The 137,551-nt window shown below is 49.2% G+C and overlaps 13 protein-coding genes across 13 annotated transcripts; 10 read left to right on the top strand and 3 right to left on the bottom strand.

Annotated features, from left to right (window-relative positions):
• Positions 1-24,196: 24,196 nt before the first annotated feature.
• EI90DRAFT_3019746 (uncharacterized protein) lies at positions 24,197-24,871 on the top strand (the record flags this gene model as incomplete). The annotated part of the gene is made up of 1 exon (XM_039057403.1): positions 24,197-24,871. The coding sequence occupies one exon, from the start codon at positions 24,197-24,199 to the stop codon at positions 24,869-24,871; it is 675 nt and encodes a 224-aa protein (XP_038911355.1).
• Positions 24,872-67,419: 42,548 nt separating this feature from the next.
• Positions 67,420-70,029, bottom strand: EI90DRAFT_3076222 (uncharacterized protein). Its single transcript, XM_039061634.1, is given in 7 exon segments — positions 67,420-67,436; positions 67,449-68,187; positions 68,240-68,854; positions 68,907-69,042; positions 69,113-69,476; positions 69,525-69,860; positions 69,910-70,029. The coding sequence occupies 6 exon segments, from the start codon at positions 69,919-69,921 to the stop codon at positions 67,473-67,475; spliced, it is 2,178 nt and encodes a 725-aa protein (XP_038911354.1). The 5' UTR covers positions 69,922-70,029; the 3' UTR covers positions 67,420-67,436; positions 67,449-67,472.
• Positions 70,030-70,896: 867 nt separating this feature from the next.
• On the top strand, positions 70,897-79,453 carry EI90DRAFT_3130135 (peptidase family C50-domain-containing protein; the record flags this gene model as incomplete). Its single annotated transcript, XM_039064278.1, has 25 exons — positions 70,897-70,958; positions 71,011-71,096; positions 71,150-71,165; positions 71,234-71,462; positions 71,513-71,551; positions 71,612-71,905; positions 71,966-72,146; positions 72,199-72,938; positions 72,989-73,380; positions 73,431-73,585; positions 73,645-73,854; positions 73,903-74,007; positions 74,055-74,159; positions 74,207-74,550; positions 74,597-74,812; positions 74,866-75,090; positions 75,139-75,373; positions 75,426-75,508; positions 75,574-75,600; positions 75,663-75,681; positions 75,734-75,955; positions 76,027-76,976; positions 77,035-77,740; positions 77,951-78,018; positions 78,077-79,453. The coding sequence occupies 25 exons, from the start codon at positions 70,897-70,899 to the stop codon at positions 79,451-79,453; spliced, it is 7,086 nt and encodes a 2,361-aa protein (XP_038911353.1).
• A 1,468-nt stretch (positions 79,454-80,921) lies between these two features.
• EI90DRAFT_2365430 (uncharacterized protein) lies at positions 80,922-82,775 on the top strand. The gene is made up of 5 exons (XM_039052932.1): positions 80,922-81,057; positions 81,121-82,062; positions 82,137-82,276; positions 82,330-82,580; positions 82,632-82,775. Exons 2-4 carry the CDS (start codon positions 81,385-81,387, stop codon positions 82,487-82,489), a joined length of 978 nt encoding a protein of 325 aa, XP_038911352.1. The 5' UTR covers positions 80,922-81,057; positions 81,121-81,384; the 3' UTR covers positions 82,490-82,580; positions 82,632-82,775.
• Positions 82,776-83,183: 408 nt separating this feature from the next.
• EI90DRAFT_2365268 (uncharacterized protein) lies at positions 83,184-84,412 on the top strand. The gene is made up of 4 exons (XM_039052931.1): positions 83,184-83,338; positions 83,424-83,884; positions 83,939-84,011; positions 84,148-84,412. The coding sequence occupies exons 2-4, from the start codon at positions 83,541-83,543 to the stop codon at positions 84,211-84,213; spliced, it is 483 nt and encodes a 160-aa protein (XP_038911351.1). The 5' UTR covers positions 83,184-83,338; positions 83,424-83,540; the 3' UTR covers positions 84,214-84,412.
• An 839-nt stretch (positions 84,413-85,251) lies between these two features.
• EI90DRAFT_3076176 (uncharacterized protein) lies at positions 85,252-86,689 on the bottom strand (the record flags this gene model as incomplete). The annotated part of the gene is made up of 5 exons (XM_039061633.1): positions 85,252-85,613; positions 85,635-86,298; positions 86,328-86,387; positions 86,464-86,565; positions 86,636-86,689. Coding segments are annotated over 5 exons (1,098 nt in total), but the record flags the coding sequence as incomplete, so codon positions are not given.
• Positions 86,690-87,906: 1,217 nt separating this feature from the next.
• EI90DRAFT_3076173 (uncharacterized protein) lies at positions 87,907-88,651 on the top strand (the record flags this gene model as incomplete). The annotated part of the gene is made up of 1 exon (XM_039061632.1): positions 87,907-88,651. Exon 1 carries the CDS (start codon positions 87,954-87,956, stop codon positions 88,647-88,649), a length of 696 nt encoding a protein of 231 aa, XP_038911349.1. The 5' UTR covers positions 87,907-87,953.
• Positions 88,652-89,333: 682 nt separating this feature from the next.
• EI90DRAFT_2865178 (uncharacterized protein) lies at positions 89,334-89,711 on the top strand (the record flags this gene model as incomplete). The annotated part of the gene is made up of 1 exon (XM_039053826.1): positions 89,334-89,711. A coding segment is annotated over one exon (378 nt), but the record flags the coding sequence as incomplete, so codon positions are not given.
• Positions 89,712-100,332: 10,621 nt separating this feature from the next.
• Positions 100,333-102,213, bottom strand: EI90DRAFT_3130131 (uncharacterized protein; the record flags this gene model as incomplete). The annotated part of the gene is made up of 7 exons (XM_039064277.1): positions 100,333-100,390; positions 100,451-100,632; positions 100,692-100,723; positions 101,058-101,214; positions 101,270-101,446; positions 101,498-101,974; positions 102,025-102,213. 7 exons carry the CDS (start codon positions 102,211-102,213, stop codon positions 100,333-100,335), a joined length of 1,272 nt encoding a protein of 423 aa, XP_038911347.1.
• A 15,612-nt stretch (positions 102,214-117,825) lies between these two features.
• Positions 117,826-118,065, top strand: EI90DRAFT_2864300 (uncharacterized protein; the record flags this gene model as incomplete). Its single annotated transcript, XM_039053823.1, has 1 exon — positions 117,826-118,065. A coding segment is annotated over one exon (240 nt), but the record flags the coding sequence as incomplete, so codon positions are not given.
• A 96-nt stretch (positions 118,066-118,161) lies between these two features.
• Positions 118,162-118,464, top strand: EI90DRAFT_2935211 (uncharacterized protein; the record flags this gene model as incomplete). Its single annotated transcript, XM_039055133.1, has 1 exon — positions 118,162-118,464. A coding segment is annotated over one exon (303 nt), but the record flags the coding sequence as incomplete, so codon positions are not given.
• A 15-nt stretch (positions 118,465-118,479) lies between these two features.
• EI90DRAFT_3130127 (uncharacterized protein) lies at positions 118,480-118,902 on the top strand (the record flags this gene model as incomplete). The annotated part of the gene is made up of 2 exons (XM_039064276.1): positions 118,480-118,582; positions 118,649-118,902. The coding sequence occupies 2 exons, from the start codon at positions 118,480-118,482 to the stop codon at positions 118,900-118,902; spliced, it is 357 nt and encodes a 118-aa protein (XP_038911344.1).
• A 670-nt stretch (positions 118,903-119,572) lies between these two features.
• On the top strand, positions 119,573-119,926 carry EI90DRAFT_2935235 (uncharacterized protein; the record flags this gene model as incomplete). Its single annotated transcript, XM_039055134.1, has 1 exon — positions 119,573-119,926. A coding segment is annotated over one exon (354 nt), but the record flags the coding sequence as incomplete, so codon positions are not given.
• Positions 119,927-137,551: the final 17,625 nt, after the last annotated feature.

Here is a 137,551-nt window from a genome sequence, read left to right as displayed (position 1 = left end):
ATCCAGGAAGTGAGTTCGACGAGCCAACTCTCGAATTTTTCGAGATTGTTCTCCCCAGACCATTGGGTTGTGGGGAATGGAACAGAGTTTTTCTTTAATAACTCTGTTTTTACATCAGTGGGAAGAGGGGTCAGGATCCTTATCCTGATCAGGTTCGTGATATGATGAACCAGCTCCTCCATGAATCCCTCGGGGTTGCCAGGGGACAAACTACTTGGGTCCCTGGAATAAGACCTGAGAGTGGATTCAACGAATCTGTTGCAGGGGATAGTCGAGCTCACCACCTGAGGGTGGACAGAGCTCGCAACATGTGGAACTTGGGAGCTAGGCTCCCTTTCCCTCTTTACTGGGGAAACCACGATGGGATGTGAAGCCCCTCCAAGAGGATCTTGGAGGGTACAGATGGTTGGTGGTGGGGTCGAGACTTCCTGTCTCGATGCCCTGAGAGGAATTTGTTGGGCATCTGCCTGACTGGGCCAATCTTGGCCTAATCTTCCAAAGGCCCCACTTTGTGGGTCCTGTGTGGTAAATCGACTGTAGGAACCTAGCCTACATCTGATCTCCTGGGCATGTTCGTCCAGACCTTCAGGTCTGTGCATGTAGATGGCATCGCCATCCATCCATGTCCCATACTCCACAGATGTCTCACTAAGTGCACAGGGAGCAAAGATAGTTCTTTGCTTTTTCTTTATTTCGCCCCATGCATCCATGATGAGGGCAGGCCCGGAACCGTGATGTAGGTTCTGGGTCAATTGCAGATCGCGATCAGTCTCCCCTTCATCCATCGAGTTTTCCAAAACGATGGGCACTTCAGGTGCAGGAAGCGACTGAGGAAGTGGCTGTGTCCTCCTGAGGACAACAGGTGGGCCCTGAGGGCCCCAATCGACACTCTTTCCCTTCAGATAAGAAGGGATTCTCTTTGGTGATGGGGTTGAAGGACTCCCAGGCATGGGTTCATCAGTGTGGGGGACGTATGTCATCGTCCTCACACTGGGATGCCCAGGCACAGGGAGGTAGGTGGTTGTCCTGATGTAGTCTTCATCAGCAGATACTTCGTCCACCAGCAAGTCTCATCGCTGGATGGGTTCTCTGTCCCATCCCCTGACTGGTACAGGTGGAGGCACACTTGTCGCCTCAAACTGGGGTGAGTTTAGAGGAATTTGGCTTCCAGCCAATCCAGGGCTAGGGCAATAAATCCAAGCCCATAAGTCTATAGCCTTGTCGTGGTGAGTCAGCCATTGATCGATGCTTCTTAGCATCATCATCAATTCATCATGCTGATCGTTCGATGATCCAGGAGTTTCCGCTTGTGGTTTGGTACCACCCATGTTGATGACCTCAGCTGGGTTGTCAGGGCCATCACCAAGCCCTAGCGCTTCACCCGATCTGAGAGGATCGGGGGAACCAGATGCATCAATGAATGGATCAGGTCCAACTGGCACATCGGGTGGGTCTTCCTCAGGGGGAGGAGGTATGACCACAGCAGGTACAGCTGTGGTCATGGATTGGGAAGGGCCCGGCACATCCAGGTCTCCTGGTGGACCTGGAGATGTGTTGGGGTCGTCTGTATCTCCTGGGTCAGGAGGGATATCAGGCGTATTAATGCTGGGAACCCCAGCACTATCTGAAGTCTGCGCTTGTGAGGTCTTTGGGTAGCTCAGCACACAAGGCCGTAAGTGATACAAGTATGTGTATTTTACGGTGGTGTGTAAGCAGTTACCCGGAGGTTCCCGCTTACCCACGTGACTATATGTATCTAATTTACATGTGGCTTGGGGTTTGGGGCTATTGCCCTGACATTCTCCCCCTGTCAGGGCCCGGCCTCGGACTCGGAGGCTCCCTGACCTCAACCCCCATCTGGCCTGTCCTCACACTATGCGGGGCATGAGATGTATAGTAAAAGGAAAGAGAATATATACACTTGCCTATGCGGGGCATGAGATGAGAAGAAGGGTAAAGGTCTCATCTCCCCGCATGGTTGCTATATAAAGGAATGGGTCACATGCCCACAACTATACAGCTCTTAGAGTTGTGTAGTGTGACCCGGAGGGAACATCCAGGTGGCAGTGCCAAGCATGGGAACGTTCTGGGCAAGTTGCTCGCCCAGAACTGTGGCTGTGACCCGTGGGAACATTCTGGGCGAGCTGCTCGCTCAGAAAGTTCCCATGCTATCCCGTGCGTGCGGATACACAACACAGAAAGGCAACAACAAGGCAACAATGAAGGAATGGAAGGAAGGGAATGGTTTGGGAGTCTGGGGCACCCTAGGGCAGGGTGCTGAACCCTGACACCCCCCTTGCATTGCATTTGCGATGCATACAAGGTTGATAGTGAATAAAACAAAGTTTTAATAATTGATTTACATTGAGTTTGGAATTATCAATGAGTGTTTTGTTGTCACCACTTTAAAGTGGGCGATTTTGTACATGTCGGTGAAGGAGAGAGAGAGGGTTTAAGGAATAAATGAGTGTGGGCCATTACTTTGAAGTGAACGGCGATACATTGGTATTGCAGGGAGGAAAATAGTGGAGTTTACACATGAGTGGTGGTGGATGTGGGTCTTTTGATGGAGTGGATATTTCCGCAATTGTTACTTGCGGTTCCTTGCATACAGTATTGTGTGCAGGGCCTCGAGTTGGGGGAAAGTGTTTTCACGGGCGCCTCGATGGCGTATTACCATGTCACTTTCCCTTTTCTCAAGGGTGGAGTCATTGCCCCGGTGTAGGAGAAATAACGGCCACACTATGGAAACCCATTATGGAAATATGCCAGATAAATCACAAAACCTCATACGACAAGTAGATATGAGAACATAGAAGGACCTGAATTTTAACGAATTTTACGAATTTTTACGAATTATTATGACTATACACGATAAATCGAAAGAAAGAAAAATAACAAAAATACTTCAAGCTTACCATCAACGAGACGGAATTCTCGGGGGAATTTATAGCAAATATTAAACCAAGAATTAGGACAATCGACCAAGATTTGACTATAAAGATAATCAGAGAACCTCCACGGAAACTACTTTCCCACGTCCGCACACGTAGCAAGGATGGAAGTACCACGGAACAAAGATTCCTCAGGAACTAATGCAAAAGTCAAAGTCGTGTTTATAATAGGAAATGTAGATGTCACCCAAACGGAACCAATGAGAGTAATTACAGGGGAAACTACCCATAAACGACGGAGATATGACTAAAACTCCTGCAAAACGAGGACAATGTCTAAAAAGCAAGCGCGAAGATTAACTAGTAACGACCGAGACAAGCTTGATAGCCCATTAGAAAGGAAGGGATCTACTCTTAATCCTCCCAAATTTTCATAATAAAAGGATCATGCGTTAATGAGAAATCCAATAACGGGAATAGCGACATCAAAAGTCCGAGCTCAGGGACAAGACGATGATTGCGTAGGATCCATAATTAAAACATACAACGAAATTTACACGGAAATTATGAAAAATAGGAAACTATAGTTATGCAAATTCTCAGCCCAAACGGTCCAGCCGTTGTGAAGTTATACCCATGACGGGAATATAGGAATCCGCATCATGTGTAATGACATGTGAGGGTGGCGATGCGCAGGGAACCGGCCGTCGGAACCGAGATCCGCACTTCGGCAGATCGCGAAGACCAATTTCCGTCCAAATAAGGAAGAGCCCGGTCAAAACAAAGCACGAAAAGTGCAAAACAACCTTAGATCATGAGGGAAAAATCTGAAATAAATCACAGAAGCCCATATGAAAGAAATAAACACCCGCGCATATCATAAATCCCGAACAACTAAACGAAAACGGCTCCCGCATACGAACAACTATGGGAACGACGCACGTGATTACCGAATGTGCGCGCGAATCTTTGCTAACTCAACGAATACAGGGAAATAGGACACAACCTTAGTACCATTGGAAAGGTGGGAATAAATGAAAATTTATGATACCAAGAACGTGAGAAAACATCCAGAAATGAATGAGATACAAGGACATGAAGTTAGAAACCTGAAAACACGCGGGAAGACAGCTTCAAGAGGTCTAGAGCCCTAAATAAAATACATAAAAATATGATATCTTCGAGGACGACCTACTATAACAACGAACAATACATATGGAGGATTAGGATGTGATAATACAAAGGGGAATCAGGGAATATGAACGAAATTCACGAAAACTACTAAACTACGACGGACCATGGCGGGAATTTTAGGGAATGATGTTCTAATGAAGTAGAGAGCTATAACACATTCGTTTGAGTAATTCTTGATTACTAGCAACTTTTTCTTTCAGTTTTAAACCTGAATAATTCACTCATTTATCATTTCAGTCTCATTTTAACTAAATGTCACTAAATAAAATTGGAATAAATCAGCTGAAGGTCTCAGCACAGTCGCACGCATAGTAATGCGAGGTTTGAATTCAGTATGACCGAGTCATAGCGAACTTAATGGGAAATATGGGGAATTTGAAATAGGGAACTGCGGCAAATGCGGCGCAGACAAATTCTAATTAACCATTAAAATAGCTTAGGCGAGGAAGGACAATAAGGATTCCAGGCGCAGTCTGACCGCAGTAGAGCCGCAGTTCAGCGCAGCAAAGTGCAGTGGAACTATAGCGTGAAAATTTCACTTTTTATTCAGTTTGAGAAAAATACACTGTAAATAAATCCTGTAAATAGAAGGTAGAGCGTGAAAAAGGAAGGCGACCCAAGGAGTATAAAAGGGAGACCCTTTCTGCGACTTTTTGCCCCCCTTAGAGAAGTAAGAAAATAGAGTATTATTTTTCTCAAGCATTTCTGGTTGTCACTCCAGTGCGAAAAAGTGATATACAGTTAAGATTGCCACTGTAGTAAAAGGCAGCAATTAAGGAGAGAAATATTAAGTAGATATTTCAACAGGAGAGCTGGTTAACACTCGAGATTTCAAAGTGTAAACACAAACAGTTATTTTGCTACTGTTAAAACAAGCGATAAAATAAAGACAAAAATAAAACGAACTCAAGGGACACTCCAGACACCATCCAAATTCATTAACTGAATAGAATCTTTGAAACTTCACCAAGTAGAAGATTAAATTCAAGTTTAAATCCAAATTAAACAACGCTACACAGAATTACACCTAGACAAATTAATAAATTTCAATAAAGAAACAGCTCTGCAGGGCTCGGTTTATCTGTAAGTCAATTCCCAGGAACTTTAAAACTAACCCATAAAAATAGAATTAGCCAAAACACTCGGATTGGTACTTTATTTACAATAAATAACACTAGTACACTTCCCCATCCTAACTAAAGAACCAGGGAACAGCTTGGTGGTGGTCTCGTTTGAACCTCCCAACTGACCTTCCTTCGTTCTCTCCTTCACCGGAGGAGGGTTTTCCTCCGGGTTGTTCATCTGGACATCCGATTGCTGCGTCAGATGCGATGACGTAGCCTGGGCTACATTGTCAGGCTGTGGGCTCGATGAAGTGGGCGCTCCCTGGGTGGGAGCGGGTTGTTGTGTTCCTGAGCTACTTGGCTCAGGTGTAGAGTACGGTAGGTCTACTGTTCTTCCCATGGGGAAGGGTGGTCGTTGGGCTGGTTGTCCAATGCAGAGACTTGCGTCTCTTTCCCGGTATTTGGAAGCTTTCGCTTCCCGTTCCGCAGTTCTTGCAGCACATTCCTCAGGAGTCCTGAGTGGTTTGAACTGGGACTTTAGATAGGCGGCTTTGCCTAGACTTTCCCAGGAGATTTTTCCCTTATTCTCTGGGGAATTATACTCCTCCATGAGTCTTGCAATACTCAGGAGTCCCAAGAAGTATTTCTCGGTTTCCTTTGCTTTTTTGTGAAGGGTTCTGTGTACCTTGCCGCTTTTGAAGGCAGCTTCGGCCTGTTCATACCAGTGTATGAATTCTTTCCCACTCATGCTTGTCCACCAAGCGTATGCGGCGTCGTGCGCCACTTCTGACCCCGCTATTCTCCTCATGGGGAAGTTGGGGTTGATTGTTACATCCACTGGAGCTTCGACTTTGCCGAACTCATTGAGTTCGGCGGTCTCGTATAGCATGTGGACACTTCCCTGCAGGGTAGCTTGCCCATAGGGTGCTGAGGTACTCAGTGGCCCACCGCCTCTGGCAGTGGTCCCCGTTTTAGGGTCTGCCGTCGGTTGCCTACCGCTCTCCCTCTTCCCCTCGACATGGGTTTGCCCTTCTGAGGGCGGGCCCTTATGCAACCCGGACAGGGTCACCTGCCCATGGGGTGGCGGGATAGTTGGTGCCCCACCCCTTGATGCACTAGTCCCCATGTGGGGTCGCGCCTCATGAGGCCCGGAACTGTATCCCCTCCCCCTGACCTAAGAGGCCCCCATCATGATGGGTTTGGCAGCGAGGTCTGCCAGTGCGCATGCCTCTCTGAGCTCGCATTTCAGTAATTTGATCTCCCTTTTTTGGAGATCGACTTCTCTCTCTGTGTCTTTCAGAGAGTCGAAGATGCCCTCAGCATCTCTTCGTGCTCTGTTGTATTCGTGCCTCCAGTGGGCGCAATGGTCGCAGGCGTCTTCTGACGCCCTTGAGTTATCAGACCATGCCTGTTTGGACGGTCTGGACGAGGAGCCGCTGTCGCTCCCTTGTCTCCCTCCTTCATCTCTTTCAGCTCCTCACGGAGCTGACCTGTCTGAGCAGCTACCGCTGACCCAATGGCTGATTCCCAGCCTGCATTTGGCTGGGGTGTTGTTGGACCTGGGCCGAATTGGCCAATCCAGGGGTTGATCTGGCCAGGGAAGTTCCCTGGGGAGTATGCCTGGGGCTGCAGCAGCAAGTGCTGCCCCTGGAATGGCGTCCGTTTCGGCTCCACTATTGAATAGCGCATAGGCTTTTATGCCTGCTATTTTTATGTGAGCCGTCAGCGTTCTCTTTGTTGAGAGTGGTCTGTTTGTGGGGTATTTCCCACATCTTTTGAGATGCGGAATTTCGCATCAAACAAGGGGGACTGGGTTTCGATGGACTTTTGGTCCTTTTTCCCTTTGTCCTTGTTTTCCTTGGGTACTTTGGTGTATTTCCCCAAGGCATCTTTTCTTGGTGCTTCTACCAAGGCTTCGGCGACTTTTTCGTCTGCCGTGTTTTCTAGCTGGCATGCTACAGCCAGTTTGATTTTGTAATTTATGTCGTCATGATTGACAACTGACATTGGGCCCATCCTTATGGTCCCGATGTTGACTTCCTCACCCTCTGAGTCGGGTGAGTATTGAGGTCCTTCGTATGGGTCCTCTACTTCGAAGCTTGATGCTTCGGAGTTACCAGAGTTGTTCTCTGGTTTCTCATCTGATGAGTCTTTCGACTCTTCTTCCATTGAGGTCACGATCTCCATGGCAGCTATGTGCCTTGGTTTTTCATCGCTCGTTACATTGTGTCTTGGGCAATCTTTCGTTTGCCCTATTTTGCCGCATTTGCCGCAAATTGGAACTGACTTTTGGTCAGTTTTCCTCGAGTTTTTCGAGGATGTATCCTCTTTCCATCTGGGTTTCAGCTCTTCAGCCTTCTTTCCTGATGGGAGGGCTCTACCGTGGCTCGTGGTTGCCATGGTAGTTGTTCGGGTATAGTAACCTGATTTGTAGGCTGAAGACATCTTCAGCCCATCGATTATCTCGTCTACACAAGATATTGCTTTTAACATCTCCTCGTTCGAGGAGAAGTCTGCTCTGATTCTATCATGAGCAATCATTTCCCTCTTCCATTCGAGGGGAATGTAGTTTAGGAACCTGGCATTGAAGGACGCCTGGTCTGGCAGCATAACCATCTGGGACGCTGCTTTGGACAGTTCTAGGTAGAACTGTTTTAGGCCTTTTTCCGCTTCATATTTCACATTGCGGTACTTCTTTGTCACGTTCAACGTGGCAGAGGCTTTAATGAAAGTTCTCATCAATATGTTGAGAACTTTGAGGAACATGCCCTCGTCTCCTCTGAGGAGAGTTTCGTCTTGGAGTCTTATTCCAAGGTTGAACGCGGGCCCCCCTAATCCACGAATCAAGCAGTCCAGGTGGACTTCATCAAATTGGGGACCTTTGCATCCTCACGAGGCAAGGAATCCCAGTAGTTCTGTGAACCACTGCCAGAACGATTCCATGTCGTTCTCCCCTGACCATTTCTTGTCAGGGAATGCTGGCCCATTCTTTAGGGCTTCAGGCTTCACTCCTTCTGGGTAGGGAGTGAGTATTCTCACTTCAGCCATTCTTATGGCCTTTTCGTACCATTTCTCCAGGTACTCTTCTTGCTCCCCTGCCTTTGCGGGGTCGCTATCCAATGGAGATCTCTCCTTTGGGGGGGTTTTTGCTGGGGGAAATCTTCCTCGCAGTGTTTCTTTGGTTTCAGGCGAATTTGCCTGAAGTTGTATTTGGATTCTCTCATTGTTTTGAGAGGGTGTGTTTGAGTTACCTCTCTGTTCGAGAGGTCCGTCATAAGTGGATGTTTGGCCAAACCTTTGGTATGTGCCAATTCTCCTCCTAATCTCTGAACGATGCCTTCTTTCGGCATCGTCTTCTCCTATCCTTGGGAGAAGGATCTCCTTAGCGTCTCTGTCAAGTCGCTGATGATATTCCAGTGTGCTTTCACTGGTGGTTCTTTTCGTGAATTTTTCACGAGTTCTATTTATGTCCTGGATTGTGGTCCAGGGGTGTTTATTTGTTTCCTCACTTTTTTGTGAGAAATTTATTTCCTTCAGCAAGTCTGTTTGTTTGCTGATTTTTTCAGTCAACGCATCGATTGCGTTGGCCATTCTTTCTAGAGTTATCTCTAGATGAGCCGTACTATTGTGGTTCGTTTCCTCAATCTTTTTTTGGATCAAGTTTATCGCGTTTATTATGCACGATTCCTGGTTTTCCAGGAGGAAGTTTGGTTGGGCGAGCAGTGACTCTCCCCAGTTGACATTACCACTTCTGGGGGTTCCAGAATGGGTTCTTGGAGTGAATACTCCATGCTCGCTTTGTTTAGGCGAGGCCATTGCGGAGGGTGCTTCCCTTTCATAGAGGGGTCTGTTCGCTAGTTTTTCCTTACTTTTCCGTAAGGCTTCCTCAGCAAACTCCCTCATTTCAGTTCGCCTCCTCTTCATTATCTCGGAGACCTCCTCCGAGGTTGGCGACCTTGCCTTGTCTGGCATGGCGTGTGGGAGTGTAAACAGCAGAAGTTCTTTTGGAGCTTCCGCACTCTGGGAGATCCTGCTCTCAGGGTGTATCTTCGCGCCTTCTTGGGCTTTCAGCCTGAGAAGAAGTTGGTCTTCGCTTTCCATCCTCCATTCGGATGGAACCTGGAACAAGTCCAGTAGTTTTTCGGATAGCCGATGCGGGGGCTCTTCCCTTTGTTTCCCTTTGTCTGCCTTTGGGGCTTGACTTGGGGACGTGAGGGGGGACTCCAGGGGATAGTTGGGCCCTGGAGTTTCCTGCGACTCTATCCGGTCAGCTTTTTGGGCTGATTGTTCAGTGCTTACGTGTTTATCGCACAAGTCGATCACCTTGTGAGGAGGTGAGGGATCTTCCCCAGCTTGGGTTAGATCGGTATGTCGTGGAGTTCTGGGGGTATTAGGCCCCGCACTTACTCCACATAAGTTTCTAAAACCTTCAGGGGCCAGCCCTGAGGTGGTTGCTAATGCCAGATCGTGTTGATCCTCATCATCGTCTGACATCGGCTTTTGGTTTGAATCTCCCATGATGGGAGATTGCGGTTTTTTAATGAACTGCTCATTTCTTTTTAGTGTCGCTGCAGATGCAACTTTGCCCTTGCGGGCATGTTTAGGCGCCATAAGCGCTACCGAGTCAGATGCTAAGAGTAGATAGTTGTTGTGGGTTGTGTTGTAAAACACACCTCATACACTTAAAAAAAGTGTGAGGTCTTTGGGTAGCTCAGCACACAAGGCCGTAAGTGATACAAGTATGTGTATTTTATGGTGGTGTGTAAGCAGTTACCTGGAGGTTCCCGCTTACCCATGTGATTATATGTATCTAATTTACATGTGGCTCGGGGTTTGGGGCTATTGCCCTGACAGCGCTGTAGGAGAAATAATGGCCACACTATGGAAACCCATTATGGAAATATGCTAGATAAATTACAAAACCCCATACGACAAGTAGATATGAGAAAATAGAAGAACCTGAATTTTAATGAATTTTTACGAAATATTACAACTACATACGATAAATTGGAAGAAAGAAAATTAGCAAAAATACTTCAAGCTTAGCATCAACAAGACGGACCATATTTAAAACACACAACAAAATTTACACGGAAATTATGATAAATAGGAAACTATAGTTATGCAAATTTTCAGCCCAAACGGTCCAGCCATTGTGAAGTTATACCAACAACGGGAATATAGAAATCCACATCATGTTTAAAGACATGTGAGGGTGGCGATGCAAAGGGGACTGGCCATCGGAACCAAGATATGCACTTCGGCAGATTGCGAAGACCAATTTCCATCCAAATAAGGAAGACCCCGGTCAAAACAAAGCACCGAAAGTACAAAACAACCTTAGATCATGAGGGAAAAATCTCAAATAAATCATGGAAGCCCATATAAAGGATACAAACACCTGTGCATACCATAAATCCCGAACAATTAAACAGAAACGGCACCTGCATACAAACAACTATGGGAATGATGCACATGATTACTGAATGTGCATGCGAACTTTTGCTAACTCAACGAATACCAAGAAATAGAATACAACTTTAGTACTATTGGAAAGGTGGGAATAAATAAAAATTTATGATACTGAGAACCATTCAGAAATGAATGAGATACAAGGACATGAAGTTAGAAACCTGAAAATGCATGGGAAGACAGCTTCTAGAGGTCCAGAGCCCCAAATAAAATACATAAAAATATGATATCTTCGAGGACGACCTACTATAACAACAAACAATACATATGAAGGACTAGGATGCAATAATACAAGGGGAATCAGAGAATATGAACGAAATTCACGAAAACCACTAAACTACAACAGACCATGGCAGGAATTTTAGGGAACGATATTCTAATGAAGTGGAGAGCTATAACACATTCGTTTGAGTAATTCTTGACTACTAGCAACTTTTTCTTTCGGTTTTAAACCTGAATAATTCACTCATTTACCATTTCAGTCTCATTTTAACTCAATGTCACTAAATAAAAATGGAATAAATCAGCTGAAGGTCTCAGCACAGCCGTACGCATAGTAATGCGAAGTTTGAATTCAGAATCACCGAGTCATAGCACTTTTAATGGTATATATATAGAATTTGAAATAGGTAACTGCGACAAATGCAGTGCAGCCAAGTTCTAATTAACCATTAAAATAGCTTAGGCGAGGGAGGACAATAAGGATTCTAGGTGCAGTCTGACTGCAGTAGAACTGCAGTTCAGTGCAGCAAAAGCGCAGTAGAACTATAGCGTGAAAATTTCATTTTTTATTCAGTTTGAGAAAAATACATTGTAAATAAATCCTGTAAATAGAAGGTAGAGCGTGAAAAAGGAAGGCGACCCAAGGAGTATAAAAGGGAGACCCTTTCTGCGACTTTTCGCCCCCCCCCCCTAGAGAAGTAAGAAAATTGAGTATTATTTTTCTCAAGCATTTCTGGTTATCACTCCAGTGCGAAAAAGTGATATACAGTTAAGATTGCCACTGTAGTAAAAGGCAGCAATTAAGGAGAGAAATATTAAGTAGATATTTCAACAGGAGAGCTGGTTAACACTCCAGATTTCAAAGTGTAAACACAAAACAGTTATTTTGCTACGGTTAAAACAAGCAATAAAATAAGACAAAAATAAAACAAACTCAAGGGACACTCCAGACACAATCCAAATCCATTAACTGAATAGAATCTTTGAAACTTCACCAAGTAGAAGATTTAATTCAAGTTAAATTTCAAATTAAACAATGCTACACAGAATTACACCTAGACAAATTAAGAAATTTCAATAAAGAAACAGCTCTGCAGGGCTCGGTTTATCTGTAAGTCAATTCCCAGGAACTTTAAAACTAACCCATAAAAATAGAATTAGCCAAAACACTCGGATTGGTACTATATTTACAATAAATACTACTAGTACACTTCCCCATCCTAACTAAAGAACCAGGGAACAGCTTGGTGGTGGTCTCGTTTGAACCTCCCAACTGACCTTCCTTCATTCTCTCCTTCACCGCTCCGGAATCCCGTTTCGCATCTCTGTCTCCGGAACCTCCGGTCTTAGCTCCGACCTCAGACTTTGACCCCACCTCCGCTTATACCCATTGTATTGGTTAGCTCATTCCATTTAATTATGTTTGCCAATATTCTGGAGTTTAACTTCCGAGTTCGGACTTTCCGGACTTACCTCGGACCTTGCAACTATTGCATTGTCCTATTCAATTCCGCTATACTCCCCCTATTTGGGCTGCTGCTTCCTTTCTATTCAGTCAGCTGGCCATTCCCCACTCCCATCCTCCCTCCTTCCTCCCTGGGCCTTGGCCCTTCATTCCTCCTTTGAGAAACACCATTGAGTCAAACCCTTGACCCTCGGTGTTGTTCCTCTTTCCAGCTCCCTTTGTCTCCATTCGGAGTACCCTCACTCCTTTTGATTCCAGACCCCTCCCTATATACAATGTACATAGTAACTTGTAACCTCAGTCCGAAATCGACCTGAATTCCCCCTAAGAGACTTTCCCTCTGCTAGATCCGAAATTAGGGACCCCCAGGACAACCAGCAATGGCACAGTGCTCCGCCTGAGTCGCTGAGGCTGAGGTCCTTCCACGCTAAGTCTCCAATTCCACTCTGGAGTCGTCCGAATCTGCCCGGTTCTAACAGTGGTGCTGATAACTCTCCAGCTACTGTACAGCGGGTCACAGAAGAGTCCGATAGATAAATAAGGAAAGAGTATCACATGACAATAAGAAAACAGAAACATTGGGCTCTGGACACTGGAAATGAAATCAGAAAAATTAGGAAAAATAGGAAATATGTGTAAGGAGTGTGAGTGGATATGGGCTACATGTGATGGATGTGAGGTGCTTGCTGAGGGTAGTAGAATTGTGGGATTTGGCTCCTTTAGGGTGCACCAGCAAATCCCTGGGACAATGGACGATGGATTTAAGGCCCTCTGTTAGAACTGGGTGAGGGTGGACGATTCCAGAAGGGAACCGGAGACTTAGCAAAGAGGGACCTTGGCCTCAGCGACTCAAGCGGAGCGCTGTGCCATTGCTGTTTGTCCATTTGGTCCTCAATTTCATAGGAGGTGAGCAGGAAGTCTCTAGGGGGCATTTCAGGTCGATTTTAGACTAAGGACTAAAATGAGTATGTACAAGCACCGATATATATAATGGAGAGGGCAAAAGCACAAGGAAACAAAGGGGATCTGAATCAGAATGAAGGTGTCTGAACGGGAACAAAGGGATGACAGAAGCGGAGTGGTACCGAAGGTCATAAGGCAGAACCTGTGTGTTAGAATGGGTGGATTCAGACAACTCCAGAGTGGAATCAGAGACTTAGCGTGGAAGGACCTCGGCCTCAGCGACTCAAGCGGAGCGCTGTGCCATTGCTGTTTGTCCATTTGGTCCTTAATTTCACAGTAGGTGAGCAGGAAGTCTCTAGGGGGCATTTCAGGTTGATTTCGGACTGAGGTTACAAGTTACTATGTACATTGTATATAAGGAGGGGTCCGGAATCAAAAGGAGCGAGGGTACTCCGAAAGGAGACAAAGGGAGCTGAAAGGAGAGACAACACCGAGGGTCGGGGGTTTGACTCAATTCCCAAAGGAGGAATGAAGGGCCAAGGCCCAAGGAGGAAGGAAGGAGGATGGGAGTGGGGAATGGCCAGCTGACTGAATAGAAAGGAAGCAGCAGCCCAAATAGGAATGAGGGAGTATAGCGGAATTGAATGGAGCAATGCAATAGTTGCAAGGTCCGACATAAGTCCGGAAAGTCCAAACTCGGAAGTTAAACTCCAGAATATTGGCAAACATAATTAAATGGAATGAGCTAACCAATACAATGGGTATAAGCGGAGGTGGGGTCAAAGTCTGAGGTCGGAGCTAACACCGGAGGTTCCGGAGACAGAGACGCGAACGGGATTCCGGAGCGGAGGTCCGGAGTCGGGAGCATAGGTTTTGCGTACTTGTCTGGAAGGTGTCGAGGTTGGGGTCGGACCTGGAATGTTCCGGAGTCGGACTGAAGGTGGTGTCTGAGCCAGAGGTGGGATAACCTCTTGGGAGTCAGCAAGGAGAAGGTGATGGAAGGGAAGTAGGGCTCCGGAAGTCGGAGTTCGGAGTTCCGGGAGCCCGGAGCAGAGGTCGGGATTGTATGGATATGACACTGTGGTATGTCCGAAAGGAGGTAAGGAGGGCGAAGCCCAGAGGGGCAGGAGGACGAGAGGAAGTGGGGATGATGACTAACTGGCTAGAATGGGAAGAAGCAGCAGTCCAAATAGGGATGAGGGGAAAACGTGAGAGATACATTACAAGCAGTGAAAGTGCTGAAGATAATCCGTGGAGCTTGGAGGTTGCAGAGCTTATGGAGGTTACGGAGGCAGGGTTGAAAGTCCGAGGAATATTGGCAATGGTGTTTATGTAGTATGAGGTCACCAATGCAATGGACTAAGGCTGAGGTGGAGTCAAAGTCTGAGGTAGGAGCTATGATGGAGGCTCGGAGCAAAGGTACGAGCGGTGTCCAAGTACGAGGTACGGGACAGCAGTGGAAGGTCGTAACTTGGCAGGAGGTCGGCAGAAGAGGGCCAGAGGGAAGAGAGAGGAAAGAGGAAGGAGGAAAGGTGTGGAGGAGAGGAAAGGTGTCAGGTCCGAAGGTGAGTATCGGAGTGGATGGGAGAAGAGTAGGAGGATGATGGAAGGTTGGAGGTGTTGTGAGGAGGAAGCAGAGGAGTGGGAGGAGTAGGAGGAGGGTGGCGAGAGGGGTGGTGTTCAGTCCGAGGTGAGTTTTGGAGTGGACAGAGATAGGACAGGAGAGGGATGGAGGAGTGGAGGTGGAATGGGAGGTGAGAGGAGGTGTGGTGCCAGGACCGAAGGTGAACATCGGAATGGACAGTGGTAGGGTAGGACTCTGGAGGCGGTGAAGAAGGAGGTCCAGGAGTCGGGTCAGGATCGGGTATGCATGGATATGACACCCTCCATGAATGGTGGAGGATTCGATTTAATGACATCATGGTGCCAGCACCCAAAGTCTTACCCCCTTTTAGGGAGGTAAATCATAGGATTGATCTTATTGATCTGAATAAAAGATATCATGAATGGTGTGCTATGTGCCCACAATCTCTTGAAAGGCAACTTCGAGAAAAAGCTGAGTACTATGAATGTGCTGGTTGGTGGGTTAGACGCCCCACTGTGATGGCATGCCCTTTGGCAAAGAAAGACGGTTCTTTGAGAACCATCATTAATGCGAGGAATTGTAATGCTAACACAATCCTCGATGTAACTCCCATGCCCGATATGAGGTCTATCATGGATAGCCTAGCTAGAAACGTATATCAATCAAAGATCAACATGACTGATGCTTATGAGCAAATTCAGGTGGAACTTGACTGTGTTCCATGAGCTGCCTTTGCAACTCCATGGGGGACGTATGTGTCAAATGTACTTCAACAAGGGGACTGTAATGGCCCCTCAACGTTCCAGTGAACCATGTCATGGGTCCTCTGAAATTGCATCAGTTGGTCCGTTCACACCTGGTTCGATGATATATTCACAGGAACTGATTCAGTTGCTGAGCATAACGAAAAACTGCTCTGGGTCTATACCTGATTAAAGGAGGAACCACTGTTTATTAGTCATAAAAAATTCGAACTGTTTGCACCGGTTCTGGACATTTTAGGGTGTAAGGTCGATGGCCATGGTGTCATATCCATCTCTGGCCATCGACTTCCAATCCCTCTGGTCTACCTCCGCTCCTTCTTCACTAACCTCGGAGCTCCCATATTCCGCAATCCCCTCGGTACCCCTCTATGGTCACCACCCCCTCCTTTCAATTTATTACCTATGCCTCCCTAAGTATGGAGCCCCGAAGACTTCCGGACAGCTCCGACGTCTGCTAGCGCACTCCCGCCTCCGCTGGGCAATACACTCACCTGCCCTGCAGAGCCCACCTTCGGGCCTATCCCTCCTTTCCATTTCTGGGTTATTGCCTGCCTTTCTGTTAACCCCGTAACCCGACTCGTCGGTAACATTCAGTCGGCTAACGTTTAACCCTGTTAGCTCCGCTCTGCTCGGCTCCACCATTTGCGGACCTGTCTTCGCTGTAACTATATACCCAACTTGTACATAGGTTACACTTCAGTAATAAAATCGACTAGAGTTTACCCCCTTCAGTTCTGGTTGCCAGTTAGTAAGTTAGGGCACGGACGTGTTACTTACAGCGCTCCTGGCATAAGTCGCTGAGGCCGAAGCCCTCCGCCACGGAGACTTTCCTTTGTCTCAACTGTCATATCCATACAATCCCGACCTCCGCTCCAGGCTCCCGGAACTCCGAACCTGACTTCCGGTGAAGGAGTGGAGCTGGATCACCTTATGTAACCAGTTTCCTACGTCCAATAACGATATTAGAGTTTGTGCTGATTTGCGTACTGACTGTGTTTTGGTTGCCAAATATATGATTGTTCACTGTCTAAACAACAATAAACACCCCCCAACGATCTCACCTGACGTATAGATCGTCTATGGATAAAATTCTATATTGACTTTACTATGATTTCTAGTCAATATTACACCTATATTTACCACTTTTCAGTAGGACGTGATTTTCCTGATAATTTACTGAAGGAAAACTGCTAATAAAATTCCGCAATAAATGTTACTCAATACAGGAGTGACCAAACTGCTCTTTCTATCGCTTAGAGTGCATGCTAGTTATCTAGCAGGTTCAGGATCGCTCACTTTTCTCCTGTGGTGTGATAACCAAAAATTGCTGAGAGATTATTCAATTAAGAAGTCCCTCCACCAAATTCTCACTAATTCTCACTATGACACTTTTGTTCAGCTGTGTCTAACTGACCCTAACTCACGCTTAGAGTGACGTGTTAGTTTTATATTAGCTAACAACTAATATTTGCTTTTATCTTTTGGAGCAAACGAACCAACCACTGGTGAGGAGAATTAAACTTTTATTTCTACCTGAGGTTTGAGAGGGGGCAGAAGCGGTGGCCTTTTATGCTTTTCAGAGGCCTCTCTACTCCCACGCCTCGCACTAGTTACATGTGCTACATTTGTATTATAGATAGTTCTAGAATGATATAGGGGGTTGGGCTGTGTAAGCTTAATAATGGACTTAGGACATGACTCAGCAATAAGTAATTCATTTCTTTGTCTTTTGGGCCGATCTCAGCGGGATCTTGTAGCGCTGAAGCTATGCTCTACACCGCCTTAATTACGAACGGTTATCTTTAGAAATGACTCGGCTATAAAGGAACTTTCTAGACTGTTCTCTAATTGACCCCTTTTTGTGAAGCCGCATCATTACTAATGTTCTAGAGCCTTCCCAATTAATTAACCGATCCGCGGACTTCTGAATCACTTTATGCTTATGATCCGAGATCCAGATCATCAATCATTCCTTTGTTCCGATTTATTTGAGCTTAAAATCAAAAAGTTTTGATGAATCATGGGAAAATATACAAGATCCGGTTTTTTAGCATTTTCTCCTCTTCTGATGCGATCAAAAACTGTCCGCCTGCGCCGGGGAATACTCTATCATATGGTATTCGGTCCGCCAGACTTCCGGGCGCCAATATATTTCCCTTGAGTCACATTACTTTTTGTAAGAATTAGCAAATAAATATATATGAATTATAAGGTGTTTCGCCGTTTGAGCGATATCTCCGTCAGTTTTGAAGCTTTTAGAATGAAACAAAACCGTGAATAAAGTTAAGAAACAGTCCTTTCAGATGGTAAAAAGATTACAGTCAAAGGTTTACTGGTTCTCGAGATATTCACATTTCTTTCCCAATGTTCCTTCTTATTCTGCCGTCTATGTGCTATTTTCTTGTTGTAGGGTTATATTCTTTGAATATTACACCTATGCCAAGTTCTAGGCATGATTGTAGTAGATTAAATCTCATACTACATGGGTGTAGATAATTTATAATGATCTAATGTCTGTCCAGTCTCATAAAGATCATGAGATCTGTTAAACATCTGAACTTGTCACCTGTTCGTTGACTATTCTGATAGATCATTGTTTTATTCTTTGAATATTATTTCTCCTACACCGGAGTCTTACTTCCCTTCCATCACCTCCTCCTTGCTGACTCCCAAGAGGTTATCCCACCTCCGGCTCTGACACCACCTTCGGTCCGACTCTGGGACATTCCGGGTCCGACCCCAACCTTGACACCTTCCAGACGAGTATGCAAAACCTATGCTCCCGACTCCGGACCTCCGCTCCGGAATCCCGTTCGCGTCTCTGTCTCCGGAACCTCCGGTCTTAGCTCCAACCTCGGACTTTGACCCCACCTCCGCTTATACCCATTGTATTGGTTAGCTCATTCCATTTAATTACGTTTGCCAATATTCCGGAGTTTAACTTCCGAGTTCGGACTTTCTGGACTTACCTCGGACCTTGCAACTATTGCATTGTCCTATTCAACTCCGCTATTCTCCCTCATTCCTATTTGGGCTGCTGCTTCCTTCCTATTCAGTCAGCTAGCCATTCCCCACTCCCAACCTCCTTCCTTCCTCCTTGGGCCTTGGCCCTTCATTCCTCCTTTGAGAAACACCATTGAGTCAAACCCTTGACCCTCGGTGTTGTTCCTCTTTCCATCTCCCTTTGTCTCCTTTCGTCCTACCCTCGCTCCTTTTGATTCCAGACCCCTCCTTATATACAATGTACATAGTAACTTGTAACCTCAGTCCGAAATCGACATGAATTCCCCCAAGAGACTTTCCCTCTGCTAGATCCGAAATTAGGGACCCCTAGGACAACCAGCAATGGCACAGTGCTCCACCTGAGTCGCTGAGGCCGAGGTCCTTCCATGATAAGTCTCCGATTCCACTCCGGAGTTGTCTGAATCCACATGTTCTAACATCAACCTGGTCTCTGACACATGGAGTCCACGTGGACTCTGACAAGATGGCGAAGCTGTGCCTTTGGCACAAGCCTCAAGACCATAGGGAAGTTTTGTGCTTCCTAGGTCTCATTGAATACCTTGCCCATTTCATGCCTAATGTCAGTGCATATACTGGTCCTTTGCAGACCATATGCACCAACTACCTTCCTTTCTTCTGGATGCCACTGCACCAGAAGTGTTTCGACGAGATTAAAAATCTCACGTGTAAGATGCCAATTCTCAAGCCCATTATATGGGATGTCCCTGATAGCCTCTCTGAGGAAGAGAGGGGAGAGTTCCGAGTCTGGGTCATTACAGACACCTGCCCAGCAGGCGTTGGTGCAATCTTAGCCCAAGGCATGAACTGAGAATCCTCGCACCCAGCTGCATTTATGTCAAAGAAGTTTACTTCGACTCAGCGTTCGTACTTTGCGTACAAACTTGAAGCTTTGGGAGTACTGGAAGCTCTATCCAAGTGGATGGATGAGCTTACAGGTGGGTGGAAATTTACAGTTGTTACAGACCATAAAGCGCTCATGTACTTCAAAGAAAAACAACACATGTCTGGTGTCAGAGACCAGATTCGAGACGAAGGAATGTCTCCGTAGCGGAGGGCTTCGGCCTCAGCGACTTCTGCCAAGAGCGCTGTGCCTAGTGACACGTCCATGCCCTAACTTACTGACTGGCAATTAGAACCTAGGGGGTAACTCTAGTTGATTTTATTACTGGGGTGTAACCTATGTACAAGCGGGGTATATATATGGTTACAGCGAAGACAACAGGTCCGCAATTAGCGGAGCCGGACGGAGCGGAGCTAACGGGGTTAATCATTAGCCGACTGAATATTACTGACGAGTTGGGTCGCGGGGTTAGCGGAAAGGCAGGCGATAACCCAGATATGGAAAGGAGGGATAAGCCCGAAGGTAGGCTCTGCAGGGCAGGTGATTGTATTGCCCAGTGGAGGCGGGGGTGCACTAGCGGATGTCGGAGCTGTCCGGAAGTCTTCGGGGCTCCGTACTTAGGGAGGCATAGGTAATAAGTTGAAATGAGGGGGTGGTGACCATCGAGGGGTACCGAGAGGGTTGCGGAATATGGGGGCTCCGAGGTTAGTGAAGGAGGAGCGGGGTTAGACCAGAGGGAATGGAGGGACCGGAAGTCGATGGCCAGGAATGGATATGACATCTGGCCACCATATAAGATGGCAAAACTTCTTCTATGGGTTTAAATGCGACATAGTTTATGTCGAAGGTCACAAGAATAAAGTGGCTGCCCTTAGCAGATACTATGAGTCTTTGTCAGATGAAGACTTACACTACGATGATTTTGTCTCAGCGGACATCCACATAGATAAGCTGGGGGAGGATCTCCCTCTAAGCCATGTGGAGGAAGCTGAGGAAATGTTGTATCTTCACTGCCTGAGAGCTGGAAGCGTCCACCTCGTGGCCACAAGATTGGTTGCTGAACATGAAACCAGCGAAGTTTGTGAGCTTGAAGCCATGATCTTGGACCCCCTGAGAACAATTCAGGGAGGAGCGAGCTTGACGCTGTAGGAGGGCACAGCAAGTACCACACAAACAAGGCCAGAACCACGTTTTTCGAGGCTCCAACGAGCACCCTCAAGCCTCCGACACATTCACAATGCCCACGGAACATTTCCACATTTTTTCCAATTTTTTTCATGCTTTTTTTCTCAAGACTCATATTGCCACTTCCCCAAAATTCACGGATATCCACCATTTCCCCCATATCTCCACCAATTTTCCACCAATTCACACGATTTTGAGCTTGAAGGACAGCGACGGATCAGGAGAAGAGGATGGAAGGACGGGACGGGAGTTATAATGACGGATATGCGGTGGAGAAGCGAGATTGATGGCTGATATTGGCCTTATGGGCCTCAATTATTGATTTTATTGTTACCTTGTGGACATTTTTTTGCCTTATTGTTTCTTAGCCGAACTCTCAACATTCTTCCTGTTTCCATCGCCACCATCCATCGGCTATTTTACTTGTTTTTTGTTCTGATTTCTCTTTTTTTTCTAAATATACACCCAGTTTGCATTGTACTTACAGTTGTTGGACCCCTCATCTGTGCTACAAAGACTGTGGTGTTGAGCGACCCTTCCACACGTTTAAAGAGCTTAGTCTGACTCCCTGACGACTGTCCAAGAAGGACCAGGGTGAGTTCTGAGTTTTAAAAGAGTTTATTAGTATTGTGCACTTGCACTGGGACCGTGTGTGGCCTTACCGGTAGTAAGATTTTCTTTGCCCCCTTTTTCTTTTCTTGTTTGCTGCTGGGTTACATCCCTAGCACGCTTACAACGCTCACAGACATAGTAACTGATGAGGGAGACCTCAGATCAGTCATTGAGGAAGAGAGCTTCCTTGTCGCTGTAAGGAGCGGATATACCAGGCAGAATGCATGGCAAGGAATCCTGGAGAACCCCTCCCAATTTCCTAAATTTAAGGTCTCAGACGGCCTTATTTCCAGAGTGAATGACTTAGGGGAACCGCAACTGGTTCTCCCGGACATCATTCATAAAGAGGAGAGGGTGACTGGGATCGCCATTCAGAATGCACATGAAATCCTGGGCCATCTAGGATTACAGAAGACACTAGGATATCTTTGCAGATATTACTGGTGGTTGTCAGGGACAGCTCCGAAAGCGGTGAGGTCCCTGCACGCGGGACTCGGTGGGACGAGTAGCGGCTGTGCGTAGCGGCGATCCCGTCGTGGGGTGAGCATCCCTGACCACTTAGTCTGAAGTGGGAATATGAGAAGAAGGCTACTTCTTCGGTTCCCACCCCAGCCGTTATTATATACATGCGGGATCGGTCACGTGGGGGGTGCCACGTCACCCCTGCACACAGCCACGGCTCTCCAGGTGTCTCCACGGGAGATCCCGAGAGGGCTTGCTGTGGGTGTGGGGCGAGTGCGGCGGCAGTGGCAGCGATGTAGGGATGGTAAGATACAGGAGGGGAAATAGGCGTGCACGCCGGTGATACATTGAGCAGCGGGAAAGTGGTCCATGTGAGAGAGAGAGAAAGAAAGAAGGGAAGAAAGGAGGAAAGGAGGAAGGAAGAGGGAGAAGCGGTGCAGAGCAGGGGAGCGGAGCGGGGGTTGGGCGGGGCGTGCCCTGACAGTGGTCTACTATGGTATGCAACATGGAGAAATATATCTCCTCGTGCAAAAAGTGTCAGACCACTAAGAGGACCACACAGCGTAAGCCTGGGCTGTTGCACCAGCTGCCGATTCCAGAGACCCTGTGGTCCTCGATCGCAATGGACTTTGTAGCCATTTCCTAAAAGCCTGGAATATAACTACCTATGGGTGGTTATCTGTCGTCTCACTTCACAGGTACACTTGATACCTGTCAAGACGACCATAAATGCATTGGAACTCGCATATGAATTTCTTAAAGGTGTGGTACGCCTCCACGGACTCCCCAAGTCAATAGTGTCAGATCACGACACTAAATTCACATCTAAATTTTGGATGGAACTACATAGGCTACTGGGGGTCTGTCTGAAACTAACAACCGCTTTCCATCCAGAGGGCAATGGACAAGCTGAGCGGATGGTACAGAATGTCATCCAAGTCATTTGTGCAGCTGTTTGTCCTGACCAGCGTGACTTGGTACTTAAAGTACCCCTTACCGAGTTTGCAATAAACTCAAGCGTCAATAAATCCCCTTCGAGTTGATATATGGGACTATGCCCCATATGGTCATGGAGGTTCCACCCACAGACCTCCCTGGGGTAGGCACCTTCATGCAACAGGCATTGGATAACCTCCAAGGTGCTCATGATGCGATCATAAAAAGCTGCGTTGAACAACTGGTCCAGGCCAATTGGCATAGGCGACCTGATCTGCCTAGACTGAGAATCGGTGACCTCACCTATTCATCGACCAAGGACCTCAACCTACCCAAGGGACGAGCCAAGAAACTCCTCCCTAATTATGTCAGGCCATATGAGATCCTCGAAGCTTTCAAGGAATCTTCTAATTACACCTTAAAACTCCCAAATGAGTTAATTAGCCAGGAAATCCACCCCAAGTTTCATGTCTCTCGACTGGCTCCCCATGAGCCAAATGACTCCTTGCTATTCCTGGGACGTGCGGCCCAAGTCTTCTATGACTTTGGCAAGGATCCAGAGTGGGAATATTTGGTCCAAGAAATATTGGACCATGCATGGGACACAGACGGTGGTCTGTGGTTCCACATCAAGTGGGGTCTTGGAGATCTTACTTGGGAACCCTTATCCAATTGTGACAAATTAGTTGCATTGGATAACTACCTAATAATACATGGAGTAGAAGCGGTCGAAAGCTTGAGTAAGGAAAGCCGATTTCCTACTCCCATTACATGAGGGACCCTTAAAACTCCCCATTCCAAGCATCCTAAACGAGCCACCCATATAAGACTGGTCCTGTGACCTTACAAAGGCCACCTTTGGCACTAACTGCCAAATTGGGACATTGCCTCTGCAGAGGCAGGGTTGTTCCCATGGTGAAAATTTTCGCCTCCTTCTTCTGTATATATTGCTGAGGGGTGGAAGAAACTGCTTCCCCCGTTTCACTTCGTTCTCCCACTCATCTATGTCTGAATCAATGGATGGCGTCTTTGACAAAGATAAGGATGACTCAAATAACCGTGGCAAAAGCCCCTCGGTTACTAGTGGTGCAATGGACACCGACCTACCTGAATTGAACACGGTCCCCAGGCAACAGCCATCAATATCTGGCAATCACCCATCAGACCCTAATGGCGCTCCTGACACTCAGACTACAAAGCAACAGCTGATACCATCAGTACTGTCCTATAACAACCATAAGTTCGTCGCATGTCGCATGAAGATTTTGGATTGAATTGAAAATGAACATGATTGAATTGATTCGACGCCACCGGCAACTCCCGGAGGCCGTGGGAATGAACTAATGGTCGTTATACCACAGTATTGGGCCACCCCTCACCTATCCATGGTGAGTACATTCCACCTCAAACCCAAGTGGCTTGCCCACCATTAGACACCCAAATGATGGGTCAAGTGGGGCAAAACTATGTCCTGGATATGACAATGGCCGCAATGGGCCTGTCTTTTCCTAATTTCAGGCAGAATATGTGGGTTTATAACCCCAATGCACCCTGAGGCCAATTGCCTCCAGAAATGATGCAAGCTTCGGCTGCATATTCGACCGATGGAATACTTGGTCAGCTCCTTAAGGAAGCTAACAAACACATTCACCTGATCGATGGTGAGCTATCCCGGGAAGCGACCCATCGACTACACAAAGAAAACACCTCGCTTCATGAGGAACTTTTTAATGTAAAGATCGAGGTGGTGAAACTCGATCATGCATTGAACGATGTCTCTCATCATAGAGACTACCTTCACCACAAAAGTGATGACCTCTCTGCAGAAGTAAAGTCTTTCAAGGATGCCTGGCCTCGAAAAGTCCCCTTTAAGGGACCCCCAAAGAGGGCCCAAGGAGCCCCTCTGACATCGTCTAATGTATCGGTACACAACCATGCGTCTCAACTGGCGCCCCCTAAGGGGATGCAGGTGCCCTTTTCGAAACTAATAGATGGCCATTATGGCCCTCTCGCTGCTCCTATTCCCCCAGGACCTCAAGGGCCCACCCAACATGATGATAATCGTGACCTTATCCCCTCGGAGTACTCATGGTTCCAATTGCTGGACCAGAGTTGCCAGCCTTCCACTGGGATGTGGCGAAACGTCCCTATTCCAGGGTCGTTCTCCATTAACAATTTCCAGGACAGAGTCGTTATCTGTGGTCAACTATGGGTTATGCAGGGCCAAAATGATATTTGCCAATGGTGATGGACCCATTTTGTGTTCCCATTCCTGAACACCCCTGATGGGTTCAAATTTCTTATCGACCTTAACTGGATCGACAAACATGCTGTGAATGGCATTGATAATGCCCCACCAGAAGTGCGTGCTCAACATGCTCAATTCTATGAGATGAAGTTTGTTCCCGGACATAAACCGTCCGTATCTGAACTGGATGAACGGTTCAAACGCTTGGCATCATCAAAGAGGCAGGAATGAAATACATCCTGACCTTGTTTTGGAAACACCACCCATCTGAAGAGGCTAAGGTGAGAAAAGCGGTGAATATGACTGCTTATGGCTTATCCAGGCTACAAGTGGGCAAATTTGCACCGCTGCTGCCTACATCCTGCCCCGTCCAGGGGTTTCCGCCACCTCCTCCGGAGGTGAGCACTGTTCCTCCTCTCGACTCCGAGGATACATCAATGAGTGGAGAGTCAAGTTTCGTGGAACAGACTGAAGCCATTCCACCTGCAACCTTGACAACAAGGCGCTTCCCTGCAGCTCAGCGCCAGCATATGGCAGCAGCTGAGGATGATGGAGCCGGGCCTTTGACAAATCTGCAGGCCAATATGCCCGGACCTAGCAGCATGGTCCGAAAGGGAAAACAAAAAAAGGCCTAACCGCCTTTGTCTTATAACATGTCAGGGGACGACTCCCAGGTCCCCATGACCCACCCCTATGGTCCACAGCCCTATGGTGTAACCAGCCCTATCCAGGGGACAACCTACTGTGGGTAAGAAGATGAGAAGGAAGCTAACTTCTCATCTTCTGTCATATCCATCCCCGGCCATCGACTTCCACTCCCTCCGATCCCTCTGGTCTACCTCTGCTCCTTCTTCACTAACCTCGGAGCTCCCGTATTCCGCAATCACCTCGGTACCCCTCGATGGTCACCACCCCCTCTTTTCAATTTATTACCTATGCCTCCCTAAGTACGGAGCCCCGAAGGCCTCCAGACAGCTCCGACGTCCACTAGTGCACTCCCGCCTCCGCTGGGCAATACACTTGCTTGCCCTGCAAGCCCACCTTCGGGCCTATCCCTCCTTTCCGTTTCTGGGTTATCGCCTACCATTCCGTTAACCCCATAACCCGACTTGTTGGTAATATTCAATCGGCTAATGTCTAACCCCATTAGCTCCACTCCGCTCGGCTCTGCCATTTGCGGGCCTGCCCTCATTGTAACTATATATATACTCAACTTGTACATAGGTTACACCTTAGTGTCAGGGACGCGTCCGGGGTCGAGAGGGCCCGGGGGTAATGCCCGGCACTGAGGTCGTCGCGGGGTGTGGAGCGGGCGTGCGTACTGGCGGGCCCGATCCGGGACAGTGGTCCCTGGCCACTCAGACTGAAGTGGAGAATGTGTTATTATTATTAAAGAGGAAAACTATACTACTTACCTGAAGTGGAGAATGTGAGAAGAAGGTTACTTCTTCGGTTCCCACTTCAGGTACATTTATGTACATGCGGCTTGAGTCACATGACAGGTGCCACGTCATCCTCGGAGGCAGCCGCAGGCATCCGGGTGTCCCCGTGGGGGATCCCGAGAGCGTCCGCTACATGCGCGCGTGCTGGGCACAGCGGGAGGCCGTCCGGGGTGTGTGGGCCGGACGGGTCAATAGTACATCGATACAAGGGAAGGTGGTCCGTGTAGATAGAAAGAAATAAACAGGAAGAGGAACATGAGAAGAATGAAATAAAGAAAGGGGAAAGAAAAGGGAAAAGAGGGGGAGGAGAGGGAGGAAGGAGGGGGAGGGGGATAGACAGCGGGGAGCGGGTGTGGTGTGGCCGGGTGGGCCCGGGTGGGCCTGGGTCAGGCGGGTGTGCCCTGACACTTAGTAATAAAATTGACTAGAGTTTACCCCCTTCAGTTCTGGTTGCCAGTTTAGTAAGTTAGGGCACAGATGTGTTACTTGGCACTGCGCTCCTGGCATAATGTCAGGGACAGCTCCGGAGGCGGTGAGGTCCCAGCGCAAGGGACTCGATGGGACAGACGTCGGCTATGTGTAGCGGTGGTCCCGTTGCGGGGTGAGCATCCCCGACCACTTAGTCTGAAGTGGGAAGTTGAGGAGAAGGCTGCTTCTTCTGTTCCCACCCCAGGCGCTATAATATACATGCGGTTGGGGTCACGTGGGAGGAGCCACATCATCTCTGCACACAGCCACACTCCCCTGGGTATCTCTGCGGGAGATCCCGGAGGTGTGCCGCTCTGTGAGCGGGAATGCGCGCAGCAGGCACGGCGATTGGGGGAGCAGGGTTAGGTGTGTAGTAATACATAAAGAAAGGGAAGTCAACCATGGAACGGAAATAGAAAGAAAGAAGGAAAGGGGAAAGAAGAAACAGGGAGTGATAGCGGGGGAGCGGAGTAGGGCAGCACGGCGTGGGGTCAGGTGGGGTGTGCCCTGACACTCTCTCCCTTGGTGTTAGAACGTGCGGATTCGGACGACTCCGGAATGGAATCGGAGACTTATCATGGAAGGACCTTGGCCTCAGCGACTCATGTGGAGCGCTGTGCCATTGCTGGTTGTCCTAGGGGTCCCTAATTTCGGATCTAGCAGAGGGAAAGTCTCTTGGGGGAATTCAAGTTGATTTCGGACTGAGGTTACAAGTTACTAGGTACATTGTATATAAGGAGGGGTCCGGAATCAAAAGGAACAAGGGTAGGACAAAAGGAGACAAAGGGAGATGGAAAGAGGAACAACACCGAGGGTCAAGTGTTTGACTCAATGGTGTTTCCCAAAGGAGGAATGAAGGGCCAAGGCCCAAGAAGGAAGGAAGGAGGATGGGAGTCGGGAATGGCTAGCTGACTGAATAGAAGGAAGCAGCAGCCCAAATAGGAATGAGGGAGAATAGCGGAATTGAAATGGACAATGCAATAGTTGCAAGGTCCGGAGTAAGTCCGGAAAGTCCGAACTCGGAGGTTAAACTCCGGAATATTGGCAAAGGTAATTAAATGGAATGAGCTAACCAATACAATGGGTATAAGCGGAGGTGGGGTCAAAGTCCGAGGTCGGAGCTAAGACCGGAGGTTCCAGAGACGAGACGTGAACGGGATACCGGAGCGGAGGTCCGGAGTCGGGAGCATAGGGTTTGCGTACTCGTCTGGAAGGTGTCGAGGTTGGGGTCGGACCCGGAATGTTCCGGAGTTGGACCGAAGGTGGTGTTGGAGCCGGAGGTGGGATAACCTCTTGGGAGTCGGCAAGGAGAAAGTGACGGAAGGGAAGTAGGGCTCCGGAAGTCGGAGTTCGGAGTTCCAGGAGCCCGGAGCGGAGGTCGGGATTGTATGGATATGACACTTGGAACTTGAAGCTCTCCATGTGTTCTTGGAGGAACACTTGGCTTCTGGTTTTATCCACCCCACTACATCCTCCCATGCAGCACCAGTTCTCTTTGTCCACAAGAAGGATGGTTCACTCTGCCTTTGCATCAACTTCCAAGGACTGAACAAGATCACGAAGAAGGATCGTTATCCACTCCCCTGCACATCAGACCTCCTTGATGCTCCTAGCCATGCCAAAGTCTACACTAAGCTCGACCTCCACCATGCATACCACTTGGTCCATATTGCTGTGGGCGACAAGTGGAAGACTTCTTTTCGCACCTGCTATGGATCCTACAAATGGCTAGTCATGCCATTTGGTCTGACTAATGCCCCTGCGGCTTTCCAACGATTCGTCAACATGATCTTCACTGACCTCTTGGACGTTTCCGTGGTTGTGTATCTGGATGATATCCTCACTTACTCCGAGGACGATGCTTCTCACCAGGGGCATGTCCGTGAGGTTCTCTGGAGACTCTACGCTAATGGCCTTTATGCCAATCCGAAGAAATGCGAATTACACACTGATACTACAGAGTATCTCGGCTACTGCTTATCTCCAGCTGGACTCACCATGTCTGCAGAGAAGGTTAAGGCTGTTCAGGACTGGCCTGAGCCCCATAAGGTTAAGGATGTCCAGTCCTTCCTCGGCTTCGCAAACTTCTATTGGCATTTCATCCACAAGTATTCTGACATTGTAGTACCCTTGACATGGCTCATGCATAAGGATACTCCATGGCTCTTCTCTGATGAATGTCGCTCCACTTTCCATCTTCTTAAAGATGCCTTTACCTCCGCCCCCATCCTTACTCATTGGATGCCTGACACTCTGCTCATTGTGGAGACAGACGCTTCTGACTATGCAGTATCAGGGATCCTCTCCATCCATTGTTCTGACGGTGAGATATGCCCTGTCACTTTTCGCTCACATACATTGTCCCCACCGGAGTTGAATTATGACACCCACGATAAGGAGCTCCTTGCTATACATGAGGCATTTAAGGGCTGGCATCATTATTTAGAAAGATCTGGAGATCCAATTGATGTTGTCACTGATCACAAGAACCTCAAATACTTCTCCACTACAAAGCTCCTGATGCTGCTTCTGCCCTGGAAAACTCAGTGCCAAACCTGATGCATTGACTAGACATTGGGACATCTATCCCAAAGAAGGGGATATGGACTATGCTCATGTCAATCCACAGAACTTCAGGCCCATCTTTTCATCAGAATTTCTCACATCATCCCTACAAGCTACCTATCTGGCTGCTTCCATTATTGAAGCTAGTTCCATGGTCGATACAGAGACACTGCACATGTACATCATCTCCACACTTCCCTCAGATACTTTTGTATCTTCACATCTCTCCTCTCCCATACCTCCTGACTCTCGTTGGTCACTAGATGCTGAAGCCCTGTTGAGGCTGGATCACCGCATCTATGTTCCTGACCTGAATGATCTCCGACTTTGGATCTTGTGTAACAAACACAATCATCCGCTTTCAGGCCACTTTGGCCAGAATCGGATGCTAGATCTGATTCATTGAGATTACACCTGACCCAGAATCCGCACCTTCGTCAAGAACTATGTCTCCTCTTGTACATTGTGTGCCTGCACCAAGGTCCCTCACCACAAGCCTTTTGGCTTGTTGAAACAACTCCCCATCCCTGAACGTCCTTAGAACTCCATATCCATGGATTTCATAGAACAACTCCCCTCCTCCTCCGGTTTCACTTCCGTGCTGGTCATTGTGGATCGTTTATCAAAGCAATGCATCTTTGTTGTTGGAAACGGGTGGATTCGGACAACTCCGGAGTGGAATCAGAGACTTAGCGTGGAAGGACCTCAGCCTCAGCGATTCAGGCGGAGCGCTGTGCCATTGCTGGTTGTCCTGGGGGTCCCTAATTTCGGATCTAGCAGAGGGAAAGTCTCTTGGGGGGAATTCAGGTCGATTTTGGACTGAGGTTACAAGTTACTATGTACATTGCATATAAGGAGGGGTCCGGAATCAAAAGGAACAAGGGTAGGACAAAAAGAGACAAAGGGAGATGGAAAGAGGAACAACACCGAGGGTCAAGGGTTTGACTCAATGGTGTTTCTCAAAGGAGGAATGAAGGGCCAAGACCCAAGGAGGAAGGAAGGAGGATGGGAGTGGGGAATGGCCAGCTGACTGAATAGAAAGGAAGCAGCAGCCCAAATAGGAATGAGGGAGTATAGAATGGAGCAATGCAATAGTTGCAAGGTCTGACATAAGTCCGGAAAGTCCAAACTCGGAAGTTAAACTCCAGAATATTGGCAAACATATGTAATTAAATGGAATGAGCTAACCATACAATGGGTATAAGCGGAGGTGGGGTCAAAGTCCGAGGTCGGAGCTAAGACCGGAGGTTCCGGAGACAGAGATGCGAATGGGATTCCGGAGTGGAGGTCCGGAGTCAGGAGCATAGGTTTTGCATACTCGTCTGGAAGGTGTCGAGGTTGGGGTCGGACCCGGAATGTTCCGGAGTCGGACCGAAGGTGGTGTCCGAGCCGGAGGTGGGATAACCTCTTGGGAGTCGGCAAGGAGAAGGTGATGGAAGGGAAGTAGGGCTCTGGAAGTCGGAGTTCCAAGTTCCGGGAGCCCGGAGTGGAGGTCGGGATTGTATGGATATGACATTTGTCCCCACTTACAATACCATCACCTTGCTGGAGCTGGCAAAGTTGTTCCTTCTCCACTTGTTTTTCAAACATGGAGTTCCTTCCCATATCACCTCCAATAGGGGTCCAGAGTTTGTTTCACACTTCTTCCGTTTGCTTGGTAAAGCCCTCAACATCTGCCTCCACTTCACCTCCAGTTATCACCTGGAAGGAGATGGGACAAACAGAGCATATGAACCAGACACTAGAACAGTACTTGCGTATTTATTGCAATTATCAGCAGGATACTTGGGCTGAACTCTTGCCCCTTGCAGAGTTCACCTACAATAATGCTGTTAGAGATGGGCGAAAACGGACGACTCCGGAGTGGAATCGGAGACTTAGCGTGGAGGGACCTTGGCCTCAGCGACTCAAGCGGAGCGCTGTGCCATTGCTGTTTGTCCATTTGGTCCTTAATTTCACAGTAGGTGAGCAGGAAGTCTCTTGGGGGCATTTCAGGTCGATTTCGGACTGAAAACAGACGAGTATGTACAAGCGCCGATATATAAGGAAGGGGCAAAAGCACAAGGAGAAACAAAGGGTGACCGAATCGGAACGAAGACGTCCGAACGGGAACAAAGGGTTAGAGGGAGCGGAGCGGTACCGAAGGTCATAGGGCAAACCTGTGATACATCCAAAAGGAGGTAGAGTGGGCGAGGCCCAGAGGGGCAGGAGGATGAGGGGAAGTGGGGGTGATGACTAACTGGCTAGAATAGAAAGAAGCAGTAGTCCAAATAGGGATGAGGGGGAATTGCGAGAAATACATTACAAACGGCGAGAGTGCCGGAGGCGGTCCGCGAAGCTCGGGGGTTGCGGAGCTTATGGAGGTTACGGAGGCGGGGTTGGAAGTCCGAGGAATATTGGCAATGGTGTTCACGTAGTATGAGGTCACCAATGCAATGGACTAAGACCGAGGTGGAGTCAAAGTCCGAGGTATGGACTATGACGGAGGCTCGGAGTAAGGTACGAACGGTGTCCGAGTGTGAAGTACGGAACAGCGGTGGATGGTCGTAACTTGGCGGAAGGGTGGCGGAGGAATGAGAGAGGGGAAGGTAAGGAAGAGTAGTCAGGTCCGAAGGTGGATATCGGAACGGACGGAGAAGGGGTCGGAGAGGTAAGAGGAGGGGTGTGTTGCCGAGACCGAAGGTGAGTATCGGAAAGGCAGCGGTAGGTTATGACTCCGGAGGTGAAGAGGGTGGAGGTCCGGAAGTCGGGTCGGGGTCGGGTATGCACGGATATGACAAATGCTCCCAGCACAACCACTGGCATCTCTCCCTTCTTCGCCAACAAGGGTTACCATCCGAACCTTTCCATCCACCCAGAGCAAGATCTGTCTTCATTACATGCACAGGAGTACACTGTAGATCTCGACACTCTCCATCAATTCCTCTGTGAGGAGATGCGCCACACCCAGATCCGTTATCAGGGTCCGGCAGATGCTAGGCGCATCCCAGCTCCTGATTTTGAGGTCAGTACTTTGGTCTATGTCAAGGCCAAGTACTTCCACTCCACCAGACCTTCGAGGAAGTTGTCTGAAAAGAATCTCAGCCCCTTCGAGATCATTGCCTGCATGGGTAGTCACTCCATCATGCTCTGCCTCCCTGAGTCCATGAGAGCCATTCTGTTAGAAGAGTGTGGAGTTGTCCGGAAGCGGAGAAGGGGCTCAGGAGTGGAGGGACCTTGGCCTCAGTGACTCAAGTGGAGTGCTGTGCTGTTTCTTGTTGTCTAAGGTGGTCCTTAACTTCAGGTTAGCAGGGGGAGTCTCTTTGGGGGACAATCCAGTCGTCATGGTCATCGATTTCAGACTGGGGGTACAGGAAACTAAGTACAGAGTATATATATAATGATACAGGAGTGGAGTCAGAGAACAAAGGGAACTGGAAGGAGGACAAAGGGGGACTGGATGAGGGAACAGCTGTCTAAATAAGGAAGAGGCAACAAGAGGATTAAATGACACCATACAGTAGAGACTGCAGGGTCCGGAGTAAGTTCCGGAGGTCCGGAGTTGGAAGTCTAAGTCCAGAATATTGGCAAGACATAATAAATGAAATGTAATAAGGAATACAAGGAGATAAGATGGAGGAGGAGGCCAAATTCCAGAGGCAGAGATGTGACTGGAGTTCCAGAGGTGGAGGTGCAATGGGGTTCTGGTACAGGAGTCCGGAGCCGGACATATGGAGCATCGCAAACTCTGGTCTGGAAGGTACGAGGTTGGGATCGGACCCGGAGTAAACCAGAGTCGGACCAGAGGTAGTGTTGGATGTTGTGTTGGAGCCAGAGGTAGAGTGGGCTCTCAACAACCAACAGGGGGAGGAGGTGGTGGAGAATGTGGAGTTCTGGAGGAGATGGAGGTCCAGAAACAGGAGCGGAGGTCCGGAGTTGTATGGATATGACACATTCACCTGGTCTTCCATGTGTCTCAAATCGAACCAGCCACTCCTAACATCATCCCAAACTGCAACCAACCTCCACCTCTGCCGATTGTGATCGATGGTGCAAGTGGGCTAGAGATCTAACTGTTAGAACTGGGCAAGGGTGGACAATTCCGGAGGGGAACCAGAGACTTAGCAAGGAGGGGCCTTGGCCTCAGCGACTCATGTGGAGTGCTGTGCCATTGCTGCTTGTCCATTTGGTCCTTAATTTCATAGGCATTGAGCAGGAAGTCTCTAGGGGCATTTCAGGTCGATTTTAGACTGAAGGTCCAAAACGAGTATGTACATGTGCCTGTATATAATGGAGAGGGCGAAAGCACAAGGAAATGAAGAGGGTCCAAATCGGGACAAAGGCGTCTGAATGGGACAAAGGGAAAACAAAAGCGGAGTGGCACCAAAGGTCATAGGTTTAGAACCTGTGGTACATCTGAAAGGAGATAGGGAGGGTGAAGCCCAGAGGGGCAGGAGGATGAGGTGAAGTGGGGAGGATGACTAACTGGCTAAAATGGGAAGAAGCAGCAGTCCAAATAAGGATGAGGGGAAAGTGCGAAAGATACATTACAAGCAGCGAAAGTGCCAGGTATGGTCCATGGAGCTCAGAGCTTATGGAGCTTACAGAGGTGGGGTTGAAAGTCCAAGGAATGTTGGCAATGGTGTTTACGTAGTATGAGGTCACCAATGCAATGGACTTATGCCAAGGTGGGGTCAAAGTCCAAGGTCGGAACTATGACGGAATCTTGGAGCGAAGGTATGAGTGGTGTCCGAGTATGGGGTGCAGGACAGTAGCGGAAGGTCGTAACTTGCTGGAGGTTTGGCAGAAGAGGGGAGGAGGGAGGAGAGAGAAGAAAGGAGCAGGGTGAGGAGTGGAGGAGAGGAAAGGTGTCAGGTCCAAAGGTGAGTATTGGAGCGGACGGGAGAAGGGTAGGAAAGTGATGGAAGGGTGGAGGTGTCGTGAGGAGTAAGAGGAGTGAGAGGAGTGGTGTCAGGTCCAAAGGTGAATATCGGAACAGACAGCGATAGGGTAGGACTCCGGAGGTGGTGAAGATGGGGGGTCCAGGAGTCGGATTGGGATTGGGTATGTACAGATATGACACTAACCCCCTAAATGCAAGCAAATTTGTGGGGAGGGAGTCTGGGATGTCCTAAGCTCATCCTAGGTTTGGTCCGGGGGCTAACAAAACAAAAATAATCACAAAAACTCATTAAGAATTACATACCCCTGGTCCATCTTGGACAATCGTCAGAAATAATGTGGAAAAACAAATGAAAGGAAAAATATAAAACAAAGGATTGTTGTTACGGACACCATGTGGACCGTTAAGTACGGCCGGTAAGTCCAACGGCCGATGTGGAAGTTCAATAAAAAAAAGACAGGAGTGATAAGCGGGCCATATCTGCTAATAATTGCCATTCTCCACCAATTTCCACCATCACACTACACTCATCCATCTCTTCCTACCTGTAGCATTTTTTTATGACCTCTCCATTCAATTCCCTGGGTTCGTAGCTTTCTCCCGATACTGAATTTGTCCCAAATGGTTGAGATTTGACCGAGTGGTGGGCGTGAGAATCGTAAAATTGGCCCATGTGCAGGGTTAGACGTCCCAGAAAGTGTTTGCAAGAGTCCCCATGTCAATTGGATCTTCATACGCATCCTTTGTGATTTTTCTGAATTTTTCGAGCACTCCGGAGTGCATTTTGGTTGTTTGTTTACTTCGGTACAGCTTGTGATTTCCATTTTGGGCCAAAAACCAGTTTTGCAATCTCCCAAAGTATGGATCTCAGCTCCACTGCATGGGACTTTTGACACTGCCACCCTCACATGCCTTTTGACATTGTGTGGAACCTTGTGGTAAGATGAGAAATTGCCACCACCATTGTTCCACAACGGCTGGGTCAATCTGGACGAAATTTGGGGAATCCATAGTTATGACTCCTCTCTATTTTTTGAGCCCTTGATCGTCTTTTGGTGGCCAGTAGTGCCAAGCATAGTTTTTGGGCTGGACCAATTCAGTACCAGTGTGTTACCTGCAATTGTACTCCATAATAAATGAAATAAAATGTTCTTATGCACCATTGGCATTGGTAGGTGATCATCGCATATGGGAAATCCTAAAGGAACGTAAAACCGCGAAAATACTGGCAGTGTAGGGTATAGTAGGTTATCCCACCTACAATGGACAACCTGAGTTCGAGATTGGCAAAATCCTTGACTCAAAGATTGATCGCCAAAGACGGGGTTGTAACCTCGTCTACACCATGCCTTGGTTAGGTTATGAGGGGACTGACAAGGAGTACTCTTCGCTCTTGGCTTCGGAACTTGATCAAGCTCCTGATCTCGTTGCGGCCTTCCACACCTGCTATTCGCACAAGCCTGGGCCTGAGTATTAGGTTCAAAAAAAATTTTTTCTTCTCCTCTCCACTACCTCTCCTCCTCCAGTGCCAACAATCCTCCTGTCCACAGTCACCTCCCTTAGCCTCTCTCGTAGGTCTTACTGCCTTCAGGGGTTCAGGCCTAAGAAGGGGATACTGTCATATCCATACCAACTCCGCCTCACCTCTGCTCCACTCCGCCACTGCTCTGGTCCACCTCCAGTCCATCCTCCCCCCACACCTCCGCCATACCCTCATTTATTAATATTTCTATCTACTACAGACCTCCTAGGACCTCTGCCCACCCTGCAAAGGTTTTCCCACTCTCCAGTGGCTGTCGCTAATTCCACCCTTCACCTACCCACTCCACAACGCTCAATAAGGCAATTCTCTCACAAGCTTGCCAACCCGGCAAGTGGGTAAGTCCCCCTTGGGTTTTCCCCTTTGTTCTCATTTGTCTTCTATTATGTATATAAGTCCTGTACTGTAGTTGATGGCACCAGTGTGCAAAATCAACAAGACTATCCCCCAGAGTTCATGCCCCCTTGTTCTGAAGTTAAAGACCAGACTCCTAAGCATTACCAAACATAGGCACAGCACTCCTCTCCGAGTTGCTGAGGCCGCAGTCCTTCCACCCAGGGACACTGCCCTCCTTGCCGTGTTCCTGACATACTCCTCCTCTGCCTCAGCAAGGAGGTTGGGATTGTACAGGTCATCCACAAGTTTATTGTCAAATGTTTCGTTGTCAGGCATATAATCCTGCACCTCTGCAGGATCTTCAACACCTTCCAGTTCTTCTACAGGCTCTGAGTCCTGTAGGTCTTGCTTGTCAGATTTGATGCCTATATTGTACATGCATGGTTTGGGCTTGTCATGATTTGGGCAATCACATCAATACCCTACCTTCCTGCATTTATAACAATGCGGTTTCCCATCCTTATCCAAGGATGGTGTTGATTTTGTTGTTGTAGTGTCAGGGCACGTCTTTGGGTCGCTAGTGTCAGGGCATGGGAAACGTTACTGTGACTCGCCATTGGCGACCGTTAAGGTCCGCTACTTTGGCGTAACAGCCCGTCAAGGGCGGGGATGACAATCGTGGTGGAAAGGGGTTTTGGCTTCAACGACTCGTTCGTGAGCATTGTGCCTCGTACTTGATGCAGCCCCGATATTTCAGGAGGCAGGAGGTGTGACTGGGTCAGACAGAGAGTGCAGGGGGTAACCCTAGTTGATTTTCGAACTGAAGTACGAGGTAGTGTACAACCGGTATTTAAGTATAACGGAATGAATAGAAATAGGTCGCCAGATCTCATGGAGATTGCGGGCGGGGTTAAGAAGGAACGAAAACAAACAAAGAGTGTGGGAGAAGGACGGCTGTGCACAGCCATCAAGATAAACAAGCATGATAAGGAAAGACTCGTAGGCCCGTGACAGGCCATGGAAACAGGTAGCAGTGACAGGGAAGGGTGACGGGCTTGTTCAGGCAGCATCAGGCGGGCAGCGGAGTTGACAGGGTCGAAGCGGGGGAGGGAGAAGGTGTGGGGAGTGATCACCTGACTGTGGGAATTGCCAGGTCGTGACAGCTAGCGTAAGTAGCGCAGTGCCACATGGCCCATATCCCCATCAGGTTCTTCTTCTTTTCCACTTCTGATCTTCTATTTGATCTGGTCACATGGTATCAGTTATGATGCCATGTGATCTTCTATCATCTTTGATCCGCTGAAGGAGAGAACGAAGGAAGGTCAGTTGGGAGGTTCAAACAAGACCACCACCAAGCTGTCCCCTGGTTCTTTAGTTAGGATGGTGTAAGGAGTGGTAACCCCACCCTTCATTCATTATCATATTGTATATTTGTCTCGATTTAAACATGTATAAACAATGTATATACAATAACGTGGGAATTGGGGGAAAGGAACAGAACTCCTTTTCCTCCCCATCATTGATAATTAAAGCTCCATACAGCTCAACTTTATTGATGACCTGAGGATTGAGGAGAACTGGGGTTGGAACCTACACCAACCCCTTACAGATGGGGAAGTGTACTAGTAATATTTGTTGTAATTATAGTACCAATCCGAGTGTTTTGGCTAATTCTATTTTTATGGGTTAGTCTAAAGTTTCTGGGAATTGACTTACAGATAAACTGAGCCCTGCAGAGCTGTTCCTCCATTGAAATTTCTTAATTTGTCTAGGTGTAATTCTGTGTAGCGTTGTTTAATTTGGAATTTAACTTGAATTAAATCCTCTACTTGGTGAAGTTTCAAAGATTCTATTCAGTTAATGGATTTGGATTGTGTCTGGAGTGTCCCTTGAGTTTGTTTTATTTTTGTCTTATTTTATTGCTTGTTTTAACAGTAGCAAAATAACTGTTTTGTGTTTACACTTTGAAGTCTGGAGTGTTAACCAGCTCTCCTGTTGAAATATCTACTTAATATTTCTCTCCTTAATTGCTGCCTTTTACTACAGTGGCAATCTTAACTGTATATCACTTTTTCGCGCTGGAGTGACAACCAGAAATGCTTGAGAAAAATAATACTCTATTTTCTTACTTCTCTGAGGGGGGGGTGAAAAGTCGCAGAAAGGGTCTCCCTTTTATACTCCTTGGGTTGCCTTTCTTTTTCATGCTCTACCTTGTATTTACAGGATTTATTTACAGTGTATTTTTCTCAAACTGAATAAAAAATGAAAATTTCATGCTATAGTTCTACTGCGCTCTGCTGTGCTGAACTGCGGCTCTACTGTGGTCAGACTGTGCCTAGAATCCTTATTGTCCTTCCTTGCCTAAACTATTTTAATAGTTAATTAGAACTTGACTGCACTGCATTTGTCGCAGTTTCCTATTTCAAATTCCTCATATTTACCATTAAACTCGCTATGACTCGGTGATTCTGAATTCAAACTTCGCATTACTATGTGTATGGCTGTGCTGAGACCTTCAGCTGATTTATTCCATTTTTATCCAGCGACATTTAGTTAAAATGAGACTTGAAATGGTAAATGAGTGAATTATTCAGGTTTAGAACCAAAAGAAAAAGTTGCTAGTAGTCAAGGATTACTCAAACGAATGTATTATAGCTCTCCACTTCATTAGAATATTGTTCCCTAAAATTCCCGCCATGGTCCATCATAGTTTAGTGGTTTTCATGGATTTCGTTCATCTCCCCTGATTCCCCTTTGTATTATCACATCCTAATCCTCCATATGTATTGTTTGTTGTTATAGTAGGTCGTCCTCGAAGATATCATATTTTTATGTATTTTATTTAGGGCTCTGGACCCCTTGAAGCTGGCTTCCCACGCATTTTCAGGTTTCTAACTTCATGTCCTTGTATCTCATTCATTTCTGGATGGTGTTTCACGTTCTTGGTATCATAAATTTTCATTTATTCCCACCTTTCCAATGGTACTAAATTTGTGTTCTATTTCCTGGTATTCGTCGAGTTAGCAAAAGTTTGCACACACATTCGGTAATCACATGTGTTGTTCCCATAGTCATTCGTATGCGGGCACCGTTTCTGTTTAATTGTTCAGGATTTATGGTATGTGCAGGTGTTTGTATCCTTCATATGGGCTTCCGTGATTTATTTCAGATTTTTCCCTCATGATCTAAGGTTGTTTTGCACTTTCCTGCTTTGTTTTGACTGGGCTCTTCATTATTTGGACGGAAATTGGTCTTTGCGATCTGCCGAAGTGCGGATCTCGGTTCCGACGGCCAGTTCCCTTCACATCGCCACCCTCACATGTCATTAAACATGACACGGATTTCTATATTCCTGTCATGGGTATAACTTCACAACGGCTGGACCGTTTGGGCTGAAAATTTGCATAACTATAGTTTCCCATTCTTCATAATTTCCGTGTGAATTTAGTTGTATGTTTTAATTATGGATCCTACGCAAACATCATCTTTTCCCTGAGCTTGGACTTTTGATGTCGCTATTCCCGTTATTGGATATCTCATTAATGCATGATCCTTTTATCATGAAAATTTGGGAGGACTAAGACCAGATCCCCTCCTCCCCAACGGGCCATCAAGCTTGTCTCGGTCGTTACTGGTTAATCTTCGTGCTTGCTTTTTAGACGTTGTCCTCGTTTTGCAGGAGTTTTAGTCATATCTCCGTCGTTTATGGGTAGTTTCCCCTGTAATTACTTTTATTGGGTTCGTTTGGGGGACATCTACATTTCCTATTATAGACACGACTTTGAATTTTGCATTAGTTCCTGAGGAATCCTTGTTCTGTGGTACTTCCATCCTTGGCTACATGTGCAGATGTGGGAAAGTAGCTTCCATGGAGGTTCTCTGATTGTTTTTATAGTCAAATCTTGGTCGATTGTCCTAATTCTTTGTTTAATATTTGCTATAAATTTCCCCGAGAATTCCGTCTCGTTGATGCTAAGCTTGAAATATTTTCGCTAATTTTCTTTCTTTCAATTTATCGCGTATAGTCATAATAATTCGTAAAAATTCATTAAAATTCAGGTCCTTCTATTTTCTCATATCTACTTGTCGTATGAGGTTTTGTGATTTATCTGGCATATTTCCATAATGGGTTTCCATAGTGTGACCGTTATTTCTCCTACACCGGCAAGGAGCCATTGTGTCTCCTCATCGGTCCCTTCATAGCCCAGCCACTTGACCAGGTAGAGCAACTTGTTGCGTCTACATTGGTCGATCTTGGAGTCAAGTATCTCCTTGATCTCGAACTCCATTTCGCCTTCGATTTCTATGGGAGGCAGAGGTGGCCGGTGGCGGTTCGGAATGGTGTTTGGGACGGAGGGTTCGATCTGCGAGACATGGAATACCGGGTGAATGGCTTGCATGTTTTCCAGCAGGCAGAGAGTGAGGGAGTGAGTTCCAACATGGGCAATGATCTTGAATGGGCTGAGGTTTTTCTCGGAGAGCTTTTTGGAAGGTCAGGTGGAGCGGAAATACTTGGCCTTTACGTAGACCGAGGTTCCTACTTCGAAACCTGGGGCAGGACTCCAACGGGAGTCTGCGGGGCCCTGATAACGGATCTGAGCGAGATGCATTTCCTCGTGGAGGAAGTGATGGAGTGAGTCGAGATCTACAGAGTACTCTTGGGTGTGTACTGATGTCAGGTCTCGCTCCAGGTGAATGGTGATGTTCAGATGGTAGCCTTTGTTGGCGAAGAACGGAGAGATGCCTGTGGTGGCATTCAGAGCGTTGTTGTATGCGAACCCCACAAGAGGCAGGAGTTTGGACCAATTGTCCTGCTGGTAGTTACTGTAGATGCGCAGGTACTGCTCGAGCATCTGGTTCATCCATTCAGTCTGACCGTCTCCTTCCGGATGATAACCGGGGGTGAAGTGGAGGTGGATGTCGAGGGCCTTACCAAGTGAACGGAAGAAATGAGAGACAAACTCCGGACCCCTGTCGGAGGTGACGTGGGAAGGAACTCTGTGCTTGGAGAACACATGGAGGAGGAACAGCTTGGCCAGTTCCGGAGAGGCGATGGTGTCGTGGGTAGGGATGAAAATGCACTGTTTGGACAGGTGGTCCACAACGACCAAGATGGAAGTGAATCCGGAAGAGGAGGGTAGCTGTTCGATGAAATCCATGGAGATGGAGTTCCACGGACGTTTGGGGATGGGAAGTTGTTTGAGCAAGCCATAAGGCTTATGACGGGGGACTTTGGCATGGGCACAAGAAGTGCAGGAGGATACGTAACTCTTGACGAAGTTACGGATGCCCGGCCAGGTATACTCATGACGTACTAGATCCAGAGTCCGGTTTTGACTGAAGTGTCCGGAAAGTTGGTGGTCATGTTTGTCTCGCAAAACGTGGAGACGGAGATCGTTAGAATCCGGAACGTAAATGCGGTTGTCCAGCCTTAAAAGGCCTTCGGCATCAACGGACCAGCAGGAATTGGGGAGGTTGGGGGAAGCGAGATGAGAAGAGATTGTGGTGTCGGAGGAGAGGGAGGCTAAAATGTCTCGATGAAGAGCCTCTGTGTCAACAAGTACGGCTGCTCGGATGACTGTGGCAGCTAGGAACGTAGCTTGTAAGGATGCAGTGAGCTGCTCCAAAGTGAAGACTGGTCAGAAGTTCTGCAGATTGATGCGAGCATAGTCCATATCCCCTTCTTTGGGATAGATGTCCCAGCATCTAGTCAACGCATCTGGTTTTACTCCGAGTCTTCCGGGGCAGAATGGGACAGTCATGTGGAACTGGGAGAGGAACTCCGACCAGCGGGCTTGCTGCCAGGTCAAGAGTTTGGTGGTGGAAAAATACTCAAGGTTTTTGTGGTTGGTGACAACGTTGATTGGGGTTCCTGAACCTTCAAGGTAATGACGCCATGATCGGAACGCATCATGAATGGTGAGCAGTTCCTTGTCATGGGTGTTGTAATTGAGCTCTGGTGCCGAGAGTGTTCTAGAGCGGAAAGCAACAGGGAAAATCTCTCCATCATCACTGTTAGAATGGGCGGATTCGGACGACTCCGGAGTGGAATCGGAGACTTAACATGGAAGGACCTCGGCCTCAGTGACTCAGGCGGAGCGCTGTGCCATTGCTGGTTGTCCTAGGGGTCCCTAATTTCGGATCTAGCAGAGGGAAAGTCTCTTGGGGGAATTCATGTTGATTTCGGACTGAGGTTACAAGTTACTATGTACATTGTATATAAGGAGGGGTCCGGAATCAAAAGGAGCGAGGGTAGGACGAAAGGAGACAAAGGGAGCTGGAAAGAGGAACAACACCGAGGGTCAAGGGTTTGACTCAATGGTGTTTCTCAAAGGAGGAGTGAAGGGCCAAGGCCCAAGGAGGAAGGAAGGAGGTTGGGAGTGGGGAATGGCCAGCTGACTGAATAGAAAGGAAGCAGCAGCCCAAATAGGAATGAGGGAGAATAGCGGAATTGAATAGGACAATGCAATAGTTGCAAGGTCCGAGGTAAGTCCGGAAAGTCCGAACTCGGAAGTTAAACTCCGGAATATTGGCAAACGTAATTAAATGGAATGAGCTAACCAATACAATGGGTATAAGCGGAGGTGGGGTCAAAGTCTGAGGTCGGAGCTAAGACCGGAGGTTCCGGAGACAGAGACGCGAATGGGATTCCGGAGCAGAGGTCCGGAATCAGGAGCATAGGTTTTGCATACTCGTCTGGAAGGTGTCAAGGTTGGGGTCGGACCCGGAATGTCCCGGAGTCGGACCGAAGGTGGTGTCAGAGCCGGAGGTGGGATAACCTCTTGGGAGTCGGCAAGGAGGAGGTGACGGAAGGGAAGTAGGACTCCGGAAGTCAGGTTCGGAGTTCTGGGAGCCTGGAGCGGAGGTCGGGATTGTATGGATATGACAATCACAGCGGATGGACAGGATTCCGGAGATCACGTAGTCGGAAGCGTCGGTTTCTACAATGAGGGGGGCGTTGGGTAGCCAATGTGTAAGGATAGGAGCAGAAGTGAAGGCTTCTTTCAAGGTGTTGAAAGCAGAGCGACAATCGTCAGAGAATAACCAGGGGGCTCCTTTACGCATAAGGCACATCAAGGGGACCACAATGTCGGAGTATTGGTGGATGAAACGCCGATAGAAGTTAGCGAAGCCAAGGAAGGATTGGACATCCTTGACTTTACAGGGCTTGGGCCAATCTTGGATGGCTTTGACCTTCTCAATGGACATGGTGAGTCCGGAGGGAGAGAGGCAGTATCCGAGATATTCCATAGTGTCTGTATGAAATTCGCATTTCTTCGGATTGGCGTATAGGCCGTGTTTGCGGAGTCTCCTAAGAACTTCTTGGACATGCTCCTGATGTGAAGCCATGTCTTCCGAGTAGGTAAGGATGTCGTCTAGGTAGACTACCACAGAAACGTCCAAGAGGTCGGCAAAGATCATGTTGACGAATCGCTGGAAGGCCGTGGGTGCATTTGTGAGACCGAATGGCATGACAAGCCACTCATAGGAACCATAGCGCGTGCAGAAGGAGGTCTTCCATTTGTTGCCTGCTGCAATGCAAACCAGGTGGTAAGCATGCCAGAGGTCGAGTCTGGTGTAGACTGTAGCATGGCTAGGTGCATCAAGGAGGTCGGAGATGCGGGGGAGTGGGTAGCGATCCTTTTTGGTGATCTTGTTCAGCCCTCGGAAGTCAACGCAAAGATGGAGGGATCCGTCCTTCTTGTGGACGAAGAGGACTGGTGCTGCATGAGCGGAAGTAGCGGGACGAATGAACCCAGAGGCCAGGTGTTCATCTAAGAATGCCCAGAGGGCCTCGAGTTCCGAAGTAGAGAGAGAGTACATAGTACCCAAGGGTGGGGAAGTGCCTTCCTCAAGGTCGATCTTTAGGTTGTGCTCACGGTGCAGTGCCAGCATCGAGGCTTTGCTCTTACTGAACACATCCACAAACTTGTGATACTCCTTCGGAACAGCTGAGAGGTCAACGGAATCGGTGTGGGATGAGGCAGCCCTCAAGCGGCTTTCCTCGGAAGGGATGGTTAGGCTGAAGGATACCGATCCTTCAAGTCGACAAGCCATTGCGAATGCGGAACGGCTGACGAACTCGATAGATGGTAACGGAGGAGTGGGAGCCTGTGACTGAGGTGCTGGCGAAACATCAGATGGTTGGATGTCAGATGATGGCAGTGGTGCCAGAGGCGACAGGGGAGAGCTCGGAGTAACTGTCTTGGTAGGTTCGGAAGTTTGGAACATAATACTGCTTGAGACCCAGTCAATCAACGGATTGTAGCAGGTAAGCCAGTTGTGTCCTAGGACTAGGGAACATGATCCATCCAGTGATGTGACAAAGAAAGTCGTGGGGGTGATGTTTCCGGAAGCGAAACGGAGGGGAATATCAACAGCATGGGTTATGATTGAGTTGGTGCTACCATCGAATAGGTGTAGTTGTAGGGGTTTAATCTGATATGTCTTCAAGGACAACTTCTTTATGAATGTGTTGTCGATGAAGCAGTCCGAAGACCCAGAGTCTATGAGTGTGGGTACGTTCTCATAGGAGCGGAAAAGTTAATTTTGTGTCCTATCATTGGACGGAGGAGAAACAGGAGAAGAGAAAGAAGAGAAGCAGAGAGAGGTGGATCGATCTACGGAAGTAGTCGGAGGGGGCAGAGGAGAGAGTGGTACATCAGCAACACTATCTACAATGGGTAGAACATTAACCGAAGGGTCAACATTGAGAGGAGAAAATAGACCATTTGAAAGAGAAAAAGAAATGGAAATATGAAGGGAGGATAAGTCGGAGATGGAAGATGCGTTTAAATGCACTTCTTTGAGCGCATGGGAGGAAGGATCGAAACCCCCGGTCTGTGCAGAGTCCACAGGGGTGCGGACTAATTTTTTGCTTCTGCGGAAGCGGATCCTTGCTCCTCGGTCTGGGCCGAACAGGCCTTAGAGGCGTGAGAAGAAGACTTGGGGCAATCCTTGACCATATGGCCAGACTGGCTGCAGAACATACAAAGTTTCTCATCGAGACGGTGCTTACGCTCTTGTGGCGTGAGCTTGCTGTTGTCTCCGAGTTTAGACAAAAGGCCCGGTTTAGCAGAGCTAGCCTCGGACTTCTTATTGTCCTTCGGAGGCTTACTACCGGAAGCGGAGTTGAAAGAGGAGGAGGAAGGGACGGGGTCGGAACGAGAAGCAGCGTTGGACTTGTCGAAAACGTTAGAGGAAGAGGGTTTCACGTGACATGTAACTTCAGATTTACGCTCCCAATAGCGTGCATCAAGAGTTTGTGACAAGATGCGAAGTTCCAAAAGGGTAGAAGGTTTACCTACTCTGGCAATATCGTCCTTGATATGTTCCGGCAACCCATTATAGAAGAAATGACGAAGCGCGGCCCTGTAACCATGAAGTTGAGAGGCATGTCGGTTGAACTCGACAACGTACTTATTGATGTGGTGCCCGTCCTTCATGTCCAGGGTCATTAGTTGTACTTCGGCATCGCCCACAGGATTGTGAGGACCGAAGTTGGTTTGGAGTTCGTTGACGAACTCTTGATAGTTATTCATCCATCACGGATGAAGCATAGAATTTTGGTCGAATAATAGATCCGGCTCAAACCAATCGAGGGCCATTCCCTTGAGGTAGGACTGTGCAAAGATGACCTTAGCATGGTCACTAGCAAAAGCGAGGGGACGGTCCTGGAAATTGAGTTCGCATTGGACCAGAAATACTCGGAGTTCTTGGGGATCTTTCCCATCGAACTGTTCGGGTTCACGGACCTTGGTCCGGAGAGCAGAGGGTGGTGGAGGTGGTGGAGGACCGGTGTGACAAGCCAAGCTGGCAATGGCTTGGGCTAATTGTGCAATAGCCATGTTGGGGATGGGTTCAGCATCATCAGTGGTTGGGACAGTGGGGATGGGAGGATCAGCAGGAGGAGGGTCGACAAAGTTGGGGACCTCGGAACCGAGTCCAAAGAAGTGGATGGGGTCTATGGGTTGTTCCATGGTGTCTCCGAAGTCGGAATCTGCAACTGGTGATCGATTCCTAACGGGGTGCATGATCGGAGTCGATGGGAGAGGGGTTTCAAGATTAGAAAAGCTTCAAAACTCAACTGGGTTTCTTGCCAATCGACTAGGACCAGGCTGTGAGGGTTCTGGGGATGGTGAGGCAGAGTTGGGAACTAATGTGCATAGTTGCGAATGAGTGCGAGGGGCTTTTGGTGCCATACAAGATGTGTACTAGTCAGGGAGTAATAAAATACTGTCAGAGACCGGGTTGAGATGAAGGAGTGTCTCTGTTATGGGAATGGACCTAGAATCTTATGGTCCGTGACTATAGACAATCAAACCTTAGCCCCTTCAACTTTATTTCTTTGTCAAACCCCATGCCAAGCTTTCCCACTGGGTTTTGGTGCTGGCTGGGGGATTTGTTGAGTTTCAAGGGACTTCCTTTGACCATTATGATTTTTATATTAGATAGTTAGAAGTCATATGATGTATAAGGCAGATGCCGGAACTGTTCTCATCATCAAATACATAACCCACAAACCTTGTACCGCAATTGTAACATCCTCACCATTGTGTCACCACTGTAAACTCAACCTGTAACCCTGGAACCATGTCCACCTCCCTATTCCTCCTCTCCATGACAAAACCGCAGCGAGGAGGGCATTCCCATGCCCAACCTCCTGCTGCCCACTCCCACCAGTCCACCGGGTGGTTGAGTGGTTACTCCCATCCAACCAGAAGTTCCCTATCAGGAACTGTAGCCTATCCCACCTCCTCAGGAGAAGGATACGGTCCAGGCAGCTCCAGGATGCCTGGCCACGCACCCGCGGGTCCCACTTCCCATGGTCACCCACTACCGTGCACTGGTCCACCAGCCCGCTTTCCCCAACAACTCCCGCTACCGGTATGCTCCCATGAGCGCCAAGTCATCGATAGCCACCAGCTGGGTGACTCCCTTTGGGAGTCCCAGTATCCCTCACTACCGGTACGCTCCATTGAGTGCCAAGTCACCGCTAGCCAAACACTCCCAGCACACCCGCTACCGGCACGCTCCCAGGAGTGCCAAGTCCCCGTTAGCAGACAGCCAGGTGGCTCCCTCAAGGAGCCCACATCATACTCGCTACCGGTATGCTCCCAGGAACGCCAAGTTACCGTTGGCTAACACACAGGTTGTACTTCCATACACTCATCCTATTCTGCTCTCCCTCTGACAGCTATGCAGCCACCTCCATTAGTGAGCCGAACGGCTCAGGTTGGGTTCCCCGGAACCCATTCCTGTAACAGTCTCCATGGCGGAGGGCTTTGGCCTCAGCGACTTGTGCCAGGAGCTCTGTGCCAAGTAACACGTCTGTGCCCTAACTTACTAACTGGCAACCAGAACTCAAAGGGGGTAAACTCTAGTCGATTTTATTACTGAGGTGTAACCTATGTACAAGTTGAGTATATATATAGTTACAGCGAGGGCGGGTCCGGAAATGGCGGAGCCAAGCTGAGCGGAGCTAATGGGGTTAAACATTAGCTGATTGAATATTACCGACGAGTCGGGTTACGGGGTTAACGGTGTTGTGGGGACAACTCCGTGTACCGCAAAAAGTCGGATTCTGCGGAATTTGGCCACCAACATATACCACATACCCTCTGACGCTCCCGATGTTCATTCTATTACTATCCAACACTCCACAAACTCATTCCTTATTTTTCCCTATTTTCCCCATCATTCCCGACAACCCCAAGCAAAATTCCCACGCCCAACCACGCCGCCAATTTCACCCCCTCTCCAGATCTCCATACCTACACATACAACCCAGCCATTTTTCCACCCGATAGTGATGCTCTACCTTCCTTCTTCACCCTCGGAGCATTTCCCAGAATGGTAATCCCATGCCTGGATGGTTCAGCACGGAGTAGAGTCTCACGTGGTCTTGACAGCACCTGTCAATGGCCACATCTCAACAACTACTGCACCAAATGGGACGAATAGGGGCTCATTGGAAAGCTGGAGACGAGGAGGTTGCTGACGGGAGGATAGGCGGGCGCTGTGGCGAAGCGTTGCGGAGTTAACTTTTACATTTCCCATTTCGGACCCGTTATGATATGTTCCCCATTCATTCATATTTCTTTTATTGTTTCTTTGTTCCCAATTGGATATTCATCATTTACGGTTGCCTAACGGCCCGTTTACATTCCCCCAGTCCATTCATTTCATTTCAAACATATATAAACTAGATAACAACTTGTACATAACAAGTTAGTATTGAATAGACCCGTGAAGGGACAAGCAGAAGTTGCATCCAAGTGGCAAAGACACCATCCACGACCCTAATGCCCCCTCTGAGCTAGTTGCTCACGTCTAAGACCCCTCACATCATAATACTCAGCCTTGACGTCCAAGAGAGACGTAGGTGAGTGTTTGTTTGAGGTTTTTGCAGACTCAGTAGCGCCCATGGACCAAGACCCGGCCTCACGAACCACACCCGTGCACACTACCACCCTCCCCCTTCTCTCTGTCTCGAGTCGAGGCAATAGACCCGTTACAATGGAAAGGCAGGCAATAACCCAGAAACGGAAAGGAGGGATAGGCCCGAAGGTGGGCTCTGCAGGGCAAGCGAGTGTATTGCCCAGCGGAGGTGGGAGTGCGCTAGCGGACATCGGAGCTGTCCAGAAGCCTTCAGGGCTCCATACTTAGGGAGGCGTAGGTAATAAATTGAAAGGAGGGGGTGGTGACCATCGAGGGGTACCGAGGGAATTGCGGAATACGGGAGCTCCAAGGTTAGTGAAGAAGGAGCGGAGGTAGAGCGGAGGAGTCGGAGGGATCGGAAGTCAATGGCCGGGGATGGATATGACAGTATCTTCACCCCACTGTGCATGGGTTGCAACGACAGAGTGAACAGTGCAGGTACAAAACCTGGCCTGAAATGGAGTGGGAAAACTCCACTCTCCCCTGCAGTCGACGATCCAGTCAGTTGTCCTGGGTCGATCTCCCTACCTTTCCCCTTGGCATCAGTGGTTACTGGTGCTGTCAACAGGGTAGGTGGCTTAGTTCCACTAAAGATGGGAACAGATTGTCCGTTGGGTTCTTGTACCTTGACAAACAGGCATGAATTTGCTGCCTCTGTGATGATGGCAGTGGCAGTGGGGATCCCTTCAGGTACTGGGACCCCAATGATTGGTTGACCCGTTTGATTGATGGGGACTACAGGAACCTCTTGGGGCGCTTGCACCTCAACAGTGGGTTCTTTCATCTGCTCAGAGATGACAATGGGATCCCCATTGGTTGATGGGTTTGGAGGTGGGTTTTCCACCATTACTGCAGGTGGCTTTGGCTCGTCGCATCGAGAGAGCACAAGGAGAATTTCGTTTAGTTTCTTGTTTAGTCTTTCTTCCACTTTAATGATGTTGCGGTCTAAATGAGCAATGTTATCGCTATTCCCAGAGATCTGGGTATTCATGTTATGGACATCACCCCTCAAGTCAGCGATGTCTTCATCGACTTGGTTGATGCGATTTCCCAACACCCATGCCGTTTCAGATGCGAGGGAGTGGGTTGGGGATGGAGGATGCGACGTGTGCCTTGGGACGTATGCTGCGAGAGTCTCAGCTATGAGGGCTTCAGACGTTGTAACTTGGTCAACATCTCTCAGATAGATTCAACGCATCTGAGACACGTCGCTGGGCCCCTGCAGGCCCAGATCACCACCATCACTTGAGGTGGTGTCATCTTCCACCCTACAGCCAGTGGAGGGGCCAGCCGTGTTGGTGGGAGCGTTAGACATGCTCCTGGTGTTGTATCTCAACATCAAGAGGATGTGTTGAGTCGTTCAACAAGTTCACATGAGAACTTGATCAAAGTCACACGTTGTCAGGGGCCGACAATGCACACATTGCCAAATGGAGTTTCGGCACCGGTAACATGGTGCTGAGAATGGAAAGGAAAATATAGCATAAAAAAGTGAAGGGTTTCTTACTTGTTTTGGGGACGGTACTGTCAGGGACAGCTCCGAAAGCGGCGAAGTCCTGGTGCAAGGGACTTGGTGGGACAAGTATCGGCTGTGCATAGCGGCAATCCCGTCATGGGTGAGCATCCCCGACCACTTAGTCTGAAGTGGGAAATTGAGTTATCATTAAAGGGGAGTTCTACAGTACCTACCTGAAGTGGGAAATTGAGAGAAGGCTACTTCTTCTGTTCCCACCCCAGGTGCTATTATATACAGGCAGTCAGGGTCACGTGGGGGAAGCCATGTCATCTCCGCACACAGCTGCACTCCTCTGGGTGTCTCCGTGGGGGATCCCGGAGGTGTGCCACTGTGCAGGTGGGGATGTGCATGGTGGGTGCAGCGATTGGGGGAGTGGCATCAGATGTGTAGTGATACATAGAGAGAAGGGAAGTCGACCATAGAACAGAAATAGAGAGAAAGAAGAAAGGGGAAGAAGGAAGAAAGAGGGGTGGTAGCAGGGGAGCGGAGTAGGGCAGGGCGGTGCAGGCTGCGGTGTGGGGTCAGGCAGGTATGCCCTGACAGGTACATTCCATTCCCCATTCACCTCAGGACTCAGATGGTCCATCTAGATATACGCTTTTAGTTGCTGTATATTGATGGGGTAGAAGTAAAGGCTGATCTGCCTTTTACAGCTACCCCAAGGGTTTATATACATTCTAATGCATTCTCAGCACAAATAAATAGAGAAGCTTCCGTGATGCTAAATTAGTGTCGCAACATAATTATCAGACAACACAACATCAATTGATGTTGTGGGCGGAATATAGACATGGGCCAGGGCCTCACAAGGAGCTTGGGATAGGATCCAGCACCTGGCTGCCTGGGACACCGCAAGTGTCCAGCTCTGAGGTAGGGCCACCCCTGGACAGAAGCCGGGCCCTGACACATCAAGGAATAAAAAGGAATAAACACATAATAAAGAAAGCGTGCACAGCATGCATCACCACCCTGAAACCCATCCCTTCCTCACACACTCCCATAAGGTGGCTTGGTTCTTGTAGAGAGATCACTTTCAGGAGGCCATGATCTCATATCCTTGCACCAGGCTTCACTCAATGCTGACTCAATTGAGACACTCATGCAGTTCTGTGCATGGATTCTGTTTGAGTTTGACCTGTAATTACATATAACAATACTATTGTGTAAATCAGTATTTCCTCAATGTGAGGAAACTGTCAGGGCACACCTGCCTGACCCTGCACTGCACCCCATGCTGTACTGCTCTACTCCGCTCCCCCCTGCTATCACTCCCCATCCCTCCTTTCCCCTTTTCCCCTTTTCTCTCTATTTCCATTCTACAGTCGATTTCCCTTTTCTCCATGTACCACTACATACCTGACCCCACTCCCCTGATCGCTGCATGTGCCATGCGCACTCCTGCCTGCTGAGCGGCCACCTCCAGGATCTCCTGTGGAGACACCCAGGGAGGTGCAGCTGTGTGCGGAGATGACATGGCTTCCCCCACATGACCCTAACCGCATGTATATAATAGCGCCTGGGGTGGGAACAGAAGAAGCAGCCTTCTTCTCAACTTCCCACTTCAGGTAAGTACTGTAGCTTCTCCCCTTTAATGATAATGCAACTTCCCACTTCAGACTAAGTGGTCGGGGACACTCACCCTGCAACGGGACCACCGCTACGCATAGCCGACGTCTGTCCCATCGAGTCCCTCACGCCAGGACCTCGTCGCTTTCGGAGCTGTCCCTGACAAGGATGTCGTTCATCATTGTTTGGAAAGTTGCTGGGGAGTTACACAGGCCAAAAAACATAACAGTGGGCTTGAATGGCCCATGGTTGGTTGAAAACGCCACTTTCCACTCGTCGCCGTCCTTGATGCAGACATTGTTAAATCCCCAGTGCAGATCTAGTGCTGAGAAGTACTTGGCATTTCGGAGGCATGCAAGGACATCCGAAATGAGTGGGAGGGGGTACGAGTTTTTGACTGTGATCTTGTTGAGCTTCTGGTAATCTTGGACTAGGCGCAACGATCCATCCTTCTTCTTGACGAAGAAGACTGGGGCTCCCATCAGGGATTTGGACGCCCATATGCGCCCATTCTGCAGGTTCTCATGTAGGAACTCGTCTAGTTCCTTCTGTTCTGGTCGTGACAGAGGGAAGGTCCTCCCCCTCGGGAGTTTGGCATCTGGCACCGGGTCTATTGCATAGTCCCAGGGCTTCCGTGGGGGCAGCTGGTCGAAGGCCTCCTTCGAGAATACGTCCCGGAAGTCCTGGTACTGTTCTGGGACTAGCACCTCAAACGGCACAGGCTCTGCTTCTGGTTTGCGGGCCTCCTGGGCCATCTGCTGAGATGGTGTCATGGTCACTCTCAGTTCGTGTCCCCACCCTGGAGGGATGATAGTAGCATAAATCCCATCCCCTGGTTCCACTACAGGGTCTTGGTCAGCGTGTCCTCACGTCAGCCAACAGGAGGATGGGCAGCAAGACATACTGACCTTTTGCTGCATCCAGTCTACCTCTGGGTTGTGGTGCAGCAACCACGAGTGTCCTATGATGAGGGACTGCCATCCAAGGTTTGCAACGGCGAAGCAGGCCCACTCCATGTGCCATCCAAATGTCAGGAGGGCCTCTAGTTCCTCAGTTATGGCCCCGTTCTCATTTGGGGTCCCATCGACGTTGTGGACAGGAATGGGTTGGGGGAGTGGGGTTGTCTTGAGCCCATGCTTTCTGACAAACTCGGGGCTTACGAAGTTCCCAGTGGCTCCCAAGTCCAGGAGGGCTGATACAGAGATGGTAGCGAAGGAGGTCAAGGTAGTCAGCTTTACGGCTAGGTTGAGGGATCTGGGGGGTTGCTTTGACAGCATGTAGATGGCAGGTGGTGGGACTGCTACCTTCGGTGCCGCACTTGGTATCTCTCTGCTCAAGGATGCGGTTTTCCTCTTTTTCTTGGCAATGACTTGGTGGAATTTAGATGTCAGTGCTGACTTAGGCGCCTCACAGTATCTACACGAGTTGGTACTATCGCCTGCAGGTGGCCAGGACACATCCCTCACCGGATGCTTTCCTGAAAATCCTCTTGGGCTTCTACCTCCTGCCCTTCCCCTCTATCCATCTCTGGCTCATCCACTAGCTGCCTCCTCAGCCCCTCCATGAGTGCCCTGAGGTCCTCCGGGTGCATCTGTCTGGCTTGGCAGATTTTCGGTTGTGGGCAGTCTTGCGTGATGTGCCCTGGTGCATTGCAATTGTAGCAAAGCCCATTTTGTCTTTGGTCAGTCCTCAAGCAATCGAGGTCCATGGGTTGCAGCCCTCCCCCCACCGCAGGGCAGGCTGCGGGAGGCAGCGGTGCAACGGCAGGTGGGGGGCATGGCGGTGCGGGGGCTGGGTGAGCTTGCAGGAAGGTGGTAGGGAGTGGGGCTGCATTGCCTGGAAGCGTCACCACTGATTGTCCAGGAGGGTGGCCTCATGCTTCCACTCGGCCCAGGTCATCGGCATGGGGCAGAGGCGGTAGATGCTTTCTCAGAGCTGGGAGTTGATCGCCTGTTCGAAGTGGTCTACCAGTCCTACATCTCCTAGCCATGAGGTGGGGCCGAGGATCTCGAACTCTTGGATGACCTTGTCCACAGAGTCAGTGCCTTGTCGCAGGGTGGCCAGCTTCTGCCTGGCTGTGGCTTCGTGGTTCAGGTCTTGGAACATGGCGTCAAGTTCCATGTTGAACTCATCCATGGTGAGCCTGGGGGAACCCATTGTTAGTAGTGCGATGGTGCGCTGTGTCACCCACGCCCCAGCAGTTCCTCCCTTCATGTAAGACAGGACAAAGAGGATTTGGGAGAGGGCATTGGGGAACTCCGCCACCTGAACGTGGAAGTATATGCCGCATTCAGCCTTGAAGTGGTCTAGGTCTTCGGTTGCTCCAGAGAAGGGGGTGGGGGGGGGCAACTTTAGGCAGTTTGGGTCTGGGGGTGGGTGTAAGTGCTGGTGTGGGCACTGGTGCTGGTGTGGGTGCAGCTGGGGGTTGGTTCTGGGCTTGGCTCTCTACAATGGCCTGAAGCTCCTGAAATCAGGACAGCAGCTTGTCATACTGCTCTTTGGTCACCATAGTGGGAGAGATAGGGGAGGCGGGGGAAATGAGGTTAAAGCCTTCTTCTGCTGTCAGGGACAGCTCCAAAAGCGGTGAGGTCCTGGTGCAAGGGACTTGATGGGACAGGTGTCGGCTATGCATAGATGCATAGTGGCAGTCCCGTTGCAGGGTGAGCGTCCCTGACCACTTAGTCTGAAGTGGGAAGTTGAGAAGAAGGCTGCTTCTTCTGTTCCCACCCCAGGCACTATTATATACATGCGGTTGGGGTCATGTGGGAGGAGCCACATCATCTCCGCACACAGCCACACTCCCCTGGGTATCTCCACGGGAGATCCCGGAGGGGTGAGTGGGAATGTGCACGGCGGGTGCGGCAATCGGGGGAGTGGGGTTAGGTGTGTAGTAATACATAGAGAAGGGGAAGTCAACCATGGAACGGAAATAGAAAGAAAGAAGGAAAGGGGAAAGAAGAAACAGGGAGTGATAGCGGGGGAGTGGAGTAGGGTGGCGCGGTGCAGGGTCAGGTGGGGTGTGCCCTGACAGGTGGACGATTCCAGAGGGGAACTGGAGACTTAGCAAGGAGGGACCTTGGCCTGTCATATCCATGCATACCTGACCCCGACCCAACTTCCGGACCTCCACCCTCTTCACCTCCGGAGTCATACCCTACTGCTGCCCGTTCCAATACTCACCTTCGGTCCTGGCAACACACCTCCTTCTACCTCCCATGCGACCACTACTCCTCCTCCTCCTACTCCGCTCCTCCTTCACAACACCGCCACCCTTCCGTCACCCCCCCTACACTTTCCCCGTCCGCTCCGATATTCACCTTCGGACCAGACAACTCTCCTTTCCGCCACTCCTTCCCTCTTACCATTCTCCTCTCTCCTCCCTCTGGTACTCTTCTGCTGACCTGAAAATGCCCCCTAGAGACTTCCTGCTTGCCTACTGTGAAATTAAGGACCAAATGGACAAACAGCAATGGCACAGCACTCCACTTGAGTCGCTGAGGCCAAGGTCCCTCCACGCTAAGTCTCCGATTCCACTCTGGAGTCATCTGTATCCGCCCGTTTCTAACAGGCCTCAGCGACTCAAGCGGAGCGCTGTGCCATTGCTGTTTGTCCATTTGGTCCTTAATTTCACAGTAGGCGAGCAGGAAGTCTCTAGGGGGCATTTCAGGTCGATTTTAGACTAAGGACTAAAACAAGTATGTACAAGCACCAATATATATAATGGAGGGGGCAATAGCACAAGGAAACAAAGGGGATCTGAATCGGAACAAAGGCGTTGTAAGGGGGCAAGGGATCTACCACCCTAACAAGAAAGAGAGAGGGCCACAGAGTTGGGAATGCTCAGGGGAGGTTCAGATGATGATGAAGGGGGGGGGAAATGGTCCGGGTGCGGTGTGATAAAAATGTGTCAGGGACGCGTCCGGGGTAGAGGAGGCCCGGGTGAGACGCCCGACACTAGAAGCCTCGCGGGGTGTGGAGCGGGCATGCGTACTGGCAGGCCCAGCTCAGGAGGCAGTCCCTGGCCACTTAGACTGAAGTGGAAAAGGGTGTTATTATTATTAAAAGGGGATACTATGTTACTTACCTGAAGTGGAAAAGGGTGAGAAGAAGGCTACTTCTTCGGTTCCCACTTCAGGTATGTTTATATACATGCGGCTTAGGTCACATGACGGGTGCCACGTCATCCTCACATACAGCCGTAGTCACCCGGGTGTCCCCGTGGGAGATCCCGAGGGCGTCCGCTGTGGGCGCGCGAGCTGGACATAGCGGGGGTCGCCCGAGGCGCCCGGGCTGGGCGTGTCATGAGCGCGCTGCAGGTGGGTCAATGGTACATTGATACAAGGAAAGGTCGTCCGTGTAGAATAAAGAGAAAATAAAGAGAAGGTGAGACAAGTAAAGAGAGAGTGGAATGGAGGAAGAAAGAAAGAAGAAGGGGGGAAGGAGGTAGGGGAGGACTGGGTGGCGGGGTACCGGGTGAAGTGGGGCCGGGTGGGGCCGGGTCAGGCGGGTGTGCCCTGACAAAATGATAAATCTCGTCCATCTCACTAGAAATCAAACTGATGGGAACTCTGTCCCTGCACTATGTCTTGAGCCTCTTTGGCTTCGTATTCGCCGCTCTGGGTGCTGGTAAACTTTGCTAGAACTTCATGTTCTTGTTGGGGAGCACCTCTCTCTTGGGGGAGTCCTCTTTTGTAAATACAGGAAAGAGGGTAACTATAAATATGAAAAAAGTATGCATGGAAATCCAAATGATCCGACAGGTTTAGGACAGCAACAGATCCACAAGGAACACTCAAGAAAAAAGCAATATCAAAGAAATATTAACGTTGTTAAGGAAATAAAGAAACATGGCGATCGCCTCAACCGCTGAACCAAATGCGTCACTCGTAACATCGTTCGACCCGTGTTAACAAGGGCTTTCCAACGATACCAAATTCGTCCGGATCGGTGGAGAATTGATGGAGATATGGAGGAAGCGGCGGAATATGCGGGTGACAGTTACCTAATTTGGAAACTGATGGTTGTCCGTGGTCAGGAATGGCTTGAAAAAATCGAAAGAAATATGGAAAACGTGGAAGGGATATATGGAACAGCGGTAGATGTGTTTTGGGAGTGGGGTGCCTGACGTGGGTGGTAGAATCGCGATAATCGGCTTGTTTGTGTGGTACCGGCTGTGCCCACCTACAGCATCTGAACGGGAACAAAGGGATGACAGAAGCGGAGCGGTACCGAAGGTCATAAGGCAGAACCTGTGATACATCCGAAAGGAGGTAAGGAGGGCAAGGCCCAGAGGGGCAGGAGGATGAGGGGAAATGGGGGAGATGTCTAACTGTCAGGGCACACACCCTGACTAGCCCGGACCCGGACCCGCATCCGGACCCGTGTCCACCTGCTGTGCTTCCCGCATGCACGCACGCTCCGCACACCGCATGCTCCGGGCCCGGTTCCTACCCCTTCATGTGACTTCCGGGTATCCCCGGAAGTTTTGCTGATATTGGGGCCACTGTGGGAAGATGAGAAGTTAGCTTCCTTCTCATCTTCTTACCCACAGTAGGGCTGGCCAGACCTGAGGCTGTGGGCCATAGGGGAGGGTCATGGGGACCTGGGAGTCATCCCCTGACACTAACTGGCTAGAATGGGAAGAAGCAGCAGTCCAAATAGGGATGAGGGGAAAATGCAAGAGATACATTACAAGCAGCGAAAGTGCCAAAGATGATCCATGGAGCTTGGGGGTTGCGGAGGTTACGGAGGTTACGGAGGTGGGGTTGAAAGTCCGAGGAATATTGGCAATGGTGTTTACGTAGTATGAGGTCACCAATGCAATGGACTAAGGCCGAGGTGGAGTCAAAGTCCAAGGTAGGAGCTATGATGGAGGCTTGGAGCAAAGGTACGAGCGGTGCCTGAGTACGAAGTATGGGACAGCAGTGGAAGGTTGTAACTTGGCAGGAGGTCGGTGGAAGAGGACCAGAGGGAAGAGGGAAGGGGTGGTGGAAGGGAGAGTTGTCAGGTCCGAAGGTGAGTATCGGAGTGGACAGGAGAAGAGTAGGAGGTTGTCAGGGACAGCTTGAGGAGGGCGGAGGTGGCGGCGTAGCGCTCGGTGCTAGCGGCCCAGGCAGCAGCAGGGCGGTGAGACTGTATTGTTATTAGGGTGGGAAGCTAGACTAAACTAGGGTACTTGCCTGAAGCGGGAAATGAGAAGAAGGTTACTTCTTCGGTCCTGCTTCGGCTTAGTTTATATACATGTGTGAATGGGTCATGTGGAGGTGCCACGTCACCCCCGGATGAAGCCGGGTTACCATGGGTGGCTCCACAGTCGATCCCGAGTGTTGGAGGGGAAATACAAGTAGGAGTGTGCGGCACGTCCGGCATTGTGGTGCCCCTATGGGGTGCTCAGCGTCAGACGCGTCCATGCTACAAGTGTAGGAAAGAAAGAGAGGTTGTCTGTATAAAGATAGAAAAAGAGAAGAAGGAAAGAAGAGAGAATGAGAGGATGAGACACAAGGAAAGGAGGTGGCAGCAGCAGTGGCGGTGGCAGCATGCCCTGACAGAGGTGTCAGGGACAGCTCTGAAAGCGGCAAGGTCCCTGCGTGCGGGACTTGGTGGGACGAATAGCAGCTGTGCGTAGCGGCGATCCCATCGTGGGGTGAGCGTCCACAACCACTTAGGCTGAAGTGGGAAGTTGAGATTATCATTAAAGGGGAAAAGCTACGGTGCTTACCTGAAGTGGGAAGTTGAGAAGAAGGCTGCTTCTGTTCCCACCCCAGGCACTATTATATACATGCAGCTAGGGTCACGTGGAGGAAGCCACATCATCTCCGCACACAGCCACACCTCCCTGGGTGTCTCTGTGTGAGATCCCGGAGGTGGCCGCTCAGTAGGTGGGAGTGTGCGCAGTGCGTGCGGCGATCAGGGGGGTGGGGTTAGGTATGTAGTAGTACATGGAGAAAGGGAAATCGACTGTAGAATAGAAATAGAAAGAGAAGGGGGAAAATGGGGGAGGAGAGATGGGGAGTGATAACGGGGTAGTGCAGTACGGCACGGGGTCAGGTGGGTGTGCCCTGACATCACCCCCCCCTTAAGCCGCTTCGCCTCAAAGTGGCTGGGCAGTTCTCCTTCTCTCTCCCCAGGGCGTGGGGGTGCGTTCAGTGGAACTCCTCAACTAGGTTGGAGGCATGGGTCAGGTGGTCGCGTGTGAGCCACTGGTTTTCTGAGTGTGGCCAGCCTGTATACTTTACCAGGTACCAGAGTTTTCGGCGTAGCCACTTAGAGTCCAGGATTTTGTCGACCTCATACTCCTCTTCTCCATCTACAAGGTCTGGGCCAGGGCGGGGTTTGGTGGGGCGTTCCGCGATTTCATCGGGGCAGTGCGGTCTGATGTTCATCATGGATACAACTGGGTGGATCCCTCTTTGTCGGGTGGTGAGCCGGAGTTTGACGGTGGTGGGGGAGACAACTTTAATGATCGTGAAGGGGCCAGTCCATTTATGGTCTAGCTTCTTGGTTGGGCAGTCAGTTGTGTAGTTCTGGGTGCTGAGCCAGACCCGGTCGCCTTCTTGGTACGTAGGGGCCGCCTCGCAGTTCCAATCATAGTAGCGGGCCATCTCATCCACCATGTGCTCTAGCGCCGCTTTCGCCTCTTCTTGCATCTTCATCATCTTCGATGAGAAGGCGTCAGCGGCTTCTACCTCGGATGTGCGTGTGGGTTCCATCCCCATCCTGGGGTGTTGGCCAGTGTCGAGCTCAAAAGGGGTGCAGCGAGTGGAGGAGTGGACGCGGTTGTTATAGGCAAACTCCGCTAGCGGGAGCCAGTCCACCCAATCATCTTGGTGGTGGTTGACAAATACCCGGAGGTAGGCTTCTACCTCTTGGTTTACTCTCTCCGTCTGCCCATCTGTCTGGGGGTGGTAGGGCATCGAGGGGGTGAGCTTGACGCTGAGGAGGTCCGCGAGTTCCTTCGAGAATCATGAGACGAAGGCGCTCCCTCTGTCACTGAGGATTTCCTCGGGGAGGCCATGGTGCTTCCAGACATGTTCAAGGAAAAGCCGCGCAACCCCCGCTGAGTCCACCGTTGTCACTGTTGGGATTGCATGGATGCGTTTGGATAGGCGATCCACTACAACCAGGACTGTGTTGTAGCCCTTCGACTCGGGGAGCTCTCCGATCATGTCCACCGAAATCACCTGCCAGCAGTGGGCAGGGATCTTGTTCGGAATGAGCTTCCCCACTTTGCAGGAGGGGAAGGATTTGACATGGTTGCAGGTGTCACACCCATGGACGTACTGCCCGACATACTCCGCCATCCGTGGCCACCAGTAGTTGCGGGAGACGAGTTCCAGGGTTTTCCACCATCCTGGGTGTCCCATCGCCCGTGCATCGTGGTGTAGCTGCACTAGGTCGTGGCGGAGCTGTGGGTCTTTCGGGACATATATCTTCCCTCTGTACAGAACCAGCTCTCCTTGCTTCTCCCACTCGTCCGACCTCAGCGTGCCCTCTCCCAGTTCCCGCATCACCTTCACCACCTTTTCATCCAGGTCCTTTGCCCTGCTAATCCTCTCGAGGATAGTCATCTCCTCACCCTCCACCAAGACTGCCTCCGCTGCACAGGCCTCAAACCAAGCAGGTTGGAGGGTTAGCCCATCATTGTCATCCTTGCCTTTCAGGTGGTCCGCACGGCGAGAGAGCGTGTCCGGCTTTCACATGAGTTTCCCGGGGCAGTGGATGAGGGTGAAGTGGAATTGGGAGAGGAAAAGGGACCACCGCACTTGGCACCGGTTCAGCCGTTGCGCAGTGCGGAATATCCTAAGTTGCGGTGGTTGGTGTAGACCTCGACTTTCTCCTCCACTGCTTGTAGGAAATGCTGCCACTCCTCGAGGGCGCACACTATTGCGAGCATCTCCTTGTCATACACTTTGTAGTTACACTCTACATCCGTGAAACCCTTGGACATGAAGGCTACAGGGTGGAACTCTCCATCCGTCTGGAGCTGGGATAGTACTGCTCCAGTGGCGAAGTTAGAGGCGTCGCACTCGAGTTTGAAGCGACCTGTATCGGCAGGGAAGGTGAGGACTGGGGTGGAGGTGACAGCATCTTTAAGGGCACGGAAAGCATGGTCCTTGTCTGGTCCCCAGGCCCATGCCTTGGTTTTGCGAGTCAGTGCGTGGAGGGGGCAGGCGGTCTCAGAGAAGTCTTTAATAAACCGGCGGTAAAAGTTGACAAACCCCAAGAAGGACTGTACTTCTTTGACCTTGGTTGGGATTGGCCAGTCGAGAACTCCGTGGACTTTCACGGGATCCATCGCGACGCTTCCCTCGGAGATGATGAGGCCGAGGTACTCGATCCGTTTCCGCTCAAACTTACACTTCTCCGGCTTCAAGAAGAGTCTCCGCTTCCGCAGCGTCTCCAGGACTTCTCGGACGACCCTCCGGTGCTCCTCCAGGGTGGCAGTGAAGATCAAAATGTCGTCCATGTAGCAGATGATGACCTCCCGGTCAATGAAGTCCCAGAGGATGTTGTTCATCATTGTTTGGAAGGTCACTGGGGAGTTACACAGGCCAAAGAACATGACGGTGGGCTCAAATAGCCTGCAGTTGGTCGAAAACGCTGCCTTCCACTCATCGCCATCCTTGATGCGGACGTTGTTAAATCCCCAGCGCAGATCTAGCACCAAGAAGTACTTGGCATTTCGGAGGCGTGCGAGGACGTCCGAAATGAGTGGGAGGGGGTACGAGTTTTTGACCATGATCTCGTTGAGCTTCCAGTAATCCTGGACTAGGCACAATGTTCCATCCTTCTTCTTGACAAAGAAGACTGGGGCTCCCATCGGGGATTTGGACGCCTGTATGCACCCGTTCCACAAGTTCTCGTGCAGGAACTCGTCTAGTTCCTTCTGCTCTGGTCGTGACAGGGGGAAGGTCCTCCCTCTTGGGAGCTTGGCATCTGGCACCAGGTCTATTGCGTGGTCCGAGGGCTTCCGTGGGGGCAGCTGGTCGAAGGCCTCTTTCGAGAATACGTCCCGGAAGTCCTGGTACTGCTCTGGGACCAGCACCTCGAACGGCACAGGCTCTGCTTCCAGTTCGCAGGCTTCCTGGGCCATCCGCTGAGACAGAGTCATGGTCGCTCTCAGTTCGTGTCCCCACCCCAGAGGGATGATAGTGGCGTAAATCCCGTCCCCTGGTTCCACTACGGGGTCCTGGTCGGCATGTCCTCACGTCGACTGACAGGAGGATGGGCAGCAAGACATACTGACCTTTTGCCGTGTCCAGTCTACCTCTGGGTTGTGGTGCAGCAACCACGAATGGCCTATGATGAGGGACTGCCACCCCAGGTTTGCGATGGCGAAGCGGGCCCACTCCGTGTGCCGTCCGAATGTCAGAAGGGCCTCTAGCTCCTCAGTTATGGCCCCATTGTAGGAATATAAAAGTTACAACACTAAAACAACCAGAAACCATCACAGAAAATTGGATAAAAATCATACAACCTCCACGGACCAGAAATAAAAATAGGAATAAAATCATAACTCAACAAAATGAATTGAAATAAAATATCGGAAAAATACTGAAGAACAGAGTCGATGGATTGAGTATCTACGCGAACTTTCAAGTCTAGGGATTAAAAGATGGTTCAGAAAATGAAGAAAAACAGCAAATAAACTCACATGAAAACAAAAACAAGGTTTCCTGTATCAAATAAAATATTAGAAATTCGTGGCAACGTGGGAAAATAGTTTTACGAACGTACGAAACGAATGACAAAGAGAAATCGGAAGAAAATCAAGGAATTCACATAATGAAAAATGGTCGGGTATGAGGAAAAGATGAAAGAATTGGAAATATTTATACGAGGAAAATAGGAAAAAATATGAATCTTTGTCGGTCTTAAAGAGTTGAAGTATAGGTCTGTGTTCGAAAAGATTTCATGTTAAAATCTGAAGAATTGAGGGAGAAATGGATTTAACAAGATTAAAACGGATGAGCTAGAAATGCGAAACTAAAGAGTTCGAGTCCAGGAACGAGGCATAATTTATCCAGAATTAATTGTAAGAAAACGGATGAGCTAATACCAAAGCAATCTGGAGAACCTCAAAATTAAATCTTGAAAAATTCATATCTTCATAAATAATCCTTGTAGTTTACTGTTGTTTATACCGACGGAAAGCTACACCCTTAAGCTAACAAATAACCCCATGACATGTGACTTAGAATAAAGTGAGTAAACAAGGGTAAACAAGGTCATGATGGGTGTTAGGCAATGCAATTGGCTAATTCCCACACCAAAACTTCCAGAAAGTTCTAGAAGCAGAATGGGATGCTGATTGCTTACATAAGAGGATTGCTAAGCTCAATATAAGATTACTCAGCAATGTAAATAGTAAAGTGACATGTGAAAACAGAGCCCTTAGGAAAGGTATAAAAGACCGCATTTTCTGGTCTGACCCCTCTTCCTTCTTTACTCCTCTCCCCTACATGCTCTGGCTCATAGGTCATAAGGCATCCTAATAAAAATTAAGTTTTATTAGTATAAGTGTGCAGTTCAGATCACATCTGAGTAAAAGTGATCAACCCTCAGTAAAAAGTTAAGAAGAAGTTAAGAAATAGAAATAGTGATGTTGAGTCAAGTCGGTTGGAGTCACTCCGAGTTAAAAGTGACAAGACAGAGGTGAAACGACTGAAAATAGTAGGTCTATAGCACGATTTTCATGTGGAACAATCAGGTAGACAAGTGAATTGAACCCTGAGAATTTCATACACACACAAATAATCAGTAACACATACAAATATCAATACACAAAGCAACCAAAACGCTACAGTGGTTGAGTTAAAGTACCAATACTAACATATAAGTATCAGAAGAAAGAACAGCCTTTTATAGGATTTCTGTTCTCCTCCTTCACCGTTCTCGTTTGGGGTCCCATCAACGTTGTGGACAGGGATGGGTTGGGGGAGCGGGGTTGTCTCGAGCCCATGCTTTCTGACGAACTCAGGGCTCACGAAGTTCCCGGTGGCTCCTGAGTCTAGGAGGGCTGATTGTCACGACCCGACATATCCGACACTTCCCTCTACGCGTCCTAGTGTCACTTGGCCCGTCCCTCCCGCTATCATCATCATCCGTCCACCCATCCGTCCACCCGTCACCCTCATCCGCACTTCCTCCCTCGCGCGCGTACCTCCCAACCTAGGTTGCCCACTTCATTGTTGTCCGCCCCCAGCCGGACGGCTTGCTAGACGGCCGGATGGCCTTTTCTCTTTTGTCCGCTTGCGGACTATTGTTCCTCCTATTGTTCCTTGCTTTCCTTTTGTTGACCAAGTTTGCTGATACTGATTATTTGTTCCTTTCTTCATTCATTAATATCGCGCTTGATCCGCCACTCCTTCCGGGCCGCTCTCATTTAGTTACTTGTGTTTATAACGCGTGTAGGTTACACCGGATGTACCTCAGTTCGTATATCGACTTGGATTCCCCTCTAACTCTTATCCTCATCGTAAGGCTTCTGTCTGAAATTGGGACACCAACGTAAGAACGAAGCGCAGCGCTCCACCCGAGTCGCTGAAGCTAAAGTCCCGCCCCTCCGACCTTACGAGCCCGGACGACCTCGCGCGCCTCGCGGGTCACCCGGATACGCTTCCGGCACGTTCCTGACACTGATACAGAGACAGTAGCGAGGGAGGTCAAGGTGGTTAGCTTTATGGCTAGGTTGAGGGATCTGGGGGGTTGCTTCGACAGCATGTAGATGGCAGGTGGCGGGACCGCTACCTCCGGTGCCACGCTTGGTATCTCTCTGTTCAAGGACGCGGTTTTCCTCTTTTTCTTGGCGATGACTTGGTGGAATTTAGATGTCGGCGCCAACTTAGGTGCCTCACGGTATCTACATGAGTTGGTACTATCGCCTGCAGGGGGCCGGGACGTGTCCCTCACCGGTCACCTTCCTGAAAATCCTCTTGGGCCTCCGCTTCCTGCCCTTCTCCCTCTGCCTCTGGTCTATCTACCAGCTGTCTCCTCAGCCCCTCCATGAGTGCTCTGAGATCTTTGGGGTGCATCCGTCTGGCTCGGCGGGTTTTCAGTTGTGGGCAGTCCCGCGCGATGTGCCCTGGTGTGTTGCAATTGTAACACAGCCCGTTTCGCCTCTGGTCGATCCTCGAGCGGTCAAGGTCCATGGGTTGTGGCCCTGCTCCTGCCGCGGGGCGGGGCGCGGGGGGCTGGGGTGTGGCGGCAGTGGGTAAGGGGTGTGGCTGCGGGAGAGTGGCAGGGAGTGGGGGTCTCAGGGGCAAGAGTGGGGGCCTGGTGGGGGGCTAAGCAGGGTTGCGTTGCCTGGAAACGCCGCCACTGGTTGTCAAGGAGGCTGGCCTCGCGTTCCCACTCAGCCCAGGTCATTGGCATGGGGCAGAGGCGGTAAATGCTTTCGTGGAGCCAGGAGTTGATCACCTGTTCGAAGCGGTCCACTAGCCCCACGTCCCCTAGCTGCAAGGTGGGTCCAAGGATCTCAAACTCCTGGATGATCTTATCCACGGAGTCGCTGCCCTGCCACAGAGTGGCCAGCTTCTGTCTGGCTGTGGCCTCGCGGTTCGGATCTTGGAACATGGTGTCGAGTTCCATGTTGAACTCGTCCATGGTGAGTTGGGGGGAGCCCATCGTCAGTAGCGCGATGGTGCGCTGCGTCGCCCACACCCCTGCAGTCCCTCCCTTCATATAGGACAGGACAAAGAGGATCTGGGAGAGGGGGTTGGGGAATTCCGCTGCTCAGACATGGAAATATATGCCGCATTCGGCCTTGAAGTGGTCAAGGTCTTTGGCTGCTCCAGAGAAGGCAGTGGGGGGGGGGGGCAACTTTAGGCGGTTTGGGTCTAGGGGCAGGTGCAGGTGTTGGTGCGGGGACCAGCGCCAGTGCAGGCACAGCTGGGGGTTGGTTCTGAGCTTGGCTTTCTACGATGGCCTGGAGCTCGTGGAATCGGGACATCAGTTCATCATACTGCTCTTCGGTTACCATAGCGGGGGAGGTGGGGGAGATGAGGTTGAAGCCTTCTTCTGCTGTCAGGGACAGCTCCAAAAGCGGTGAGGTCCCTGCATGCAGGACTCGGTGGGACGAATAGCAGCTGTGCGTAGCGGCGATCCCGTCGTGGGGTGAGCGTCCCCAACCACTTAGGCTGAAGTGGGAAGTTGAGAAGAAGGCTGCTTCTTCTGTTCCCACCCCAGGCACTATTATATACATGCAGCTAGGGTCACGTGGAGGAAGCCACGTCATCTCCGCACACAGCCACACCTCCCTGGGTGTCTCTGCAGGAGATCCCGGAGGTGGCCGCTCAGTAGGCGGGAGTGTGCCCGGCGCATGCGGCGATCAGGGGGGTGGGGTTAGGTATGTAGTAGTACATGGAGAAAGGGAAATCGACCGTAGAATAGAAATAGAAATAGAGATAGAGAGAAGGGGGAAAATGGGGGAGGAGAGATGGGGAGTGATAATGGGGTAGTGTGGTACGGTGCGGGGTGCAGCGTGGGGTCAGGCGGGTGTGCCCTGACAGGAGGATGACGGAAGGGTGGAGGCGTTGTGAGGAGGGAGTGTAGGAGTAGGAGGAGGAGTAGTAGGAGGGTGGCGGGAGGGGTGGTGTTTGGTCCGAGGTGGGTATCGGAGCGGATGGAGATAGGAGAGGAGAGGGATGGAGGAGTGGAGGTGGCATGGGAGGTGAGAGGAGGTGTGGTGTTGGGACTGAAGGTGAATATCGGAACGGACAACGGTAGGGTAGGACTCCGGAGGTGGTGAAGAAGGAGGTCCGGAAGTTGGGTCAGGATCGGGTATGCATGGATATGACACCCGGAGCATGCGGTGCACGGAGCGTGCAGGGCGGAGCACACATGCGGGTCCGGGTCCGGGCTAGTCAGGGTGTGTGCCCTGACATAAAGTATACAGGCTGGCCACACTCGGAAAACCAATGGCTCACATGTGACCACCTGACCCACACCTCCGACCTAGTTGAGTTCCATCAAACACACCCCCACACCCCAGGGAGAGAAAAAGAGAACTGCCCAGCCACTTTGAGGCAAAGCAGCTTAAGGGGGGGGTGATGTCAGGGCACACCTGCCTGACCCTGTGCCACACCCTGCGCCGTACTGCTCTACTCTGCTCCCCCCTGCTATCACTCCCCATCCCTCCTTTCCCCTTTTCCCCTTTTCTCTCTATTTCTATTCTACAGTCGATTTCCCTTTTCTCCATGTACCACTACATACCTGACCCTGCTCCCCTGATCGCCACACATGCTGTGTGCACTCCTGCCTGCTGAGCAGCCACCTCCAGGATCTCCTGCAGAGACACCCAGGGAGGTGCAGCTGTGTGCAGAGATGATGTGGCTTCCCCCACGTGACCCTAACCACATGTATATAATAGCACCTGGGGTGGGAACAGAAGAAGCAGCCTTCTTCTCAACTTCCCACTTCAGACTAAGTGGTTGGGGATGCTCACCCTGCGACGGGACCACCACTATGCATAGCCGACACCTGTCCCATTGAGTCCCTCGCACTGGGACCTCACCGCTTTCGGAGCTGTCCCTGACAGAAACCCTATTGAGACCTGTGGTGAGAACATGCTTCCGCAAAATGAGGAAAGTTTATTGAAACCTGGGTGCATCACAATCCTGGATCATCCTGGGTCATCCTCAGATTCTCATCCATGAACACCCCTACATCCCACATGGTCCTGACATAACACTTTGTTCTGTGTCACATATCCAGTATATATCCATATAAGCATGGTGTGTAAGGGCTGAGTGTGATATCTTATGTGATTGTATTGCATGGATGGAAGACAAAGGGGTCAATAAGCAAAAGTCTTTGATCAGATACATTTGGAATCACATTTTAATTTACATTTCATCAGACATATTCTCTGCATAATTGGTAATCCACAAGTCATGATCCTCCATATGATTCAGAGGCCACATTTGAGCAATTTCATCCCCATGAGACAATTCCTGAGGCAGGACAATGCCAAGAAAGGTTTCAAACTGCTGCTCAATTCCTGCTGTCGTAAGTATGTCATAGGTCTTAGGGCTTGAACCTCGGGCAGAGATCAAGTAGCGATTATATGAATCCCTTTGCAGCTCTTTGTCTTGAACATCCACCTCCAGCACCTTCAACTGTTTTTTGTCCTCAGGATTTTTTTTGCCCTTGGGAATTTGGTTCCTATGCGTGGATAGCCTATCTAGAGCACTCTGGTGCTCCCTCTTCAAGGCACCATATTGGAAGGACTTGGAATGCTTTGGGAGGGAGTAAGTGATGAACTCTGCTTCTCGATACTGGGAGTCGGTACCAAGCTCCATCAGCAGGGCAAGATAGGGGAGTGGGTCTTCAGGATCGCGGATAATTCCATTGGGTCGCAGGTTCCTTTGGGCACCAGTATCAGTATCTCCTTTCTTTTTGTTCTTGACTTGAATAACAAATCCCGACAGCTGGTCGCAATCAAAATTAGCCCCAGGATCCATGGAACCAAAATAAACCGGGCATAAGAAATCGATCGATGTTTGATTGAAGCAGCACTGCATTATGACCCCCCGAGCCCAGAGGTTAGAAAGTAAATTTCTGAGGAGCCTCGGTCAGCGAACACGTGAAGGAGTATACAAGGAATAACTACCGAGGAGGCGGCTCAGGTAAGGAAAAATCTCTGGCACCCCAATGTGTGAAATTGACAAATGCGTCACTGAAAGCCGTTTTGAAATCATCATCATTACACCAGTCCTTGCCAAAAAGCATTTCAAGGACGTCCAACAGATGAACGGGTTTCAGCAGGTTTCGGTGCCCCTCAGCATCAAATGGAGCCGCATAGTCGCGCGCGGTGAGGAGAAGGAAACGGGCAGCAAGTTCACCCATAAGACCCTTTTCGACCAGACCAGCAAGGCACAAATCTTGGCTCAACGTATCCAGAACCAAAGGTAACTGCCCAGGATGATCGTACAAGAGTAGTGCAGCACCCAAGGCCAGAACCGGTTCCGAGGGTGAATGAGTGTAGAATAACGCGTTGTCAACCGAGAGGCCCGTGAGGAGCCTCATGTGATGCGAGACGCTCCGATCGGCTAACATGACGGCCTCACGATTCGCTATAACAGGATCGAGGCAAAGCCGCTGTGAAAGCACAGCGAATACATGGCGCTTATCGTGGGGATGGAATCCTCCCTTATCACCGGCAGTGAGCTTGAAAGCCGCAATATTCACCAGTTCATTGCCTTTCTTGGGTAACATGGTGCGCCACCTAGCAGAAGTGAGTGGGTAATTGCCCTCGTGATCTGGAGGAAAGGACACACAATGGCCGCCCATATTGGCTGATATGCTCCATTGTTTCGAAATAACCGATCTTGACGGGTGTCAGGGATTTGGCATGCTCGCTGGCACACTGATCAAAACCAAGAGCAAAGTAGGGGGGTCTAGGCGAAGTTGTTCCTCTCTGAGTCTTGCGGAAACCACTGTGCGAAACAACAAGGTCTAGCTAGATAACTACATAAACACTCACTGTCTTGAGAACGAGGTGCAAAATACGCTACGCTTGCCTTCGTCCCCATAAAAACATACCACATTCTTACGGATTCGGCTTGGTTTTGCAATAAACGTAACATAATCCAGAAGCACATTCCCAACTCGTGAGCTTCATCAAAGTATGTGACGCACAGTGGGCCCTGGGGTAGGCCGTCGTAGGGTAGATCATCGGAAGGTGGTTCGCTGGGAAGGTTCTTGATGAACGCCATAAGGTTCTCAACCGCTTCCTTTGCACGCTCATAATAGGTCGGGGCAAGCCCGACGGCCTTTTCTGTTTCTTCCTTTGTTGCCCCATCGAGCTTGGGACTTTTCCCTGGTTTTGCATCATCACTTGAATGTAGCTAAGTCATCTATCAGCTTCAGCAGAGAGGACAAGAACGGAAATTTACCTGGACGCGTTCCATCACCCTTTTGTAGAACTCCACCCGAAAATCTCGTTGGCCTTCCCCCTCCATTTTCTGGTGCCAACGGCCAAGAACATCTGCCCTTGTGTAATTCTCTTGACGAAGCTCAACAACAATATCTTCGAGAGACTCTACCATAATCTCATGCGCAGCTGCAAGGAAATCAGTGATACCCGAAAGTGTGCTGATGCTAGGGCTATTGTCGCCGCACTTGGTCTTGAGCTCCCAAAAATAGGTGGACACGGGCTCGTCCGATAACGGGTAACCAGGATTATCCGGCCTACGAAGACAGATAGGGAGGGTAAAGACTCGTCTACCAACCTAGAGCAAATAAGGTCATTCCTTTTTCAGGATCAGAGGACAAACACACCTCCGTCAGCATACGCGATTTCCCAACCCCAGAGCTTTGGACTACTGAGATGGCTTTGGCATAACGTGGTCGGTTGCGGTTTCCCGGATCCCGGTCGAGTTGGTCAAGGTGCCTAATGAAAGTGAGAGGCGCACCACCAACAAAAGGGGAACGGTATGCGGCAGCAAGCTCTGGCTGCTAATCAGAACCCTGGAAAAAATACAAACTTTAGACTCACTTTGTTTATTGAGAAGCCTGTAAACAGAGCTACGTGAGTAAGAAGTAAGGTCGATGTTGAACAAGCGTACTTAGCAATCAATCGAAGATTTGGGGAATTGGTATCCCTAGCGCGTCGCAGTCTCACTTCCACTGTACCATCAATTAATGACAATCAGTGCCTTGAATGCTGGTTGGTACATACCATACTCGATCAAGGGCCTCCATCGATTCTGTTTGAGAGCATCAGTGATCAATCCCCGACATTCAACATTGTTGAAGTTTTCCACGGTCGAGGAGGTCTGTTCGTTGTTTGGAACAACATCGAAAAACGCCTTCTCCAGACCGATAGTAAGAGCACCCAGAATGTTTGGAAGGAGATCATTCCACCTTGCTGGATCCGCCTCGGCGATCTCTAGGAGGGTAGGCCATACTCGGCTAAATGGCTGACTGGCCCAACGGATCACACCTAAATCTTTGTCACTTATTCTTGCAGGAGAGGAATATTTCACATCTTCCATCTTGTCAGCCATCGTTGAACCTGTGTGACAAGTCGTCCGCAGCTAAGCCAACCTTGTGTCACGGACCTAACGGCGTTAAGGTTTAAATTCCCGCGACTCTGTAGCGGGTCTGGTAAATTTTTCGACCCTGATTGAATGCGTTTGATGACAAGGTCCTCTATTATTGCCAATTCTAGATAACCCAGGGTCCTCCCAACTCCTAGGTGGTTGTGCTTATGATATGCGTGCGAATTTAGTGGCTGTTCGCTCGGCCTTGCGTGTGGTCGAATTCATGTCAGTGCAGCATCCCACTACTACGTGGGAGGCAAATCAAGATGGCACATCGTTCTTTAGGTAAGAATAGAAGATCCCAATGAGGGAAACGTCTCTTTAACGGCTTTATCAGGCGACAGGAGGTCTACGCGATGCAATGGAGCGTTGCATCGCTCTCCGATTTCATCGTCGCTGGTGCGAAACGTGGTGGACCGATAGGTGAAATCCCATCGATCATCAGGTCTTTCCGTTTTTCTCAAGACGATATGTAGCACTTCGCCGAAATGAGTCAGTTACTGTGCAATATGCGCAACATACCACATCCAAGCCCCATGTACAGGTGTTCTCCTCTTCAGGTTACTCTTAGAGGCGCGACCGTATGTTCTGAAACTCATCTGCCCGCTACTGCCACAAATGAGTGGAGAATTCTCTGGGCCCTCCGGGGAGGCGGGCGTCGCGTTCGGTCTTCCCTCGCCAGCCACGGGGAATGTTGTCGATGATGACAACCTGCCGTCGTTGGCCGCAGCCTACCAACTTCATAGTCTTCAGTCATACCTTCCATTGGCAACTGAACAAACTATTGATGTACGCCATTTAGTCAAACAATAAGCCCAACATCTCACCATGTCATACAGGCGTTCTTGAACAACGGCACCTTGCTATCGTGGTCAACCGTATTGCATCAACACCTGTCCGAGTCACAGTGCGCCGCCCTTTTTACAAGCGCCTTTCAGGCTGCAGCGAAATGTGGGCCTCCGCTATCGGGTTGTACTTTGTTTCGTATCCGCGCTTGGAGTTTGAAGTGTCTCCTTTCAAGTCCCATTTTGAAGGAGGGACCTTTCTGGGATCAGGCGGGGAAATACTCCGCCTCCTACATTCGAGCTGTCGGCGATAACGCACGACAGCCGGTGGCTACCTTGTTGGATGACCTATTCTTGCAAGCATCGGAGCGCAAAGACGCCTCCAGATTTTTCCATGGGAAAGGATTCATCGGCATATGCGAGTATCGTTTGAAACTGGCTAGACTAGTGAGTGTTATCACTCTATTCAGGCTTTATCATGGCTGTTTTAACCCCCCCTTCCTTCAGACAAAGAGTCGCTCTGAAATTGACCGCTTCAAATCAATGCTCGAAAATGCGTCGAAGAGTCTTGAGTCTGACAGCCAAGATGACGATGTGCAAAAAGGCGCTGACCTCAAGGTCGTTCGGTTGTGTACCATGGTGTCGGACTATATTTCAATATTGGAGATTTTGCACTCCGATCCTCAAGGTCCGTTCTCCGAGGTTGTTGTCGGGATTTTCTGACTTCAAAAACCATGTAGCCGACTTCAGCGCTCTTCGCTTGGGTGCCTTAACCGTCGATGAATGCACCCAGCTGATTGCCGAGGGAGCGATTGCCCCTGAAAGCACCCGAAAGATCAACGCTGAGCTCAATAAACTAAGACAAAGGTGTACTCAACTCCTAGTCTCTCGTTTTGAGCATTTAGAAGCCGATGATAATGAAGTTGAAGCTTCTGTGGATGGCTCATCGCGACCAAGCACCCCTGTTGCGAGACGAACAAAGTCGCACGATGCTTTGCAGGGCGCATATACCGTTGCAGCCTCCAAGCTACTTTCCGCCGTATCGATTCACTTGGTAAATTCTCAGGTGGCACCCGTTGCGGAGTATGGTGTCTCATGCGTCGACTCACTGATATGCCTTGCTCGTATCAATTTAGCACAACCAGGCATTCACCCAAGAGCCATTCGAGAGTTCCTGGATCGAGCTGCGTCAGTTGCCCGCAAATTGGCATCTGAACTAGATGCCCAATCGAGTGCACTGTTGAAGTCCATATCTTCTGCCTTCTGGACTGTTGCGGTTACTTTATTTAATTGGGGTCAGCATGCGACAGCTGTACCTTTCCTGACCCAATCTTGTCACCTTGTACAAGAATTGCAAGGGTTAAAGTTGCCAAACGCGGCAGATCAAGGGCTACAGGCTAACCAACTTTCAATATCCAACGTCTTGCCTAAGCGTTGGGAGTTGCTTGGCTTCTGTCAGTCACGCACCGGAGATCGTAGGGTACGAAGCTACCTCCTTCCCTATGTCAGATCACTCATCTTCGCATCCAGCTTGCATATGATGCGTTTCAACGCGGCATTGTTTCTTCACGACATTTTTTCCCCCAAGTTGCAGGATCATCTCACCGGATTCTGCCCGCGGATATCTTTCTTTCGAGCCCTGGCATGCGATCCCTTGAGTCGCTCCTGGAGAGGTTGACGCTTTTCACAACCCACGAGCTGCTTGATTGTTCTCCCGTCACACTGCTTGACATTTTCTCTGACATGGACATTCCTATCACTGACGAGGAAAAGGAGGCTGTGGCAATGCTTATGGAAGTCCAATTGTCAACGCTCCGCAGACATCCTGGCTTTCGCTTAAAAGAAAGTCAAACAATGCAAAAGAAGATCATGGACAGCTGCCTCGTCGTATACAATCTGGAATATCCGATTCGCCGAATACGGTGAGCGCATCCTGAGAAGACGATGACTTGTCTAACATATGAGATGCAAGGATTCTCATGAAAATGTTAACATTTTTTTACCTCAATAACGATATCGCTGCTGCCATTGAAACCCGGAACGAACTTCAAAGGCTGCTGTGCCCAGATGCTCACACAGTCAGTGCCCCGAACCTGGACTCCATTTCAAAGCGATATGGAGACACTCGTGATGCTCTCCTGACACCTTTATTCCGCAATACATCGCCACTGTGTCGCTGCTCTCAGCTCTTATCACGCATCGTTTGGGGGATTCTGCCACACTTTTATGTGATATCCGCTCCCAAGCTTCTTTGTCGGTGATAATTTTTCGCGATTACGTGCTCCCTGCGCAATCCGAAATCGAACATAGTGCCTCTGGTGCTCTTAAAGAAATTCAGAACAGATCACCCAGGAGAAAACAGCGCACCAAGGGGAAATTGATGCAGGCGTCTAAGAGTGCGTTGTCAGCTCTCCTCACTTCATCCTGAGCCTTACGTTTTATAGAAACGACGAAGGCAATCAGTTCTACACCCATCAATTGTCTACTCGGTGCTACAAAGCCATCACAGGCGAAATTTGACGACATCGAGTTTGTCGACTCCCACCTAGGTCAGTCTTACGAGACTGACACAATTTGGGGTCTAATAGTTTCTCAGATCTTCTTGGGCGGATTTTCGGTAGTGTAGGGCTCATCGTCCCAAAATTGGAGGTTCTGCGAGTCAGATTGGGTCTGGCGAAGTTCCCTGGAAGATGGGAAAATAGTGAGTTCCACAGAACTTTGCACAACATCCTCACAACCTCCGTTTAGCCAGAATTAGGATTTTAGTATATTTAGCCCGGGAATACCGTCGTTTGGAATATTTTCAGCGCGCAACCACTATGTATGCCGAGGCCTTCGCGGTATTGGGTGATTACAAGGGCACTGTCACGAAAGAAACACAGGTGGAGTTATTCCTTCAGTACGCAGTCCACATAGCAAGCACGGGAGACGCAGATCAGGCGTTAGCAGGGTACAATAATGCTTTGGCACTGATGGAGATTATCGAAGCAGAGAGGCCATCATCGGGACCGAGCAAAGCTAACTTCCGACTCTCATCGTTACTAACAGCTGCACTGGCTTCTCAGGCATTTTCCTCCATCCAAATATCGAGGGTGTGTCCTTCAATGTTGAATACATCAGCCACTAAAGAACCTACAGGACAACGTGACAGCTGGGATTGATGGCTTACTGCAATCTCTCCGCCTGTGGTCCCGCGCTGCGGAACTACTTACTCGGTTGCACGAAACTTCCGTTTCTGCGCCGCCTGGGACACTAGACCATTCACCCAATCCATTTGAGGTTTCTGGAATCCCTGTATCCATTCTCAAGCCACCAAGCTCCAATCTAGATGTGGTACAATGGAAGGCAGTGGAGGTAAGGCTGCTTAGTTACTCTCTCACATCAATCCCTCAACACATCTTTTACAGTCTATAGCAGACATTCAACTTACCTTAGGGATAATATACTATACTCGTGGCTCCGTGCGTGAAGTGGAATATTTTCTCGACAAGGCTTTGGCCTTGGCTCAGCCTGTCAACGCTTTGGGGATCACACTTCGCGTGAAGCTGGTGCTAGGTGAAGTCAAACTCCTTTCGGCCAATCAGGAGGTGGGAGAAAAGTACTTGTCAGAGGTGGCAATGATGACAGAAACTGTAAGTTGCTATCGCTCAACATCAAGGAGGGTTTGTAACTGGCAATAGTTCGTTATCCTGGAGAAAATAAATCTCCATCGTGTATGGGGCGATTTCAATATGCGCGAAGGCAACATGGAAGCCGCAGGACGCGCCTTTGAAGCTGCGATGTACGCCTTCGAGACCCTTAGATCCGAATTCGAGGTGACCGAAAGCGGCCGAGGTGCAAACGATGGGGGCGATTCTACAACTAAGGATTTGGATTTAGTTCCATCAATTCTCGCACTGATTCTTCGCCAACAAAGTAAGCCATATATGTTCCTGACGTGGTCGAGGCTCTAAATGATATTGTGCAGTTTGGTTATCGCGGGATAATGCAGGGGCCAATTCCGATTTTGCGAAGCTCCTTGACCGATTCCTAGCGCTGTCCCACACAGATGTGACGAAGGCGGGTTTCTTTTACCATACTGAATCCCTCTTCTAACGTCTAATCAAATGAAACAGGGATTCGAGCATCTCTTGATGGGGGAGGTTGACATTTGAGGAAGTGCATGCACGATTCCGCGCCGACATCGTTCTTAGCTCTCTCCCAGAATCGAGTCAGTCATGCCAGTATTTCCGTTTCACAGATTCCCAAATATCTTTTGCTAACGCCCTTTCATAGCCATAGCAGTGCCAATGGGGATGACTGGAGATGTTGCGACACCACCAACGGCTACGCTGGAACTACTCGCCGCCTTGAGCACGGCAGAGAAATTCTTTTGGGCCTGCTTAGGGTCGGGTCGACCAATTGGGTCTTCCCTTCATCCACGAAGCGGTGAAATGCCTCGCACTTATCAGGACGTTCCAATCAAGCCTAGGAGTGAAGGCGAGGAATGGGTCGATAGTGACGGCGTCGCTTCTCGGTTAGGCTACATCCCTTATGGAATAGGGCGCACTCGCTGACATCCCTTATAGATCTTAATACTGCGTTTACACTTCGACATGAGCTTCTAGACTGTATCAACGTTAAGTCTTTATCGGTGATGCAGGACGACTTGCAATGGCATCGGATGTCTGCAACTGGATCTCCGCTCAGAGCTCCACCAGCTGGACCACGTAAGAAAACTACACTCTTCGCTGACAGCGACGATTCCGACGTCGATAACCCAAAGAATTCCTCGATGCATGATTACTGCCGCGAAGTCCGAGATCGTTACATGTCTCACTCCTGGAACCCTGTCTCCCTCACTGCATCCCAGATCGATCTGATTCCCCCTCACTGGACTGTCGTAGGCGTAAATGTGACCCAAGACAGAAGTACTCTCGTCCTGACTAGACAAAGAGCCTACCAACCACCGCTTATTTTTCACCTACCTATCGGTCGCCATGATCGGCGGGAAGATAACGATGAGCCCCGTTTCTCTTTTGAGGGTGCCATGGAAGAGCTGGGCTCGATTATAGCGAGGAGCAATGAGACTGCCCAGAATGCAAAGAACATCCAAGAAAGGGAAGGTCGCAGATTGTGGTGGGCGGAGCGAGCGGCTCTGGATCAGCGATCGAAGGCATTTGTTGAAAATGTTGAATACTGCTGGCTAGGTGCTTTCAAGGTTTGTAGCTTCTCTACGGCTATGGGATCATCGGCTCAGTTTCAATGGAAGGTCGCCTTCTGCGAACCGTGTGACGTTCCATTGGAGGTAGTGGATTCGTTCCGCACGAAATTAGAGCGTGTGTTGGGGAGAAATGGTTGTGTTCGTGACAGGAAAAGCAAAAGTCATCTGCACCTAGATGATGCCATCTTGAAATGTTTCTCCTCACTGTCTCCCAAATGCCGAGATGAGGAACTCGAAGACTTGGCATACTTCGTGCTGGACTTATTCCAGCTCCACGGTGCTCAAGTCGCCTCATTGGAGATAGATATTGATCAGGTACTTTTCAGCATCTTCTGCAGTCATTGGTAGTCGAGGCTAAAACTTCCCATGTTAGCTCGTCATCGATCTTCGGACTGTACTTGAGGAACATGCGCAAGCCCTCGCGAAGCATGATGTACTGCCACCGAAGGATTACCACCTCTTCTTAGCCCTTGGCAAGGAACTGCAATGCATTCCATGGGAGTCCATACCACTTGGGATCTTGATGAAGCTTGTGCTAATGCTTGGCACTTTGCCTCCTACATTTACTGTGTTGGTCAGTTCTCGCCCAGAACCGCAGGTTATCTCGGCATGGGTCGATGCTGAGGATAGAGGTTTCAACGTCCCATGCGAAGATGTTGATAAGATTGGAGAGGAGACTTTCCACACAGTCCGTTGTATGGTGGAGGAGGGCCTTCAGGATTGTGTGAAGAAATCTGTGTGGAAGCCGTCAGGGAAGGATTTTGATACCTTTGCTTCGGCTTGCCGTGGATTGCCTGTTATGGCCTCAATCCGCATACGTGATGTCTGTGGTCAGGCCCAACGTGGTTCTACTCTCCGGTCGGAGTTTGAGTACTTTCGCGATCTTACGGATGCACCACTTGACCTGAAGTCGGAGTATTTACGAATACCGCGGCGAGCGTATATGTCCAATCAATCCGGTATTCGTCCACGTGTGATTAACAATTACCGCCAAGTGATTGGGACGATGATTGCTGCATATCAGCCGCTCAACTTATATTCAATTTCAAAGTTACTAGGAGTGGCCGAGGATGAAATCCGTGCAACCCTGAATCCAATCAGTTCAATTGTAGCACTTTCCCAAAATACACCCTCTGGGAGATAGTGAGAAGTGGAAGGGAGTTAAAATCAAGGAGCAACCCGAGCATGTTCGATATGCTTTCCGCTACTTGTTCTGCCACTTGGACCCATCGAAGCTGTCCTCACAAGATTCCAATAGACTCTGGAGCGAGTTTGACAATCTTCTCAAGCGAAACTTTCGTTCATTGCGCTGTCGGGAGTTGATTTCGAGTTACCCAATGAATTCCTTAACTCAAACGTAGGTTTAAATCCTTTCAATTTTACTGTCAGCAACATGACATCACCTTGCCTTGCAGGATCACAATTCGACTGAATTGTTAAAAGAAGCCAAGAAGGTGAGGGATTTCATGACTAGAAACGAACTCAAGTCCTCCCCTTGGCATATTTATCGATCAGTCCTTCCCTTCACTCCACCCTCATCCCCACTTTTCAAGCTCTATGGACACCTTTCCGATCCCATTCGGATTTTCAGCATTGCGGGAGAATTTCCTGGCTATTCAATTCCACTAAGCGAGAATACACTCAATGCTCGAAAGGTCATGGAGGCTGAGCTGCCAAAGCTACGTGAAAAGGCTAATGGATCCAGGACAGGGAAGACTTTGATGGATGAGACAGAGGGCATCAATCGCAAAGCCGAATTTCTTGTTCCTAGTATCCGCAATGGCATTGTGACCGCTGCAGCACTCTCACGAGATGGCCATTTCATCGCACTTGGCTTTGGAAATGGTGTCATCGAGGTTGCTGACATCGACCATCACCAAACCACCTCTCAATTCCAATGCAACCCACCCAATCCTCCCGCTTGGATTGAATTTATCTGTGGCAGCCACCAGATTGCCACCGAAGATAATGATGGAAACATCACGGTCTTCAGCCATGGTTCGCCGTCTGTTAAGGTCGGTACCCTCCCCAGTGGGCATTGCCCTCCCGTTACTCTAGTCGCAGACAATGCCTCATTCATCATACGAGTTCCTCTGAACATTGACTGCCGTTGGTATGAAAACATGGTGATCTTATATGTTTCAGATGAGCCATCCATCCACCCTCTTTCCCCTCCTCGTTCCATTACTCCGGTCTCCAGGTCAACCATGCCTGACTGTTGCACACTTGGACTCTCCCCTGAAGGATGTTACGTCATCGTCCATGATGGCCATAATCTCGCTATTTGGTCATTAGAGACGCGTGAGTTGGTTCATTTTTACGTGTCTGGATCCACACTTCCCGTCTCCTACAACACATGCCCTCGCCCACATCTCATATCCCAAACCAAAACGAAAATCCCTCTGCACCTGGAGAATGGCATCCCTCGTGCGCAGAGCCTCATGGCTGGGCATGACGCAGATTTATCGTGGCTGGAGCGACTATCCCACGAGCTCTCTTCAGAGAAACCGCTTTCCATCCTCATAGGGCGAAATCGAGGTAAGACTCCTGAAAGGCGTGGAACACAGACGATCTGGCTCAATGGTAAACTTGAACTGCTTCTCCCACCAAACTACCGCCCGATCATTCTTGACAGGCACCAGATTAACAGTCAAAGAGTATGGTACGGGGATCGAATGCTGTGGAATAAGAATCGCCTCTACCTTCCTTGCGCTAACAAAGATGGGACTCGATTCTTGGTCCAAGGTCGCATGCAAGCCCCAATCGTTGTCGATATTAGCCAACTTGTCTAGTTCCTTTGCGGTGTTTACTATGATGCTTTTTTTCCTTCATTGTTTTGTACATGTGCATTAATGTATTTGAAAGTCGGGGACGAGCACTACATTATCCGCAGTGTCCGTGAGCCTTCATCTGACAGACCCAGCAAGAAGGGCTTGTTGGGCGCGCAGGCCTGCTATCATATAGAATTATTATGTTCGATAGACGTTACTGTGATGGCCGTTATTCCCTGCCCATGCTGTTGTAAATACCTATGTCGCATAACTGCGACATGAGCGATACATGAGTTAATGTGTAGAGAGTAAATAGTGACTCTCACCTTAGAGTCGAACGCGAGAACTGAGTTCCAAAGATTCACCCTTTTTATACCCGACCAATGGTCAGCGGCGAGATTGTCGTAATGGACGAAACCAACGGAAGGGAAAACAAACAAGCAAGAACTTTGCCAAAGCTCCCTGCCACTCATTACCCTTTCGATGTAACTCGACGTTGATATTAGGGGAAAAATGGATTTCATCTTATTGTTCATGGGACTCTGATTGGTTCAACATACATACCGGCTGTTCTCCAATCCTGCTATTCGGGGTCTTTCGACAACGCAGTCGAGACCAGCGGATAAACAAGGCCATCGTTAGCCCTTGATTTGAACAGTGGCACCGAAGCATGAGAAAGTGATTTATTGGTCCCGTTGCCTAGACTTGGTCCTCCATATTACCATAACATGCAGTTCGGAAACGTGTCGTACGTTCCTGATATTCCGGTTTCCCCCTTGAAACCCGAAGCTGAGGTAGGGATCCTGCTTGAAACAGAGGATAATTTCATCGTCATAATGCAGATATTGTGTTGTGAGGTGACCTGTGGTCGATGGAGAAATTGTTGTCACAGCCTCGATTGCATCAACACGCATAATACGACATGCCCGATCTGCGAGTGCGACTCTGTACCTAAGGTTTTTACACATCAGCACACCGAGAATACTCGCAATCCAGCTAGGAATTCCAGACGTCCTCAGGATCTCGATCCCGACAATGGTAGCACAAAGTTCGGAGCGTTATATTACTTTTCAGCCGGCAGTAAGTAAATCCACAGGAGTCATCACGACTAGTACATCTTTTGACTCCAACCAGTCGTTCCATACGCCGTTCGTCCCTCCGCGGTAAGAGCAGAGAAGCACTGGTACTATATATGAATCCGAAATCGGAGCGCTTTCGAGCTGTTGCCTGGCCGAAGACTTCCCCAACATGTATGACCGGCCAAACTACGTATCACCAGAATCAATCAGCGCTAGAGCTGACCGCCACCCGAAATTCCAGTGACGGCGAATTGACGAAGCCCTCTACCAGTTGTAGTCACGTCAAAGGGATCGGGTTGAGGGCCGCCCGTCGCAGCCGGGAGTCAATTGTAGACTCCCTGCCTCTGTGGCTTGGCTCAATTACCTTTTCTGTTGCTTCATCGTGAGGTAGTCGACCCAGCGAGCTAGGCCAGGTCACGAAAACCCTCCGGTTCAATAACCACTTATAAGGACGTGGCGCTTCCCGACGAAGTTATGCTCCCAAGTCAGATCTCAGTGTTGATCGGAGTAGCACCCAAGGCCCAACATCCCAACACGAATTTAAACGTGAGCAACAGCATATCTCTGGACACTTAAATATAACAAACCATGGCCTTTCGGCGTTTTCAGTCCGAATGAATATTATGCAGCTTCATGCCTATCTGAGACTTGATACCGTCGAATGGATTGCCCGGACTCATCTCCTTTCCAAACAAGGCAATGCTACTTTACCAGGATCGTTCAATCGGCTGTGCTTTGCATTGTGGTTGATGCAAGGCTGCTTCTTGTCTCGACTCAAGCGCTTCCGCATATATTCTGTGTAAGGGCTAAGCGGGCTTTCCGGGCTTCATATTTCAATCCTTGCGTTCACTATCGTCCACATCGTTAGCCGCGATGTCCGGAAAAGACCAGCTGCCACCCGCCTCTCGACATCAGAAAGGAAAGCTCCCTGCCTACCAGCCCTTTTCTCATGCTCTGCAGTCATCGGGGGCCGCACCTGAAATCCAGATCGACGGTCCCGAGGCAACCCAGAACCTCGATGATTTTTCCATAGGATCTCACCCCGAGCGATCTCTTCCGATCGTGCCAACTGCGCTGTCTTCCCGCAGCCTTGGTCGCTCGGCGACGTCGCCACTCCACCGCATAACCAAGTGGTTTGGGAAACGGTCAAGTCCCAATCGCCGTCACAAGTCTCCTCCATCCCACCCGGAACCGTCTGTGGCAAATATACGTCTTCATCCGGCTCCTGACACCTCGCGGCTGTCTCATCTCTACCCTGAACAGAATGTTGACGGTAACCGTCGGTCAACGTCCAGCATCCAGACTGTCGTCGACACCACTTCGAGTCTCCACTCACAACCAGAACGCATGGGACTGGATTCAGATGTGCCCTCCGTGTCAGAAGCGACGGCTCTGTCGCCGGCGGCACCAGCTGGTGATAGAAAGAAACCGGTCATTATTGGCACTACGAAGCTCCTTCTCCAAGTCGGTGCCTTCGCTCTCAAGGCTTCTCTCATTCCGCTTCTAGGAGAGATTCCCAATCTACTCCTAAAATTTCTTCAAGTCTACGAGGTGAGCAGCGTTTTAGTTTCAGGACCGGTGGCATGTGACTTATATATGTTTGTCCCCTTTTGATTATCACATAGTCCGTTGATAGTAATAGCGAAAACCTCAATGGGCTAAATGACGAGGTCCATAAAGCCTACACCACTATCTTGCGACTGCTCCAACTGTGGACGGACAATATCCCTCCCGAAGTAACGGTTTTAATTAAGGAATTTCATTCGTACGCACATTCTGTTCTTCAGTTACTCATTCATATTCAGATCTCGTACTCAGGGCCTTGAACGAGCAGATGAAGAAAATTGAGGAACTTTCGCGTCAAAAGCTTCAGAGGAGATTACTCTCAGCGTCTGATGTAACCCAGCACATAGACGCTGTGAAGACTTGCATTAACAAGGCTGTCATCTCATTCTCAGTTTGTTTCCTTAGTACCTAGTATGAACATGTTAGCTGATGCAAACATACCCATGCATAGACGGAGGCAGCAATTCTCACACTCCTTCACACAATTCAGTCTTCGGTGCGAGGTGCGTTTCTATTCACATGATCTTGGACTCTTTACTAAATCCAAATCCAAGATAGGTTTTTTTGGAGATGGCAATTCCTCGTAGTAAGCTGGTTCAATTTTCCAACCCGGGCACCGAGTGCACGAATTCATTTCGGACTAGCCAGCCCAGGCGCTCATTGTGTGTGGCTACCGTTATCCTAAGTGGGAATGTGGTCGATGCATAACGGCCGGTTCCTTTGATCTGCTATTTCAAGTCATCCGCCCTAACCTGGACGGGCATTAAGTAGTCTAGATAAGATCACAATTAAGAGTGTGGCCGTAGTTCATGGAGGCGCGGCCGCTTGGTTTGTGGTACACAAATAAGATTGGCACGTACGTTTGGTTACTCAAATCCAAGTAAGTATGCATGTGGCTCGTCTCATAGTACTCTTCAGTGTGGTAACCATTGCTTCTATATGTCAGAGAACACCGATGCAACTACTCATTGTGGCAGCCGCGTGAAGGATTATAAATATATGGAAACCGCCCAGTTTCCATGTGGGAACTCGCAGAGCATTCTCATGGACGTATTAGGCCGAGCTCTATGCGTTCTCTGTGACGTATTTGCTTATGTAAAGTTCCATGTGCCGAGGCTGCCGTGGATTTCAAATCCATCGTGCCCCACGCGCCCCGATCCACATCCTAACATCCCATTTCATTGTGACGTACATATCTTATTTGCCGATTCCCGGATTCCCGTGCTACGGCACACTCGCCGAAGAACCTTCATCCAGTTTTGTACGTACTCGGCCGCATCCTGATAATATTAATCGCGTTGGGATATATGACGCTCGTCTTCGATGGACTTCTCACTAGCCTCAAGGGAGACGATACCTGAGCCTAAGGTGTATTGATATTAACTAGGTTGACTTCAGGTTCAACAATCCGATCTACCATTACTCGCTCCTCGCGGACGTCGTCACATCCAGATACTCGCACAATGAAGACTAGCATCTTGACCTCCATCCTTTCCGTCGGTTTTTTCTTCCTCATCTCCCCAGCTCTCGCCCTCGTTGGCAGCATTTCCGCACCCACAACCGTTCTCCACCCAGGTCATAAATTCACCGTAACATTCCATACATCCCTCTACATCCAAAACAACCTCCAATTCTACGCTCTCTTCGGGATATGGCCTTCACCAGGCTTGGGCGAATCATACTTGGGAATTCCTATTCCAGCTGTTGGCCCCGTCCCTGGTGCAGATGGTGGACTAGGATTGGGTAACTTTCGAGTTGGACCCAGTGGGAAGGGAAAGCTGGGCATCGATGTTGGTGGGATCGATTTGTGGGAAGCAACGTTAGCGAACACTGGGTCGAAAGCTTACAACGTGACGTTGAGATTACCTGTGGATTTGACGACGCCGGGAAATCGAACGACGAACTATACACTTCAAACGGGTGTGCTTGGGACGGTATGTTATTACTCCCCGCTTATTTTCCCCGGCTTCACGCATTTATAATTAACACATTATATCTCTTTCCCTTCCTACCATTATTGCGTTGAAATCTTATTCACACTCAACCACATCATATTTACTGGCTGCCCAGGTGGGAGCATCCGGACTGACAACGCTGTCCTTTCACAACACGACAATCAGGATCAAGTCACCCTAATCTCCCGGTGGTCCCCAGTAATATCGACCCAATCAGCAACGTCGCATCGATTCCCCTTTCGTCGTCGGATGAATACTATGTGTAGATAGATCCCTACATGCAGTTCGTTTAGGTCCTTGGACACACACGATTGGCACGCCTCTCATGAGACCCCTTTCCATCACTCACAAACGGAATGGACGTTATATTCGGATTCCTCTGTATACACTTCTGTATCTACATTGGCTCGAATGAAACTCAGACGCATTGGACGATGTATTTTTGGACTGCCTAAATTTTGGAATTAGAGTGCCCTGGGAATAACGGTATCATATTGGCGTAGGTGATTGCCACACCCATTGGTGCAGTGGTGCAGTTAGCTCGGTTCGTTATACCCCTCGTACAAGTCCAACAGCGAATGCACACACCGGCGAGTTATCCCTACTTCCAATACCCAGAGTCGGTCAGATCTTCCGGGATGGGATCGTCATCCCTGTTCTTATGTGGTTGCTTGAGCGAGGCCTTAACTTCCAGTGTTATTTCTCACGTTGCGCGCCACTTCTTCTCATTCGTGTGAAGGAGCGCATCTCTGAGTCATTGGGCCTGAGGGATTCAAAGTGATCATGGCCTAGTGGCGAGATGATTCGCTTAGTAAGGGAGGGATCTGTCTTGGCCCATGTGTATGTGTGATAATGCAGCCCGGGTAACCCCATCAGAGGACGACGCAGAAGTTTATTGGCGCGAATGGAAAAGGGATGAGGGAACAGACAGCTGATGTCTGAAGAATCATGATAATATTCTCGGATGGGCGATCGAAGAAGATCATGGCTAGAAGAGGAAAGCGAATGTACTTGCTAAGCCCCACGACGGACGTGCTGAGGCACGGACAAGACACCTCTGGTTGGAAGTAGGCTCGAAACCAGAGGTGTTTTGTCCGCGCCTCATCGTCGGTATAGATTGCTATTGTGCAGGATACAGTATCGGCTGATGGCGCAAGAACTGACTGCCACGGCCGAAACGTCGGTGGGGCGAATCGACGGAGCCCTCCGCCAGTCGTAGTCGCCCAGCCTTGATCGAAGTCGCAGACAAGTTGCTCAGATTCGTTTTTCAAGAACATCATAACGGAGTACGGTGTGATGATAATACTGCATACAGTTTGGGTCGCTTAAAATCCCACACCTTTGTTACACGAACAGCCGATGCTTATTTGACCTCGGATCCGGGAGTCACTGCCAGACCTTTGCGTAGGTCCAACTGCACAACGAAAGGGTTCTCCTCCCCCTTTTCCGACAAAGCCCTGTCCATCCAGGACGAAGATTGGTTGAAGAGGGCAGTGAACTGCAAGCTAACCCATTCGATCGCAGGGTACGTGGCGAATGTGTGCCCTCGAGCATAGATGCACCATCGAGGGGGCTCCTCGTCTTAGTGGGTAGGCATGTAACCTCCCCATCCATGGCTAGGGACGTGCGGATGTTGCGCAGGCCCAAGAGTGAGTTGACACAGTTTTCCTGTTGTTGATCCAAAACCGCAGTTAGTGCCCAGATCCATGAACGACACCACAGTCGACTGAGGCCTCTGGCCCTCGATACGAGGTCGAGCAAGCTCCGAAGGAAGGCCAGAAGTAGATGCATCAACACGCAGCTCCGATCGCCAGGCTATGTAATTGAACCATTTCAATTCAAATGGGTCATCAAGCGCTCCACTCTGGGTAACAATGAACTCGGCGATACAAGGCTGTTGAGACTTGCATCGAAATGCAGCACCACGGCACCACGCCTTGCAGAGAAAATCAAACGACAAATTGTCAACGTCTTCCGTCCGCTGGACGATGTGCGTGAAGTTGATATGGGCATTGTCCATTTCGTTCAAGAACTGGAGGCTCTGATCATTGGGGGGAAACCCGAAATTCTCACCAAGGAGGGTGGTCAAGAACACTTTTGACGATATCGTAGGGACCTGCTGAATGCTCTTGAATGCACTTGCCCAATCCCGCGCAAGTGTCAACAGAATGCAGCCGAACAATTCGGCTTGACGACTTCGCTTGAGGATGGATCCGTTGATCATCAGGTTATCAAAAAATGTCTCAAGGGTTCTCTTGTATGTTTCCTGCCCATTAGCTCCTTCATGGCTGCGACCGCCAGTGCTGGCTCGGAAGGGGTGACAGTTTCAATATGCGAACAGCCAACGATGTCCCTCTGGATTCGTATATGGCTGCGGACGCCTGAGGCAGCAAGAATTGATCCAGATTCATTGGGGGAATGTTGCAAGAACATGGTCAATATCGATGGGATTAAGATATAGTGACCTTGAACACTTGTACAGTTTCCTCCTGGTAGCGGACAGGAAATTAGTTGCAGCATACGTGGACCAGTACTGAAGCCAAACACGATGCAATGTTCCATGCGATTAGAAGTGGGAATGGAGTAGGGCTAAAGAGGCGTACCGGGCGGCCGTAATTCTTTAAATAGCTAAACGACAATGCCTCTGGGAGTCCTTGCTAGTGAGTGTACCATTACATCAAAACCTAAATATGGCCAAGGCGGAAGCGTCGTGGGATCAGGGTGCCGGGCTGGCAATCGTGGGTCGAGGGAAAAAGTAATTCAATGAGCGGTAATTCCCATGTAGTTTAGGAGCGGGATAGTCCGAAATGAATACAAAAGAATGAATAAATAGATGTGGCTGGGCGAGTTCCTCGCTCGGCCGTGGGAATGTGGCTGTACAAAAACTCGCACGGCCGCGCTAGCGCGCTGTTTTCCAACAGCCACCAGCTCATCTGGCATTGTTGCAAGAGGCTGCTTCGAAAACTGATTCAAAGGATTCCCCAAGCGACACAGATTTGTAGGACCAGGCACACATTTGCGTCTCAAAATCGTCATTTGGATTACGACCGAGGCATTCGTAAACCTGTTTGAAAAGTGCCCCGACAAGGGCAGCAGTCATTTCTTGCTCCTAACGGGATCGGTCGACCTCTATTACATAATCAAGATACTAAATACTCGACTGAATTTACGGATCGACACATGGCGGAGGCCGTCTGGACAGGAGGCTCCCTGCCAAACTTCCTATCACCGGAATCGATCAGCACTGGTACCCCTGTGACGACGAAGCCCTCCACTAGTTGCAGCCACCTCGAAGAGATGATGAGGTTGGGGGCAGGGAGTCAATTGTATACTGTAGTATAACGACCGTTAGTTCATTCCCACGGCCTCCGGAAGTTGCCGGAGGCTCCAAATCAATTCAATCATGTTCATTTTCAATTCAATCCAAAATCTTCATGCGACATGCGACGAACTTATGGTCGTTATAGTACAGTACTCCCCGGCTCTGTGGCTTGGCTCAATTGCTTTTTGTGTTGTTTCATCGTGAGGTACATAGTTGCTCACAAGGACGCGGCGCTTCCCGACGAACTCATACTGCCCGACAATGATACCCAAGTCAGATCTGAATGTCGGTATCTGGACATTTAAAACAAACGATGGCCTTTCGGCGTTTTCAGTCCGAATAAATATTACGCAGCTTCATGCCTCTCTGGGTTATTTGGGACTTGGTACGGTCGAAAGGTCCCTTTCAAAACAAGAGGCAACAATACTTTCCTGGGATCGTTCAATCGGTTGTGCTTTGCATCGTGGTCGATGCAAGGCTGCGTTTTGTCTTAACTCAAGTGCTTCCCCATATATTTTGTGTGAGGGCTATGCGGGCTTTCTGGACTTCATACTTCGATCCCTACGTTCACTATCGTCTACACCGGGGCCGTTAGCGCGATGTCTGGAAAAGGCCATCAGCCATCCGCCTCTCGGCGTCAGAAAGGGAAGTTTCCCGCCTACCAACTCTTTTCCCGTGCTCCGCAGTCGTCACACGCATTAGGGCCTGTACCTGAAATTCAGATCGACGGTCCCTCAGGAACCCAGAGCCTCGGTGATATCCGGAGCAGTGGACATGATGGGTCAATAGGGTCTCACCCCGAGCGATCTCTTGCGATCGTACCAACTGCGGCGTCTTCCCGCAGCCTTGGTGGCTCGGAGACATCGCCACTCCGCCGTACAATCAAGTGGTTTGGGAAATGGTCAAGTTCCAATCGCCGCAGGCCAACTCTCTCCCATCCAGGACTATCTGTGGCAAATACACGTCTTCATCCAGCTCCTGACACCTCGTGGCTGTCTCATCTCTGCCCTGAACAGAATGTTGGTAACCCTCCGTCAACGCCCAGCATCCCGACTACAATCGACACCATTCCGAGTCTTCACTCACAGCTGGAAAGCATCGGATCGGACCCAGAGGTGTTAGGGCCAACGGGCCCACCGCCTGCCCTAGCTGGCGATAGAAAGAAACCGATTATTATTGGCACCACGAAGCTCCTTCTACAGGCTGCTACGTTTGCTCTCAAGGCCTCTCCCATTCCGCTTCTGGGAGAGATTCCAAATTTGCTCCTGTCGTTTCTCCAAGTTTACGAGGTTTGAGCAACGTTTGAGTTTCATGATCGGTGGTGGCATATAGCTTATGTTTGTCCGATCTTGGTTTATGTAGACCGTCGACAGTAATAACGAGAACCTCAAAGGGCTGGGCGATGAGATTCGTAACGCTTATACTACCATCCTGCGACCGCTCCAGCTGTGGACGGGCCAGATCCCTCCCGAAGTAAGGGCTTTTATCAAGGAATTCCATTCGTGCGTACCTGCGCTCCTTCATTTACTTATTCAAGTTCAAACCCCGTACCCAGGGCCTTGGACAAGCAGACGAAGCAGATTCAGGCACTTTCGGATCAAAGGCTTTCGAAGAGAATAGTCTCGGCATTCGACATAACGCAGCGCCTAAACGGGGCGAAGGCTTGCATTAGCAAGGCTGTCACTTCATTTTCGGTTCGTTTCCTTTGTGTGTAAAGCGTACGGGTTAGCTGATTGAAACATACACCACAGACAGAGGCAGCGATTTTGACACTTCTTCACGCAATTCAGTCTTCAGTGCGAGGTGGATTTCTATTGTACGGGGTTTTGGACTTTTTACTAAAGACCACTACAGCCGAACTCTCAAGACTTCCGCGGGCTGCTGCTGAGCATGCCTACGTTACGACCAAGTCAGAGTGCCTTGAAGGTACACGGGAGAAGGTACAGGCATCTATAGTCAAACTTCTGGGGAAACCAGGGAGCAGATTTGTCTGGCTGCGAGGCTCGCCCGGAATGGGGAAGACTGCGATTTGCCTGAGCATTGCGTCCTACTTCGAGAACCAGGGCACCCTAGCTGCATCGTTCTTTTGGGACAAGAATCAACCGGGAACGGGACTCGATTCTATTCAACAGTTTCCTTCCACTCTTGCATGTCAACTCGCATCCTTCCATGAGGAGTTCAAGCTTGCACTTGTCAAACATCTTCGGCAGCGAGGTCTTGAGCCCGTGCAGAATCTCCCTCTAGAGAAGCAAATGAGGGCTCTGGTTGTTGAGCCTATGGGTGATCTTAAGGACTTACTGTTGTCGAGCAAGGACCGCTTCATCATCATCTTAGATGGGTTGGATGAGTGCGGGGATCAAAGAGCACTCCGTACCTTGATGGAGCTTGTGCTGATGCTTGATGCTTTGCCTCCCACATTTATCGTCTTAGTCAGCTCTCGCCCAGAGTCACAAGTTGTTTCAGCATGGGATGATGCTAAGGATGGGGGTCTTGACATCCCATGCGAAGATGTTGATAAGATTGGAGAGGAAACTTCCCACACAGTCCGTTGTATGGTGGAGGAGGGCCTTCAGGATTGCGTCAAGAAATCTGTGTGGAAGCCATCAGGGAAGGATTTTGATACCTTTGCTTCGGCTTGCCGTGGGTTGCCTGTTATGGCCTCGATCCGCATACGTGATATCTGTGATCAGACCCAACGCGGTTCTACTCTCAGGTCGGAGTTTGAGTACTTTCGTGATCTTACGGATGCACCACTCGACCTAAAGTCGGAGTATTTGCGAATACTGCGGCGAGCATATATGTCCAATCAATCTAGTATTCGTCGACATGTGATTGACAATTACCACCAAGTGATTGGGATGATGATTGCCGCATATCAGCCGCTCAGTTTTGGTTCGATGTCACAGTTACTAGGAGTGCCTGAGGACGAAATTCGTGCAACCCTGAATCCAATCAGTTCAATTGTAGCATTTTCCCAACGAGAATCATTGTCCCATGATGGTCCACTATCCCCCACATTCTATCACGCGACAATGAAGGAATCCCTTACGGATCACCCGATTGGTTGCAAAAGTGATCGACCATTCTTTGTCAGTGATTCGAAGGGATATTTCTTGGGCCTGTCACTCCTCCGACTTGTCAATAACGTCATCGAACACAATGAACCCAAGATACACCCTCTAGGCGATAGTGAGAAGTGGAAAGGAGTTAAAATCAAGGAGCAACCCGAGCATGTTCGATATGCTTTCCGCTACTTGTTCTGCCACTTAGACCCATCAAAGCTGTCCTCACAAAATCCCAATGAACTCTGGAGCAAGTTTGATATCCTTCTCAAGCGAAACTTACTTTCGTTCATTGCGCTGTCGGGAGTTGATTTCGAGCTACCCAATGAATCCCTTGTAGGTTTAAATCCATTTGATTCCTTTTCAGCAACATGACATCACCTTGCCTCACAGGATCACAATTCGACTGAATTGTTAAAAGAAGCCAAGAGGGTGAGGGATTTCTTAACTGAAAACGAACTCAACTCCTCCCCTTGGCATATTTATCGATCAGTCCTTCCCTTCACTCCACCCTCATCCCCACTTTTCAAGCTTTATGGACACCTTTCCGATCCCGTTCAGATCTTCAGCATTACAGGAGAATTTTCCGGCTATTCAATTCCACTTAGCGAGAATACGCTCAATGCTCGAAAGGTCATGGAGGCTGAGCTGCCAAGGCTACTTAAAAAAGCTGATAGATCTAGGACAATAAACCCTTTGACGGATCCGGATGAGACAGATGGCATCGATCACAGAGCTGCGTTTCTTGTTCCTAACATTCGCAATGGTATTGTGGCTGCTGCCGCACTCTCACGAGATGGCCGTTACGTTGCACTCGGCTTTGGAAATGGTGTCATCGAAGTCGCTGACATCGACCATCACCAAACCACCTCTCAATTCCAATGCGACCCGCCCAATCCTCCAGCATGGATTGAATTTATCTGTGGCAGCCATCGGATTGCTACTGAAGATAATAAAGGAAATATCACGGTTTTTAGTCATGGTTCACCGTCTGTGAAGGTCGGTACCCTCCCCAGTGGGCATCATCCTCCCATTACCATGGTCGCGGACAACGGCTCATTCATCATACGAGTTCCTCGGAACATTGACTTCCGTTGGTATGAAAACATGGTGATCTTATCTGTTTCAGATGAGCCATCCATTCACCCTCTTTCCTCTCCTCGTTCCGTTACTCCGACCTTCACATCAGCCACGCCTGACCGTCACACACTTGGACTCTCCCCGGAAGGACGGTATGTCATTGTCCATGATGGCAGTAATATTGCTATTTGGTCAACAGAGATGCGCGAGTTGGTTCGCTTTCACGTATTGGGTTTCACACTTCCCATCTCCTACACCACATCCCCCCGCCCACATCTCATAACCACTGCCGGAGCGACAATTCATTCGCACCCGGAGTATGACATCCCTCAAGTGCAGAGCCTCATGGCTGGGCATGATACAGATCTATTGTGGCTGGAGCGACTATCCCGTGGGCCCTCATCAAACCTCTCACCAAGCCTCGACGACATCCCTGATATGTGTGAAGACACCACACAGACGATCTGGCTCAATGGTAAACTTGAACTCCTTCTCCCGCCAGAATACCACCCGATCATTCTTGATGGGCACCAGATTAACAGTCAGGAAGCATGGTACGGGGATCGAATGCTGGGGGGTTACAATTTCCTCTATCTTCCTTGCGCTAGCAAAGATGGGACTCGATTCTTGGTCCAAGGTCATTTGCAGGCCCCGATCGTTGTTGATATTAGCCAAGTTGTCTAGTTCTTTTGCTGTGTTTACTATGATGCTCTTTCCCATTACTGTGTTTGAAAGCGAGGGACGTGGGATGAGCACTGCATTATTCTGCGATATCCATCATGTTCGATACAAGCTTGGTTATTCACTGCCCCCAGATTGCACTTTGCATGCCACTCTTTTGACTCACATCGTCCAATGGGCTGTGTCAGTGGCTTTATGGATAATGCTACAGCATATGGAGAACACCCAGTTTCCACGGTGCGACACGAGTCGATGTGTACCACAAAGCTGCCTGTTGTCCAGCGATGTGCTGGAGATCAAGCTCGAATGAATGTATTTAATATTTATCATTGTTTACATCGAATCAATAAACTTAGCAGTTCCATCTCCTTGGCCTGACCTCTCATGGACATATTGTACTTGTTGAGTCTGTTAATCAGCGGGAGATAGACTAGAACGCGATGTCTGTTGTTTGAGCAAGACATGACGACGTGCCGGTACACATATCATGCCCATATCGGCTATCCGATATGATACCCTTTTACCATGTGTTTCGTGTTTCACTGTTGATTGCCTTCCACATGTAGCGCTGTTGTGTATCTCATTTTCTTATCACTTTTGTCTGATATCCGTGTTATTACTTTAACTACTTATACCGCTGTGCAGTTACAATATCAAGTTGGTTGTTCCCCGTTATCCGAGTGTCCCCGCTGAGAGCTACATAACAACAATGTCAAACGTGGTTTTGTTAGGCAAGATGTAAACTATGTACAATCTGTAAGGTTGAGACTTACCTAGAGTGCGATGTCAAACGTGGTTGAGCATCGCACTCAGGTAATCCTCGCCCATTTATGTCTATCTAACTATATAACAAAGCAGATAACAATGGTGAAACTAGTGCCTCTGATGCTTTGTGCAACTAAGGGTTTGCCACTCGGCAACACTTTGCCTGCAGCTCCACCTCCCATGTGGCATCGGGCTGCCATGACAACAGGGTCAAACTCTAAGAAATGATGTGTGCGCTTATGTAAGGGCTCTGCACACCCCAACATTCAACTCCAATTCATATCCTAACCTCCCATTGTGACGTATCTTATATTCTCATGCCAGTGTTGCACAAGACCAAGTCAGACTCGTGGTCATGGGGACTCTGAGTCAGATTCAGTGTTGTACAGACCTGGTCACAAACGGTCACAAAGACTGAAGTCCGTAAGTCTGACTAGATGGTCACAAGTCTCTCTCATGGTCAGTGTAAGTTAGACTTTTCATTGGGGGATCCCGATATTCAGACCTGTCTGCAACCTTTCTTCATAGGATATGTTTTGTTTGTTATGGATTAGATGTTGTAATGACTATTTGCTAGCACACAAGAGATGCTGAGCATGATTCTACTACAGCTTGAGTTACACAACTGTGACTTTGCTGCCTGATTTGCCATGTTTCATGTTAGGATTTTTGACAACTTCACACAATCCCACACAATTCCACCCCCCATCCTCCTCTAGTTCACCATGGGTGTTTCTAGTCCTATGTGGGAATACTTCCACCAACTTGAAAGGTTTTATGGAAATAATAAAAGTCACTGCGTTGCCAAGTGCAACATCAGCAAAAAATTGTTATGCTCCTGAGTGCTCCGGAGTATCGGGAGCACTGGGAGAATCAGGAGGAGATTGGCCGGTCCAGGAACAGCTCATTTCCTCCGGAGTTGGTCAGGTACTCCAGGGCACTCCCAGGAGGGCATGGAGCATTGCTTTGTGCACAAACATATCCAGTAAATACAATTTAATGCTTCAAAATGTATAGGGGTGAGAAGCTTCTGGGAGCTCCTGGAGCATTTGAAAATGAAAAGGAAAAAAAAGAGCAAAGACTCCCCATGAATACCTCCTACCACAAGACTAACACAACAAGACACTACTTAACATTTAGGTCAAACACTATACTATACATCAAGGACACTGAGACTCACCAATACACAGTCAAAATTTATGGCCTGATATATGATTAATCTGGCAACTTAATCACTTTTGGACTTGCAGAATATGGAGGAAGGGGAAATGGGGGAGAATGAGGGGGGAAATGAGGGGGGAAATGAGGGGGAGAATAAGGGGGAGAATGAGGGGGGAATATAGAGGGAAATGAGGAAAATTTGAACAATAGGGACTTCTAAAAAGTTGAAAAAATAATTAGGGAAAAAATCAAAAAAATTCAGGAACTGTAGTGCCTTTGAAGTGCTTTCAGGATATATAATTATTTGTGAAATTGAGGAAGAAATGATGGGGAAAAATGGAAAATACTTTCGGAGACCCGAGAAATAATGAGAACTGAATTGATGGGAAAGTCTGAAAATTGAATAGGAAAGTGAGGGGAAGCCTTGTAGCATTGTTATTTTCTGCTGTTGTGATTTTTCCCGATTCTTCTTGGTCTCATTCCCAGCTGCTCCTCAATACTCCTGGAAGCTCCTGAAAGCTCCTGGGAGGGTCCAGGAGCAGCTGGGAGTGGGACCAAGAACAATCAGGAAAAATCACAACAGCAGATAATAACAATGCTACAAGGCTTCCCCTCACTTTCCTATTCAATTTTCAGACTTTCCCATCAATTCAGTTCTCATTACTTCTCGGGTCTCCGAAAGTATTTTCCATTTTTCTCCATCATTTCTTCCTCAATTTTGCAAATAATTATATGTCCTGAAAGCACTTTAAAGGCACTATAGTTCCTGAATTTTTTTTGATTTTTTTCCCTAATTTTTTTTTTTCAACTTTTTAGAGACCAAAATTTTCCTCCCACTGCTCCTGGCACATTGCATACTCCTCACCACTCCCAACCACTCCTGAACCCCCTCCCAGGAGAACACTATTGGCTCCAGGAGTGCCCAATCTGCTGTTTTGTCTCCCACATGCTCCAGCCACTCCTGATGCTCCAGAGCATAACAGACTTTTGCTGATGAAGGGATGTGTGGCTTGGCATACAAGGACACTGGAGGCAAAGGATTCCGAGGGCATCTCAACTGGAAGCATTACACAACGATGCTCAGCAGATGAACTACATGAAGCTGGTATGCATACAGTTATTTTCCCCTGAATGAGACACATTTTACCAATCCGAAACCTGTTGTTGCAACACTCCATTAAAAAATCCCAAAAATTTGTAAAGTATGAAGAAAATGTCATATCCATCCACGGCCATTGACTTCCACTACCTCCAATCTCTCCAGACTACCTCTGCTCCTTCTTCACTAACCTCAGAGCTCCCATATTCCGCAATCACCTCCACTTCCCTCGATGGTCACCACCCCCTCTTTTCAATATATTACCTACACCTCTGTCAGAGACCAGGGTCGAGACGAAGGAATGTCTCCGTAACGGAGGGCTTCGGCCTCAGTGACTTCTGCCAAGAGCGCTGTGCCTAGTGATACGTCCGTGCCCTAACTTACTGACTGGCAATTAGAACCTAGGGGGGTAACTCTAGTTGATTTTTCTACTGGGGCGTAACCTATGTACAAGTGGGATATATATATGGTTACAGCGGAGACGGTTCCGCAATTGGCGGAGCCGAACGGAGCGGAGCTAACGGGGTTTAAACATTAGCCGACTGAATATTACCGACGAGTCGGTTCACGGGGTTAGCGGAAAGGCAGGCGATAACCCAGAAACGGAAAGGAGGGATAGGCCCGAAGGTGGGCTCTGCAGGGCAGGCGAGTGTATTGCCCAGCGGAGGCGGGGGTGCACTAGCGGACGTCGGAGCTGTCCGGAAGTCTTCGGGGCTCTGTACTTAGGGAGGCGTAGGTAATAAATTGAAATGAGGGGGTGGTGACCATCGAGGGGCGCCGAGAGGATTGCGGAATACGGGGGCTCCGAGGTTAGTGAGGGAGGAGCGGAGTTGGATCGGAGGGATCGGAGGGACCGGAAGTCGATGGCCGGGGATGGATATGACAACCTCCCTAAGTATGGAGCCCTGAAGGCTTCCGGACAGCTCTGACATCCGCTAGTGCACTCCTGCCTCTGCTGGGCAATTCACTCGCTTGCCCTGCAAGCCCACCTTTGGGCCTATCCCTCCTTTCCGTTTCTGGGTTATCACCTGCCATTCTGCTAACCCCATAACCCGACTTGTTGGTAATATTCAATCGGCTAATGTTTAACTCCGTTAGCTCCACTCCACTTGGCCCCACCATTCATGGGCCTGCCCTCACTGTAACTATATATACTTAACTTGTACATAGGTTACACCTCAGTAATAAAATCGACTAGAGTTGATCCCCCTTTAGTTCTCATTGCCAGTAAGTAAATTAGGGCATGGACATGTAACTTGGCACAGTGCTCCTGGCTTAAGTCGCTGAGGCTGAAGCCCTCTGCCATGGAGACAAATCCTTCATCTCGATCTGGTCTCTGACAGAAAACAAACTTGTACCTATGAGTGCCGATAATATGGAGAATGTTTCATCACAAAGTGAGTATGCAAGTAAGTATGAAATCGTTGTGTTCACCCCCCTATGAGACATGTGACATGGTGTGACATTGTGTTCAAGCACTCATGCTAGACACATGTTGCCCACTTCCACTGATTGTCCTGCATCCCTTGATGCCTCCAGTGATGTGAAGGGCTTGTTTTGTTGAAGCTGTGGATACTTTTTGGCCATCCACTCCCTCATTCAGACCTTGTGGCTTTGGTGGTGCTTTTTGTTTGAGTGCAGCCAATGTGCAGCTCTGTTGCATCAGCAAACCTCCAACGTCGATAGCCATGATATATCATTTCTATTCACTGTTTCGCACAATCAATTCTAGAGCACCCCCTGATATCTAGAGGCTGTCAGGGCACACACCCTGACTAGCCCGGACCCGGACCCGCGTCTGGACCCGCTTCCACCTGCTGCGCTTCCCGCATGCGCACACGCTCTGTGCGCCACATGCTCTGGGCCCGGTTCCTACTCCTTCATATGACTTCTGGGTATCCCCGGAAGTTTTCCTGATATGGGGCCACTGTGGGAAGATGAGAAGTGTCAGGGCCCGGCCTCGGACTCGGAGGCTCCCTGACCTCAGCCCCCATCTAACCTGTCCTCACACTATGTGGGGCATGAGATGAGAAGAAGGGTAAAGGTCTCATCTCCCCGCATGGTTGCTATATAAAGGAATGGGTCACATGCCCACAACTATTCAGCTCCTAGAGTTGTGTAGTGTGACCCGGAGGGAACATCCAGGTGGCAGTGCCCAGTAAGCGTTGAAGGAGGAGAACAGAAATCCTATAAAAGGCTGTTCTTTCTTCTGATACTTATATGTTAGTATTGGTACTTTAACTCAACCACTGTAGCGTTTTGGTTGCTTTGTGTATTGATATTTGTATGTGTTACTGATTATTTGTGTGTGTATGAAATTCTCAGGGTTCAATTCACTTGTCTACCTGATTGTTCCACACGAAAATTGCGCTATAGACCTACTATTTTCAGTCGTTTCACCTCTGTCTTGTCACTTTTAACTCGGAGCAACTTCAACCGACTTGACTCAACGTCACTATTTCTTAACTTCTTCTTAACTTTTTACTGAGGGTTGATCACTTTTACTCAGATGTGATCTGAACTGCACACTTATACTAATAAAACTTAATTTTTATTAGGACGCCTTATGACCTATGTGTCATATCCATACAATCCCGACCTCCGCTCCGGGCTCCTGGAACTCCGAACTCCGACTTCCGGAGCCCTACTTCCCTTCCATCACTTTCTCCTTGCCGACTCCCAAGAGGTTATCCCACCTCCGGCTCGGACACCACCTTCGGTCCGACTCCGGAACACTCCGGGTCCGACCCCAACCTCGACACCTTCCAGACGAGTACACAAAACCTATGCTCCCGACTCCGGACCTCCGCTCCGGTATCCCGTTCACGTCTCGTCTCCGGAACCTCTGGTCTTAGCTCCAACCTCGGACTTTGACCCCACCTCCGCTTATACCCATTGTATTGGTTAGCTCATTCCATTTAATTACCTTTGCCAATATTCCGGAGTTTAACCTCCGAGTTCGGACTTTCCGGACTTACTCCGGACCTTGCAACTATTGCATTGTCCATTTCAATTCCGCTATTCTCCCTCATTCCTATTTGGGCTGCTGCTTCCTTTCTATTCAGTCAGCTAGCCATTCCCAACTCCCAACCTCCTTCCTTCCTCCTTGGGCCTTGGCCCTTCATTCCTCCTTTGGGAAACACCATTGAGTCAAACACTTGACCCTCGGTGTTGTTCCTCTTTCCATCTCCCTTTGTCTCCTTTCGTCTTACCCTTGTTCCTTTTGATTCCGGACCCCTCCTTATATACAATGTACATAGTAACTTGTAACCTCAGTCCGAAATTGACTGGAATTCCCCCCAAGAGACTTTCCCTCTGCTAGATCCGAAATTAGGGACCCCCAGGACAACCAGCAATGGCACAGCGCTCCACCTGAGTCGCTGAGGCTGAGGTCCTTCCATGATAAGTCTCCGATTCCATTCCGGAGTCGTCCGAATCCGCACATTCTAACACTATGAGCCAGAGCACGTAGGGGAGAGGAGTAAAGAAGGAAGAGGGGTCAGACCAGAAAATGCGGTCCTTTATACCTTTCCTAAGGGCTCTGTTTTCACATGTCACTTTACTATTTACATTGCTGAGTAATCTTATATTGAGCTTAGCAATCCTCTTATGTAAGCGATCAGCATCCCATTCTGCTTCTAGAACTTTCTGGAAGTTTTGGTGTGGGAATTGCATTGCCTAACACCCATCATGACCTTGTTTACCCTTGTTTACTCACTTTATTCTAGGTCACATGTCATGGGGTTATTTGTTAGCTTAAGAGTGTAGCTTTCCGTCGGTATAAACAACAGTAAACTACGAGGATTATTTATGAAGATATGAATTTTTCAAGATTTAATTTTGAGGTTCTCCAGATTGCTTTGGCATTAGCTCATCCATTTTCCTACGATTAATTCTGGATAAATTATGCCTTGTTCCTGGACTCAAACTCTTTAGTTTCGCATTTCTAGCTCATCCGTTTTTACCACAAACTCAGGATGTTTGAGCCAGTCTTCTCTGCAAGTGTGTTTTAATCTTGTTAAATCCATTTCTCCCTCAATTCTTCAGATTTTAACATGAAATCTTTTCGTACACAGACCTATACTTCAACTCTTTAAGACCGACAAAGATTCATATTTTTCCCTATTTTTCTCATATAAATATTTCCAATTCTTTCATCTTTTCCTCGTACCCGACCATTTTTCATTATATGAATGCCTTGATTTCCTTCCGATTTCTCTTTGTCATTCGTTTCGTACGTTCGTAAAACTATTTTCCCACGTTACCACGAATTTCTAATATTTTATTTGATACAGGAAACCTTGTTTTTGTTTTCATGTGAGTTTATTTGCTGTTTTTCTTCATTTTCTGAACCATCTTTTAATCCCTAGACTTGAAAGTTCGTGTAGATACTCAATCCATCGACTCTGTTCTTCATTATTTTTCCGATATTTTATTTCAATTCATTTTGTTGAGTTATGATTTTATTCCTATTTTTATTTCTGGTCCGTGGAGGTTGTATGATTTTTATCCAATTTTTTGTGATGGTTTCTGGTTGTTTTAGTGTTGTAACTTTTATATTCCTACAGTGTGGGAACGTTCTGGGCGAGTTGCTCGCCCAGAACTGTGGCTGTGACCCATGGGAACATTCTGGGCGAGCTGCTCGCTCAGAAAGTTCCCACGCTATCCCGTGCGCGCGCGTGTACACAACACACAAAGGCAACAACAAGGCAACAGTCAAAGAATAAAAGGGGGTAAAGTAGGTGGGGAGTCCGGGGCACCCTAAGGCAGGGTGCTGAACCCTGACAAGAAGTTAGCTTCCTTCTCATCTTCTTACCCACAGTAGGCAAGTGTATATACTTGCCCTTGTTTTATCACATCTTCTTACCCACAGTAGAGTTGTGCCCTGGATAGGGCTGGTTACACTACAGGCTGTGGACCATAGGGGAGGGTCATGGGGACCCGGGAGTCGTCCCCTGACAGAGGCCTCTTTGATTCAATTTGAGCATAGATTGCGCTGATTTCAGTGATATCAAGGTGCATCTCATGAATTAGTGTCACAATCAGCTCAAGTGCGAATAGAAAGCAGTCATGGCAAGCACTGGAATCAATGGGTGTTTATTGTTGCGTAATATAGGACAATGGATAGAGCTAATCGGTGTCCAAAATGACAAAAGTACTCTCCATGTTGGTAAATCCAAGCTTTGCACTAAAGATAAATAGTAAAATTAAGACTCAAAACTATCAAGAAAAAGTATCATTGACGCACAGTGCTCTCTTGCCATATTCATTGGAGATCCAATTCCAATCATCGATGCAATTTGGTTTCATTCGCCACTCATTGAGGGACCTCAAAATCTTTGCCCACTCCTCAGAATACTCAGAGGAACTGAACTCCTGCTGGGGGTCTGCGAGACTTCCCGACTTATACTGGTTTAGAATATATTTGATCTAAAGTTAAGTGCATGTGGATTAGAACTTCATAACTTAAGTGCCAACCATTGGCTCACCATTGTTAGTGCATAACTGAATACTGGAAGACCTAGGTTTTTGCAGTTTGACTTCCAACTCAGCATGTGTGTCAGAGTCCGCATGTCAGTTCACACATAAGAATCTCCCCGGGAAACTAGTTGTTGTAAAAGCTGGGGGCCAACCCAGCTGGTGATAAGGCCTTATATACACAAGTTCTGCAACTCATAAGAGCGCAGCTACATTGGGAATACATGGTAGCCAATAGAGAAGCGACATGAGATAGGAGAATAGATCATGCGGATAAGAGGGCGATAACGGGTAAGGGATGACATGAGAGCGGAAATAGTGCATTGAATACAGCCTGCATTCTAACTATGGCAAATCACACACAGATATCGGCTTACAGGTACTCAACCTATCCGGATAGGGGTCCGGGCCAGCCAGATAACTGTCCATGCCCTGACAGTGTGCCATAGGGAAATTCGGCTTGAGCTCCTTCAATGCAAAGGTATAGTCTAGAACTGCCATGATAGCCAGGTGCTCCAATGCACCAGATTGGGGCTAGACATTGCCAGAACGTGAAAATTTGAGCAATACAAACAGGGATTCAGATTACATTACCAGGGTCCAAACTGTATGAGCGAAAGGCAAAATTTGAATTGGAGAGTGAGAGCCTGACAATCTCTTGGACAGTACTCCCATCTACACCAGGTCCCACTCCATAGAAGGAAGGAACTATGTTCACAAGGTGTTTCTTGAGTTTAGACCTCCATGACTTAATGTCACGGGCAAGCTTAGTGGGAAGATTCAGCAAAGATGATCCATTCCAGTGGGGATGACTTACAGTAGCGACTATACTATCCTGTATCTCAAACGGTGGAATTCCGGATCTGCAGAACATGTCTTGGGCAAGTCTCTGAACAACCATATTACAGTCAACATTTTCTATAAAGAGGTCATCTGTTATTGCAAGCAAGTAGAAGTCAGCATGTATGTGTTCAAAAATGGAGTTTAGCAGGGGGTCCTTCTTCATGTTCTTCCTCAGGACTGCCTTGGTATGGCCAACATGGACCAGTTTCTCCTCCTTGACATCCTCACAGGATTGGAGGGAACCAATTTGGCTAGATAGGACCAAGCCTGGACTGTTGAACTTGATATCACTGCTGCTGCTGCCGCTGGCTGGGCCTTGTGCTAATCCCTCAGGGATACTATTCCTACCGTTGCTGTCATCATCATGGCCAGCAGTGATACTAAGTGGTGATGGTTGGCGACTGCCTGTTGCCAACTTTGCACTGAGACAAGTTAGAGCAGGAGATGGGCACTTCCGACAATAAATTAGTGGTTTGGGCAAATTCCTAGGGGATCCCTTACCTGATCACTCATTGAAACTGGTGTCAGACTGCGTGATCCTGGGCGATTAACAGATAAACCATCTTGAGTCGTGACCCTAAGGGTGTTTTGCCATGGCCGTGGCTGATACCCATGACTGGTGGTAAGCATACTGCCAGTGGCAGGGTGCTCCGTGACCTGTATACACCACATTCCTGAAGTCAGCTCCATTGTTATGGGGATGGGGGAAAATCCCCATTCCTCGATCCGTTCTTATAGCAGGATGATGTACGTCGTATCTAGTCTGTACCATAACGGGATATGTAATCAATGAGTGATCCCAGTCTTGTATGGGAGTGGACGATCAAATTCCCATCGATCGTGATTGGTGATGTAGTGAGCTATTAAGGGATTGATGATAGGTAGTCGGAGACGTCAGGCTGGATGGGTCAGCCATGGGTACTTGGCGCTCCTCAATGGAGCGTACCGTGTGCAAGGTCATGACTCGTGAGGTGGGTAAGATCTTCGTATAACTGCTATCGGGTACTTGGTGTTTGCAGTGCGAACGTACTGGTAGCTGGTTGATATCATGAGCACGCAATGAGGATTGACTAGCGGGGCCTTCGGTGACTTGGCATTCCCAAAGGGAACGTACCGTTGGCAGGGGGATATGATGACTGACGAAGGAGGGAACAGACAGTGGATGGGTGGCTACTTGGTGTTCACATAGCGAACGTGCCGGCATCACAGGAAAGTGGACCTCAGAGTATTCACGATCTCCAAGATCATGAGGTGACGTCGTCTGTCAAGCACTGGGGGGAGAGTGGAATGGTGAAGTCCCGTAGGGTACAGATTCCATAGGATGATACACATGTCGAGAGTCTTCGACTCCCGACCTCGAGCTCTCATGGTGGGGACTGTTAGAGGACTCGACATAACCAGACTTATAAGACATGTTGTGAGTTGTACAGTCACACGGTTCAGTTGAGTCACAGGAAGGGTTGTTACAGAAGACGACACACAAGACAGTTGTAGAGCAGTTGTTAGTTAGCGGGAACTGCCTTCGGCGGTTTCCGTACATGACGCATGACTATCTACAAATGGTAAGGTCATGGGAAATCCTGCGAAACACAAATAACCTCGGCCAGCACCAAAACCCCAATGGGGAAAGCTTTGCACGAGGGGGGGGAAGGGGTAGAACGAGTAAGGAGGGTAGGGTATCGGGATAGAGGACGAAAGGGAGAAAGAGGGGGAGTGATAGAGAGGAGAAGTCTTTGACTATGCAACGGATATGGTCGTTGGAGACTCCGTTGAAGGAGCGGAGCTGGATCACCTTATGTAACCAGTTTCCTACGTCCAATAACGATATTAGAGTTTGTGCTGATTTGCATACTGACTGTGTTTTGGTTGCCAAATATATGATTGTTCACTGTCTAAACAACAATAAACACCCCCCAACGATCTCACCTGACGTATAGATCGTCTACGGATAAAATTTTATATTAACTTTACTATGATTTCTAGTCAATATTACACCTAGATATACCACTTTTCAGTAGGACGTGATTTTCCTGATAATTTACTGAAGGAAAACTACTAATAAAATAATTCCGCAATAAATGTTACTCAATACAGGAGTGACCAAACTGCTCTTTCTATCGCTTAGAGTGCGTGCTAGTTATCTAGCAGGTTCAGGATCGCTCACTTTTCTCCTGTGGTGTGATAACCAAGTATTGCTGAGAGATTATTCAATTAAGAAGTCCCTCCACCAAATTCTCACTAATTCTCACTATGACACTTTTGTTCAGCTGTGTCTAACTGACCCTAACTCACGCTTAGAGTGACGTGTTAGTTTTATATTAGCTAACAACTAATATTTGCTTTTATCTTTTGGAGCAAATGAACCAACCACTAGTGAGGAGAATTAAACTTTTATTTCTACCTGAGGTTTGAGAGGGGCAGAAGCGGTGGCCTTTTATGCTTTTCAGAGGCCTCTCTACTCCCACGCCTCGCACTAGTTACATGTGCTACATTTGTATTATAGATAGTTCTAGAATGATATAGGGGCTTGGGCTGTCAGAGACCAGGGTCGAGACGAAGGAATGTCTCCATAACGGAGGGCTTTGGCCTCAGCGACTTCTGCCAAGAGCGCTGTGCCTAGTGACACGTCCGTGCCCTAACTTACTGACTGGCACTTAGAACCTGGGGGGGTAACTCTAGTTGATTTTTCTACTGGGGCGTAACCTATGTACAAGTGGGATATATATATGGTTACAGTGGGGACAGGTCCGCAATTGGCGGAGCCGAACGGAGCGGAGCTAACGGGGTTTAAGCATTAGCCAACTGAATATTACCGACGAGTCAGTTCGCGGGGTTAGCGGAAAGGCAGGTGTTAACCCAGAAACGGAAAGGAGGGATAGGCCCGAAGGTGGGCTCTGCAGGGCAGGCGAGTGTATTACCCAGCGGAGGCGGGGGTGCGCTAGCGGACGTCGGAGCTGTCCGGAAGTCTTCGGGGCTCCGTACTTAGGGAGGCATAGGTAATAAATTGAAATGAGGGGGTGGTGACCATCGAGGGACGCCGAGAGGATTGCGGGATACGGGGGCTCCGAGGTTAGTGAGGAGGAGCGGAGTTGGATCGGAGGGATTGGAGGGAACGGAAGTCGATGGCCGGGGATGGATATGACATGGGCTGTGTAAGCTTAATAATGGACTTAGGACATGACTCAGCAATAAGTAATTCATTTCTTTGTCTTTTGGGCCGATCTCAGCGGGATCTTGTAGCGCTGAAGCTATGCTCTACACCGCCTTAATTACGAACGGTTATCTTTAGAAATGACTCGGCTATAAAGGAACTTTCTAGACTGTTCTCTAATTGACCCCTTTTTGTGAAGCCGCATCATTACTAATGTTCTAGAGCCTTCCCAATTAATTAACTGATCCGCGGACTTCTGAATCACTTCATGCTTATGATCCGAGATCCAGATCATCAATCATTCCTTTGTTCCGATTTATTTGAGCTTAAAATCAAAAAGTTTTGATGAATCATGGGAAAATATACAAGATCCGGTTTTTTAGCATTTTCTCCTCTTCCGATGAGATCAAAAACTGTCCGCCCGCGCCGGGGAATACTCTATCATATGGTATTCGGTCCGCCAGACTTCCGGGCGCCAATATATTTCCCTTGAGTCACATTACTTTTTGTAAGAATTAGCAAATAAATATATATGAATTATAAGGTGTTTCGCCGTTTGAGCGATATCTCCGTCAGTTTTGAAGCTTTTAGAATGAAACAAAACCGTGGATAAAGTTAAGGAACAGTCCTTTCAGATGGTAAAAAAATTACAGTCAAAAGTTTACTGGTTCCCGAGATATTCACATTTCTTTCCCAATGTTCCTTCTTATTCTGCCGTCTATGTGCTATTTTCTTGTTGTAGGGTTATATTCTTTGAATATTACACCTATGCCAAGTTCTAGGCATGATTGTAGTAGATTAAATCTCATACTACATGGGTGTAGATAATTTATAATGATCTAATGTCTGTCCAGTCTCATAAAGATCATGAGATCTGTTAAACGTCTCAACTTGTCACCTGTTCGTTGACTATTCTGATAGATCATTGTTTTATTCTTTGAATATTATTTCTCCTACACCGTATCTGTAACATCCATGCTAGAGTACTAAAGGCTACTCACTGTACAATACCTCTCCATTAGCAGCAGAAACATCTGCTGTAGTGAACTCGAAAGTTGGAATTGCTAGTTCAGATGGAAGTGTAACTTAGTGTGAATGTAGATCACAAACTTGTGTCATATCCATACAATCCCGACCTCCGCTCCGGGCTCCCGGAACTCCGAACCTGACTTCCGGAGTCTTACTTCCCTTCCATCACCTCCTCCTTGCCGACTCCCAAGAGGTTATCCCACCTCCGGCTCTGACACCACCTTTGGTCCGACTCCAGGACATTCCGGGTCCGACCCCAACCTCGACACCTTCCAGATGAGTATGCAAAACCTATGCTCCCGACTCCGGACCTCCACTCCGGAATCTTGTTCGTGTCTCCGTCTCCGGAACCTCCGGTCTTAGCTCCGACCTTGGACTTTGACCCCACCTCCACTTATACCCATTGTATTGGTTAGCTCATTCCATTTAATTACCTTTGCCAATATTCCGGAGTTTAACTTCCGAGTTCGGACTTTCCGGACTTACCTCGGACCTTGCAACTATTGCATTGTCCTATTCAATTCCGCTATTCTCCCTCATTCCTATTTGGGCTGCTGCTTCCTTTCTATTCAGTCAGCTAGCCATTCCCGACTCCCAACCTCCTTCCTTCCTCCTTGGGCCTTGGCCCTTCATTCCTCCTTTGAGAAACACCATTGAGTCAAACCCTTGACCCTCGGTGTTGTTCCTCTTTCCATCTCCCTTTGTCTCCTTTCATCCTACCCTCGCTCCTTTTGATTCCGGACCCCTCCTTATATACAATGTACATAGTAACTTGTAACCTCAGTCCGAAATCAACATGAATTCCCCCCAAGAGACTTTCCCTCTGCTAGATCTGAAATTAGGGACCCCTAGGACAACCAGCAATGGCACAGCGCTCCGCCTGAGTCGCTGAGGCTGAGGTCCTTCCACGCTAAGTCTCCGATTCCACTCCGGAGTCATCCGAATCCGCCCAGTTCTAACAACTTGTGCCCAAATAGGGTGGCATCCAATTGAGTTGTGTGGATGGGGCAGCATTTTCGCCAGAGGATACCTCAAGATATTAGTCAAGCACGGGTCCCTGACAAAGAATAGACGTACCTTTGAGGCTGCAGGGCCTGGGGCAGCTACAGTGCCCTTATTATAGTGGTCATGGATGGTTGTGGGGAGAGTGTCATATCCGTGCATACCCGATCCCGACCTGACTCCCGGACCTCCTTCTTCACCACTTCCGGAGTCCTACCCTACCGCTGTCCGTTCCGATGTTCACCTTCGGTCCTGGCACCACACCTCTTCTCACCCCCCATGCCACCTCCACTCCTCCATCCCTCTCCTGTCCTATCTCCGTCCACTCTGATACCCACCTTGGACCGAACACCACCCCTCCCACCACCCTCCTACTACTCCTCCTACTCCTCCACTCCCTCCTCACAACACCTCCACCCTTCTGTCATCCTCCTACTCTTCTCCCATCTGCTCCGATATTCACCTTTGGACCTGACAACTCTCCTTTCTGCCACTCCTTCCCTCTTCCCTCTCTCCTCTCTCTTCCCTCTGGTCTGCTTCCGCTGACCTCCCGCCAAGTTACAACCTTCTGCTGCTGTCCCGTACTTCGTACTCGGACACCGCTCGTACCTTAGCTCCAAGCCTCCATCATAGCTCCTACCTCGGACTTTGACTCCACCTCAGCCTTAGTCCATTGCATTGGTGACCTCATACTACGTAAACACCATTGCCAATATTCCTTGGACTTTCAACCCTGCCTCCATAACCTCCGTAAGCTCTGCAACCTCCAAGCTCCACGGATCATCTTTGGCACTTTCGCCACTTGTAATGTATCTCTCATGTTTTCTCCTCATCCCTATTTGGACTGCTGCTTCTTCCCATTCTAGCCAGTTATTCATCATCCCCACTTCCCCTCATCCTCCTGCCCCTCTGGGCCTTGCCCCCTTACCTCCTTTTGGATGTACCACAGGTTCTGCTTTATGACCTTCGGTACCACTCTGCTTCTGTCATCCCTTTGTTCCCGTTCGGATGCCTTCATTCCGATTTGGATCCCCTTTGTTTCCTTGTGCTTTTGCCCCCTCCATTATCAGTAACTTGTGAAAAGTGATAGATGCTCCATGGGCTCCATGGGATTTCATGAAAATTCATGAAAATTCATGGGATTCCATGGGATTCCACGGGATTTGTTGAAATTTCATGAAATTTCATGGATTTTCATGGATTTTCTGACAAATTACATGACTTTTACAGCCTCCAATGGGTGGTCATGGGCTTCTGTGGATGTTCATGGACTCCCATGGGTGTTCATGGAATCCTATGGATATTCATGGACTCCCATGGGCATTCATGGACTCTCATGGGTGCCCATGGGTGCTCATGAACTCCCAAAGGCCATTTATGTAACAGCTTCTATGTGCTTGTTATTTTGCTCTGTTACAAGGATTTGACACTCAATGCTGCCACAGTGATGTGCAGATGGTCAGAGCAGAGGGGGGGTTTCCATTGTTCAATCAAGTGTGAAGCAAATATTGCCATAATTAATGATGAAAGTTACTGAAGACAGGCAGCACTGACATGTCTATATTCACCAATACTATTTACATAAATTTTGCTGTGATCAAAACTGATGGAGATGTATGCATGTTTTTCCCTGGGCTCCTCACATGTATGATGCACCTGTGATTGGTTGTAAGGATTGTATTCCCCACCCTTAACCTTAATCCCCTCATTAATAATATATGTAGCCTCATTATGGCATGTACTGATGGACTGGGAGTGTGAGGCTACACCAGTGCTTAAACAAGCACACCAACATATTCAGTGGACACTCACAGTTGTGGCACAAAAATCAAAGTTCATATTTATTATTATAGAAATGGGATTTTCCCATTTTTAGCCTCCTATGGGCTCTGTGGAGTACAGTATCCCATGCCATGTAAATAGTTAGTATCCAACAACTATCATCACACAAAACCTGACCCAACCATGTTATTGTAAACCCAGCTCTCACAACCTCTGCCACATTATCTGTAGAATCATCCCTATGCTAACCCCCTATGCTGCACCCAAAACCTATGGAAATGGACCAATTAGCCCCACAGTTCTAACATTTATACAGACTCCTGTTGTCAAAAACTGGATTTGAAAGGGAGGTATGACTCATTGTTCAGAGGGCTTTGGCCTCAGCAACTCAAGCCAGGAGCGCTGTGCCCAGTAGCATGTTGGGGCCCTAATTTGGAGATACATGGGAAGTCTAGGTGGAGGGCCCATAAATGGCAGGAACCAGGTGGAACTGACATAACAGGGTCAAGGGTTAGTCAACTGAATATTACTGGCAACTTGGGTTACAGGTTTAACAGACAACACCCAAAAGGAGAATGGAGAGGGCAGTCCAAAGTGTCAGGGCACACCTTCAGGTTGCTAGCGTAGGTAGCGCATTGCCACATGACCTGTGATCCCATCAACTTCTGCTTCTTTTCCACTTCTTCATCTCCAGTTTGATCCGGTCTGTGGCTGTCAGTTATGATGCCACATGATCTTCTGTCTTCCTTGATCTGATACTACTGGTTATTAGTTAGTTGGCTAGTTACTGCTACCATGTATATAAGACCATGTGCTGGCGTGGGCATGTCCCCCAGCTTTGCTATCAACTAGGTTTCAGGGACTTTCTCTGTTGCGAGCATGCACGACCCTGACACAAAGGCAGACTTGCAGGGCAGGCAACTAAATGGCCCAATGGAGTCAGGGGTGCACTTGTGGACATTGGAGCTGTCTGGAGGCCTTTGGGGTTCCATACTTAGGGAGGTGTAAGTAATATATGGAATTGGGGGGGTGGTGACCATTGGGCGACTCTGAGGGGAAGATGGGATTTGGGTATGAGTGGAGCAGAGGTGATCAGGGATGGCTGGAGGTGGTGGCAGAGGATGGATATGACACCTGTGAAGACATATGTATAAAGGCTTTTGGTTGGGTCCCCATGGGTCTCTATATTTTATGGAGTCCTGCAATTTCTTGCTATAGTATTGTCAGGGCACCTCACCTAAACATACAACCCTGAAACACCTCCCCCCAGTCTCTCCCCATTTTTCCCCATTTTTCCATGTGTATTTACAACCAGGAGCCCACATACAGACCCATGTGACACCCTTTCCAAGCTGTGAGAATGCACCTGGCTTCTGCCTGCAGTCACACTATAAACTGGCACAGTCCACTTTCTTTTGTAGTAGCTTAGCAGGGATAGGGAAACTCACCCTTCTTCTCAACTCACTCCCCACTTAGCCCCCTCGGTGAGTTTAGGGAACTACAGGCAGGATCTAGTGCCCCACTGCCCAGAACACTGCACACACCCAACTCTGAGGTCAGGCTGCCCCTGAATGAGGGCTGAGTCTTGACAAGTTGTTGTTCATGCACTGTCATGGACTTCTGTGGACCTCCATAAACATCCATGAACATTCATGGACATTCATGGACCCTTCTAAGAATGCTCCCATGGGTATTCATGGGTATCCATGGGCATTCATGGTACCCATGGAATTTCATGGAAATTGGAAGATAATGTTGTACATGGGATTTCATGAGCTTTCATGGGCTTCCATGGGTGTCCATGGGTGTTCATGGCCCCCCATGAAAATCCATGGAAGCCCATGAAAGCCCATGAAAGCCCATGAAAGCCCATGGAAACCCATGGAAACCCATGGAAACCCATGGATATCCATGTGTTGTAACTCAGGTTATGGCACCTCTGAGGATGACTTTAGTGTTTATACAAGTAGTAGAAACAGTAAAGTCTGACTCAGTAGTCATGTGACTCATATGGAGTGAGATTGAATAGAAAGAAAAGGATAACTTCAACACTCCCCCTCAATCTAGCTCCATCTTCTAAGTCCCAATAATGAGCATTGCTCTTGGTGAAAATCTCTAGGCAGTGCCTTGGTTAGAATATCTGCACAATTACCCCTAGATGGCACCCATTCAACCCTCAAATTTCCCAAGTCCACCTGGTCTCTGATCCAATAATACTTGGTATCCAAGTGTTTCATCCTCCCATGATGTTCTGGATTTTTGCTGACCTTGATGGTAGATTGGTTGTCCATTTTCAGTGGGAAGCAGGCTTGAGGATAACCAAGTTCTTGAAGTAAATGCACCATCCATGTCCCATCTGATGCTCCTGCATTGGCTGCAATCAGTTCTGCCTCTGTGGTGGACTTGGCCACAACATCTTGACGTCTGCTAGACCAGTTGACACAAGATGCTCCAATGAATGAGGCATAGCCAGAAGTAGAGCAAGCCTTCTCTGTGTCACCAGCATAGTCAGAGTCAGAAAAGACAGAGGCAGTAACTCCCCCAGAAATAGAAGGCCCAAACTCCAAACAGAAATCCAAAGTCCCCACCAAATACCTGAATACTCTCTGAACTGCATGCCAGTGAATCTTGGCTGGACATGAGTTGAAACGACTGAGCAACCCAACAGCATATGCAATGTCAGGTCTGGTACCAATGGCCAAATACATGAGGCTCCCAATTGCACTCAAGTATGGCACACCCTTCATAAACTCCTTTTCCTCTCCAGACAGATGGTCAACTTTAGAAAGAGTGATTTGGGGGTCAAGGGGTGTGACAACAGGCCTGGAATGTTGGTGGTTGAAGCGTTGTAAGATGTCCTGTGTATGTTTTCGTTGGGAAAGCCAGATCTTGCGATTTGGTCGATTTCTGTGCACTTCTAGTCCAAGGATGTAACTGAGCTCCCCCAAGTCCCTCATCTCAAATTTGGACTTAAGCTCTGCTTTGAGTGAAGTTAGAGCAGCCAAATCATTGCAGGCTAGAGTGAGGTCATCCACATAGACTGGAATAATGACTTTGACCTTGTCCTTGGCCCAAACCCAAATGGAATTGTCACTAGGACACCTCTTGAAGCCCAGATCTGTGAAGGTCTCATGCAACTTCTGATACCACTGGCGAGGGCTTTGTTTCAGACCATAAAGAGACTTCTTCAAGTGGCAAACTAGATGCTCCTTCCCAGGCTCCACAAATCCTTCTGGTTGCACCATATAGATATCCTCAGAGAGATCACCATTTAAGAAAGCAGATGACACATCCATATGATGAATCTCCAAGTCCTCAATGGCAGAGATTGCTAGAATGGTTCTGAGGGAGGAAGATTTGGTGACAGGGGCAAAGGTTTCTGTGTAATCCAAGTGGGGTTTCTGGGAGAAGCCTTGTGCCACAATTCTAGCCTTGTACCTTTCAATGGATCCATCAGAGTTCTGCTTGATCTTGAAAACCCACTTTGATCCAACTGGTTTCCTCCCCTTTGGAAGAGGCACTAAGTCCCAAGTGTTATGAGAGAGCATTTGGGTGTATTCCTTTAAAGCAGCTTCATGCCAGAGAGCCCAATCATCTCGTGTTTTTGCTTCTTTCATTGACTTGGGCTCAACTGTAGAAGTAGCTAAGGAAAACTCAACCATCTCCTCAAGGGACAATGCCTTAGACTGGGATTTGGCAAGTAGGGCAGCAGCAGAAGCCATAGCCAGTTCATCCTCTGATGAATCTTCCTCATGGAGTTCTTCAGCATCTGCATCAGACTCAGAGGATTCAACACCAGGGGTGGACTCTCTAGCTTCCCACTTGCTGACTGGGGGTGAAGGGGCAGGCTTTATTTTCCACCACTCACCAGGGGGTTTACCAGCATTGGATCTAGTGGTCCTACGAAGAGTGGGAGGTTCAGGAGGAGCAGGAGTTGAAGAAGGTGAGGGAATGGGAGAAGGTGAAAGAGAAGGTGAAGGAGGTAGTTTAGGAAGTGGATGGGAATCAGTGTCAGAGGGCAAGAACTCATTGTTAGGCAATGGAGTAAAGCGATTTTGAGATGAAGTACCTCCCCCTGACTCTGGCACTGAGTTAGAGTTAGAGTTAGAGTGTAGAGGGAGATAAGAAATAATGGGGTGGCTAGAAATCCCAGGCATAGTTTGTTCATCAAACACTGCATCCCTAGAAATGATAATCTTCTTAGTGGATGGGTTGTAGAATCTCCAACCTTTGAAGTCAGCTGGGTAGCCAATGAAGATACAACGTTCAGACTTTGGTTGGAAACTTGTTCTCTTGTCCTTTTGAATATGCACATATGCCTGGCACCCAAAAACTCTGAAATGAGAGACAGAAGGCTTGTGTCCAAACCAGCCCTCATAAGGTGTGATCCCCTCCACAGCAGAAGAGGGAGAGCGATTCAGGACATGGAGTAGAGCACCCAAAGCATGTCCCCAGAATGAGCCAGGTAACTTAGCTTCATTCAGGATGGAGGTGATGCCCTCATCGAGAATTTGATTAGAGCGTTCAGCAACTCCATTCTGCTGAGGAGTTGAGGTGGTAGTGTGCTCCCTAAGAATGCCATGTTCCTTCATAAAATCATCCATTTCCCTACTCATATACTCCCCCCTTTATCATCCCTAAGTGCCTTGATGCGATAGCCAGTTTGGTTCTCTGTCATATCCATGCATACCCGACCCCAACCCGACTTCCGGACCTCCACCCTCTTCACCTCCGGAGTCATAACCTACTGTTGCCGTTCCGATACTCACCTTCAGTCTTGGCAAACACACCTCCCCCTTACCTCTCCGACCCTATCTCCGTCCGCTCCGATACTCACCTTCGGACCGAACATCGCCCCACTCGCCACCCCTCCTACTACTCCGCTCCCCCTTCACAACACCTCCACCCTCCCGTTATCCCCCTACGCTTCCCCCATCCACTCTGATACTCACCTTCGGACCTGACTACTCTCCTTTCCGCCACTCCTTCTCCCCTTACCTATCCCCTCTCTCCTCCCTCCGTTACTCCTCCGCCACCCTTCCACCAAGTTATGACCTTCCACCGCTGTTCCGTACTTTGCACTCGGACACCGCTCGTACCTTACTCCGAGCCTCCGTCATAGTCCCTACCTCGGACTTTGACTCCACCTCGGCCTTAGTCCATTGCATTGGTGACCTCATACTATGTAAACACCATTGCCAATATTCCTCGGACTTCCAACCCCGCCTCCGTAACCTCTGTAAGCTCCGCAACCCCCGAGCTTTGCGGACCGCCTTCGGCACTCTCGCCGCCTGTAATGTATTTCTCGCGTTTTCCCTTCATCCCTATTTGGACTACTGCTTCTTTCTATTCTAGCCAGTTAGTCATCATCCCCACTTCCCCTCATCCTCCTGCCCCTCTGGGCCTCGCCCTCCCTACCTCCTTTCGGACGTATCACAGGTCTTGCCCTATGACCTTCGGTACCGCTCCGCTCCCTCTACCCTTTGTTCCCGTTCGGACGTCTTCGTTCCGATTCGGTCACCCTTTGTTCTCTTTGTGCTTTTGCCCCTTCCATTATATATATCGGCACTTGTACATACTCGTCTTGGTTTCAGTCCGAAATCGACTGGAATTCCCCCCCAAGAGACTTTCCCTCTGCTAGATCCGAAATTAGGGACCCCTAGGACAACCAGCAATGGCACAGCGCTCCGCCTGAGTCACTGAGGCCGAGGTCCTTCCATGCTAAGTCTCCGATTCCATTCCAGAGTCGTCCGAATCCCCGCGTTCTAACATTCTCAGCAAAAGCCTTGAAGATCTTGAAGGCAGCAAAGACATCTGACTTCTTGTGAAGGAGGTAGATAGTGCGATAGCGAGTGCAGTCATCCACAAAACTAACCCAATACCTATGCTGCTCAGGGGTTTGAACTGACACTGGACCATGGACATCTGAGTGTATAAGTTCTAGAGGCTGAGTACATCTATTTGAAGCAGCATGAGGGAAAGGGGAGCGATGGTGTTTGCCAGCTATGCAGTGTTCACAAATGTCAGGGAGTGGGGAAGAGAGAGAAGAGGTCCCAATGTTCAAGTCCTTCACATATGTCCCAGAGATAAGTTGTTTGAGTCGATTTCTACCAATATGGCAGAAACGATGATGCCAGAGATCAGGAGATGAGGGAGTGGCCCTCAGAGCAGACTGAACCACTGTAGAACCATCCAACAAGGCACTGTTCTCATCAGAGACAGAAGCTTCAAACAGAAGTTGAGAACTACGAGTGAACTTCATTGTTGACTCCTTGATGGTCACCTCAAAGTTGTGCTTTCTAGTGAGGGAGAGAACAGATAGGAGGTTGTTGGCAAGTAAGGGAACATGGAGGACATTGGAGAACTCGATTTGGCGTAAGGGGACTCTATTCTTGATTGGAGTAAAGACAATGGTCCCTACACCAGCAGCATAGATGATATTGTTGTCTGCGAGACGAACAGGGACTTTGCAAGGAGTATATTCCTTGAACCACTGACGATGTGGAGTCATGTGGGAAGTTGCACCTGTGTCTGCAATCCAATAATCTGGTGCTGAGCTGGAAACAGAAGAGAGGGCACTGGCATTGCCAGCAAGCTCCTGAGGCTGAGTCCTTTTTCCCTTATTTGCACAGTGTTTTCTAGACTGCTTCATTTTCCGACAATTAATGGTCTTGTGTGAACCCCTGGTGTTGCAAAAGGTGCAGTGAAGGAGGGATTTGGATGGGGAAGCAGTGGGAGTGCAGCTGGGAATGTGTTGATAGGACATGGGATGCAGGAGGTTGGATGTGGTGATATTGTTTGTGCAAACGACTAATGCGATCGGCGCGAAAACTGGAGGGACGAAAGGTCGTCAATGTTCAAATTGTTGGTCCGAGTTTCAAAGTGATCGATAAGAAAGTAGAGCCGCTAGAGCAGTTTCAAATCGTAGAAATGTTTGCCTTATAACAGGCAAGCGAGTGATGTGATCGTCGCGAAAATTTGCGTGATGATAGAGACCTAAACGATGTATGTTGTCTATCGATTTGAAAACGATCTGAACAATTGCTGAGGTGCTGTAGCTGTTTTAAGAATTGCTATATTTTAAAACTCGATTTTCGGATGAATGAGTGATGCGATCGATGCGGGAATGACAGCGCTGCGAGAACGATATACGAAGTAGGTCGAGTATAAATTTTAGCGCGATTCGTCAAAGGATAGAGCAGCTAGAGCAGTGCCAAGATGATGGAATTGTTTGTCAATTATCAGCAGAGTGTGTGGTTCGATCGGCGCGAAAATCGGAGGGTGTCGAGTTCGTCGAACGGTGATGACGTGGTAGCGATTTCGCGTCGATTGAAACAAATCTCAGGGTGCTATGGCAGAAACTAGCGTAGAGAGACTTTCAGAGGTTGATTTGAGCAGCAGGGAGGTGTGTTTTCAACCAGGTGGATAGAGAAGTAAGCAGATAGGTGAAAAGTCAGCCTAAGCGCGAAAATTCTGAAAGCCCTCAGTAGTCTGGGCTCATAACCTGTTGTAATTCAGGTTATGGCACCTCTGAGGATGACTTTAGTGTTTATACAAGTAGTAGAAACAGTAAAGTCTGACTCAGTAGTCATGTGACTCATATGGAGTGAGATTGAATAGAAAGAAAAGGATAACTTCAACACCATGGAGCCCGTGGGAGATATTACACTTTTCAGATGTTACTCTCCATTATATATATCGGCACTTGTACATACTCATTTTAGGCCTTAGTCTAAAATCAACCTGAAATGCCCCCTAGAGACTTCCTGCTCACCTCCTATGAAATTAAGGACCAAATGGACAAACAGCAATGGCACAGCACTCCGCTTGAGTCGCTGAGGCCAAGGTCCCTCCTTGCTAAGTCTCCAGTTCCCCTCCGGAATCGTCTGCCCTCGCCCAGTTCTAACAGAGAGCGTGATATCAAGCCCGAGCAGTCTTCCACTGGCTGGGATTATCTTGTGTCAGGGCTGTCTGTGTTTCAGGTGACACCACTTCCCTGGTCGAAACCAGGTGTACTAAGGTTCCTTTGATATTTTGCAATGTTAAGGAAAGATAAGTGTTGCACTCACCAGTACTCTCTGCAGCAGTTGGTTGTGCAGCATCAGGGTTGGAACTTGTCTCCTTAGCGGCAGCTTGCTTCACACATTGAGTCTCCCAAGCCTTGACAGCAGCATTGCTCCTATTGCTATGGTGCACCTGTGATTGGGTGGAGGCACAAGGGGATCTGCGACATTTTTGGGATCCCTCTTTTTTGTCTTAGAAATTCCACTGAGGAGCGTGTGCAGCTGCTCATGGTCCGAACTGAAAATCACTCAGTTCAAAATTGAAAGGAAGGGATGTGCAGACTTAAGCTAAATTTGATTCTCCCAACTTTATTGTAAATGGTTGCAAATTCAGTTTAAGTCTGTTAACAAAATGCTCGCGACCCCCCTGCTTGTTGGGAAGGGTTATGAACACTGCCCATGGTGTCTGAAGGTATGTCAGTGCAGGGGTGGTGGGCTGGTAAACCATTTGCATCGGAATGGTTTCTGTCGGAAAAAAATGCAGCATACCGCTCAACAAGCTTGTCAATATTGAAGACTCACCCCCAAGCCATCCCAGGATGCTTCTCAGTCTGAAAACAGCGACTCTCTTAGCTGTGATGAAACCCTCAGTGACACTCGCTTTGGTGGAATAGACAAGAGTGATCAGGATGACATTACAGGTGGTGAACAAAGAAATTCCCCTGGACTTGGGGACGATCAGACATGCATTGAGAAGTTGCTCCCTGAACATGAAGATCTCCATGCTAATTTGACCAGGGTTGTGGACCCTTGCACTGGAAAAGTCCTCTTGGGTGAGGTGGAGATGCTCTGGGACAAGCTCGCCAGAAGCGAAGATGAAGGGAAACCTTATGCACCATTCCTGAGTAGGCAGGAGTGGGAATTGTGTCATTGGCTAAGCATGGAAGGCCTGTCGCAAGGTGCTATACAAAATATGAAAATATAAGAAAATAAGCAATTTCTCAATGGATTTACCGAATTGAAAGCCGAAATTGAAAATGCAGCTGGAGGTAACTCTCATGCAGCTGATAAGCATTTTCACCAATTTACTAGACGTTGTGGGAACAAGTGAGGCTGGAATTCTGGGTTGCTGCTTGAGATTCCCACACCTGCACATACTCGTGACCTGCCGTGCCTAACTTGCCCAACACATAACTCTGTCAATTTTCAACCAATTGAGATGTTTTTATCGCTTTCTAAAACTACAATGGGTATGTGAATATGATTTTCCATGGATTGGTTTAGCAAAAAATAGATTGTTACCTTCTGTGTCAGGTTAGCGAACATCCAAACCCTCCAAGCTGGTGTGATGCCTCAGAAATGCGCAAGTGCATCAAGGAAATGCCAGGCCCTCCATCTTGGAAGTCAGATGTAATCACCCTAAAGGAAGCTCCGGAGGAGCTGCAAACCTTATATTGGCGTAACCCTGTAGAATGTGTCCAGTTCTTATTCCAGAATCCGGATTTCGATGGTTGCATGGCCTACACACCAAATCGCCTATACAATCAAAATGGGACGAGGGTATTCACAGAGATGACGACTGCAGAGGAATGGCACTACCAACAGGTGGGAAAGCAGGCCTCGATCATGCCAGAGGATCCCTATAATGATATGTGAACCATTTAGTCATTGCTCGAACAGGGGACTACAATCCTTGGTGTGATCCTAGCATCAGATCAGATGCACCTTACAAACTTTACCGGTGACAAGAAGATGCATGCCATCTATATATCGCTAGGCAATATCTCCAAAGATGTTAGGAAAAAGCGAAATGCCCGTGCATGGTTACTCCTTGCCAAAATACCGATTTCCAAGTTTTCCAAAACTTGCTTTACCGGAAGCAAGACAGAGCGAGAATCCATGCCTGGGATTCTTTCCCACCGTCTGTTTCACCAGTGCATGAAACTGGTACTTGCACCATTGAGGGTAGATTGAAGGACATATGAAATCATGCCATCGCCTGATGGGAGACTTCGAGTGTGTTTGGCCATCTTGATGGCTTGGATTGCTGACTTGGAGGAGCAGCTGCTTATTGCTGGGGTACAGAATTTCGGTTGCCCAGTATGTTCTGCTGTATTTGAGGATCTGGAATGACATGAGTGTTTCGGCCTCTGTACAGGGGAGATGATCATTTTGGCGCTCAGAAACGTCTGTGCAAAATTCCCTTCTGCTTCCGTCTATGAGTTCAGACAAGAAGTCAAGAAGCTCAGGCTAGGACTATCTGGTACAATTGAGGACCCATGCTGGGAAGGTCTTGGGGTAGACCCATATGTTTTCATCAAACAGGATATCCTACATGGGATACACAAGTTTGTCTGGGACCATCCCGGTGAATGGCTCAAAAAGTTGCTTGGTGCTGACGAACTTGACTGACGTTTCATGACCCAGCCTCCACTTCACTATCGCGTCTTCACTGGAGGGGTATCGAAAATTTCACAGGCATCTGGGCAGGAGCACCAGACACATCAACGATCCATATTACTGGTGATTGTTGGCCACAAAAACATTGATAACAAAGTCATTCGTTCAATGTCAGGGCACGGCCCTTGACCCCACTCACCCTCAGACACCCTCACCCTTTCCCTAACCACCCTCTCTCCACATTTCCCCATTCCCCTTATCCTTCCCCCACTGTTTCACATAATGACGCGCGCGCGCGAACCCGTGGGAACGTTCTGGGTGAGCGACTCGCCCAGAAATGTACAGCCACAACCGTGGGAACATTCTGGGCGAGCAGCTCGCCCAGAACTTTCCCACGGGTCACACCCGTTATGGAAAGTCGGCAGCAAGCGGGAACTGTATAGTTCCTAGGGTCCTTTTGTGTCGGCCTCACAGGGGGCTGAGAAGCTTACCCTTCTTCTCAGCTCATTCCCTGTGAAGGCAAGTGTACTTACCCGCTTTTCAATGAATAGCAGCTCATTCCCTGTGAAGGCTGAGGCCAGTCCCCTCAGCGACTTCGAGGAGTTAGCACCTGGGGAGAGTACCCCAGCATCCACACCCGGCCTCGCCCTCCGGCCACTCCCAGCTGGGGTCCGGATCCTGACATTCAACCCAATCCATTCTGGACTTCGCCTATATGGCACAATATCCCTCACTCTCAGCAGCCCATCTTGACAAGATGAAGGACCTACTTTCTACATTCCACCACAACAAAGATGTTCTTATCCACAGAGGAGCATGTGAGGCATCACATTTTCGAATACCCAAATTACATGGATTGCAACACTTTGTCGATGACGTCATTGTAGGAGGACCACCTGATAACTTCTCCATGGAAACCCCTGAATCTCTGCAATTAGAAATGTGCAAAGATCCCTACCATGCCACTAACCGCTGTGAATATGATGAACAGATTATCAACCACTTGGAAATTCATGATCGGTTAGCTTTGCAGTGATCGTACAAGGCATTCCGGACCAGAAACCAAACATACCTTGTGAGTGGTGGCTTAGTCTGTCATTGTCGATTTTAACGATCCTCATTGATAGAATTCTACAACCCAAACCCAAGTTATCACAGCAGATGAAACTGTTATTCAACAGAACGATGTAAGCCCATCCCCCGATCCAGCTGTTGTTAGTACCCCTGTTGGGCTCGGTGTTAGTAACATTCCACTCAGCATCAAGATCCCAAAAGAACCCCATTACTGTGCTTGTCCTGTCAATCAGCTCATGGAATCGCATGGCATCCCAGATCTGGTTTCATCAATAGGCCGAATGCTGGATTTAAATGGCTATGATGGATCATCACCTGGTGGATGGTGGGAGTATGGAATTGAGGGACCCCCCAAAGAGTATCGCTTCATCGATATGTGGGACCACTTCCGACTCACTACACCTCCTTGCGACAAATTCTCTGAAGAAGAATCTGTGATGATCAGTTGCAAAGCAAAAAGTAGAACTCAGAGCCGTTCTCTGTTCTCGCCAGTCTTGATCAAGATGAATACATCAGATGGGTTACACCGTGAGTTGTCCTTATTTCCTCACCCAATAGACATGAGACCTTACATGGTTCTTCATACCATGGCTTCCCAGGATACTGTCCAGCAGAGCTCCGTCTTGTATTTCACCATCGAATCGATAAGCGGTACTGCGATCCTGATGGCAGGCTGCTTGCGCATGTGCTCTGGTATACCCCTATCCCCATGCGACCTAGTGGAGACACTGGGATGTATCAGGTTACTCAAGAATTTGACATGCACGGATGTCAAAAGGCTGGTGTGATTGACCTTTCTTGCATTAAAGGTATATGTCCACTTGCACCTGTATTTGAGGAACAGTGTGATATGACCACAGCCTCTGAGACCTGTTTTGAGAAGATCCGTAACTACCACATCAACCCCTACTCCAGTCACTCTTTCTTTCGTTGCTTCCAATGGTCAGCCTTATCCCATTGACAACTTGAATTCGTGTGTGTTATCGCTTGCCTCCACATGATCCTTCTGTGGACTCCCGCAGGACTTTCATGCCTTTACCCATACCCCTCCTCATGACCTCATCGCAGATAACGCAAACTTCCACCATCCAAGCCACTGCTTGCCTGCTCATTTTCAAAACAGCCACCACCTATCATCCTCGTTTTCAATCTTTCACTCAATTTGTAACCATGATTTTGGCTGACTCAAGTGGTAACTGGAGTGAAAGAGAAGAGAACACATTGAGCACTGTTGGAACGAGATGGGAGCGAGATAAATAATGAGTTATTTCCCAACTACCTCGATGACGTTGAAAGAGGGCTCATGGCTCTTTATGCCGACTAAGCTCATGGGGGCCAAACTCCCTAAACTCCTACTTTCTTGACTATACTCTGCTTATCTCGATCCTTAACTCCGGTGTGGGTTCTCCAGGATTCCACAAGGTCCGGGCTCAACTAATCTACTACCCACTCGTTGTGGGCTAGACAGTTGCCCTTATTCCTACTGTTGGATTCCACACACTCACTCCAACTCTAGTGCGTCCTAGCACCTTAGAGAAATTGGGGGAGGGGAGAACTTTTTTTCCAAAATCCGGTATGTACAGGATATAAGGAACAATTATTTTTAGAATAATTGATGGGAAATATTGGTACCATATGGCACCTGCATACCTTATTAGGCGAAATAATAAAAAAGGGTAACAGTAACAATAAAAGAATATCAATCAATAACTGAAATGATGGCAAAATATGAAAATAAAAGAAAATAAGCGATATCTCAACGGATTTACGGAATTATGAGCCGAAATTGGAAATGTAGCCGGAGATAACTCTCACGCAGCCGATAAGCATTTTTACCAATTTATTAGACGCCGTGGGAACGGGTGAGGCTGGAATTCTGGGTTGCCGCTTGAGATTCCCACGCCCGCACATGCTCGTGACCTGCTGTGCCTAACTTCTCCAACACGGAACTCTGTCAAATCTCCACCAATTGGGACGTTCTTGTTATCGTCAGAATCGTAAGAATTAGGACTATTTTTAGATATCGAATTTGTATTGGGTTGTTGTGTGAATGGAAGTGGTTTTATAGTCGTGAAATCGGGTATCTGAGCCGGCTCTGCACGTGGGCGATTATCCCACCTACAATGTGCAGTACTTTAATTATTGATCCAACCCTAGAACGATGTCATGTTGCCACTGCCCTCCTCTGGCATCGAGGTTGAGTTGGCAGTGGCCTGCATGACATACACTTGATGTTGAGCTAATGGGTAGAACCCCGTACCTAATGGGAAATTTAGTCCTGAACCTGGCAGGTGAGAGCCTCAAGCCTTTGGTCAAGCGCTCCCATAGTATCCCTGCCCCCAACTTTATTGTCAACACCAAGGATTCTCCTGCCCAATGAGTGGATCAACTCACAACCAGTCTGGATGGATGTCTTCCCAGCAGCCTCCCTCCAAACCCGGTTCATCAGCCATTGTATTTGCTTCTACTTTGCTGACCAGTTTCGTGCGATGGGGAGGCTCAGCACAATTTTTCAGGGGGCATGCCATGTTTGGGGTGGCAGAAATACACCGCAAGGTGGTTTGGCTAATAGCGCAAACAAATGCATGGCCAATGCAAAGTAGGGGGTTGGCGACTCGTGGGTCAAATTGGAGTTTCATTCCTGCCATTAATGACTTGATGCCTGGGCTTGTAGATGGTGGGACATTTCACAATGTTTCCAATTCTTTGAAGCCTTCCAACTTGTTATCCAATTTCACATCTGGTATCTCCTCTTCAATCCCCAGTTACCAAATGGTCATTCCTTGGCGAATCTTAATCGCCCCAGAGATGGTCATGGGCTCTCTGTCAGAGACCAGATTTAAGACGAAGGAATGTCTCCATAACGGAGGGCTTTGGCCTCAGCGACTTCTGCCAGGAGCGCTGTGCCTAGTGACACGTCCGTGCCCTAACTTACTGACTGGCACTTAGAACCTAGTGGGGGTAACTCTAGTTGATTTATCTGCTGGGGCGTAACCTATGTACAAGTAGTGTATATATATGGTTACAGCGGAGACGGTTCCGCAATTGGCGGAGCCGGACGGAGCGGAGCTAACGGGGTTAAGACATTAGCCGACTGAATATTACCGACAAGTCGGTTCGTGGGGTTAGCGGGAAGGCAGGCGTTAACCCAGAAACGGAAAGGAGGGATAAGCCCGAAGGTGGACTCTGCAGGGCAGGCGAGTGTATTGCCCAGCGGAGGCGGGAGTGCGCTAGCGGACGTCGGAGCTGTCCGGAAGTCTTCGGGGCTCCGTACTTAGGGAGGCGTAGGTAATAAATTGAAATGAGGGGGTGGTGACCATTGAGGGGTACCGGGAGGTTTGCGGAATATGGGGGCTCCGAAGTTGGTGAGGGGGGAGCGGAGTTAGAACGGAGGGGGCGGAGAGCCCGGAAGTCGATGGCCGGGAATGGATATGACACTCTCTGGATCTAGATGGGAAAAAGGTTCCAGGAGGACTTGATGGACTTCAGAGTCATTGGCATGGATTGTCCGCTCCTTGGATGGGCATTGGGCACGGTGATTGCTCAAGGGGACATGAATGACCCAGGGGCGAGACCGACACATGGTTTGAGAGCCACCAGCCCGATTTCTCTATCGCCAAGCCTTCCCAGATCAAAGTTCAACAGAGAGTTCTTGTCATATCCGTGCATACCCGATCCCAACCCGACTTCCGGACCTCCTCCTTCCCCACCTCTGGAGTCCTACCCTACCGCTGTCCGTTCCGATACTCACCTTCGGTCCTGGCAACACACCTCCTCTTACCTCCGATGCCACCTCCACTCCACCTCCCCTCTCCTCCCCTATCTCTGTCCACTCCGTTACTCACCTCAGACCGAACACCACCCCCCTCGCCACCCTCCTACTACTCCTCCTCCTACTCCTCCACTCCTCCCTCACAACACCTCCACCCTTCCGTCACCCTCCTACGCTTCTCCCGTCTGCTCTGATACTCACCTTCGGACCTGACAACTCTCCTTCTGCCACTCCCTCCCTCTTCCCTTTCTCCTCTCTCTTCCCTCTGGTACTCTTCTGCCAACCTCCTGCCAAGTTACGACCTTCCACTGCTGTCCCATACTTTGTACTCAGGCACCGCTCGTACCTTGCTCCGAGCCTCCGTCATAGTCCCTACCTCGGACTTTGACTCCACCTCAGTCTTAGTCCATTGCATTGGTGACCTCATACTATGTAAACACCATTGCCAATATTCCTTGGACTTTCAACCCCACCTCTGTGAGCTCCGCAACCTCCGAGCTTTGTGGATCATCTTCGGCACTTTCGCCCCTTGTAATGTATCTCTCGCGTTTTCCCCTCATCCCTATTTGGACTGCTGCTTCTTCCCATTCTAGCCAGTTAGTCATCATCCCCACTTCTCCTCATCCTCCTGCCCCTCTGGGCCTCGCCCTCCTTACCTCCTTTCGGACGTATCACAGGTTCTGCTTTATGACTTTCAGTACCGCTCCGCTTCTGTCATCCCTTTGTTCCCGTTCGGATGCCTTCGTTACGATTCGGATCCCCTTTGTTTCCTTGTGCTTTTGCCCCCTCCATTATATATATCGGTGCTTGTACATACTCGTTTTGGCCTCAGTCCAAAATCGACCTGAAATGCCCCCTAGAGACTTCCTGCTCGCCTACTGTGAAATTAAGGACCAAATGGACAAACAGCAATGGCACAGCGCTCCACTTGAGTCGCTGAGGCCAAGGTCCTTCCACGCTAAGTCTCCAATTCCACTCCGGAGTTGTCTGAATCCACGCCTCATCTCCAACAGTTCTCGAATACGCATCTACTTCAACAGTCCAGTTCAACTAGAAGACATGCCCTCACAGGCATATGCCCCTGACAGGGACCGCAGTGGGAAATGGGAGAAGGAGGCTGATGACCTTCCCCTTCAAGGCCTACGATATCTGCTTGAATGGCCAAGGCTCGAGTCAATGGTGGTATAGCAATCAAAGTAATTGCAAAGGTGATGTGGACGTATCAAAGTAGACTTGGGACACTTTTACAACAACATCTTTGGCGTGCGTGCCTCTGAACCATGTGCCAAACCAGAACCCAGTGATGAGATGGTCAAAGTAATCGCAAAGGCGATCTGGAGGCAATACAGTAAACTCATCCTATGGATGCTTTTACGACCACCACATCACCTTTGAGATTGTTCAATGGATGTGCCTCCGTGTCAGGGTTCAGCACCCTGCCCTAGGGTGCCCCAGACTCCCCAACCAATCCCTTCCTTCCATTCCTTCATTGTTGCCTTGTTGTTGCCTTTCTGTGTTGTGTATCCGTGCGCACGGGATAGCGTGGGAACTTTCTGAGCGAGCAGCTCGCCCAGAATGTTCCCACAGGTCACAGCCACAGTTCTGGGCGAGCAACTCGCCCAGAACGTTCCCACACTTGGCACTGCCACCTGGATGTTCCCTCCGGGTCACACTACACAACTCTAAGAGCTGTATAGTTGTGGGCATGTGACCCATTCCTTTATATAGCAACCATGCGGGGAGATGAGACCTTTACCCTTCTTCTCATCTCATGCCCCGCATAGTGTGAGGACAGGCCAGATGGGGGTTGAGGTCAGGGAGCCTCTGAGTCCGAGGCCGGGCCCTGACACTCCGGGTGTATCGTTGGCGCCGGACCTCAAACCAACCTTGAACTCAGTTTTGCTATGAGGTGAGATTCCCAGGTATCTCCATCCTTGGCTGTTCCCGTTCAACTTGAGATATCGACTTCGCTGATGTATTTTCAGAAACCTGTTGTCTTACATGGCTAAGGAGTGTATCCATTCTTGGTGGGTTCACTTATGACATGAACTAATGTGACGGTTGCAGAAGAACACCAGGATCGCACTTGGCAAAGGCTCAAGTAGCACAATTCTCTTGCTGACCTGCGATGTCAAAACTCGAGGCAAGGACATCGCATCAGACCGACTTTCTTCTGTCATCACTGATGACAAGATTGTCATATCCCGGAATCCCGACCCCGCCCACTCCCACCACACCACACCTTCCTAACAACTTCACCATCCCCTACACCATGCCTTCCCCACTCCCCAAGTCACCTCCCCTCCTGATTGTCTCAGCTCCGGTCTGGTTGCGGCACACCGATCCTTGGCCACTCCCATCCCGGAACCTCGGTCCCGAGTTGGAACATTCGGAGACCCCGAATTTGCTCTGATATCCCGATGGACCTCCGACATCCCGTGACATGCCCTTAAACCTCTCCTCCACCCATTTCATTTATTTGAGTCACCTAACATCCTTCGGATACACAACTCCGCTTACGGAGCTACCCGCATCCTTCGGTGATCTCCCTCACATTATCACTTATTAGTCACCTTCTATTCTTAGCACGACTACCTTCTTCCTTCCATTCAGTCGGCTAACCCCCTTTGTCCATTTGTCTTCCACATTCATTTTCTGGCCTTCAACTCCGCCCTCCTTGGCCCGACACCTCGGTTCCCCATTCTAATATCGTTCGGGACCTTTCGGTACCTCTCGGTATCATTCGGTACCTTTCGGTGTTTTTCCCATTTGTCGGTTCGGACTTTGCATCCCCCTTTATAAATACCCGTAGATTAGAACCTGTAGTTCCTCAGTTCTAATCTCGACTAAAATGCCACCCAAAGTCCCTCTGAGTGAATTCCGCTCCCATTCTACAAGATACCTCAGACATAAGAAATACAAGGACTAACTGAGACGTAACGGAGGCACAGCGCTCCCTCCGAGTCGCTGAGGCTGCGTCCTTCTTAGAGCCTCTTGTACCATCCAGCAGAACCGGGCTCCCTGAGAAGCTTCGGTTCACTACCGGGGCCCTCGGACCCCCCTCTAGTTGAGCCCCGCCTGCATTTGGACTCACGCATTTACCCCCGTTCCATCATGGGTTTTTGACAAAGATGGAACTCGTTTTGGGTCTATTCAAGAAGTTCAACGAGAAATACCCTTTCCTTCATCTTGATATTTGTTGGAACACGAGCTGCTCTTCGCCATGCCCCTATCCCCAACTTTTTTCACTCAAGTTTGGAAATCCATACCCGACATATGCATTTGTTATCAGAGGTGCAAACCCGAAGGTCTAACGTGTTTACCAATGCGCTGACACTTGTGCATCCATACTAGCAACATCAACAACCACTCTATTATTATACAATGCTAGTTGACTGTGTCCATTACGCTTCCGTTATTTGTGAGTCCACTCAATTATCTGTTGAGGTATGTACCCCGTGGTCACTTCCATCAATAGACCCCTTGGCTGCACTTATCTATGTCCTGTAGATTCCCTGGAGCAAATGCAGGTGCTAAAAGGACTCCATGTATTACTTGAGAGTGATCTTGAGGCTTTAAAAACACTATGTCCCACCCTTCTGCAGACCACTGTGAGCATGTGAGACACAGTGTTCCAGAGATGGACAATCAATTTGTTTCATTTTTCTATTTCCTCGAATCGCCTAAGTTTTGTAATTCGTACACAACGTATGAGCTCATTATCAGAGGCGCAAGCCTGAAGGTCTAACGTATTTGCAGTGGCACATCAATGCACTGACACCTGTGCATCCATACTAGCAACATCAACAACTACTCAATTATTGAAATGTATTATACAATGCTATGCCCAACTATACCCCTGCTCTTCCGTTATTTGCGAGTCTGGAGTTGGTGACTCATTTAATCGACACCCCAATCCTGATTGTGTTTCCCCTGTCTAGGTGTATCAACCATGTGTCATATCCATGCATACCCGATCCTGACCCGACTTCCGGACCTCCTCCTTCCCCACCTCCGGAGTCCTACCCTACCGCTGTCTGTTCTGATACTCACCTTCGGTCCTGGCAACACACCTCCTCTTACCTCCGATGCCACCTCCACTCCTCCTTCCCTCTTCCCTTTCTCCTCTCTCTTCCCTCTGGTACTCTTCTGCCAACCTCCCACCAAGTTACGACCTTCCACTGCTGTCCCGTACTTCGTACTCAGGCACCGCTTGTACCTTTGCTCCGAGCCTCCATCATAGTCCCTACCTCGGACTTTGACTCCACCTCAGTCTTAGTCCATTGCATTGGTGACCTCATACTACGTAAACACCATTGCCAATATTCCCGGACTTTCAACCCCGCCTCCATAAGCTCCGCAACCTCCGAGCTTCGCAGATCATCTTCAGCACTTTCGCCACTTGTAATGTATCTCTCGCGTTTTCCCCTCATCCCTATTTGGACTGCTGCTTCTTCCCATTCTAGCCAGTTAGTCATCATCCCCACTTCTCCTCATCCTCCTGCCCCTCTGGGCCTCGCCCTCCCTACCTCCTTTCGGACGTATCACAGGTTCTGCCTTATGACCTTTGGTACCGCTCCGCTTCTGTCTACCCTTTGTTCCCGTTTGGATGTCTTCGTTCCGATTCGGATCCCCTTTGTTCCCTTGTGCTTTTGCCCCCTCCATTATATATATTGGCACTTGTACATACTCGTTTTGGGCTCAGTCCGAAATCGACCTGAATGCCCCCTAGAGACTTCCTGCTCACCTACTGTGAAATTAAGGACCAAATGGACAAACAGCAATGGCACAGCACTCTGCTTGAGTCGCTGAGGCCAAGGTCCTTCCATGCTAAGTCTCTGATTCCACTCCGGAGTTGTCTGAATCCGCACCTCATCTCTAACACTATGCTAACCAACAACCATGGGATGCTCTTTCCATTGCTAAGGGTCGCATTGTAGAGTTTCTCGAATCCTCTCCCCCAGCTCCAGTGGGAGTCCGTCTAGTGGCGTTGAAGTTCGCTCAATGCGTAATCTTGGTCCAGACATGGGGTGTTAGCGACCCCTGAGTAAGCCCATCAAGGACTACCCATCATGATATTCCATCTCAATCTGATGTTTCTCGCTCTTGTGCCAGTTGCTGTTACAGATGGGCGGATTCAGATGACTCCGGAGTGGAATCGGAGACTTAGCATGGAGGGACCTTGGCCTCAGCGACTCAAGCGGAGCACTGTGCCATTGCTGTTTGTCCATTTGGTCCTTAATTTCACAGTAGGTGAGCAGGAAGTCTCTAGAGGGCATTTCAGGTCAATTTCGGACTGAACCCACGAGTATGTACAAGCGCCGATATATATAATGGAAGGGGCAAAAGCACAAGGAAACAAAGGGGAACCGAATCGGAACGAAGACGTCCGAATGGGGACAAAGGGAAGAAGGGATGGAGCGGTACCAAAAGGTCATAAGGGAGGACCTGTGATACGTCCGAAAGGAGGTAGGGGGGCAAGGCCCAGAGGGGCAGGAGGATGAGGAGAAGTGGGGATGATGACTAACTGGCTAGAATGGGAAGAAGCAGTAGTCCAAATAGGGATGAGGGGTAAACGTGAGAGATACATTACAAGCGGCGAAAGTGCCGAAGGCGATCTGCGAAGCTCGGGGGTTGCGGAGCTTACGGGGGTTACGGAAGCGGGGTTGAAAGTCCGAGGGATATTGGCAATGGTGTTTACGTAGTATGAGGTCACCAATGCAATGGACTAAGACCGAGGTGGAGTCAAAGTCCGAGGTTGGGACTATGACGGAGGCTCGGAGTGAAGATACGATCAGCATCCGAGTAGGAAGTACGGGACAGTGGGGGAAGGTCGTAACTTGGTGGAAGGGTGGTGGAGGGGAGGGTTGTCAGGTCCGAAGGCGAGTATCGGAGCGGACAGGGGAAGCGTAGGAGGATTATGGGAGGGTGGAGGCGTTGCGGAGGGTGGCGGTGTTCGGTCCGAGGTGAGTATCGGAGCAGACGGAGATAGGGTCGGAGAGGTAAGGAGGAGTAGAGGTGGCATGGGGGGTAAGAAGGAGGTGTGTTGCCAAGACCGAAGGTGAGTATCGGAACGGCAGCGGTAGGTTATGACTCCGGAGGTGAAGAGGGTGGAGGTCCGGAAGTCAGGTCGGGGTCGGGTATGCACAGATATGACAATTCTTCTCATCTTCCTCTTCCTGTTTATTTCCTTCTATCTACACAGACCATCTTCCTTTGTATCGATGTACTATTGACCCGTCCGGCCCACACACCCCCCGGATGGCTTCCTGCTGTGCCCAGCATGTGCGCATGCAGCAGACACTCTCAGGATCCCCCACAGGGACACCCAGATGCCTGCGGCTGTCTCCGAGGATGACGTGGCACTCGTCATGTGACTCAAGCCGCATGTACATAAATGTACCTGAAGTGGGAACCGAAGAAGTAACCTTCTTCTCACATTCTCCACTTCAGGTAAGTAGTATAGTTTTCCCCTTTAATAATAATAACACATTCTCCACTTCAGTCTGAGTGGCCAGGGACCATTGTCCCGGATCGGGCCCGCCAGTACACATGCCTGCTCCACACCCCACGATGGCCTCAGTGCTGGGCATTACCCCTGGGCCCTCTCTACCCCGGACACATCCCTGACAAGCGTCCCGTTAGGAATCAATCACCAGTTGCAGATTCCGATTTCGGAGACACCACGGAACAACCAGTAGACCCTGTTCACTTCTTTGGACTTGGTTCCGAGGTCCCTGACTTCGTCGACCCTCCTCCTGCTGATCCTCCCATCCCCACTGTCCCAACCACCAATGATGCCGAACCCATCCCCAATGTGGCTATTGCACAACTAGCCCAAGCCATTGCCAGCTTGGCTCATCACACCGGACGTCCACCACCACCACCATCCTCCGCTCTCCGGACCAAGGTCCGTGAGCCCGAACAGTTCGATGGGAAAGATCCCCAAGAACTCCGAGTATTTCTGGTCCAATGCGAACTCAATTTCCAGGACCGTCCTGTCAGGGGACGGACCCCGGGTCCCCATGACCCCTCTCTCTATAGCCCACAGCCTAATCTACTGTGGGTAAGAAAGTGAGAAGAAGGTTAACTTCTCACTTTCCCACATTGGCCCAATATGGCGAAAACTTCCGGGGATACCCGGAAGTCACATGAGGTGGGATCCGGGGTCGGATCATGCGGCATGCGGAGCATGCAGTGCAGGAAGTGTGCAGGAAGTGGAGTGGGTCCGGATGCGGGTCCGGGTCCGGGCTAAGTCAGGGTATGTACCCTGACACATCCCCTCGCTTTTGCTAGCGACCACGCTAAGGTCATCTTCATGCAGTCCTACCTCAAGGGAATGGCCCTCGATTGGTTCGAGCCGGATCTATTATTTGACCAAAATTCTATGCTCCATCTGCAATGGATGAATAACTATCAAGAGTTTGTCAACGAACTTCAAACCAACTTCAGTCCTCACAATCCTGTGGGCGACGCCAAAGTTCAACTAATGACCCTGGACATGAAGGATGGGCACCACATCAATAAGTACGTTGTCGAGTTCAACCAACACGCCTCTCAACTTCATGGTTATGGAGAAGCCGCACTTCATCGTTTTTTCTATAACGGATTGCCGGAACGTATCAAGGACGATATTGCCAGAGTAGGTAAACCTTCTACTCTCATGGAACTTCGCACCTTGTCGCAAACTTTAGATGTGCGCTATTGGGAGCGTAAATCTGAAGTTACACGTCACACAAAACCCTCCTCCTCTAACGTTTTCGACAAGTCCACCGCCACTTCTCGTTCCGACCCCATCCCTTCCTCCTCCTCTTTCAACTCCGCTTCCGGTAGCAAGCCTCCAAAGGACAATAAGAAGTCCGAGGCCAGCTCCACTAAACTGGACCTTTCATCTAAACTGTCAGAGACCAGGTTGAGACGAGGGAATGTCTCCATGGCGGAGGGCTTTGGCCTCAGCGACTTATGCCAGGAGCGCTGTGCCAAGTAACACGTCCATGCCCTAACTTACTAAACTGGCAACCAGAACTGAAGGGGGTAAACTCTAGTCGATTTTATTACTGAGGTGTGTCAGGGACAGCTCCGAAAGCGGCGAGGTCCCGGCGCAAGGGACTCGATGGGACAGGTGTCGGCTATGCGTAGCAGCGGTCCCATTGCGGGGTGAGCGTCCCCGACCACTTAGTCTGAAGTGGGAAGTTGAGAAGAAGGCTGCTTCTTCTGTTCCCACCCCAGGTGCTATTATATACATGCGGTTGGGGTCACGTGGGAGGAGCCACGTCATCCCCACACACAGCCGCACTCCCCTGGGTATCTCCGTGGGAGATCCCGGAGGTGTGCCGCTCTGTGAGCAGGAATGCATGCAGCAGGCGCAGCGATCAGGGGAGCAGGGTTAGGTGTGTAGTAATACATAGAGAAGGGGAAGTCGACCATGGAACGGAAATAGAAAGAAAGAAGGAAAGGGGAAAGAAGAAACAGGGAGTGATAGCGGGGGAGCGGAGTAGGGCGGCGTGGCGCGGGGTCAGGTGGGGTGTGCCCTGACAAGGTGTAACCTATGTACAAGTTGAGTATATATATAGTTACAATGAGGGCAGGTCCGCAAATGGCAGAGCTGAGCAGAGTGGAGCTAATGGGGTTAGACATTAGCTGATTGAATATTACCGACGAGTCAGGTTACGGGGTTAACGGAAAGGTAGGTGATAACCCAGAAACGGAAAGGAGGGATATGCCCAAAGGTGGGCTTTGCAGGGCAAGCGAGTGTATTGCCCAGCGGAGGTGGGGGTGCGCTAGCGGACATCAGAGCTGTCCGGAAGCCTTCAGGGCTCCGTACTTAGGGAGGCATAGGTAATAAATTGAAAGGAAGGGGTGGTGACCATTGAGGGGTACCGAGGGGATTGCGGAATACGGGAGCTCCGAGGTTAGTGAAGAAGGAGTGGAGGTAGACCGGAGGGATCGAAGGGATCGGAAGTCGATGGCCAGGGATGGATATGACATAAACTCGGAGACAACGGCAAGCTCACACCACAAGAGCATAAGTGTCGTCTCGACGAGAAACTTTGTATGTTCTGTGGTCAGTCTGGCCACATGGTCAAGGACTGCCCCAAGTCTTCTTCTCACGCATCTAAGGTCCATTCGGCCCAGACTGAGGAGCAAGGATCCGCTTCCACAGAAGCAAAAAATTAGTCCACACCCCTGTGGACTCCGCATGGACTGGGGGTTGCGATTCTTCCCTCTGTGCGCTCAAAGAAGTGCGTTTAAATGCGTCTTCCATCTCTGACTTATCCTCCCTCCATATTCCCGTTTCTTTTCTCTTTCAAAAGGTCTATTTCCCCCTCTCAATGTTGACCCTTCGGTTAATGTCCTACCCATTGTAGATAGTGTTGCTGATGTACCACTCTCTCCTCTGCCCCCTCCGACTACTTCCATAGAACGATCCACCTCTCTCCGCTTCTCTTCTTTCTCTTCTCCTGTCCCTTCTCCTCTGTCCAATGATAGGACACAAAATAAACTTTTCCACTCCTATGAGAACGTACCCGCACTCATAGACTCTGGGTCTTCGGACTGCTTCATTGACGACACATTCATAAAGAAGTTGGCCTTGAAGACATATCAGATTAAACCCCTACAACTACGCCTATTCAACGGTAGCACCAACTCAATCATAACCCGTGCCGTTGATATTCCCCTCCGCTTCGCTTCCGGAAACATCACCCCCACAACTTTCTTTGTCACATCACTGGATGGATCATGTTCCTTAGTCCTAGGACACAACTGGCTTACCTGCTACAATCCGTTGATTGACTGGGTCTCAAGCAGTATTACGTTCCAAACTTCTGAACCTACCAAGACAGTTACTCCGAGCTCTCCCCTGTCATCTCCGGCACCACTGCCATCGTCCGACATCCAACCATCTGATGTTCCACCAGCACAGTCACAGGCTCCCATTCCTCCTTTACCATCTATCGAGTTCGTCAGCCGTTCCGCATTCGCAAAGGCTTGTCTGTCAGGGCACACCCACCTAACCCTGCGCTGCACCCCGTGCCGTACTGCCCTACTCTGCTTTCCCCACTATCACCCCCCATCCCTCCTTCCTCACTTTCCCCTTTTCTCTCTATTTCTATTCTACAGTTGATTTCCCTTTTCTCCATGTACCACTATGTACCTAACCCCACTCCCCTGATCGCCACACATGCCACGCACACTCCTGCCTACCGAGCAGCCACCTCCGGGATCTCCCGCGGAGACACCTGGGGAGGTGCGGCTGTGTGCGGAGATGACATGGCTCCTTCCACATGACCCTAACTGCATGTATATTATAGCGCCTGGGGTGGGAACAGAAGAAGCAGCCTTCTTCTCAATTTCCCACTTCAGGTAAGTACCATAGCTTCTCCCTTTTAATGATAACTCAATTTCCCACTTCAGCCTAAGTGGTCGGGGACACTCACCCCATGACGGGACCGCCGCTACGCATAGCCAACACCTGTCCCATCGAGTCCCTCGTGCCAGGACCTCACCGCTTTCGGAGCTGTCCCTGACATTGTCAACTTGAAGGATTGGTATCCTTCAGCCTAACCATCCCTTCCGAGGACAGCCGCTTGAGGGCTGCCTCATCCCACACTGTCAGGGACAGCTCCGAAAGCGGCGAGGTCCCGGCGCGAGGGACTCAATGGGACAGGTGTTGGCTATGTGTAGCGGCGGTCCCGTCGCGGGGTGAGCGTCCCCGACCACTTAGGCTGAAGTGGGAAGTTGAGTTATCATTAAAGGGGAAAGCTATGGTACTTACCTGAAGTGGGAAGTTGAGAAGAAGGCTGCTTCTTCTGTTCCCACCCCAGGCGCTATTATATACAGGCGGTCAGGGTCATGTGGGAGAAGCCACGTCATCTCCGCACACAGCCGCGCCCCCCCGGGTGTCTCCGCGGGAGATCCCGGAGGTGGCCGTTCAGTAGGCGGGAGAGTGTGCGCGGCGTGTGTGGCGATCGGGGGAGCGGGGTTAGGTACATAGTGGTACATGGAGAAAAGGGAAATCAACTGTAGAATAGAAATAGGGAGAGAAGGGGAAAGTGAGAAAGGAGGGATGGGGGGTGATAGCGAGGAAAGCGGGGTAGGCGCGGGGTGCGGCGCAGGGTCGGGCGGGTGTGCCCTGACATCACCCCCCCTTAAGCCGCTTTGCCTCGAAGTGGCTAGGCAGTTCTCCTTCTCTCTCCCCGGGGCGTGGGGGTGCATTCGGTGGAACTCCTCAACTAGGTCGGAGGCGTGGGTCAGGTGGTCGCGCGTGAGCCATTGGTTTTCCGAGTGTGGCCAGCCTGTATACTTTACCAAGTACCGGAGTTTTCAGTGTAGCCACTTAGAGTCCAGGATTTTCTCGACCTCATACTCCTCTTCTCCATCTACGAGGTCTGGGCCCGGGCGGGGGTCGGTGGGGCGTTCCGCAATTTCATCAGGGCGGTGCGGTCTGATGTTCGTCACAGATACAACTGGGTGGATCCCTCTCTGTCGGGCGGTGAGCTGGAGTTTGACGGCGGCGGGGGAGACAACTTTAACGATCGTGAAGGGGCCGGTCCATTTATGGTCTAGCTTCTTGGTTGGGCAATCGGTTGTATAGTTCTGGGTGCTGAGCCAGACCCGGTCGCCTTCTTGGTACGTAGGGGCCGCCTCGTGGTTCTGGTCATAGTAGCGGGCCATCTCGTCCGCCGCATGCTCTAGCGCCGCCTTCGCCTCTTCCTGCATCTTCATCATCCTCGATGAGAAGGCATCAGCGGCTTCTACCTCCGATGTGCATGTGGGCTCTGTCCCCATCCTGGGGTGTTGGCCAGTGTTGAGCTCAAAAGGGGTGCGGCGAGTAGAGGAGTGGACACGGTTGTTATAGGCGAACTCCGCTAGCGGGAGCCAGTCCGCCCAATCATCTTGGCGGTGGTTGACAAATACCCTAAGGTAGGCTTCCACCTCTTGGTTTACTCGTTCCGTCTGCCCATCTGTTTGGGGGTGGTAGGGGGTCGAAGGGGTGAGCTTGACGCTGAGGAGGTCCGCGAGTTCTTTCAAGAAGCGTGAGACGAAGGCGCTCCCTCTGTCGCTGAGGATCTCTTCCGGGAGGCCGTGGTGCTTCCAGACGTGTTTGAGGAAGAGCCGCGCGATTCCCGCTGAGTCTACCGTCGTCACTGTTGGGACTGTGTCATATCCATACAATCCCGACCTCCGCTCCGGGCTCCCGGAACTCCGAACTCCGACTTCCGGAGCCCTACTTCCCTTCCGTCACCTTCTCCTTGCCGACTCCCAAGAGGTTATCCCACCTCCGGCTCGGACACCACCTTCGGTCCAACTCCGGAACATTCCGGGTCCGACCCCAACCTCGACACCTTCCAGACGAGTACGCAAAACCTATGCTCCCGACTCCGGACCTCCACTCCGGTATCCCGTTCACGTCTTGTCTCCGGAACCTCCGGTCTTAGCTCCGACCTCGGACTTTGACCCCACCTCCGCTTATACCCATTGTATTGGTTAGCTCATTCCATTTAATTACCTTTGCCAATATTCCGGAGTTTAACCTCCGAGTTCGGACTTTCCGGACTTACTCCGGACCTTGCAACTATTGCATTGTCCATCTATTCTCCCTCATTCCTATTTGGGCTGCTGCTTCCTTCTATTCAGTCAGCTAGCCATCCCCGACTCCCATCCTCCTTCCTTCCTTCTTGGGCCTTGGCCCTTCATTCCTCCTTTGGGAAACACCATTGAGTCAAACACTTGACCCTCGGTGTTGTTCCTCTTTCCATCTCCCTTTGTCTCCTTTTGTCCTACCCTTGTTCCTTTTGATTCCGGACCCCTCCTTATATACAATGTACCTAGTAACTTGTAACCTCAGTCCGAAATCGACTTGAATTCCCCCCAAGAGACTTTCCCTCTGCTAGATCTGAAATTAGGGACCCCTAGGACAACCAGCAATGGCACAGCGCTCCGCCTGAGTCGCTGAGGCCAAGGTCCTTCCATGCTAAGTCTCCGATTCCATTCCGGAGTTGTCCGAGTCCGCACATTCTAACAGACTGCGTGGATGCGTTTGGATAGGCGATCCACTACGACCAGCACGGCATTGTATCCCTTTGACTCGGGGAGTTCTCCAATCATGTCCACCGAGATCACTTGCCAGCGGCGAGCAGGGACCTTGTTCGGGATGAGCTTCCCTACTTTACGGGAGGGGAAGGATTTGACGCGGTTGCAGGTGTCGCATCTGCGTACGTACCGCCCGACATACTCCGCCATCCGTGGCCACCAGTAGTCGCGGGAGATGAGTTCCAGGGTTTTCCACCGCCCTGGGTGCCCCGTCACCCGCGCGTCGTGGTGGAACCGCACCAAGTCATGGCGGAGTTGCGGATCTTTCGGCACGTATACCCTTCCTCTGTACAGAACCAGCTCTCCTTGCCTCTCCCACTCATCCGACCTCAGCGTGCCTTCCCCAAGTTCTCACATCGCTTTCACCACCTTCTCATCAAGGTCTTTTGCCCTGCTGATCCTCTCGAGGATAGTCATCTCTTTGCCTTCCACTAAGACCGCCTCCGCCACGCGGGCCTCAAACCAGGTGGGTTGGAGGAGAGTCAGTCCTTCGTTGTCGTCTTTACCCTTTGGGTGGTCAGTGCGGCGTGAGAGCGCGTCAGGTTTTCCCATGAGTTTCCCGGGGCGGTGGATGAGGGTGAAGTGGAACTGGGAGAGGAAGAGTGACCACCGCGCTTGGCGCCGATTCAGCCGTTGCGCAGTGCGCGGAAATACCCTAGGTTGTGGTGGTCAGTGTAGACATCCACTTTCTCCTCTGCTCCTTGTAGGAAGTGCCGCCAT

This window comes from Cantharellus anzutake, assembly GCF_015039405.1.
Source record: "Cantharellus anzutake strain C23 chromosome Unknown EI90scaffold_63, whole genome shotgun sequence".
In the NCBI taxonomy this organism is placed as follows: Eukaryota; Fungi; Basidiomycota; class Agaricomycetes; order Cantharellales; family Hydnaceae; genus Cantharellus; species Cantharellus anzutake.
Note: the sequence above shows the minus strand (reverse complement) of the source record. Positions and strands in the feature narration are given on the sequence as shown.

Excerpts from the sequence above, each read along its gene's own strand:
- EI90DRAFT_3076222 (XM_039061634.1), bottom strand. Across the intron at positions 68,855-68,906 it reads AGCCAATATGGGCGGCCATT|GTGGCGCACCATGTTACCCA; the intron begins GTGTGTCCTTTC and ends CACTTCTGCTAG. Across the intron at positions 68,188-68,239 it reads TTACCTGAGCCGCCTCCTCG|AAATTTACTTTCTAACCTCT; the intron begins GTAGTTATTCCT and ends GAGGCTCCTCAG.
- EI90DRAFT_2365430 (XM_039052932.1), top strand. The coding sequence starts at position 81,385 with ATGTCCGGAAAAGACCAGCTGCCACCCGCCTCTCGACATCAGAAAGGA. Across the intron at positions 82,063-82,136 it reads AATTTCTTCAAGTCTACGAG|TCCGTTGATAGTAATAGCGA; the intron begins GTGAGCAGCGTT and ends ATTATCACATAG. Across the intron at positions 82,277-82,329 it reads TTAATTAAGGAATTTCATTC|GGCCTTGAACGAGCAGATGA; the intron begins GTACGCACATTC and ends TCTCGTACTCAG.
- EI90DRAFT_2365268 (XM_039052931.1), top strand. The coding sequence starts at position 83,541 with ATGAAGACTAGCATCTTGACCTCCATCCTTTCCGTCGGTTTTTTCTTC. Across the intron at positions 83,885-83,938 it reads GATGTTGGTGGGATCGATTT|ATTACCTGTGGATTTGACGA; the intron begins GTGGGAAGCAAC and ends CGTGACGTTGAG. Across the intron at positions 84,012-84,147 it reads AAACGGGTGTGCTTGGGACG|GTGGGAGCATCCGGACTGAC; the intron begins GTATGTTATTAC and ends CTGGCTGCCCAG.